Source organism: Dendropsophus ebraccatus, chromosome 8, assembly GCF_027789765.1.
Source record: "Dendropsophus ebraccatus isolate aDenEbr1 chromosome 8, aDenEbr1.pat, whole genome shotgun sequence".
NCBI classification, from domain to species: domain Eukaryota; kingdom Metazoa; phylum Chordata; class Amphibia; order Anura; family Hylidae; genus Dendropsophus; species Dendropsophus ebraccatus.
This window is the reverse complement of record NC_091461.1, coordinates 58,901,802-59,045,980: the sequence shown is the minus strand read 5'-3', so window position 1 is coordinate 59,045,980 and position 144,179 is coordinate 58,901,802. Positions and strand designations below refer to the sequence as shown.

The 144,179-nt window shown below is 42.6% G+C and overlaps 2 protein-coding genes across 2 annotated transcripts; both read left to right on the top strand.

Annotated features, from left to right (window-relative positions):
• The first annotated feature begins 28,738 nt into the window (after positions 1-28,738).
• On the top strand, positions 28,739-91,741 carry MCU (mitochondrial calcium uniporter). Its single transcript, XM_069980527.1, has 8 exons — positions 28,739-28,882; positions 82,415-82,484; positions 82,830-83,000; positions 83,457-83,561; positions 83,782-83,942; positions 84,908-85,111; positions 87,792-87,908; positions 89,353-91,741. The coding sequence occupies exons 1-8, from the start codon at positions 28,772-28,774 to the stop codon at positions 89,443-89,445; spliced, it is 1,032 nt and encodes a 343-aa protein (XP_069836628.1). The 5' UTR covers positions 28,739-28,771; the 3' UTR covers positions 89,446-91,741.
• A 17,594-nt stretch (positions 91,742-109,335) lies between these two features.
• On the top strand, positions 109,336-143,567 carry OIT3 (oncoprotein induced transcript 3). The gene is made up of 9 exons (XM_069980526.1): positions 109,336-109,467; positions 118,793-119,167; positions 120,989-121,099; positions 123,419-123,541; positions 125,443-125,565; positions 127,511-127,671; positions 129,192-129,607; positions 133,273-133,372; positions 143,344-143,567. Exons 1-9 carry the CDS (start codon positions 109,410-109,412, stop codon positions 143,512-143,514), a joined length of 1,638 nt encoding a protein of 545 aa, XP_069836627.1. The 5' UTR covers positions 109,336-109,409; the 3' UTR covers positions 143,515-143,567.
• Positions 143,568-144,179: the final 612 nt, after the last annotated feature.

Here is a 144,179-nt window from a genome sequence, read left to right as displayed (position 1 = left end):
TAGTTAGGTTGTTAGGTTTATCCATAGCACAAGTGTAAAAGTTGAATGCATAACCTATAGACTGCTTATCTGACCTTCTAAGTGTGATAACAGTACGACACCAGCCTACACCAGGGAGCACTCCCTCTTTTGTATCTATTTAACAAACAAAAAAAAAAGTGTCATGCTGTATCAGACGGTATATGTACCAAGACAATCTAAGAATTGCTGTTTTTCTTTGATACACCAACCACATTCACCATTGATCATTTATATTATAAGTGTAAGTAATTATAAGTGAGCACACAATTGCTACATCAGTAATAAAGTTTTATATATTGATGATGACAACTTATTTATGAAACCTGGATAACATCCAAAATAAATTCATTGTGTCATACCTACTGTAGATTTCCTGCACTGTGTGAATATAGAAGCAAGGCTTCACATGATTTTCTTCCACCGGGATTCATATATATCTTTAAGTACTCATCAGCTGCTGTATGTCCTGCAGGAAGTGGAATATTCTTTCCAGTCCGACATAGTGCTGGCTGTGTCCACCTTTGTCTGTGACAGGAACTGTACAGAGTAGTAGCAAATCCCCATAGAAAAACTCTTTTGCTTTGGATAGTTCCTGTCATGGACAAAAGTGACAGCAGAGAGTACTGTGTCAAACTGGAAAGAATATTCTACTTCCTGCAGGACATCCAGCAGCTGATAAGTACTGAAAGACTAGACTTTTTTTTAAACAACCACATTACAGCCGAGTGTCCTGACCAACTGTGGGATTACTGACTCACACAGCATCCTAGAGATCTATAAAGTGAGCTGAGTTCAGGAAAGCCACCATCAGGCTAGGATACTTGGCAGAGATTTGTTGCAGAAAGTCTATGCTTTAGTAAAAGTTGAATGACATAGTATGATAATAGGTAAGGTGCGGCCCTTTGTGTGTTTGCTGGTAATTACCCTGACACTTTCAAACAACTCACACAATCTTTCTTTGGACTCTACAATCAGGGCACACCTTTACTATCTGCAACTGTACGGAAAGGAGACCGCTTTAACCCTTTTGTTTCACTATGATCTTCAGTTTTGTATTTATCAATCCCTCTCTATATGTCTCAGTATTAGGATGTTATTACACGGGCCGATGGGGGCCTGATAATAACTGCTAGATCGGCACTCGTTTACTGGGCCTATTTCACGGCCCAATAATCGTTTAACAAGGGCTGCATGGACGTTGCTGCCGATGTCCTGGCAGCCCTTGCTAAACTGGCATACATTACATCCTGTCCATGCTTCAGGGCTCCTCTTGTGGTCCGCTTCTCCCTGGGTCCTGTGCGCTGCAGCTTCAAAGCGGCCTGTCTTAACTGATAGGCCACTCAGCCAATCACTGGCTGCGGCTGTCCCGGCCTGTTAGCTAAGACAGGCTGATCCGAAGCTTCAGCGTGCGGGACCTGGGGAGAACAGCAGCTCAGGAGGAGCCCTGGACCGTGGATAGGTAATGTATTTACTTTGCAAATCGTCAGCCGCCAGCTTTTACACGCAGTGGTGCACGGTCAGTGGCCGACAATTATAGGTCCAAACCTCTATCAACGATCAGCCGATAATCGTTGTAATCGGCTGATCGTTGTGTTTATTACACGGAACGATATCGGCTGGATAGGGCCGATTCGGCCAATTATCGTTCCGTGTAATAGTACCCCAAGGCCCTATTACACAAAACTACTATTGGCCGTATTTGGCTTATATTGGCCATTGCGGGCGATAATCGTCTTGTGTTATTTAAGGCAACGATCAGCCAACATGAATGATGGCGGCTGATCATTGCAGTGGTTTGTCTTTCAACATGTTGACAAACGACTAATATAGCAACGATCTGCCCCCGTGCCCCCCTGGACTCACCCGCTCACTGCCGCTGCGTGTAATAGCTGACAGCGCTTGTATCCTCCTCTCAGTCGCCCCGTGTAATAGGGGTTTTAGTAGAGGGAAACTGATATCTTTCATAATTAGTATATTTAATGCAAATCCCATATTTTCTGTTGTTTTTGATGGTTTACCTGCACAGCCATTATTATTAAAGAGGCACTCCAGCAGGGGGGCACTGGAGGTGGCCAAGGGAAAAGACATCCACTTACCTCCCCGGTTCCAGCGGGTCCCGCATTGCGTCTCTCCGGTGCCCGATTCCCGGCCGCTTCCGGGTGTCTGACGCGGGCCCGAGACATGACGTCTCAGGTCCGCTCAGCAACTTAGTGAAGGAGGCGGGATCTGAGCGGACTTGAAACGGATCCCAACTCCTTTACTGAGTGGCTGAGCGGACCTTAGACGTCACGTCTCGGGCCCGCATCAGACACCCGGAAGCAGCTGGGAACTGGGCACCGGAGAGCCACAATGCGGGACCCGCCACTGGAACCGGGGAGGTGAGTAGACATCTTTTCCCTCGGCCACCTCCTCCCCAGTCCCAGCAAAAAAGTGCTCCCCCCCGCTGGAGTACCCCTTTAACAGTATGTCACTGACATCTACATATGTGAAACAAGAGTAGGCTATTGTGCCTATGGCTGTACCCATGTTTTCCAGGACTCCCTAGGGCGGCATCCAACTTTTGCATCCATGGGGAATAAAATTCTGAGTGTTCAGGTTCTGAGAAAGTTGCCAAATGAGTTTGACAGGTCTGCTCAACACTATTACAAGAACAAATGAATATTCTATATTTTTATTATTATTATTATAATTATAATAATAATAACAACGGAGTTATGTTGATGTGTTGGCATATTATTTGCTTAGTATGTACAACTCCAGGGTCTATATGACAGTAATGGATTAAGAATTATTAGACCCTCAGTGTCTTCATAACACTGATGGTATTTTAAAACTGTCTATATAGCACTATGTACAATGGTCTAAGGGTTGTTGGTATACATATATTCAGCAACTGTCACATCTCATAGGTGACAGATATTCATAGTTTGTGTTTAAAGTGACACCCATCGTGAAATCTCTGTGAGGCAAATAGATGTATATATTTAGCTTGCAATACAGCTACACCTCTACCCTAAAGCCATCACTTGTTTTCTGTGTGATATGCTCCTTTGCATACTTACTGACTGTAATAACTTGCCTCCGAATTTTCTCCTGCAGCCCTTACTTATTTTTCATAGCTTTAGAGTATATTTAGTGTTGTTTTTGTACACTAAATATCAGATATTTACCACATTGTCTTTGTAATTATGTTAAAGGGGTACTCTGGTTGGGAGGGATTTTTTCACTATGACCGGGGAGGGGGTGGATAAAAACAACAATGTCCACTTACCTCCCTGGTTCCAGCACTGGGTTCCACATTGCACTGCTCTGGTCCCCAGCCACTTCCTATGTTGTGGACTAAGACGTGATGTTTCAAGCCCACGGGCTTGAAATGTCACGTTTCAAGCCGAGTCATAGACCAGGTATCGGCAGGGGATCGGACTAGCGCAATGCGGGACCCAGCACTGGAACCAGGGAGGTCAGTGGACGTTGTTGCTTTCATCCACCCCCTCCACGGTCATAGTAAAAAAAGGCCTCCCACCCAGAGTACCTCTTTAACCCCTAGACGACCCTGGACGTAGGGTTACGTCATGGAAGTCTGTCCCCAGACGACCCTGGACGTAACCCTACGTCCTGGGTGCTTCTCCGGCTATGAAGCGCGCTCCGGAGCGGAGCGCGCTTCATAGCAGGTGGGGGCCGGCTGCAGTGAGCAGCCGGGACCTCACCGGTAATGACACGCTGCAGCGATCGCGCAAGTCCCCAGGGGAGTCCCCTGTCACTTACCAATCGGGACCCCCGCAGTGTGACTGCGGGGGTCCCGATCGTTGAAACGGACTGCCGGAGGTCTCTCACCTGCCTCCGTGCGGTCCGATCGGCGATCTGCTACACTGAGCCTGCACAGGCAGGCTCAATGAGCAGATCGCCGATAACACTGATCAATGCTGTGCCTATGGCATAGCAATGGTCAGTGTAAAAATCCAAGTAGTGAATGTAGAAGTCCCCCAAAGGGACTTCAAATGTGTAAAAAAAAAAAAAGTTCAAAACACTATTACACTACCCCAAAACCCCTCCCCCGAAAAAAGTTGAAATCACCCCCCTTTCCCATAATATAAATAAAACATATAAAAATAAATAAATAGATAAACATATAATATACTGTAGCGTGCGTAATTGTCCGATCTATTAAAATATAACAAACGTAATTGCGAACGGAGTACACGAAAAGCGGGAAAAAAGTGCGCAGATTACCGATTTTATGTTACATTATATATTTTAAAAAATCAATAAAAAGTGATCAAAACGTCCGATCTTCACAAATATGGTATTAATAAAAACTAGAGATCATGGCGGAAAAAATGACACCCCATACAAAAATAAAATAAAACCGTTATAAGTGTCACAATAGGCCCATTTTATTAATATTTAATTGCCAAAAAAAAGGATTTCATAAAAAAAAATATATAACATTAGAGAATCTGTGTAACCTGCATATGGTTGTGTTTGGGCTGACCTATAGAATAATAGTATCATGTCGCTGTTACCATATAGTGCATTACGTAGACACAGGAACCCCCCAAACATTACCATATTGCATTCTTTTTTACGATTTCACCTATTTATATCTTCATAAATAATATATTTGGAATTCCATCATACATGTTATGGTAAAATGAAAGACGCCATTACACAGTACAACTATTCCTGTAAAAAACAAGCACTTACATGGCTTGTAGATGGAAAAGATAGAGTGCTAGAGCTCTTAGAAGGGGAGGAGGGAAAAACGAAAACACTAAGATCAAAATTTGCGCGGTCCACTGGGTCATTTTGGGCCTGGTCCTCAAAGGGTTAATAACAATGAGTTTGCCCATTGGAATAGATACCTTGAGTACCATAGGATGTAAGTGATCATTTTAATTCTGTAGACACAGGAATAATTTCTCAGATAATTGAATATCTATTCATGTTACTATCATGAGGGTTTTCGGTAGTTGTGACAATAAGAACAGCTCTGTAGACTAGACAAGCCATTGTATACAAAATTACAAAAACAACTCATAATCTCTTAATTTAGGTATAAAAAAGAGCCTATTACCAGCCATATTGACATAACCATGGGTGTGTGTATGGCCACCTAATACGGAGACTACCAGAAATCATATCTCTAGACATTTTATTACATCTTAAAATTGTCAAATATATATTTCTTTTATTTTTTTTTTACTTTTAGGAGATATCATTGAATCAAATTACCCATAGCTCATAGCGCAAAGCTGTGATGTTCTGGTCTGCCAATGACAACACTTACACTCTGGCAGCTTATTCTTGCCACAGGGACATTATATCACCATGCACAAATCTCTTCATTGTAAGTGATATTCATGGTGGTCAATGATGTGAATTATGATATGGATTTACAGAACTGCAAAAGTAAAGGACGCTTGATTGAACCCCATACAGGCATAAGGACTGCTTTTTTAACCAGTAAGCACTCTATTTTGGGAGCACTTGGTAGGACGATGGGTACAGTCATAGGGACAGGGTAGCACAGCAGATACAGTTGGCATAAAGGTGGGGTTGGGGCTAGCATCATGTACTTGGGTAGAAGCAGGATACCCCTGTTAAAAATGCTATTGTGGTATTGGCTGAATGAGCGTTCTGAAGAACACAGTGATCATCTGATAAAAGAGAAAACGCTTGTTTGCCGGCTGATCGCATCTTTTGTGTGGCCATTTAAATCATTATCATCTTTACAATGCCCTTTGTAAATATGTGTAGCTGACAATGATTAAACTTGAGGGCCGCACACATGATCCAGTGATCGGTTGTGCAGCCTGACCTTCAATTAATTGAACCATGTAAAGCCTCATTAAACGAGCCCCAATCATTGGGAGTGGTGCTTACCATTGTGCGTATTCCTTAATGGAGTAACATGTATGAAAACCCTCGTATTGTGTTCAGTCGGAATATGTGCTTTACACTCTGTGTGTGTACATTTTTCTGCTAGGTATTTGAGCCAAAACTCGTAAAACCCCAATATAGTCACTAGCTGACTAAATTTGGGCCATAAATCGAACGAGGCTCATGCTGATCTTAGCACAGATTTGTCTGCTGCCGATTTTTACATTCTGCAGATGTATCCATGCTTTACAGGTGATTTAAATGAGGTCTGACATGTCAGTCATTCTATGTGTATTCTGTACAGAAAACACAATGGGGTGGCAAGATGGAATTAGTCATGTAAACTTACCTAAAGAGGTAAAAGTGGCTGTTTACATCCTCAGACTAGGTTCCCACACAGTATTTTAGTCAGTATTTTGCAACCAAAACCAAGAGTGGATTGAAAACACAGAAAGGCTATGCTCACACACTGTTGAAATTGAGCGGATGGCTATAATTCAATGGCAAATAATTGCTTTTATTTTAAAATAACCGCCATTAAATGACGGCCATCCACTCAATTTCAACAGTGTGTGAACAGAGCCTTTCTGTGTTTTCAATCCACTCCTGGTTTTGGTTGCAAAATACTGAGCAAAATACTGAGCATGTGCTGCCCTATGGAGTTACATCTCAATCATGTGACGTGGAGATGCTAAGCTCAGATTTCAACCAATCAGAACTTTAGATATGTCTCTAATACATTCGGAAATGACAGTGCCAATTTAACGATCATTGCCATTTTTTAATTTATTTTAGCAGACATTTTTTTTTTTATCTAAGAATTTTATTCTATAAGCTCTCTTTCTATATGTTATACTCTATGTAGCTAACTTTTATTTTAAGGTTGAAAAATCCCTTAATGTCATAAGTAAACAATTTTCTTGTATTCCCGTGAGTCACAAGTCTTCTCTATAACACAAAGCCCTGTGGCTGTTACTGAGCCAGAATACTCTGGGGTATAAAGAGCCAATGACTTTGCTATTATTTCAGAAGTTGTGATTGTGGTAAAACCTGCATTGATGTAAGGGGGAGAGTTCAGGCTCCGAGTTGTATAATTGCTAGGCTGCCTGTCGCTGTCTGTGTAATAAGAATTCGCCTAGCAACCACTTGGCATTAGCGCAGGGCGTGTCACTAGAAATCTTTCTCATTTGTCTCTGAACAAACAGTAGTAAAGAACAGGACACAAAGCATACATCTATAGAGAGATAGATAAAACTGTGTGCTGGGGATGAATGGCAAATGTGTGAATAATAGTAGTGCACCTCACACAGGTCAGCCTTTAACACAGGAGGTCATTGATACATAGATTTAAGAATATATTGTTTAAAGGGAACCAGTCAAGTCTCCGTGGCCCCTCAAACGGGCTCCAGAACCCAACCCGTCTGGAGAGCAGAGTACCGGGCTGTTATACCAAGCACTCTGTGATCCCGCGGAGAGGAGAAAATCAACTTTATTTGTGTTATTTTTCCAGTAACAATGAGCGTTTACAGTCACAATGCTACACCCCTCCTCCCCCCCTCCTGCCACTCAGGCTGTCAATAACCACTGTCTGGGCAGTCCTGTTCGCACACCATGAACTAATGTTTGTTTGTTTTTTTTACTCACTATGTGGTGGTAATGATGGTGGTCAAGATATGTTTTTATATATATTTATCCCCTATTAGTGCTCTTCTGGGGTCACTTTCACACACTGAGCTTCCACAGAACAATATATTTTGATCTTCCACATAGTGTCCATGGTACATTACATCTAGGATCCTCCTACTATAACAGCTGCAAACACTACAACTCCCAGCATTTAATGACAGTGTGCAGCCCTCAGGATATGCTGGGAGTTGCAGTGGGCGGGGGTTAGTTGGGGTCTGATTAGTCGGTGGTGGCAGGGCTAGACGGGGCGTGGTTAGCAGGGGCCCACAATTTCTTCAAAGACTAGGGCACATGGTACCCATAATCCGCCCCTGTGTACAGCACAGCCTATGAGCATTATTCTATCACTCCTGTACAGTGCATACACTATAAGTAAATAATCCCAATTAATAACTGAACTGAATGAAGCTTTTTTATGTTTGCTTTTCCAATACACCCAAAAAACAGACAAGGTGTAAAACAAATATGCTTCAACAGCACGGCCTTAGAGCAAAGACAATTGTGCTCCTAATACAATTAGAAAACTAATATTTATTGTCTGCACTTTAAAGGACATGCCTTATAGTTGGATAACTCACTTCAGGCTGGACACAGGATGACATGACTGTAGTGTTCTTTTCTTTCAATTTTTGCAGCTTTAAGCTAGGGCTACACAATGATTTTGGCTGCGACACGGGTAGCATGGCTGGAAGTCATCATTGTCCACTGTACTGATCATACTGCATGGAAGGAGAATAGGGTTCACTTTGTGACCCATAAGTGGAATCCTGCTTATGTTAACAGAGCAAGCAGGCATACAAGTATGCCTTGTCACTCATAGCAAAACAGAAATTTCTGACATTTTTGACAGGAGGCCCCACTCTTGCATCACATTTTCATAGCACTTTACACCCTTTTAGGCAGACGTACCTGCTCCTGTGCATTCACTGAGTGGGTAATATATTGTGAGTATAGATGAGCGCAACTCAAGCATGCTTGAATACTGGTGGCCAAAAAAGATGGATGCAGCCCTAGGGAGACTGGGAAAACATAGATACAGCTTATGCCTGCACTATACAGTGATCAGTTGTGGCGACCTGTAACTGTCTAAGGGAACTATTACACAGAACGATAATCGGCCGAATCGGCCCTATCCAGCTGATTATCATTCTGTGTAATAAAGACAACGATCAGCTGATGATCGTTGTCATCGGCTGATTGTTGATATAGGTTCTGACCTATAATTGTCGGGTGCCGACCACACACCGCTACGTGTAATAGCGGTGCGCGGCCACCGCTGACGATTAGCAAAGGAAAATACTTTACCTATCCAGGCTGCAGGGCTCCTCTTGTTCTGTGCTTCTCCCTGGGTCCCACAAGCTCCAGCTTCAGAGTGGCCTGTCTCAGCTGACAGGCCGCTCAGCCCATGGGCCTCCAAACTGCGGCCCTCCAGCTGTTGCAATACTACATTTCCCATCATGCCTGGACAGCCAAATCTAAAGCTTTAGCTGTCCAGGCATAATGGGAGTTGTGGTTTTGCAGCAGCTGGAGGGCCGCAGTTTGGAGACCCATGGCTTAGCCAATCACTGGCTGGGACCGCCGCAGCCAGTGACTGGCTGAACGGCCTGTCAGCTGAGACAGGCTGCTCTGAAGCTTAATAATACTCCCCATAGTATCATAACTCTGATCACTGTGTAGTGCGGGCACCAAACAGTTGATCATCATGGCTGCTCAGGGTTGGCAGCCTGACAATCAGTGACTATACATATCATGCAATTTAAAAATTAAAACCCTTTTACCCTTAGGCCAGGATTGTCCAGTGAAAATCTTTTTCTTTCAAATGAACTGGTGTCAGAAAGTTATATAGATTTGTAATTTACTTCTATTAAAAATCTCCCATAGTTATTAGCTACTGTATGGGCCTTATTACAGATTATCTGAAATTATTTTTTGAGCCAAAGCCAGGAATTGACTATAAACAGAGAACAGGTAACAAAGGAAAGACTGAGATTTCTCCTCTTTTCAAATCCATTCCTGGCTTTGGCTTTAAAAAATCTGTCAAATAATCTGTTGGTGTAATAGGGCCCTAAGTCATGCAGGAAATGTTTTATTTTCAGTCTGGCACAGTGCTCTATGCTGCCACCTCTGGCCGAGACAGGAAATGTTCAGAGTAGGAGAGGCTTTCTATGGGAATCCCTATAGAAAAGCTTTCCTGCTCTGGACAGTTCCTGTCTCAGCCAGAGATGTCAGCAAAGAGCAGTGTGTCAGACTGAAAATAAAATATTTTCTGCAGGACATACAGTAGCTAATAAGTATGGGAAGACTTGAGATTTTAATAGAAGTAAATTACAAATGTATATAACTTTCTGACACCACTGGATTTGAAAAAAAAAAGTGTAACTAAAATTTTTAAAAACTTCTGACATGTCATAGCGAGATGTCCGGACCCTGACCAATCAGCACTTCTGACATGTCGCTATGATTTGCTTAAAAAGAGAAATAATAAATAAGTTTTATAACCTGTAGATCTCATGAACATCAGCTGAAGATGAAGAACAGGTAAACCAAGGATACACTAATGAGGCAACAAGGGAATTATGTGTTTTATGTGATGTGCTTAACAATACTATTGTATAGCATTAACTGCAGTCTCAAACCACTGGAAAACCTTTCTAAGAATGATCATCTAATAATGAAACATGTTCTGCAACCAATGAATAAAGAACAGCACATAAACTACTACAAATATATAGTAATGCTGCAAGAAATTACACCATGTGTGATATTAAGTTTACACCTCTATTTCAGGAAATCCCCATAGATTGCAACCACAGATGCAGCATTGCTTAAAGGTGATAAATAATATCATGTTTTATTTAAAACTGTATTCATTTTACCATTTGAATCCTTCCATAATTCCATATACTGCATGATCTATAGTGGTATTCATATAGCCAAATCTGGAGATCAAATCAACATTTACAGAAGTCAATCTATATCATAAATGTAGTACGGGGATTTGACTTTGCACAACAATTTAGATTGATTTGCTATGGGTGACAACCCTTTTGGATACTGTTATTTCCCTTACTATTAGTAGGTTTAGAAAGTCAGAAACAACCTTAAGGTGAAAATGTTTATTAAAGTATTGTATTGTCCTCCAAAAGTTATACAAATCACCAATATACACTTATTACGGGAAATATAAAGTGCTTTTTCCCTGCACTTCCTGATGGCAAAGGGACACTGAGGGACACAGGGCATTAGAGGGACACTGAGCATCCCCCTGCCATCATCCTCTCCAGCAGCCACAGCCCGCACAGCTCTGGGAGTCGGGTCGTGACATCACCATGTTATCCAGGAAGTGAAGCCTTGATGCAGTAGTAAGTTCAGGGAAAAAGCATTTTATAAGCATTTCCTGTAATAAGTGTATATTGGGGATTTGTATAACTTTTGGGGGGCAATAAAATACTTTAATAATAATTTTCACCAGACTTCTTCTTTAACACAGATGGACAAGTAGCTTGTATTTCTAGTGAGAATGTACTGCAATTTTTAATGTTAGTAAAAAAAAAAAAAAAAAGATTTTGTACAAATGTGTCAGGAGGTTTTATAAAATATATCAGTTTGTGACTAGTTGATTGGCTAGTTGGTAGATATGAATAAGACAAGAGGAAAAAAGAATCCGGGAGGATGGCGCCTCGTGTAATCAAGTTACATGAAAATATGTGAATTAAAAGTATAAATGACTGATTTATTGGAAAAAAAACAGTAAAAATTTACATAAAAAAAGCAAATACGCATTTCAGGAGTTGCATCTCCCTTCATCAGATGCAATCTGATGAAGGGAGATGCCACTCCCAGAACGCGTAATTGCTTATTTTATGTACATTTTTACTGATTTTATCCAGTAAATCAGCCATTTTATGTTTTATACTCCACTCGTTGTGAAGGAATTTTTGGCAGCACCAGGATACCTAGACAGGTACAGGTAAGGTTTTTTCTTTCTTTTCTCCACTGCATTAGATATGAGCTGAATGTACTCATGCACATTATGCTTAGCATGTTTTGTAAAAGAACAGAAGGGGGGGGGGTAAGACATTACCAGACTCATCTGAGGGTGGCTTTTCTTGCAATTGACAAAGGCATGGGGCAGTTGAAATTACCATGCTTGATCCTTCTCTCCCCAACATTATTTGCCATGGGACATTTAGTGGGTCCCATACACATTAGACATTAGAAAGTGTACTGTGCCATGTTCCCATGCAATAATTCTAGAATTTTTAGAATGCACTCACATGCTTTAGAGAAGAGTAGAACAAAGGATGAGCTAAATATTTGCAGCAAACTTATTACTGACACAGACTACAGTTAAAGGTGCACATTAGCTCCAACGGAGGTAATTGGAGTCGCTAGCCTATCTATGGTAGAAATCTGAGTTTTAGCGGAGGATTTCTGTAGATTATCTTCAAAATCCACAACATATTTTCCAAGTGCAAATCTTCCCCATGTAAGCAAGGCCGAATGATGTCAGAGCACTACCTAATACCAGGATAAGGGCCTGGTGAATCCTGACCTGAGCCCTCTTATTTAGAACTTATTTCTTCCACTATTACGACTGAGTGGTTCACTTATGTTAGTCTTTTTTCCAAAATGAAGCATGTGAGAATCAGTTAAATGTTTAAAAATTGTCATCCTGAAACCATGTCTTGTAAATTGTCTTCATCGCGTTATATATATGGATAAGAAAAGCTGAAATGACTAAGCGTGTATACAGCTCAAACATAGGTCTCTCACACACAATCGCATTATAGCTTCCTCTGCTGACTCAAAGGGAACATGTCACCCAGCATTACGGCACAGAGCCCGCCTGACTAGCCCCCCCCCCCGGTGCAGCCCTGGATACTTACCCTTTCCTGCAAGTCCCGCTCCTGAACCCGGTCCGGGGACGGGGATCTCACTGCAGAGATGAGTCCAACGCCCATAGAGAATGACGGCTCCAGTCATTCTCTATGGGCATCGGACTCATCTCTGGTAATATGAATACAGCGCGTGCTCACCTTCCGGTGCCAATACCTCCGTCCGGGGACTGGGTCCAGGAGCGGGACTTGCAGGAAAGGGTAAGTATCCGGGGCTCCACCGAGGGGTCGGGCGGGCTTGGTGCCGTAATGCCGGGTGACAGGTTCCCTTTAACTCCTTACATGTTCTATTGGATACTGGATTAGAGAGGTGTTTCCATAAAACTGTGCTATAGGTGCCATACAGCGGCTCGTCCAGATCTATACCTCTGTGGTATGAAGCATCTATATAGAATCCATACAAACCTAAACTCTAATGTGAAGAGTTTCAGCTACCATTTAGATTGTAAGTAGCCTTAGGGCCCTATTACACGGAGCAATAATCGGCTGAATAGGCTCGTTTTGGCCGATTATCACTCTGTGTAAGAGAGACAATGATCAGCCAATGAAATGATCATCGGCTCATGTCTTTAGGCCCAGACCAAAAATGATCATCTGCTGACCATGCTTCACTACGTGAAATAATGATGCACGGTCAACAGCAATTCAACAAGCAGTTTACATTACCTCTCCACGCTCCCATTCTACTTCTGATCTCTGCTTCCCCCTCTGTCCCATTCGCTGCAGCTTCAGAGCGGCCTGTCTGAGCTGTCTGGCCACTTAGCCAATCACTGGCTGCAGTGGTCTCGGTCAGTGATTGGCAGAGCGGCCTGTCAGCTCAGACAGGCCGCTCTGAAGCAGCTGCGCATGGGACAGAGGGGGAAGCAGAGCGCAGGAGAACACCAGGAACGTGGAGAGGTAATGTAAACTGTTTTGGCAAAGGCTACACGGACATCGCTATCGATGTCCAAGCAGCCCTTGCTAAACAATTATTACGCCATTTAATAGGCCCAGTAAATGAGCGCCGATCTAGCAGATCAGCTCTCGTTTACAGTATTGATCTGGCCTTCATCGGCCAGTGTGATAGGACTCTTAAAGGGGTTATTCCGAGATCAAAAGTTATCCCCATCAATAGAGTGTGGATCAATTGTGTCCCAAATGAATGTGGTCTAGCCAGTGCTCCATTCATTCTTTATGAGGGGTCCCGAAGATTGCTGAACTCATTTTGACTAAAGAGTGTGTGTTTGGACGTGTGAACTGGGCAGTTGAAATCTATTGTCCTTATGTTCTGTCCACAGTTGCAGGTCCCCAACTACTGATATAAAATCAAAACCAGGAGAAGAAAAGCTTTATAGGAAAAAGGTAATGTAAGGCACAGCAGAGCACCTCATAGGGTAATAACATTTAGATAGATCTCAACCAACAGACAAGTACTCACCTGAATTGCCACAACAATTATAATATGCCTCTCGTAATAAAAGCTGGAAACATTCCACAGAACCTCTTTGAGATTCAGCGTCTTCTAGCATCACCTTAGACTTAGGAACCCGTTTCTTGGGTGTAAACAAATTAATGCAGCAAAAGGTAGGGTACCGCTAAAGTTGCAAATATATAGTAAAATTCATTAGTTTTGATTGATATAGAAGTTCAATTGAAACAGAAAATACATGTTAAAAAACTAACAAACGTGCACAATGTCTTAGGCACAGACAGTAAAATAATACCTAAAAATTGTCATATTTTCAATATATTAATATGCTCCATTTTAATAAAATAATATTCTCTATTGAAGTTAAAGGGGAACAAAAGGGTTCTGTTTTGTGTTTCTGTATTTCCTGGTTGAGCAGATGTACTCAGCACTACAGGTTCCAGAATGCAATGCTTTCCCTCAGCTGTTCCATCACAGTCCTCCACCCTGCCTATTCCCTGCCCAAAGCTGTTGCAGAACATCTAGGCTGTGTTCACACATTGCAGTTTTATTGTATTACTGAATTATTTGCAGTACTTTATCATTTCATTGTGGTCCCACCAGCATAGCACGCTGTATTCTCTACCTGTAATGCTGATACTGGAATAAAGCAAAGAACTTTTTAAATAATTTTTTTTTCTTTTCCTTTACACACACATATTATGATCATCTTTTATCTTTGAAGTTGATTCCCACAAAAAGGACTTTATTCGATATTATCTTACATGGGATATACTGTTTATGCCTTGTTTTTTGTGCAGGTGGAATTGGCAGTGTCGGCTCTTATCCTCTCTGCTGTTTAGCATTTAGCTTCTATTTGTGTTACTGCATCATTTTTGTGCAGATACTGCAGTACTGCAATGACACTCCAACATGTGTGAACACAGCCCTAATTTCTCTGTAGACTTTTGCACAATCAGCAAAGTTGAAACACCTGCTTCTGGCCGGTCAGAGATGGTGAATCACACCCTGCCCCCTCTCTGCATCATCAGCCTGTGTCTAGCAGACACACACAATGTGAGACAGAGGCATGGGATATTTGTCTCCTAAGGGGGGACAGCAGTTAGAGCAGGAGACAATGTGGATTGGCACAGAGGCCATTTTTTTTCACTTCCTGGATTTCTATCAGCTACCAGTGTGGCAGAACCGTACAGATACAGTAATACATTGTATAGACACGTCTATATAACTTTTAATGTACTTTTAATAGAAAACAAGTTTTCCTTATCCGGAGTTCCCCTTTAATAGAAAATTGACTGGCAATGGCCACAGTATGGAAATACAACTGTAATTGACTACAATTATCAAAACATCATTATTTACCTTTTTTTTTTTTTACCTGTTCACACATTGTTTTATTCTCAACCTTATGGCCTTATTTTAGTATTATTTTACTGTGTGTGTAAACCTAGCCTACTCGCTTTCATTTAGGGGGTAGAGGTCTCCTACATGCTATGCCGTTTCCTCTTTGGCCCAGCGTTTACAGCAATGTCTTATAGCCAATTCAAGCTACATAAAAGCAACCACTTTCAATTCCTTAGTAGCAACATCTCACATGCTTCAGCCATAAGTAACTGTCACTATCTTGTACTGACCTAAAAGAAAAAGAACAAATAAAAAACGCCAATAAAATTGTCCTTGAGTCGTTCTACTCTATCAAGTCTCTGAACATCTTTACAGCTATATGTTGGTGTAAAGACCAAGCCATACTAGCTGTCAGCCATATTTTTCAGAAACTAAGAAGTAGCTAAATTGTAATTTTAGCAGCTAGAGTGAAGGTGACACCTGAAAACCCTTTATTTCTTGATTTCCTTTTCCCTTAAGGGCAATATAATGTATGTCACATAATATTATAACAATTCGCAGACTAATTTAATTAACAGTGTTACAAAGTTTGCCATTGCAAAAGATATTTCACTGAAAGAGTTATAGTCAAGCCAGAGAACCCATGTTATTGTGTCAGCGTGTTTTTTTTCCATTGTCTCTTCTCATTTATTGGTCAAGGGACTATTTTTGCAATTTGGTTCCGTTGCAATCCCATGGCTTTCTATGCCTTGCAGGTCCATTTTTAGATTGTATCCAGTGAGACTTGTTTGTTGCAGGTGAAGCCCATTGTCCCTGGAGTATAAATTGACACCTTGCAAACATCTGCCTTTCCACATAGAGAGGTATCAGAGATGTGTGTGTTGTATGTACTACAAGATGCACAAATAAAAAAAGGAAGGATGTGACTGCTAAAAAAGAAGGAGGATTACTAAAAGTGAAGTAGTAACATATTGCACAGAAACAGATGTGGTGAAAACAGAAATAACGCCACACTCCTCAGACAGACTTAGGCAATGTAAATTTCGAGCTGATGGTAAATGACAGTTCTCATCATGTCTCGAGTGGCGGACGTTGCCTGCAGCGAGTGTTACTGGAACGGGACGTTCTAAATGTATCAGACACTTTTCTCAATGTAGACCAATAATGTGGTAGGGTAAAGGTGGTCAGACAAGTGTTTTCCCTCACCCTATAAGGTTGTATTGTAGATTTTAAATGCATCAGTTTAATGTTAGTAGGTAATAGAAGAATTACATTGTAGTATAGGAAACTGCAATGCAACTGATGTGGTTTTATAACTTTTCAGCCAGACCACTGCCATAGTGATAACAATAATCTAAACAAATTGGTGGATCTTGATCCAGTATTCTTGAATTCATATCCTTATTCATCCATACATAACCTGAGTTACCCCAATGGACCTAACCATAAGCATTCAAAACTTCTATTTCTCTAAAGGAGCGTCTACCCGGACAATCCTTAACTTGTTGAAAGACTATGATCAGCCATAATCATGTATGTGGGCTAACCGTGTTCTTTTAACATGACCTATTACGCTAAACGATTATTGGACGGAACGGCTGGTCATCAGCCAAGTACGGGCAATAATCGTTTTGTGTAATAGAGCCTTAACTCTTTACCTTATTACGATAAGAACTTTATCCCACCTTAACTTTCTATACATCTGAGTATTCATTCTCTGCTCCTCTTTTTGATAGTAATTCATATTCACCCCTATCCTCTCCTTCTCCTCTACCCTTTTCAACTAACTAGTTATATATCACACTCCTGGGCAAAGAAGTAAAAATGGAGATCATTTAGTTCCACTACTCACACTCACTTATCTTTCCATTTACTGCAGATTGTAGCACAGTCCCTGCAATAGTAATAGGGGTCCTGACAAACACAAGAGTCCCCACCATCCTTAGATGGCAGTTCCAGGGTTCCCTTTCCTTTTACATCACGGCCTTCTCTGTGTCCCATATATCATACAGGCACAAGCAAACCTCTTATGGATGACTGCTCTTTGGCTCGGGGACAATTTGAGATGATCCCCTATGCCACAGTTTAATTCTCCAGATTGAAGAATATTTTTTTATCCATCATATTTTAAACGCTACAGTCTACCACTCATTTCCTTTAATTTCAACTAGCTTCTGCAGTTCTTCAGTTATTCTTCCCACATCTTTATTCCTTCATTCTCTTCACTCCTCTCCCTTTCCTTTCCCTACCCAGAAGGCCCTTCTCATTTTCCTTACATGCCACCTCCTTCTGGAGCCAGAAAAAAGGGATATCCAACACTACCCTATGATAGTCCCTCAGTTTCTTCACCCCATCCATCTCGTCCTGATCGGAAACAACTTCCCAATCACAGTTTTACCACATTTAACTGTAAACTATTTCCCTTCTATCTCTGCTACTTTACTAGCTCCCATCCCCCTTCCCACTCAAACAACCGCAAGAAATGGGAACAACCCCCCCCCCCCCCTCCCCATCACTAGAGATGAGCGAACTTTTCAAAAGTTCATTCCGACCGGACTTCCGGATTTTTTTTGGATTTCCAAATTTCGGATTTCTTCGGATTTAATAGTTTAAAGCATCTATATGATACGGGGGTAGTGTATTTGGTTGAATTTAGGGCTCTACATGTCAGTAACATCATTATCTTTTCGATATCTCAAATTTTTTTTTTTTAGACTTCAATATTCACCATTACAGGGTCTATGCAGGAAAAAGGTCACAAATGCAGTGAAGGAGCAGCAGTAGTCATTGGAGGCCAGTGGAGGTCCAGCAATAGTCCACCGGAGCAGCAGTAGTCAACATGGAGGACAGGAATCAGCAACAGTAGTCAATATGGAGGCCAGGCAGGAACAGCAGTAGCCAACATGGAGGCCAGGCAGGAGCAACAGTAGTCAACATGGAGGTCAGGCAGGAGCAGTTGTAGCCAACATGGAGGCCAGGCAGGAGCAGCAATAGTCTACATGGAGGCCAGGCAGGAGCAGCAGTAGCAAAAATGGAGGCCAGTACAGGAGCAGCAGTAGTCAACATGGAGGCCAGGGCAGGCACACCAGTAGTCAATATGGATGCCAGTTAAGACCCAGCAGTATCCAACATGTAGCCAAGGGCAGGAGAAACAGTAGTCAACATGGAGGCCAGGCAGGAGCAACAGTAGCCAACATGGAGGCCAGGCAGGAGCAGCAGTAGCCAACATGGAGGCCAGGCAGGAGAAGCAGTAGCCAACACGGAGGCCAGTACAGGAGCAGCAGTAGTCAACATGGAGGCAAGGGCAGGCACACCAGTAGTCAACCTGGATGCCAGTTAAGGCCCAGCAGTAGCCAACATGGAGGCAAGGGCAGGCACACCAGTAGTCAACCTGGATGCCAGTTAGACTTTTATGCTATACACCTGCACCAGGTATTTTTGTCTCTCAGGACAAGACGGATGTGATATACACACTATCAGAAGGGTCCAAGTATAGAAATTGTCTAAATGTATAGCACTTTTTTAAAGATTTTTATGCTATACACCTGCACTAGGTATTTTTGTCTCTCAGGATAAAACGGATGTGATATACACATCAGAAGTATAGGACTTGTATATCTGTACAGCACGTTTTTGTTCCGTGCACCCTTTGCGGTCCTATACCTAATATATCTATCTTTCACCCCCTCTATATATTTCTCTCTCAATCACTAGATGTTTCTCCTGTCCGCTTTCCTAATCTTTCTTTTCTTTTCCAACAATATCTTCTCAGTAGTCTGTAGTACACAGTAGCAGCAGCAGCACCAGCAGCGTTTTGATAATCACAAGCTGTGTGCACTGCAGCCAGTAACAACCTCCTTCCTCTCTCTGTGCAGACTGCATGGTGCGGTCATGTGACCGCTCCTCATAGCAATACCGACGTCACACAGGGGGTGGGCTAGTGCAAGATCCCTGCTGATTGGATGTGTTCCGGGCATCATGGGAATGTGCTTTTCCATGATGCGGAACACTTCCTGCTTTCTAGAATGGCAGCTGCCATTTTAGAAAGCAAGTAAAAAAAATCGGAGCAGATTTCCAAAAATCCTAATCCGATCGGACTTGGATTTTTGGAAAAATCCGAACCGGATCCCATACCGGCCGAACCGGTTCGCTCATCTCTACCCATCACCACACATTTTCCCGCGCTTCATTCACTAGCCCACGTTTTCCCCTTCCTGGACCATATCTCTCTACACCGCTATAACATATTCCATCCTTTTTAGATTATTAATTTCTTTTCTCCACTCCTTTATTATTGGTTCTTTGATTGGTTTCAATCCATTTTTAGCTGCAAAACTCTACCCATAACCACTTTTTGTCAATGTGTATATTTCAGATACGATAAATCAATTTTCAAATATCCTTTCACTTTCTGCCCTACTGCCTTCCAATATCCTATCAATTCGGGACATCTCCACATCATGTGGTTCAAATCACACTGCTCCTCCTGATACCTCCTGCAATTATCTGTGCTTCCAACCTTCATTTGAACAATTTCCTAGGTGTATAGTGTAATCTATGGACTATAAATAGTTGTGATATTCTGTGATTGAACCTCTCACTACACCTTTTCAGCCCTTTGTATACACTCTTTCAGTCTGATTTCCTAAATCCTGTTCCCATTTACAGATAAATACCAGGTGAACCTCCTCCGGAAATATTTCTTTATGCTCTGTAGCGGTCCATATTCTCTACTAAGGGGCTCATATTGTTTCACAACCCCTGTACATTCAAATAAATGTCCCACTCTGGTAGGTTTTTTTTTTTACCAGAAAATGTAATGTGAGAAAAAATATTTGCAGGGTGAAAACAATGCAATAGACTTTAACGTCATTTTGCAGGTCAGTACAATTACAGTGATACTCAATTTAGTTTATGTTTTATTCCCACCACACACAACTGCCCAGGTGGCTGCAAACCTACTGGTACTAGCACCGGCTGCCTGGAACAGCTATTGGAGAAGGGGTTAATTCAGGGATCAGACTGTGACTTAGATGGGAACCAGAGTAGCCTTGGGTTAAAAATGAGAGGGCTTTCTACCCAGTACAGTATCAGGATAGGCAGGCAGACAGGCAGATGTCTGTCTATAAATCTTTTAGTAAAAATATTAAACTATATAGTAGAAAAAACAAACAAATATAAGGTACCACCCCTAGAATTGATCAAAATTATGGATACAAAATAAATACTACATCAAAGAAAAAAATACACAAAAAATGAGTAAGCCTGACTCCTTTCCCAATAAAATGTCATTGGAAAAGGCCTTTATCAAGCTATGTTACTTGGAAACTAACTACAAAGTTTTCATTCTTGGTATGCTGCAATGAAAAAATCTTATTGGCTCCACATTTTTATTCTGCGACTGGACAACACTCCAAACATACAACTAATGTCATTAAAAACAATTTTCATTGTAACAAAGAACAAGGAGTCCTTGGAGTGACAATATGGCCCCCACAGAGTCCTGATCTAGCATCATCCAGTCGGTCTGGGATTATAACAATAAAAAAAACAAACTATTAACACTTCTGTGATGCAAATATACTGAATGAAGCAGCCAGTGTGAGACATGCTGAATAGATATGACTTGAGGTTCCTCCTTCCCAGAGCAGTATTGTATCAGTTCCATGACTGTAAGACAAATATTAAGCACTTCCATATTTTATGCTACACATGGAAACATAACCTATAGAACCATCATTTATCACAGGGACATAAGTTTAATTCTTAGCATCTAATGATAGGATCCTGAATACTCATTCTGTATCTGATTGCTGCCCCTCCAGTTTACTGCAGTCTACGTTACTTATAAAAACGGTGACTTGTTGGTCTCGGTCATATAACTATTTATGTTATTCCTTTTATGTTGGTCACATGTATGTTATTTACCACATACTGGCCCAGATTCACTAGTGCAAATGCACTCAAAATGCAGACGCTAGTCCACAGAGAAGCTGGATGATCAGAGTGGTTGGCATTAGCCACCAAGTGAGCCCAGATGGATATTATAGTACTGTCTTTCTAAGAGGGGCCAATGGAGCCTTAAAGTGTCACTGTCGTTTTCTTTAGTTTTTTTTGCAGAAATCAATAGTCCAGGCGATTTTAAGAAACTTTGTAATTGGGTTTATTAGGCAAATTTGCCATTATCTGCATTCAAAAATACCTTTCCCAGGCTCCCCTTCCTCTCTCTCATTCACTGCTCATTATCAGGAAATCTTGACTCTTTTACATCAGTCGAGCCTTGTCTAACCTATAGAGAGGGGAGGGGGATGAGGGAGATTAGTTGGCAGCAGAGAGCAGATTACACAGTGGGAGCTGTATGAAAGCCGGTATTCAGAGGTCGGAGAGGTCAGTGCTGACTTCAGAGGAGATAGCCGGGTGATGTAGCTGTAAATTAACTCTTTGTTTTCCTGTTTTGGTGCCTCATCTCCCTCCACCCCTCCCCTCTCTATAGAAAACCATGAACACAGGGGGAGAGCTTCAAACTGCTTTTTCATAATAAAAATGCATTTTTTGGCTAGTAAACCGAATTACAAAGTTTCTTAAAATCGCCTGTACTATTGATTTCTGTAAAAAAATTTAAACAACAGTGACTCTTTAAAGGGGTAGTGCGGCGCTAAACAATTATTCACAAAATAACACACATTACAAAGTTATACAACTTTGTAATGTATGTTATGTATGTGAATGGCCCCCTTCCCCGTGTTTCCCCCCACCCACGCCAGACCCGGAAGTGTGATGCACTATACTCACCTGATTCATGTTGACCCCCATCCGCCATCTTGGGACAATGATGTCATCTTCGGGCGCGCGGCCGAACCGCTCCATCCGTCCCTCGTGTCGGCCCCCCTCTGCAGCGTTATAACTGTGCTCAGCCGCGATTGGCTGAGCACAGTTATGCTCAGCCATTCGCAGCTGAGCAGCTGATGATGTGGCAGAGGGCGGCCAGCATGAGGGACAGAGAGTGGTTCGGCCGGCTTCCCGAAGATGACATCATTGTCCCAAGATGGCGGACGGGGGTCAACACTAATCAGGTGAGTATAGTGCATCACACTTCCGGGTCTGGCGTGGGCGGGGGAAAACACGGGCAAGGGGGACATTCACATACCTAACATACATTACAAAGTTGTATAACTTTGTAATGTGTGTTATTTTGTGAATAATTGTTTAGCGCCGCACTACCCCTTTAATTACTGGACTTGGGTTCAGAAGAATATTGCTTGTAAAAACAGCATGCACAGACTAAAGGCCGTAGTAGACATCCAGAAGCACGGGGTAAGCGAGCGCCAATCTGCTAGATTGGTCGGTGCTCGCTTACCAAGCCTATGATATGGCGCAATAATTTTTCATGCAGCCCTTTGCTTTCATCAGTCCTCGGCCGTGCATCACCTATTACATGGAGTGATATGCAGCTGGTGGACGAAGATTTTCAAACATCTTGAAAAACAACAAGACCCTCCAGGAATCCACAATCTTTTGAATCTTGAGCTCCAATTCAACCTCTACTTGAACTAGAGAAGAAGACTTCCTGGTAGGGACATTTATATATATATTTTTTTAGGAGTGACCTATCAAAGACATTGGGTATCTGGAAAGACTCAGGGAGTTGCAAGTTGAAAGAGACAGGGTTAATGATGGCAGTTATCTTCTATGGACCAATATATTCAGGCTCCAGTTTACCAGAAGAAACCTCTAAACATAACTTTCTTGTAGCCGCCAACCATACCCTCCCCCGACAATATAAAAGCCTTATGGCTCATCTCTTTGTGATGCTTTGCTTGGGATTTTCTTAGGCTTGATTGATCCTGATTCCAGACTGCATGCAGTCTGTCAGTTTCTATGTCAACCTCAGACAAGGAAGCTAAGAAAATAAAACAAGGACGGAAACCAAAGGTAAAATAGAATGGTGATGTACCAAATGAACTATAGGGCTATGTTCACACAATGTATTGGCAGGCCGTTCCATGACCCGGCCGGGTCACAGAATGGCTGGTCTCTAAAAAGATCATCCCGGTCGTGCAGTACCGGCCGAATGATCTTTCACGCCACAAAGTTCTGATGCAGGCGTATCCGTGCGCGCCCGCATCAGAACTCCCCCTTGCACACTAAGAAGCTTGCGGAGCAGCCGCTCGTTTCATAGTGTGCACTGACATGGTTTTCTACAGCCACTATTTGCTGAATAGCGGCCGCAGAAAACTGACATGTCAGTTCTTGCGGCGCAGTGAGGGATCCCAGCCGGAGCGTATACTATGTTTATACGCTCCGGCCGGGATCCCATAGAAGATAAGGCAATGTATATTTCCATAAAAAAGTACGGCCGTTGTTGCAGATTTTAACAACACCCGTACTTTTACAAAAATATACGTTGTGTGTGAACATAGCCTAGTAGTTAAAATGTATGACCATTTCATACTAGATGAGTGCACCTCTAGCAAAAAATCGAGCATTGGACATGGGACCATATGTCAGTCTTGATAAATCCCCCCATGGTGTTATAAAGCAGACACACACTCGACCTGTTGAGACATAAGCAGTGACATAATGTCTTACAACAAGAAATATATCCAGATCCATTTGTATGTGAATTTGAATGTGATTACAAAGATTTCTAGAGATGATAGGATTATTTTTGAGTTCTTCTGTGTTTTCTTGCTTTGAAAGAGTCAGAGAGTTTGATTGACAGCTTTTCATGCATGACTTTGTATATAGGGAGAACTTTCAATTACTGTGTTGGTGGGGAGCTTTAACAAATCACCAGATGACTGGGGAGAATAGGCGACCTCAGAGGTCCACTCCATTACAGGGTTGGTTGTTGCTCTTTTCGGGAACAGTGAATTACCAGTTTATAAAAGAAGCTGTATTGTTTGGTAATGTTACCTTGTATCACCTTGTAAGTTAAAAACATATATTCTTATTTTATACGTTGTCCAGTTGTCTCAACCTTAAAGGGTCGAACTAAGAAAACGGTCAGTTGTGAGATGTCACACAATGGCGCATGATCATGACTGCCCTAATGCCTATTAGTTATGGAAATCTCTGAGTACTGCAGATTAGATTTTTCTGTTTTCAGATTTAGACATTGCTGCTTATATGACATGACAAAATATTTTTTACTGTCTTTTTCCTTTAAAAAGTCAGAATTGGTCACATTTTAAGAAACATCATTCTATGTCTATGGACAGTAGGAATAAAGGCTAGTCACCCGGTAGGGATGTCAGATGTCTTTTCTGAATGACTTGTTGTTCATGGCTGATCTATAAAAAATGGAAAAGGATCTCTGCCTTGATCTGTGCCCAGTCTGGCTATTTGTGATGGCTTTTAAAATGACTTTCCAACTACAGCAATGAAGAGGTCTTTATAAAAACTGTTGCATGGCTTCTCTTGTAAATCCTCTACAGTTTTCAGTGTGAGCCCTGTTTTCTTTCTATATCTACAAATAGCCCATGTGATTCTCCACTGCAAACTGCCTACTGTACACTCTGCTCCCTCTCTACAACCTGTGTGAGCTGCCCCCTAGGGATCCTCCCCCCCCCCCACACACAGTCTAAGGTGCTGTGTAACCTCCTCCCTGCTGCTATCACTAACAATAAGAAAGTAGATAAGCCCAGATGATGGATTTACCCTGATTGGCAGCTGAATTGTAGAAAATGTTTAATAAAGACTTGCTTAGTTTTGCAATTATGCAACAAATAAGCAATAAAAAGCCTTTAAGCTAGCAATTTGTCACAACCCGAACTCTCTGCATTTGATTACTGCTGGCTGAAGAAGTTGGATGAAACCCTAAGGCTGCCTGGAAAGCATGTGTCACATCAAGGAGGGTACAGTGAGCCCTAACTGGAACCCAGCCAACTGTCACTGCCAACTTGATGTGCTGCTCTAGGCAGCGGACCCCAACTGGGCGCCATCAGGGGCTGTAAGGGGAGAATAGTCGTCAGTCCGCATCACAACCAACAGGGAACGAATAAACCAATAATCAGAACTAAAACCAATGTCAGCCTGCTGCCCTATAACCCACTGCCTCGGGTGCTGGGAAAAGTTGGATCCAGTTCTGGGAAACTGGGATCCAGGATGATGAGTGAATTGCAGAGATAACAAAGCGCTTCACTTCGTATTTACTGTAAATTTGCTTATCTCTACTTCTCATCATCACAGCTAGGATTACAGTGAATGACGACACTAGTAGACAGATAACACAGGGTCCACCAACATTCAAACAGATCAGTGATCGGGAACCTGCGGCCCTCAGGCTGTTGCACAACTACAGTTCCCATCATGCCTGATCAACTAAAGCCAAAAACATGACAGGCGGAGCGTGGATGTGTATGCGGGGATCAGAAAACAAACATTTATCTGACAGCTTATACACATGGGATTAACAGCTTCTAAAGGTAGCCATGCACCTCAGTTAGCCTCCCGTACAGGCATTGCTGTGGGAGAGTGTGATCAGAAGGGGTGCAGGCTGGTTTACTGTCTTTACTGCTGCGTACCCCTCCTCTTCTGAAGGGTTGCCTTTTCGGACTATGTTGGTTGTTGCCAATTTGTTGTTTTTTACTTTCTGTTCTGTACTGTTTTGCGCAGGGTTTGGGCTACTGTACAGGCCTCCCTGTGGTTATGTGTCTTTCAAAAAAATGCAAAACCTTTAATAAAAACTATTTGATTAAAAAAAAAGAAGGGGTGCAGGCTGCTAATGGCTACTGACATCAACCATCAGGGTGAGCCGAGACCCTCCATAGATATTACATGGTTGGCCAACCCCATTGGCAATAAGCTAAGGTGTATGGGATCCACCCATGATCTGCAGATGTCATGTCAAAGACCAATCTTTTTTTCTACTTACACATCAGCTCCCCTACAGCTCTGGTACACCAGATCTCTTACAGCTCTGCTACATCAGATTCCCTACAGCTCTGCTCCATCAGCTCACCTACAGCTCTGCTACACCAGATCTCCTACAGCTCTGCTACATCAGATTCCCTACAGCTCTGCTACATCAGATCCCCTAAAGCTCTGCTACACTAGATTTCCAACAGCTCTGCTACATCACATCCCCTACAGCTCTGCTCCATCAGCTCCCCTACACCAGATCCCCTACAGCTCTGCTACATCAGCTCCCCTACAGCTCTGCTACACCAGATCCCCTGCAGCTCTGCTACACCAGATCTCCTACAGCTCTGCTACATCAGATCCCCTACAGCTCTGCTCCATCAGCTCCCCTACAGCTCTGCTACACAAGCTCCCCTACAGCTCTGCCACACTAGCTCCCCTACAGCTTTGCTATATCATATCCCCTACAGCTCTGCTACACCAGCTCCCCTACAGTTCTGCTACACCAGATCCCCTACAGCTCTGCTACACCAGATCTCCTACAGTTCTGCTACATCAGCTCCCCTACAGCTCTGCTACACCAGATCCCCTACAGCTTTGCTACACCAGATCTCCTACAGCTCTGCTACACCAGCTCCCCTACAGCTCTGCTACATCAGATGCCCTACAGCTCTGCTACACCAGATCCCCTACAGCTCTGCTACACCAGATCCCCTACAGCTCTGCTACACCAGCTCCCCTACAGCTCTGCTCCATCAGCTCCCCTACAGCTCTGCTACACCAGCTCCCCTACAGCTCTGCTCCATCAGCTCCCCTACAGCTCTGCTACAACAGCTTCTCTACATCTCTGCTACACCAGCTCCTATACAGCTCTGCTCCATCAGCTCCCCTACAGCTCTGCTACACCAGCTCCCCTACAGCTCTGCTACACCAGCTCCTATACAGCTCTGCTACACCAGCTCCCCTACAGCTCTGCTACACCAGATTCCCTACAGCTCTGCTACACCAGATCTCCTACAGCTCTGCTACACCAGCTCCCCTACAGCTCTGCTCCACCAGCTCCCCTACAGCTCTGCTACACCAGATCCCCTACAGCTCTGCTACACCAGATCCCCTACAGCTCTGCTACACCAGATCCCCTACAGCTCTACATCACACCCCCTACAGCTCTGCTACACCAGCTCCCGTACAGCTCTGCTCCATCAGCTCCCCTACAGCTCTGCTACAACAGCTTCTCTACATCTCTGCTACACCAGCTCCTATACAGCTCTGCTCCATCAGCTCCCCTACAGCTCTGCTACACCAGCTCCCCTACAGCTCTGCTACACCAGCTCCTATACAGCTCTGCTACACCAGCTCCCCTACAGCTCTGCTACACCAGATTCCCTACAGCTCTGCTACATCAGATCCCCTACAGCTCTGCTACACCAGATTCCCTACAGCTCTGCTACATCAGATCCCCTACAGCTCTGCTACACCAGCTCCCCTCCAGCTCTTTTACATCAGATTCCTTACAGCTCTGCTACAACAGCTCCCCTACAGCTCTGCTACACCAGCTCCCCTACAGCTCTGCTACATCAGCTCCCCTACAGCTCTGCTACACCAGATTCCCTACAGCTCTGCTACCCCAGATCCCCCACAGCTCTGCTCCACCAGCTCCCCTACAGCTCTGCTACATCACATTCCCTACAGCTCTGCTCCACCAGCTCCCCTACAGCTCTGCTACACCAGATCCCCTACAGCTCTGCTACACCAGATCCCCTACAGCTCTGCTACACCAGATCCCCTACAGCTCTACATCACAGCCCCTACAGCTCTGCTACACCAGCTCCCGTACAGCTCTGCTCCATCAGCTCCCCTACAGCTCTGCTACAACAGCTTCTCTACATCTCTGCTACACCAGCTCCTATACAGCTCTGCTCCATCAGCTCCCCTACAGCTCTGGTGCTCCCCTACAGCTCTGCTACATCACATCCCCTACAGCTCTGCTCGACCAGCTCCCCTACAGCTCTGCTACACCAGATTCCCTACAGCTCTGCTACATCAGATCCCCTACAGCTCTGCTACATCAGATCCCCTACAGCTCTGCTACATCACATCCCCTACAGCTCTGCTACATCAGATCCCCTAAAGCTCTGCTACACTAGATTTCCAACAGCTCTGCTACATCACATTCCCTACAGCTCTGCTCCACCAGCTCCCCTACAGCTCTGCTCCACCAGCTCCCCTCCAGCTCTGCTCCACCAGAGACGTGTTGCCAGGTGAGGAGCATGAGAAAGCATTTCCTGCGGGTTCTGGGAGCCCTGGGCCTGGCTGTATGTATATACACTCTGTGAGTCCGGACATAACTTTATCCATTATACATGGGGCAGAGTGAGGCCGGAGTCTCTGCTGAGCTCTGCACAAACTCATCCTCCTAATACTTCATAAGCCCAGGCTCCTCGGCAGCTCCTAGCACCGCCCTGTGGGAGGGGCCTCTGAAGACTGACAGCCACAGATCGTCCCCCTCTCCGCTACAATCACCGAAGCCGGGCGGAGTAAGTGTCTCCAGGCCACCGCCCACTCCTAAGCACTTTCTTCTCATTGGCTCTGTCACTTTTGAGCGGCGTGTTTTAGCCACGCCCCTACAGCGCCGCTGCGCGCCGAGGTCCGGAGCGCTTCCAGTTGAGAGATGGCGGCTACAGCAGGTAGATCTCGGCTGCTGGTGCTCTCCAGGAGCGTGGCGGGGCTGACAGGAGGCTTTCCCGGACTCGGAGTCAGCAGACAGCGGCCTCACAGGACGGTGAGTGACCGGGGACGGCGCGGCAGGCTGCTGGGATAGGGAGGAAAGTGTGTGCGCTGTGTCAGGGAAGGAGGGAGTCGCCCGGGGCGGGGTGTCCGGGGAACTCCCGTCTAGTGCGGCTGCAGCGCCGGTTGCTTTAGTAACTAGTGTTGGTGTTCCCCGGCTGTGCCGCCGCTCTCTCCTCCTCCCCAGTGAGTGGGCGCAGGCTGTGGAGGGGGGAGCCTCCCTTGCTGCAGGGCAGCCGCTGGCAGCCCCTTCCCCTCCGGTGACAGCTCCTTATCCGCAGTGCACGGGCAGCAGCCGCACAGGCAGGGAGTGCAGGGAGCAGAGGGACAACTTTGTGTCATACTGCAGAGCCCAGGACACCCCCTGCTGCAGCCCCTGTAACCCTGGCTGTGGGCACCTGGTGCCACCCTAGGGATCCCGACCATGTACATCTGTCCTGGGGCATGGATGGGAAATCCGCTCAGACACTCACCCAGAACAATGCCTATCTGCTGTATATGTGTGATGGAGGAGGGGTGCACCCATGTCAGTGTGCCCTGCAGTATGTCCGGCTCCTTACAGTGTCCCCTCCGCCGCTATAACCTGGGTGCTCCCATATCCTGCACATTCTATGTGTGCCAGCTCCATCCCTGGCATCTGCCAGTCTCTGTACGGTGTGTATTACGGTGCACGCACATGACCCTTGCAGTGTACAGAGCGGCGGATGTGCTTTTGCAGATAGATGTGTCTGGATGAGGTCAGCCTGCGCTCCCTCCCCACAGATGACAGGTAGTGCTATAGTGCTGCCTCCCCTGGTTGGATTCCCCTGTAGTCAGGCGGCTATGGTGCACAGTGTCAGAGGTCACGGCCGGTGCGTCCTGGCTGCGTATTGATGGGCGCAGGGTTTGACCCGGTGACTGTCATTTATATGTACATTAGTATAGATTTTCCTGTAGTCCAGCAGTTCTCCACACAGAAAAATCTAGAATATCAGAAGCAGAAGATCGGGGTTAAGAGAGAATTTCTGGGATTTTAAGAAAATAGTTTTGGCCTGTAGACAATCATAAAATAGAAAAATCAGTGACTACTGGACGGACGTCTGTACATCATGTACATTATACAAGTGATGCTACAGTCCCAGGCCTCAGCACTGTATCATGTAAGTGAACCTGTCAGCAGATCCGAGCAATCAGAGCTAGTGACAGGCCTATACAGAGCCCAGGGATGGGGCCATAGGGAATTGATTTCCGGCATGACAGAGATAAACTCTGCTGAAGGTGCTGCCAAGTACCCAGGAGGTGGGCACCTAGAGCTCTGCATGGGAGCTGAGCTGTAGTAGCCAATGTTTGCCACTACATAGTAGGCGGAGCTGTTTGCTTCCTGCTCTCTCTCACTGTGTGTACCAGCTACAAAGCTTATGACAGCAAACAGCTGATGACTTTTTTTTTTGAGGATATGCTACCAGTAGGTACCTGTCATGATGTCCACTGACCCAATCGCCATGCAGTTATTTCTGCTGCCAGTGTTCGAGTATCTATGGATATGACCACAGCGGGTCAGTACTGTGCACAAGCCTGTTCTAAACCAATAGGGCACCATTACCCAAGAGGCAAGCCTCATATTTATCTGCTTTATTATGTATGACTCAAACCAGTGCTGCAGTCCTCCTAGTCCCTGCTGCGGCCATGTTGAGTGACTTTTTGTTGCCATAGGGCACTGGTGGAGGTAAGATGTTGTGCCAAGATTGGTTTCAATAAGGCTCCGTACAAAAAGAGTAAAACTGGTGGAATTCCGCCAGCGTCTGTGCCATACTGGCAGTCCATGGGATGCTCGCGTGCCTCCTCTCTCCATGCTGAAGAATAGACATGTCCATTCTTCAGTGCGGAGAGAGGAGGCACACAAGCCTCCCATAGACTGCCAGTATGTCGCTGAGGCTGGTGGGATTCTGCATCTCAGAAGTCCGCCACAGAACTACGCCAGTTTTACTCTTTGTGAACAGAGTCTTATAATGTAGCCACATTTCTCTGCTCTCAAGAAAAGTACTGGTATCATGAGGATGAAGAGGATCTTGGCAGCTTATTGGGTGGAGTGTATAGTAAAGGCATAAATAGTCTGGACGTGTCGTCATGTGGTCTGGGCTCCTAGATGTCTATGGGCTGGTGACACTCTGTGGGCCTTCTGCTCATGTTAGGTTAGAGGGCTATATGGTGTACATGCAGTACCTTCCACCAGTAGGCATGACACAGTGGTCACACTATAACACCATCCTGAGGGGACGTTATCTTATAAGGATATATTTATGTACTATCCGCCTGTCTTCTCATTGTGTCACATTTTTTGAGTTCAAGGACGATCAGATGTTAGACTTGCGTCACCTTCCAGTGATGGTGTCCAGAAAGGCACGCTTTCTTTGTTGTTGTTGTGAAGAATGCACTATGTGTAGCGTGGGCAGTATGTTTGTATTCTCCTTGTCATTGTGGCTTTGTGTCGCTTTGCTGAGCAGGTGGTGCGGGCCGATCGTCCTCCATATACTGAGCAGCCTTCTCCAGGTGCTGGAACCTTGTACTCTCTCTGTTTCCTCTTGGCGTTTTCCTATCTCTATTCTGGCAGACTTGCATCTTGGAGCTATTTTTGGTAGGAAGCTTCTCATTAATAAAATATGTCACTGTTAATATGGAATATCTTTTTTGGAAACTTGTGTTAGTGAATGAGCAGAATGCGGCTGATGGAGCTGCTGGCTCCTGTGGACAGGAAGTGGTCTGAGCACAGGACGGAGTACACGGCTCTGCAGGTCCTCTCGTCGGTGCATAGGGCTGAGCAAAGTATTAAGCACATACTTTTCTTTTTGTGCAAGTACATTAGTTTATTGCTGAAAATACAAGTACATTATTATGGGTATATGGGTAGATTGCGTCAACTTGGGATCTCCAAGACCTTTTTTGTTTTTCAACAAGGCAGGGGCAGTTTTAAAGTGACTGTACCACCAGGCCCAGGCTGAAGCACTGGAGGCGGACCGACCCACCCTTAGTGGGAAGAAACCCCAGCCCCTCTATGACGTGACTCCATTAGAATCAATGGAACCCTATCATGGAGGGGCTGGGGTTTCTTCCCACTAAGGGTGGGTTGGCCCGCCTCCAGTGCTTCAGCCTGGGCCTGGTGGTACAGTCACTTTAATTCCCAAAAACAGTGGCCCGGATTTGCTCACAGTAACCATCTTTGCCTTATATCCTAATGTGCTATGGTAAAGTGAAAGCTGAGTTGTGGTTTGATGCCATTGGCAAAACCAGACTGTTTTGCTTTCAGTACGTTGTTCAGGGCCTGTGTGCAAATGGCCTTATTCCACATCTTCTAAATACTTTTTCTTCAAGCTATAAAAAACTGGATGCCCGCAGTATCCCTTCATGTCCCAGGCCGGTGTGGATAATGCAGGTGTTCAGGATAAGGCCTCACCAAACAACACATTTAGTAGTGAAGGATACCTTGTTGTGCATGTATGTGAGGAGCTGCACCATTTCTGGCCGTTATTTAACCTGTCTATGGCTCCATATTTGTCCTCTGCAGTCTCAATTACAAATACAGTAATGCCTTGCATTACGAGCATAATTCGTTCCGGGGCCGTGCTTGTAATCCAAATCACTTTTAAACCAAAGAAAATTTTCCCATAAGAAATCAATGAAATGCAGACAATTAGTTCCACACCCCAAAAATGATTTTTTTATTCTGAATAACATGTAAAATGAATGAAACAAACATTTCGAAACAGCTGAATATGCGATATTATACCTTACTAAACAGACATTCATTAGAAGCTGCAGGAGCCTCTCTTTTATTATGCTCTCTCTCTCTCTACAGCCCCTTATATAGACTTTTGTGGGTGGCTTTAGCCCGATACCTGTAGTGTATCAGAAAAGTAGCCTGATACATGGAGAAAGAAACATTTTTCTGCAAGATACAGTCAATTTTAAAGTTTCCTAAATTCACTTATATTATTAATTTAGGGAAAATATGTGGAAGGTGTATGGCCCATTTAAGGATTTCCTAGCAGAATTCACATGCACACACAGGCTTCCTATATACTGCTGCCTGTTTCTACTTTTTCCTATGTACCCCTTTTTTATGTTTTTTTCTCTTTTTTCCTTTTATAGGAGATGTCCGGCGAAAATCTTTATTAAGGTATTGTATTGCCCCCCCCCCCCCCCCAATAGTTATACAAATCCCCAATATATACTTATAACAGGAAATGCTTATACAGTGTTTTTTTTCCCCTGCACTTACTACTGCATCAAGGCTTCACTTCCTGGATAACATGGTGATGTCACTTCCTGGATAACATGGTGAGGTCACTACCCGACTCCCAGAGCTGTGCGGCTGTGGCTGCTGGAGAGGATGATGGCAGGGGGATGCTCAGTGTCCCTCCAGTGCCCTGTGTCCCTCAGTGTCCCTCTGCCATCATCCCCTCCAGCAGCCCCAGCTCGCACAGCTCTGGGAGTTGGGTCGTGACATCACCATTCTATCCAGGAAGTGAAGCCTTGATGCAGTAGTAAGTGCAGGGAAAAAAGCACTTTATAAGCATTTCCCGTAATAAGTGTATATTGGGGATTTGTATAATTTTTGGGGGACAATACAATACTTTAATAAAAATTTTCACCGGACTTCTCCTTTAACAGCCTAGCCAAATAGAAGAAATAGAAGGGTGGAGCACAGATCAACATGTATCTGCTTATCTTTCACACTTTATAGATGCTCCATAATGGCTTCAGTCAGTATTTGAGCGAGAACCTTTTACACAATATTTGATGTCCATAGCATAAAAGTGGTTGTACAGATAGAGCTCTTTGTCAAACAAATGTCTCCCTATTCTCAGCATGTACATGTATTTTTTGAGTAGAGATTAGCTGCTGCCAGCCTGTGACCGCTTATCTCCCAGAGAACATAATGATCTGTTCTGTGTAGGTCCCTTTATAGTAAATGGCCCCTGTGTATTGTCCCCCTTTAGTAGATGGCTCCCAGTATAGTTGGAGGTGAGTTTTGTTTTAGTGCGCTTACTCTGCACCCTGCAGCTGTACATCATTTTGGGGCCTACTGGAGGATCGTGGGGGCTAGTTTTCATTCATATAAGATTTTTAATGACAGCTGCAATCTTACGGTGTTACGGGTGACGGCTCTGTCTGTCTCCTGCACCAGCACTGTACAGGTATTAGTCATGACACCAACATACCTGGCAAGGAAGTGCCTGCGTGTCACACCTAAGTGACATCTTATTACCTGGAGAAAGCTCTCAGGAATGCTGACAATGCTGTAATAACAGCTCCGAGTGCTAGAAGAAGACAAGTAAGTGTATAGGTTTCCCTGGGCCCTGGTATACCCATTCCCTAACCTTCCCTCCCCCACACATGGATGAGCCGCAGCCATGACCTAGGATCACTGGATTGTAACCTCTCAGGGCTGAGATCATATGTAGCTGTTGCTCACGCTGTAACTTGTGTAATGTGAGGCGGCTGTAGTGTGCAGGAAGCTGTCTGTGCAGGGCGTGTGCCTATATTATTAGATATCAGACTATGGATCTAATCACATGTCCAGGATCTCGCATAGAACAGTAAAGTATAAAATGACTTGTCAGTGTAATATCAGTCAGATTGCAGCTGCAGCGTGTGAACCCGGCCTAAAATGTAATCTGCAGGTTTATGTAATAAAGGAGTCCTCCAAGGATAGGGAAGTGTGCAGAGACTCCGATGTCATTTCTAGTATGGAGAGAACACTTAAACAGTAAAGGCTTAATGCACATCCTCCCCCAGGGACTGTATGAATGAGGCCAGTATAAATTGTTGAATGATTTCTCATGCACTTGCCAAGGATTAGATTATGTCTGATGTACATACCACCCGTTTCCTGAACTTGATGCATTTTATCTTTGTACCAAAAAAAAAAAATTGTCTCTGTGACACCACTGTAGAGAAGCTGTTAAATATTTTACTAACTAAAGGCCATAGACTTTTAGCAGTTAGAGTTGAGCAAACTTGACAAACTTTTGTGTTTGTCCAAACCTTAATGCTCAGCATTTGACTCCCAGGGGCTAGAGAAGTAGGATGCAACCTTAGGGCTGCCAGGAAAACAGGGATACAGCCTATGGCTATATACATATTTTCCAGAGTTCCCTCGGCCTGATCCAAGTTCTCCAGCCACCGGGAATCAAATGCAGAGCTTTTGGGTTCGGCAATTCACTGTTATCTCCAGTCGTCTAATTTCAGTTTGGTCTAATAAACATTTCCGTGACGTATCCGCAGATATGTTCAGTATGGGTTTTGTAAATCTTTGTATTTTTTCTCTGTTTTACAAGTTGATGCCTGTACAGACTTGCATCTTGGTTACAGTCTGGTCTTGTACTTACTCTGGCTTCACCCTAGTCTACTAGACATTGGTAAGGCAGATCAGTGTTGGGGTATGTTCACAATGAGTAAATCAGGCGCTGCCGTCTCTCTCTCCGCTCAATGAGTTGACATGAGCAGTGGCAGCGGAGATTCGCAAGCTCTCCCGTAGACAGGCTATTGCACACTGAGGCAGGTGGGGTTCCGCAGCTGAGAGTTCTGCCACGGAATTCTGCCTGATCTACTTGGTGTGAAAATACCCTTATTCACCCAGTCTGAAATAACGCATGTAGTCTTCATTGCAGCCAGAAAGAAGCATTGATCAAGGACCTGTCAGTAGCTGACTGGAAGAAAACCAGAAGGACTGCTTTCACTTGACCATATATTTCTATGTAACCGAGCTCAGAACATGCAGATGTGTAGAGACAGCAGCTCTTGGGGGGCTAAAAGTGTAAGACTGGTTACATGGCGACACGTGTCATGCAACAGCACATTGCATCTTAGACCTCTCACAAGTCACAAGGTGACCACAGTGATGATCATCTGTGGATCCAGTGTTACAACACAACATTGTGCCATCAAAGTCTGTATGTAGCCGTAAGCAACTTAAACCTTTCAGAGTGTACAGCTTCTTGGAAAGGGGCACATATCTTTTGAAGAAAAGAAACAATTTGCATCCCAAGGCAGAGTGGCAGCTGACATGGGCCATTCTACTGTGCATGCAATGTAAGTATAGATTTACCTTTTGAGGATAAGGAGGCTGTAACAAGGGTGTAAATGTTAGGTCATATAGCAGTAGCCGTTTAATGTAGTCCTTAAACTCTGCTAGAAGTCCCTTTATGGTGGGAGACCTCACTAGCTACCCTTGTATTTGCCCCTATATCATTTTCATATGGTGAACTTTTCATGTTGTCATTGAAATGGGCCTACCTAGAGGCCTAGGCCCGGTCCCTTCTAGGCCGGACCATTCAATGACTGCAAAGGGGACGGGGCCTAGATACCAATGACATCATGGCCTACGGCTCTAATGTGGGTGGAGATATGGGGCACCATGGCCCCTACAGCACTGTCCACCAACAATAACATGCATTTTTGAGGGGAGAGACCACCAAGAAATCCTTTATACGGTAAGAAATGTCCAGAATATACGTTTAAGAATGGTGCTGAGACCTCCTTATATGGAAAGGGGGTGACAGTATCACTTTAAGGGGCCGCTTTCTTCCAGAAACAGCTCCACTCCTGTCCTTAGTTTGGGTATGGGCTTTGTAGCTCAGTTCCATTAAAGTGAATTGCAATACCACACAAAACCTGACAGAGGTGGTGCTGTATTTTTTTTTTAAGACAAAAGCCTTGTTTTTTTTTCCCATCCTGGATAACCCTTTCAAACTAAAGAGTTGCTGCCAATATGCTTCTGCCCCTGTATACCTACAATATACCCAGTTATAACAGAGTTAACCTAATTTGAACTGGAGAGTGAAATCCTTTATAGACATTGCTATCCAGAGTACACGGGATGAGATGCCATTGTGTGAGTTACACCCGGGGAGAGGTGGAGGCAAGTTACTTATACCAGCTGGGGAAATTTCCAGGGCATGTAAGGAAAGTGTGCTGTTGTAGAGGCGGAAGAAGAGAGTTGCTAGGAGGCAGAAGCTGGCATCCTTCTAGAGAATTACTGCCTAATGTTCAATCCTAACTAGGTTAGCCGTGCACATTCATGTCTGTATCCTGAGCACAGAGAAATTCCTGCTAGTATTCCCCTGACGTCATAGGCGCTGGCAGAAGATTTAGTGTCTCTGTGCTGTAGAAGGATACATTATAAACACATGTTTCCTATTGAGAAATCCGCCTTGTATCGATGCTTTAAGCACAGCAAAAAAATTCATGAGATTTTCTGTTACATTTCTGTTCCTTTTAAGTTACTTGTTCGCTTCTCAGTTAGCACAATGGGCTGTATCTATATCCGCTACTCCTATAGAGGACCAGATAAGTAATCTGCTTCTTGTGAAGATTACCAGTTTGGCGGAGCAGTGGCGGCCTTTACATTTCTGAGTCATCTGAAGGAAAGGAAATCATGTGTTTCTTGTAGTTGCTTGTTCTCCTGGGTTGCAGTGCTCCTCCGGATGTTAGGTCTAGAGATGAGCGAATCGGGTTAGAGTCCATCCGAACCCGAACTTTCGACATTTGATTAGCTGGGGCTGCTGAACTTGGATAAAGCTCTAAGGTTGTCTGGAAAACATGGATACAGCCAATGACTATATCCATGTTTTCTACATAGCCTTAGGGCTTTATCCAACTTCAGCATCCACCGCTAATCAAATGCTGAAAGTTTGGGTTCGGATGGACTCGAGCATGCTCAAGGTTCGCTCATCTCTAGTTAGGTCCCATATGCCGAATGAGGCCACATTCACACGTTCCGTGCACTGTCCATAAATATGGACGCTATGCTATGGTACATGCTGTGTCAGTACAGTAGCATGAATATTTAAACAGTTGCGGATGATAATGCCTGAAGTTCCGAAGTCCGTTGCATAGCACATCATCCGTATGCAGGGAGTCTTCTTGTTTGGTAAGCTTGTTGGATCTGTTTGCCTGGTTACAGATGGGGTTAGGGTTTGAAGATGTTAGTGTAAAATCCTATTTTTGAATGAAAAATGGAATCCCGCAGTACGGTTTGTTCATGATTTGTCCATTAAAGAGTTTTTGATAGCTTCTTATGCCCTATTCTGCAGATAAGGGCTAAGCGTATGATCTTGGGGAATCTGACTGCAGGGACCCCACCACGATCTTGAGAACTGTCTTTCTTCTGAATGGAGTAGTAGTGAGCATCCTAGCATCCTCCACTGCAGCTCTTTTTTTGTCTACAGGAGTGCCGAAAATAGCAGAGTGCTCTACTTGGCTATCTTTGGTACCTCCTATAGAAAGTGAATGTAATGGTGGCTAGGAGATAAGTGTCTATGGTGGAAATAACCCTATAAATAGAACTATATACATGATGGATGCAAATGTTAGGCATCTGTTTTAGTACATATGTTGTGAAACGCTCATGAAGTATCCCACTGTAATGCAGTAGAGTAGGAACAATGCAAACACAATTCCTCCTCTCCAAGAACAGACAACAGGTATACAGGTGCAGGTTAAAAGTAGGAGTAAACCATAAGCCATAACATAACTGATCTGGTATTTTAATGCATAGTATTTTAGTATGTATTTTTATGAATGAGTCCATTTTAGTGTTATAGGATGCTCCTACTTTTAACCTGCACCCTTATACCGGCTGTCTGTTCTTGAAGAGGATGAATGGTCCTACAGTAGTGGCTGTGGTTATTGCCTCTCGTATTACACTACTGGAGAGAATCCACAATAATACCACCAGGTGAGGGTCACCTTTTTATATGTGCTATCACTTATTACATTTTTAAAGTTTTTCTGCATCATGGAGCACTGTCCTCTTGTTTTTCTAGTATAGTGGGACCAGTCTCCCATATTAAACACACATTTAAACTACTTTACTAAGCTAAAGCTTAGGCCATGTTCACACAATGTATGTTTTGCATAAATCACGGCCATTGTTGCAATTTGAATGAATGGAATCCTGGCTGGAGCGTATAATCATAGTATACGCTCTGGCCAGGTTTCCAACTGGCCGCATGAAAAACTGACATATCTGTCTTGTGCGTCCACTATTCATTGCGCCCGCATCCGAATTCAACAGAAATGAAGATCATCCGTCTGGTACTGCAGTACTGTCCAGAATGATTTTCACTAACACTGGCTGTTCTGTGATATGGTGGGGCACAGAACGGATGGTGTTTCACGCTGTGTGAACCTGGCCTTAACTTGTTTTACATACTTTAATTGCCACTTGGAAATATGTTATTGCAGGTAGACAGCCCCTTTAGATGAAGTGGTGTCTTGATGTAGGGCAGTAATTTTCTTTACATAATAATAATGCAGCAGCATACAGCAATGACTTTCATTCTATAAAGCATTTATATGTGCCCCTAGATGACAATCGCCTTCTTACCCGCCCAGGCCTTGCCCAGCATTTATCCCATACAGGGAGCCTATCTATTCAGCGTCTCTCTGCTTCAATCCCCTCTGATGTGCACTCTGATGTGTGGGTGCCTTATGAAATGCTGTAATAATCCTTTTGGGATTAAGCGTGAATGGAAAATCAGAGCATAGCAATTATACACGGGAGTATTGGCTTCTCTGCTGGTGTAAATGGTGTTGACATAATGAGCATATTGGAAAATGCACATTTCCTATCAGCGCAGCTTATCGCGGATCTGATTCCTGTCATCTCTGGGGCCCGCGCTCCACTGCCATCACACAAGACACCGCTGCTCATTAACTTGGGAGGTTTTCAGAGAAATCTAGGAACTTGGCAGAGCTGTATTCAACATGTAACCCAAAGCACTATGCTGAAAACCGCCAAGAGGGTTAAATTAAAGGGGTATTCCTAGAGTATATGATGACGGAAAATCGCTAGGAAAGACTGCTACTTGGATGGAAACTTTCACCACTTTCATAGTACGATTGAAAAAAGATTCGTGTCTTAGCTGTGCCATTTATTAAAAGTTCATGTAAATGCCAGTAAAGCTTTAAAGGGAACCTGTCATCTCTTTCTTTCTACCTGAGCCACAAGTCATTGGGGTGGTCTCTGGCAGCTTTTCCCTACCCGATCAGCATTGATTTATAGAGCGTATTGGCCTCCAGTCTATAGCCTGTATACATATGAATATTTATTCCTGTACTCATTGATGTGTTTTTGCAGCAATCACGTTGACATCTTTATTGGCGGTGTCTCCTACCTCTGTAATATCAAGTATATCTGTGCAGTGGCAGATGTCTGCATGCGGGATGCTTGCCAACTTGTTCTGGTTGCATAGCATAATTTTTTTATCTTAGTGGAAAGGAATAAAAAAATGTTGCTAGTAATATTCATAGTTATAGACTGGGTCTAAAAAACATAATTGCTTTCCTTTGAAAACAGCACCACACTTGTCCTCAGGTTGAATCTGGTATTAACTCTTCTCTAGGTTTCATTCTCCTGTGAGATTCCTTTTATATAGGAAAACTACACAGCGATGTACGTGTGTGATGTGGTTTGGCCCTTATCTGGGAAGAACAGGCTATGAAACATTGCTCAGTGTATTCTGACAACTGGGTGTTCCTTACGTTGCCAGAAGAATATGGCTTTGATCCTTCCTTACCTGCTGAAATATTTCACACTTTATTTATTTCTCCATCTTGTTGGGCCGCTGCCAGCTGCTCGCTTGTTGCTGACAAGACAACAGAGCGAATGCATTATACACAGTAGTGAGAGTATGGAAATTTGGGTCACTGGCTGCCTTACCACATTCACTTTCTTCAGTCTTCTCACATTATTAGGATAAAAAGTGGAAAAAAAATGCCCTGCTCATACTATAAATATAAATGGAGGTTATGTAAGAGCTTCCTGGCCTGTCTTGATCTAGGGCTGAGCCGCTTTAATACTGAGAACGGCGAGAATTATGTCTGTGATACAGGTCCTTAACCTCATCCCTCTCTTCCCAGCAAGCGCCTGCATTATGGCTTCTTATTCCTGCAGATCAGCTTATAGACAGGACATTAACACACACATATATATAGTTGTGAAGTTTGTGTAGACTTCTGGTTTTCGGACCATCTCTGGTGGTCTACAATAGCACCACCTTCCTTGGTGGCTTTAAGGAGAAGTCCAGCAAATTTTTTTTATTAATGTATTGTATTGCCCCCCAAAAGTTATACAAATCACCAATATACACTTACTGTATTGTAGAAAATGCTTATAAAGTGCTTTTTTCCCTGCCCTTACTACTGCATCAAAGCTTCACTTCCTGGATAAAATGGTGATGTCACGAACCGCCTCCCAGAGCTGTGCGGCCTGTTCATCGTAAGCTGAAGATGATATTCCCATCGCAATCAGCTTTACCCAACCTGATCATTCACTTCTGGATCCCTCCAACTATGGGCAGTAAGATGTAGAGAACTTCTAGCAAGTTTCACTCCTACTAAAAAGTGCACCTTATGGTCTGAAAAATACAGTAAATTCTATCCAGCTCTTAAACGGATTTCTCTTAAGTTATTCATACAGGGCCAGTGTATTCACTCTGTAAAGATAGCAGTCCCTGTCCTCAGCAGGAATCGCTACCTAATCCTGTCTGTCTCAACCACTGGCAAATATGGGTCAACTTCAAAGGGAACCTATTGCCCTACCAGTATGTAGAGTGTGGGTGGACATCAGAGATCCAGCGGGAAACCTAGAAAATATCTGCGTATGATACTTCGCTTTTCCATCTAGATTTTAAAAGAAAAATGTAGAATTTATACAAATATATCAGTTTCACAATGAACTGTTCCTATATCTGTAATAGCGTATTGGGGAAACTAGAAACAGACGACCTTGGACCATCTTGTCTTACATTATTTCCTTAATTTTTAGCTTAGGATGTATTTATTCTTCACATGATTACATTGACTGTTCATTTACCTGCCACATCTACTGGATCTACTACTCTTTCAAAAAAATATTGTCTTGCTTCCCAGCTTTCTCTCAACTAAGTTCACATTGTGTCTCCTTGTTTTCTTATTAGAAACCCCTCTGAACCTTTATGTAAAAGTGGGGTCACAATCTCCCTCTTCCTACTGGTTATACTTCCAGCTATACAGCCCAGCTTACGATTAGTTTTCTCTACTGCCTTGGCTGCACTGGTGGCAGCCAGGCTCATGCTGAGGCTGTCAGAAATCACTCTTCCTAAAATTGGTATGGTTATATTCAGTGGAGGGAGAATTCTAATTCTAACCCAAAATTCTTTACTTTTACAAAACATGTCAGTCATCAGGGTGGTCTTTGGAGGCTTCTTATGGCCTCATTACACTAAACGATTATCGGCCTTACTTGGCCGATTATTAACGGCTCAGGCTGATAATCATTTAGTGTTATAGGTCATGTTAAATGGCCACGATCAGCTGACATGCACAATGCCTGAATATATCAACACCAGTCTTCTGCACGTCACTCTGTGTAATAGGAGTGGTGGCAGCAGAGCGCAGCTGACTTCAGTGCCCCGCCAGAACGATCTAAGGATCATATGGGACACCCCTCATATGATGTGTAGGCCCGAGACCTGTGCTATATAAATCCCTCAAGCGGTGATGCATTCTGGGAACTCTATGAGCCTTGGTTATGCTGCATTACAGAACATGGTGCCTCTTTCCACTGTAGACTAGACTGCAGTATGATGAGATACTTACTATGTAGTTGAGTAGTGGTGAAGCATGTTGGAAAGCCACCAAGGCTGTGACGTTGAGGGTATAGTGGCACATGTGTGCACAGGTTGGTGTGCATTATAATTCAAAGTTTTAATGTTATAAAGTGTCAAGAACATATGCTGAAAGGAGGCAGATGTCTGCTGATAGGAGCAGGGCAGATGTCTGATGCCAGGGAACAAACGTCTTGCACAAAAGCATGTAAGATGTTGGCTTCAGGCCACTTTTACAGTCAATCTATTCTATTTAAATCTGCCATGTAAATGAGTCTCTTAACCTTGTTAGCTGTCTCTTTTATATTTAATCCTAGCACTTCACTTGATTTTACTTGAGGGGCTTAAGTTTATTTTTTATTTTAAAAAGATTTAGCAAACACAAAATTGGTGACCATAAAGAGATGAAAGGAAAGATGCTGTCCAAGCTTATATCAGCCATGTCCATTATTTGTAATAATGTAGTGTCCAGGAGAGGACTATGGCATAGAAGATCCTAGTGTAGAGTAGGGGTTGGTGTTGAGCCATGCTTACTCTGGCACACATGGCCTAGTGCCGGCCAGGAGAGTGGTGCTCCTCACTAATATTCACTGTGAGGTGTAACATTCCCACATTGCTGTGCTATCCAGGCTATTATTACCATCCTTACCAACCTTAAATAGGTGAACACATTACAGTAGATATTCACATCCAGTATGACTATTCCAATACCAAGTTTAGTTTGCATTCAGACTAGAAAACTTCCGTAGAAATCAGAGATCAGTCCACAATGTTAGATACTGCTTTCAGCTTTCTAGCTGCTATGCCTATTGTGTCAATGCTTTGTCTATTGTACAGCCCAGTTCTAGGCCTGGTTCACACTTAGTAACACACAACGGCCGATCAGTGACCTGGCCGTGTCACAGAACGGCCGGTGTCAGTGAAGATCATCCCGGCCGATGCTGCAGTACCAGTGGAATGAACTTCATTTCTGTTGAATTGGGGTGCGGGCGCATATATGGATATATTTTGGATACATGTCTTTGCAGACGGATTTTACCCCTGATACATATACAATGTTCAATAAGGGACGGGTCCAGATGGCTGACAGTGCTGACAGCAATTACACTTCACAATAACAGTGCTGTTTGGGGAACTTTATTCCCAGTTTCTTGTATCTGCAGAGGACTTGTTACACATGCACACTTTGTTATAGCTTCTATTATTATTTAATTGTTGTCAGACTTCCATTTTTACCCATCTTTTTTACTTTGTTCGTGTCCTGCAATTTCTGTGCTTTACATAGAAGCAAATTATTTCCCACAATCATTACCAACTATAGTCGTTAGTGACGATCCTTATTATGATAGTTCATATACTCTAGTAACAAGCGACCGATGTGACCAACACCAAAAGATTGGCAAACGATCGAGAATCTATACAAGTATCACCAGTATTATTAATGCCGTATTCCCATCATAAACTTCCAACATGGAAGTTGTTAGTTTATTTTTTCGCTCAATGTGTTTGGTGCCTTTCCCTTTCATGATGCATCATCCTCCCTGGAGAAAGGGATTTCCTTTTATTATTAGAGGGGACTGTCGACTCTTGTTCCAGACCATACAGCTCACCACATGCTGTCTTGTAGAGATCAGAGGTTGTCTTCTATAAATCCTAATTGTCGCTGATCTGTGATAAGCCGCTCTCTTTTCTTACTATGTAATGGAGAAGAGCTATGGCCTTTATGGAGCTAATTGTTCTGATTTTCTATATATTGTCTTAAGGAAATGAAGATCTGGAATAATATTCCCAGTCTAGCAATATAGGGATATAGTTGGGAATTACATATTTTTAAATGGCAGAACTTTAATAGATGTTAAAAGGGTTTCTCCATCTTATAATGTGCTGCCATTATATTGACAGCTGGATCTGACCTTTTGGAACCCCATTGATTCTGAGAAAGAAAAGGAGGTAGCGTTAACCTGGTTGGGCATTGCCATTAACGTCCTCTCTGTACAACAGAACTCCCTGCCACTCAGCTGTGCAGGGGACTACAGCTAGCCCCATGCAGGTCAGTGGGTGATTCTGAAGATCCCTGATCAGCAGGTAGCTAAGTGCTACTGTGTAGTGGAGAAACAGTGCAGGGGATAGATAAAGTACTATGTCAGCACTGCTCCCCCTTCATTCTAATGGTCCTTTTACACAGAACGATTTATTCGTTTTTGCACGATAACTATCGAATTCGAACGATAATCGTACGTGTAAACGCAGCAATCAAACGACGAGTGACAAGTCGTTCATTTTGATCTTTCAACATGTTCTCAAATTATCGTTGGTCGTTTGCAAAAAATTTGCAGATCGTTCCGTGTAAACATTCTTTCAACAATTTCACCTATGTGTGAGATAGGCTTAAGCGATTGCAAAACAATCCTATCACTATTTTTCTAAATAGTCTAAACGCTGATCGTTATAAAAAAACATCGTTCATTCTAAATCGTTAATCGTGCGATCGGGCGAATTATCGTTCCGTGTAAAAGGACCATTAGAGTCAGTGATGGTCCCAGGGGTCTGAACCCCACCAATCTTAAATCAATGGCATATCTTAGTGATAAGAAATACGATAGGGAAATATGCTTTAAACGTACATTTGTGGACATCTAACATAAAACCCAGGTGGTCTTGCTATATCCCCCTCCCCACACACTCTCTTCAGCTAGGTTGCCAGCTGAGATGGCAATACAGAGCAATGCCGCAGTCTATGTCAGGGGAAAAGACTAACATCTAGAATTATAGCAGCCATACTAGTATAATAATTTATTTCAAACAAAATATGCATAAATCCATTTAGTTCTAAAGCATTGTCAAAGGGAAAATAGGAAACCTTAGTTTCCAGCAGTGCGCCTTTCTGTTGTGCAGCATTGCTATAAATACGCAATGTTCTGCATTAACAGAGTGGAACTACTGCTCTTGATGTTCATAGTAATCTTCTGTTTAGTTTCTGCCGCATGCAGGGACCACAATGTGGAATTGTGGCCTAAGTGTCTAACATTGCTATCCTACATCACTCACGTCACTAACCATTATAGCCCCCACTAGACGGCACAGAAAGAGCCTAATGCTGGGTTTACACGGAGTGATTATCTGGCGAATTTTTGCGATAACGATCGAATTCGAACGATAATCGTACGTGTAAACGCGGCGAACGATCGAAAAATCGTTACTTTTGATCTTTTAACAAATTCTTAAATCGTCGTTCGTAAAAAATTCGCCGATCGTTCCGTGTAAACAGTCGTTCACTGATTTTTCCCTTTGTTTGAGATAGGCTTAAGCGATCGCAAAACGAATTTTCTTTACGATATATCGTACAGTCTAAACGCTGATCGTTATAAAAAAAAAATCGTTACTTCAAAATCGTTAATCGGACGATCGGGCGAATTACCGCTCTGTGTAAACCCAGCATTAGGGTGCGTTCACACGTACAGAATCTGCAGCAGATTGGATTTGCCTTGAATCTGCAACTTCAAATCTGGACCATGAAATCTGCTGAGATTCAAATCTGCGCCATCAAATCTGCTGCAGATCCTGTACCTGTGAACGCACCCTAAATTGTTATTGGATCTACACAAATCTACTGACAAATGTTCTGGGAAAAGTCTACCATGGTCCCTCCAGGGCGCTTGTAAAGGCGTATGGGGTGTGCTATCCTGCAGCTTCTGGGAGCAACTATGGGAAGATTCCCCTCCATCTTTTAATGTTTGACAGAGTTTTGATCTCTAGGGGATTTTAACCTATACCTAAAGTGCTCATCCATACTGCACGCACCTACTCTAGTAAAAGGGAGTCCTGAACGTTCTGCTGCACCAAGAGAATCTGATCATGGCGGGGTATTTCTGTCCAGGTCTCAACTGGTTGTAAAATGCAGCTGTCTGTAAATCTGATGCCTGCACATCCTTATACTAGTCCATCATGTTTACCATGTGCACAGAAGTTATCCTGTCTCACGACTGTCTCTCAGTATATGGCTTTTGCATGCAGAATCCATTGACTTTAGTGTTTTCTAGAATATATATACTGGAGTGGTTTCCAATCCGTGTGACAAATGACATGCAAATAGTCAAAGAGAATAAACCTATTGCCACGTCCATAAGCAGTAGATAATGCTTTGCTGTGATTTTTTAAGTTGTTTTTTCCCTCTGGATCTGGATGTCTACAACATGCTGATTTCCATGCAGTATTCCACTAGTTCTTATGGATTCAACCTCTTCTATTGTAATGTCCAATGCTGTGGAGTTCACTGAAAATCTGCTTCCTCTAGTCCTGGCCCAAAGACTGAGAATCCTCTTGAGCGCTCGCAGTCCAGACCGCTGTATTACAGTTCTGTGCGGTTGTATATTTGCATCCAAAAATGGTATCTGATCCTGTCAGCGGAATGCAGGAAAAACTTTGGGCTAAATATAAGTCTACTACATGGCATGCTGTCCCCCTGGACTGCTGTTCTTGTGATCAGAACAATGAAACCCGGACGGACCTTTATTATAAGTCACCAGATATCACTGGGATCTGTCTTGCTTACAGCCACATTGCAACATGACGTCTTTGAATGGAAGCCACAATGCAGCTGTGGTCGTAGCCTCAGGGTGTGTTCCCATGGTCAAAATTCTTAAGAATTAAGGAAGAGGTAAAGGTAAATCCAATTCACGTGCTCTGTTAATTTAAAAATATATAAAAATCTTACTCGGATGCCACCTATTAGATATGGCATACCTGCAAGTCAATGATCGGCCCCTTTAAGCCTTGAAACACTTATTTTTATTTTTATTTTAAAGTGCTGTTAATTCCAGGGAGTTGTTTACATAAAACATGTCTGGGGATTCTAAACCAAGCCCAAGTCTTCTATGCAAAGAAATGTCGCCCACCTGTAGACAGCTGTTTGGGGGTTCTTGCCTCCCCCAGTACAGAGCAGGGAGCTGGTTGGCTAACAGAGGACAGAAGAAGTAGCCTTGCTTCCACTGGGGAAAAAATGGCCAAGGATACCAGAGCTTGCTTTTTTAAGGTGCCAGATGTTTGTCGTGGCACCTTGTGGTCCTGTTTCTGTGTTTTTTAGTACATATTGTTGGCGCAGCCATTTTGCCTGAGCTGCATTTAGAGATTTGCTTTACAGCAACACCCAAAGACATAAACTGGAGCTGACTTTATTTGTATATGAGTGTTTTTTAGGCATGCTCTGTGACCTGTGCATAGGTCATTGTGCCAGGAGGAGGAAGGCTGATTTTTAGCTTCGGCTATTGCAAATGGACTGATCCTGTCTTATGAAGTCTCATTATTAGTTCTAGTGGCAAGAATTAAAACTGCAGTACTTTAGTGTTTTTGTTTTTTTTTATATTATAAGTAGTAAAATTCTTAAATAGTTACTAATTTAGTATTTTCGCTGGCATTATTCCTCAGGTTTTATAAAAGTTTAACATAAAAACATGATTTAAACAATAGGTCGTTTTTTGAAGACTTTAGATTTTCCACTTTTAGAATTCTGTATGGAGCTTTGAGCTAATATGAGTAAAATGTTATTGTGTAAGGAAGAATAAAATAACGATCATGTGTTTTGCCCTGTACATATGCTCAGTAGCTATATATCTCAAAGTTCCCAAAGACTTCCGCCCCTTCTCTATGAATGAGACGGAGATTATCCCTGCAAGGGGCAGCTGGCTTCACAGCATGGAAATGAAAGCCGAGCATTTGGAGCAAGTAACCTGACAGGGATGATGGCCATGTGCATGGTCTTAGCACTGCTTGGATACGGATATCGATAGCGTACGTCCGGTTTACTGGGGCAAATGTTTAAACAAAATCTCCTTGAGCTGGCTGCTGATGTATTGACATGCTGTAATATACTATGCTTTTTTCTTGTTAAAGTCTTATATCCCCTGAGGAAGCTGTGCAAACTTGTAGGTGACCCCAACATGCGCCGGGTCGCCTTTCATCATGTACGCTGCTCCCATCAGCATCAGTCAGGCTCTCATTAGTGTGAATGCAGTCTGCTGTGAAAGGCAAGCCATAGAGCACAAATAGGATTCTGCCTGCCTGTCTTACCTTTTGAAGCTTTAGTCATTGTGGATGTGAGCTGGGGAAAGAAAAATCAGGTTATTTTTATATTTTTCCAACACTTGTCTGGTATATGTCATAAGTCCAAGGTTTAGTCTAGTACTTCTCAGTCCTGGAGTTCTTTTTTTGCTCCTCTTAGGTCCCTATTACACAGGACGATTATTGTGCAAAAAATCGTTATGTTCGTATTTAAACGATAATCGTCCTGTGTAATAGGAGTCAACAATCGAAAAAAAATCTTTCGTGCATCGTTCATTTTAGATCTGACCCTGAAAACATTGTTAATCTTGTTTGCAGTTGTTTTTCGTTAGCCGTTAATCTTTAAAAATCACTTACGCCTCACTTATGTTTTACTGTGCTAAAGTTTGTCTTAAAGAGGATGTACCATCAGGTACATCCTCTTTAACATGACCCATGGATAGAACAGCGCCATCATGGGGAAGCTGGTGCCTTGGTCCGTTTTTTGTACCGCGGCCCGTTCCCGTGCATGGAGTCCTTTCTATCCATGGGTATCGGGCCGGGGCTGAAGAACTGGAGGCGGGCCGGCCTGCCCCCAGTGGGAGGGAATTCCCTCCCCTCTATGAAGCGGCTCCTTTAGAATCAATGTAGCCGTGTCATAGAGGGGAGGGGGTTTCCTCCAACTGGGTGCAGGCCGGCCTGCCTGCCTACAGTGCTTCAGCCCCAGCCCGGTACCAGTGGATAGAACCTGGCCGCGGTCCAAAAAACGGACCGCAGCACCAGCTTCCCCATGATGGCACCGTTCTATCCATGGGTCATATTAAAGAGGATGTACCTGATGTCAGAGGATGTACCTATTCGTGCTGTCAGTTTCCAGATTACAAGCAGCAGGGCTGGTAAGTATAGACTAGCATCTGGTTATCTGATCCTCCCTTGGCTGCTGTAACTATTGGCTGTTGCTTTCTCCAGAATGATTGACAGCTGGTGGAGGCAGGGCCTAAAGATACATCCGGCACGAGGACCAGAGAGCCAGATACTAGATCACAAGCCGCGTTGGTATTAAGATTGATATTGGAAATCTGTCTATTCATAACTGGTGTAGTAAATTGTCTTGATACTGTTTTTTTTTTTTTTTTTTTTTTTTTTTGGAAAACTGCCACTTCAGTTTTTGAGCCAAAGCAAGGAGTGATACAGCAGCTAGGAGACCTATAAGTGCTCCCTTTATTTTACCCATTACTTTGACTCCACTCCTGGCTTTGGTTTAAACTACAGTGTCAGTTTCCCCAAAAAAATCTGCCACGTGTGACACCAGCGTGACTAAAGTCATAATTTAAAGGGGTAGTGCGGCGGTAAAAAATTATTCACAGAATAACACACATTACAAAGTTATACAACTTTGTAATGTATGTTATGTCTGTGAATGGCCCCCTTCCCCGTGTCCCACCACCCCCACCCGTGTACCCGGAAGTGTAGTGCATTATACATACCTGATCCGTGCCGACACGCGTCCGCCATCTTGTGCCAAACGTCATCTTCGGCCGGCTGGCCCGAACACCTCCGATCTTCCCGAGTGCCGGCCGCGTCATCAGCTGCTCAGCCGCGATTGGCTGAGCATAACTGTGCTCGGCCAATCGCGGCTCAGATCAGGTATGTATAAAGCACTACACTTCGGGTACACGGGTGGGGGGGGTGGGACACGGGGAAGGGGGCCATTCACAGACATAACATACATTACAAAGTTGTATAACTTTGTAATGTGTGTTATTCTGTGAATAATTTTTTACTGCCGCACTACCCCTTTAAGACTGGCTTTATATTCAAAGCAGTTTTTTTTTTTTTTTTTAACCATGTGAACATACCCTAAGAGTGGTGTTTCATACGCTGCTCTTGTGTGAGGTCCTGCCCTTGTCCACTGCACACGTGAGGCTCTGAGTTGGCGTAGATGAGCGAGTAGCACACGACTGTTAATACCCCTTCTTTTCACCCATAAATTATCCTTACCTCTATATCCTATTGTGACTCAATGAAAAGAGGAAACCGTCTATAGATCGCAGTGCATCGATTTTAATTATAAGTTGATGTATTTTTCAATACGATGATAAACTAAGGGATGGTCGACAAACAAATCTACAACTTATTGATCTGGGATAATGGAAGAATAATCTTTTAGTCTCCTATTAAATCCGGCTTTTGAAAATATTGTAAATTTCAGCAAAACCAATCTTAAATCGACTCTGTACCCTAAATCTTATTCCCCCCTTCCCCCCCCCCCCCCCCAAAAAAAAAAATGCTTGTACCCTCAGCTGCTTTTAATCCGAGATCTGTCCTGGGGTCCGTTTGGCAGGTGATGCAGTTATCGTCTTAAAAAAACAACTTTTAAACTTGCAGCCCTGTGTCAAATTGGCGTGGCCTAAAGTGTCTGTACCCTAGGCTTGCAACGCCTCTTCGTCCCTCTTCCCCGCTCTCCTTACCATTAGGAACGCCCCTGGGCAGGATTTTTCCTATTCATCACCTGTCTGAACACTGCACATGGGCTGGATCGTTAAGGCACCTGTGCAATGTTCACACAGGTCATGGATAGGAGAAATTGTTCTAGGGGCATCCCTAATAATGATGAGGGCGGGGAGGAGGGACAGAGGGGTGTCGCAAGCCTAGGGCATGGGTACTCTAGGCTACGCCAATTTGACACAGGGCTGCAAGTTTAAAAATAGTTTTTAAGGACAATAACTGCATCACCTGCCGAACGGACCCCAGGACAGATCTTTGATTAAAAGCAGCTATCTTAAGATACAAGCGGTTTGGGGGATACAGAGTGTTCTTGTCATTTATAAAACCGAGATGTCATGCAAACACCTGTGTGATACTGGATGCTTAGTTGTGAGTCCATTTGAGGGGGTAACTTTGTACTCTGGGGGTTAAGCAAAAAGTTACATTTGGGAAATTATTCCCCACAATTGCACTAAAAACTGAGCCAAATAAAGTTGGTGCAGAATTAAACCAAGTATTTTTCCTCTACAGTATTGTTCTTTAATCCCAAGTGTATTCCTGCTTGTTGATGGACCTGTCAGCTACCACTGCCTGTGTGCTGAGCAGCCTATTACCAGCTACAGCTCTGTACCTGTAGTAGCTAAATCTGTGCAATATACATTTACTTCCATGTGGGCTAGTAGAAAGGCAGACCTGTGGCTGTGAGAAGTTTTTGTCTTCTGCTTTTCCCTGACGTTATCGGCAGAACATGTGAGGCTGTGGGAGTCTAATACAAGGTGATCCTGGCAGCGTTTTTCTCTCATCGATTTCCTTAGCTGACTTTGAGCTGAACTCTGGCTGTGAAGCCTTGGGCTCATTACGTGGCCATCCCTTTGATTGGTTATGTGCACTTTCTGCTATTAACCTAGCTTGCTCTACTTTGAAATGATTTGGGCTTTAAGAAGCAGATAGAGTTTATTTATGCCCATTAGACACAGGAACACGGCGGAGGGTTTTATGCATAGAACAGCAAGATCCAATTCTCAGAAATGAATTAAAGTGTGTCACTTCTATGAAATGTAAAGGAATTGAGCCCATGGCTACCAACCTTACTCTGCAGATCACTATTCCTATCACCTCCTTTTCTCACTTAGTCTGACAGTGTAAAACATTCTGAAAAGAGTCATTTATTGGAATCAATGGAGCGGATGTTTTGCTGGAAAAACAGACATCCAGATCTGTTATCCTGTCTTGTCCACTAGGCCATATGACTGAGGGAATTCAAAGGAGTTTTCCCACTGACAAAAAAAGCATGGCTTCCTGGCACCCTCCAGCATGTTTGCAGCCACAGGAAATGGTCTGGAAGCTGAATGAGCTGTTTACTGCCAAGAGCTGATCGCCCCGGCAGTACATCTGGGTGGATACCTTCTTACTTGTATGGTTTGTATTGATGTAGGTGATAGTACTGTAAAGCCGCTATTACACCGAGCGTTTCAGAGGAGTACACGAACGCCGACCTGTCAGTGCTCGCTTGCTCGTCATTCCCCCGCTGTAGGGGGGGGGGGGGTCGGACGTGTCACCCGGGTGTCCGTGCAGCACATAGAAGATAGCGGTGGTCTGCTGCCGCCACTCCTATTACACGGACTAACTGAGATCTGCTATCCTCATCGTTGACTTTTCAACGTGTTGAAAGACCACGATTAGCCGACATCTTGCATGTTGCCTAATCGTTGTCTTTTATCCCCCTTAAGCGCTTATCGGCCGTAACGACTGATTATCACTTTGTGTAAATGGGGCCTTTGAGTAAGTTTCCGAACGTTTCCTAACGTATAATTGATATAAACTTCCTTCATAGCCCCCAAAAAAGCAACTTTAGAAAAAAAAATGGTGTGCTGTATGTAAATTACCCTTATGTAGTCATGTGGGCGGTCCACAGCAAAAAATCCTTTCTAATCGTACCTCTCTGGGAGTGAAGGGGCCTGCAGCGTCACAGAGGGGCCGTCCTGTAATGTCCCCAGAGTACTGATGTCATTGCTGGGCTGGACATTCTCCGTACATTAAACACCAAACAGGGATTGGATGCCGCTCTACTGTTTTTCTAGTGATCGGTTCCCTTAAGAGGTTTTGTTGAGTTTACTCTTACGCTCTGATCTGTCATTTCACAGTGGAATCTTTTTGTAGTATACTTTATTTGAAGAACAGCCAGGGCATGTGTACACATAGCAGGATGACTCCCATTGATTGCATACTGCAGCATGCCTGGTCTCAAAGTGGTCTTCCATTTATCTTCAGGGAAGATCAATGAATTTTTCTGGTCTTGAAGTGGCAGCAATATTAACAAGCCAGACTGAAAGCTGCCTGCTAGACAGTTTCTAAACATTGATGTATGAGCAATATCTGAATATTAAGGCACTGCTATGTTTGAGGACAGTGTTCAATGTAAGATGAAACCTAAAGGTTTACACGTTTTTTCCATATAGGTACGTTGCTTAGACTGAAGAAACTATTATGGTGTGTGTTCTGTCATTGTAACTCCAGTGCATTGTTACAAGTGGTCCCCTTAGTACTGCCACAGTTACTGATGGATGTAACCAAATAGGAATTCCCTTTGGATTTTTAGTGGGCCACAGTAAGGCCCTGTGCGTGAACAGATACTATCTGATACTATCCTGCAATACACGTGTCTGTGTTTTGACCCTTTCTCCTAATAGTGTTCACTATATTGTTGCTTCAGTAGTGTCCTGTATAAGGGAACCACATGAATGCCAGTAGTTTAGGGGAAAAAAGCTGCGCCCCTTGGGACATTTTTAAATGGCCCCTTGTTGTTGTTGGTTGTTTGTTTGTTTTTGTTTGTTTTTTTGTTTGTTTTTTTGTGTTTTTTTTTTTCCACTTTTTAAAAAGTATTTAAAAGTTCAAGACCAGAAGCATCTGGGCTCAGTAAAAGAGTTACATGAATTTGAGGCTATAATATATATATATATAATATAGATATATATAGATATAGATATAGTAAAAAGACTTTCTCTGTGCAAGTATAGAGGGTGACTGAGGCTGCTTTCCAAGCCCACATGCTGAATAATTGCATTGTCTGTACAACATATATATATGTATGTGGTGCGCTGTCAGTGTGTGGGTGGATATGCCATTTTGCATTTTGCACAATGCTGTATGCAGCGTCTCTGGTGATCTCACGTCCAGACAAATGCATGTCAATTAAAAAGGACATTCATTACCTCAAAAGAACATGTTGAAATACATGTCGGAGTGATTGCTTAGCTGGCATTACTCTGGCATTGTTTTTCTCTACAATCTTGACAGAGTGGCCTCGTACAGTAGTTGTTACTAGAGGTATAACTCTACAATGATGACAGATGAGGTATATAGTATATTTGTAAGGCCACTTGCTCTACACTGTCTGACTTTAAGCAGATCATAGCACCCGATAGCTGTCAGCTGAGGAAGCATCTGCCCCATGTCATGACAGAGCTTATGTTTACTTAATAGGAGGGCAGGAGATGCGGTGCTGCCAGACACTTATGACAGCGGCAGAAGAAAGAATCGGCCATAATTAAGTGATAGTCTCTCCTAGATCACTCCTTACTTTGCTCATGTCTGTCATCAGACTTTAGGATGCCCCGATAACTGAGATCATTGGTAGATTCTGCTGCTATTTACTATCTATCTATCTCTATCCAGATCTGTGGTAGTGTGGAGATCTGGAGCATTATGGCTTAGCCGATCAGCGATGAGGAACATATTCTGCTCATAGAGTTAGTAAATACTAATAGAGTTAGTAAAATAGTGTATGAAAACTCCAGAAGACAAATCCATCTCTGCCATGAGAAATCACCTATGTGTCTTGTTGGCACCCAGAGTACAGGTAGTTCCCTGTGTACTGTATGGTAAATCAGATGACAGGTCTTCTCTACGCTGATTCTCTTTATACCTTATGCTGTTTGAATAGAAGGAATCCACCCTAGCCAAGTATGCTGCCAGACCGGTGTGTAGGATAGTCGTCCTTCTCTCTGCAGGGCTTAGCACGCACCTCTCTGGTAGAACATGTACATTCCTCCTTAGCTTTACAGGTAACTCCTGAAACTCACTACTATATTGCTAGAACAAATGTAACCACTACGTGTATAGGAAGGTTTGCATATGTTGTCCTTGTTCATACTGGTTATTGTATAGAGAATATCCCACTATGCAGACAGTCCTGTTTTCTGTACCTGAACGTCTGAAATAGGGATGTTATTTTTGAACAATGTGTATTTTTGATGTTTTCTGGGTCCTGACACCTGGGTTATCTGTTATCTGTAATATGGATTTATTTCCTTGTGTTAATAAACAGAACTCCTAGTACCAGCCATGAGCTTGTCCCTGGCAGGATCCCAGCCCATTGACTGTATTATATGTGGTTTGCACATGGAATGTTTCGCTGAGACGGCATGAAACCTTAGATTTATGTGCAGCAAACGTGTGACGTCAGCCAGAAATATCTGACTGGGAATGTACCCAGATCGGGTGTCATGTGGTCAAGAGGCGCTCAGAAGGGACTTCCACACTGAAGCTTACCTTCCCCCCCCCCCCCCCCCCCCCCCCCCCCTAACTTCAAACAAATTTTAGACAAATGTCTGTATGGAGTCTAGGACGGGACGTGTCTGTCCTTCACAACCTAGTGACCATGACCGAGCCCTTCTGTCTACACTCAGCTGCTGGAGCCCAATCCTTGCTCATTGTGACTGTACACGCTACAACAGGTGTAGAAAGTCCATCACAGACTACACACTAGATTACATATTTTTCTTCTTTAGGAAACATTAGTTAAGTTTAAGAAAGCTTGAAAGCATCTGGACTCGGGCCAGTAAATGGTGAAAGGTTGTCTTTATAAAAAATTAGCAGCGACTCGTGTTATAAACTATAAGGAGTATTACGGTTTTCAGACTTCTAAGTCTAGATTAAGCTTTGCAGACAGAACAAAAGACTTGTGAATGTGGCCTTAAGGTAGCCATACACTTTTGATAACACAAGGCTGAATAGTTCTCTTGCATCCCGCCCTGTCCTCTTTCTGTGGAGAAGGATTGATTTAAGCTGTGGCTTATCTCTTCCAGAAAAAAAGGGGGTTGTGCTTTTTTTCATCATGCCCCCTATAGACCCTATTACATGACCCAGTGCCTAGCCTGATCTGCTGGATGAGCGAACACCAATCTGCTAGATCGGCGCTCGCTTACAAAGCCTATTACATGGCTCAACTATCGTGCAGCAAGGGCTGCATGGACATTGCTAGCGATGTCCGTGCAGTCCTTACCTTCAAGTGTAAAATAAGTTTTATACACACCTGACCACTCTTCCAGTGACTACCTAGCTTCTGCTTGGTCCCGCAGCCACTGCTGGGAGTTAATAGCCAGTCTCTGAAGTGACAGGCCGCCCAGCCAATCACTGACCGCGATGCTATTCTGTCGTGGCTATTTAGAGACCGGTTCTGAAGTTCTAGCGACAGCTGTGGGCAGAAGCTTGGAGAACACAGGGGAGTGTGGACAGGTATGTATAAAGTTTATAATTTTTCTTACACAGTCATCAGCTGTCAGCTGCACATCGCTACACATCGTAATGGGTGGTCGGCATCTGATAATTTTTCTGCATGTTGAAAGACTGATGATCAGTCAATGATCATTGTCTTTATTACACAGAACAATAATCTGCTGAATCAGCCTAATTGGGCAGATTATTGCTCAGTCTAATGGTGCATTTACACAGACAGATTTATCTGACAGATCTTTGAAGCCAAAACCAGGAGCAGACTATAAACAAGGATCAGGTCATAAAGGAAAGACTGGGATCTATTCTCTTTTTAAATCTATTCCTGGCTTTGGCTTCCAAAATCTGTCAGATAAATCTTTCTATGTAAACGCACCATAATAGGGATTTATCACCACTCACGACACCTGTATGTCAGGAGAGCCCCATACATGAGCAGTGGGTACAACCAACAAAAGGATAAGGTGCATGGAGACATTTAGTCTGCTTTCCATTGAAACAAACAGGCATAGTTGGCTGTATGTAGGGGACTTTATAGAAGTTATTGGCAAAGTGTCTAGAAGGATATTGCTGACTCCTGGCTACCTAGGGTAATTTCTGTGAGACTATAAGGTTCTTGAAGCTAGACCAGGACTAGGAAGTTCCTGCAAAATGTTGCATGTTTTGGTGTACTTGGCTCTTAATGTCTACCATTGTTGCCAAACTGTGTGACTAGCAAGCCTAGAATCACTACAAAAAGCATCAGTGGCAAATGTCCATACTTCACGAACCACCAGCCCACAAAGTCTTCTTACCATTCCTTCAGGTCCTGCTGCTTCTGTTGTAAAACTTTGTTGAAGTGTACTTCCCATCTTTTTATAGCCATTCCATTCCTCATGTGATCAGTCCCCCACTTTTCCTGGCGAGCCCCCTTTACCCCATCACCCCATCTGTCATGTTATAGGCCAAAGCACTTTCCTAGCGCTCTTCTCTGGCGGGCTTTATTCACATGGCCCTTCCCGTAGTTTGCTTGAATAGCATTTATTTTAAAGCAGGGAAATTTCCCGAAGGAAAAGGGTCTGGGAAAGGTTCCCATCCCGTCCCTAATGATTTCTAATCCTGTTTTTGGCATAGAATATACAGCTCTGTTAAGTTACAGTTTTGTAGTCTGTTGACTTTCTTATAGAGTTAACATTGAGCGTTGACTGCTTTTATGGTTGTATCTGTAAAATGTAGATTTTGCTATAATTAAGCTTTTTTTCACGCATGCCTGCAAGATACTAATGTTCTGATTCTACATGACCTTCATCACATACCTGGCTTCTGATAAATCCCTAACCTCTCGTTGTATAATAGATGTTCTCTTCCAAGTCTTGAGTGGATGTGCCAAGGAAGCGATGGGAGAATGCTGTGCAGTTGGCAATAGATGCGTGTTTAGATGCCTTGTATATTTTTTTTTTCTCTTCATAGTTTAGTTGATGTAAAATCAAAAAGAGCAATAATTAAAGTTTTCTCTTATGACTTAATGGAATTCATATTAAGCTAGTGGCAGGCAAGTTTGGCTCCTACACCTGTAAATGAAACCGTCTTTCCCTACAAATGAAAGGGAGAGAGAAGCATCAGGCCAGTTGTAGTTGTCCAGTCCTTCTGTTCTATGCTGTAATTTCTGACAGGACCCCATAAAGGGTTATCCACTATTATCCTAAGGAAAGACTTAATAATGTCACACTTTTCATAGTAGCAATGGTACTTATACCATATTTCATTTTATACCAGCATTAGTAGCAATGCCCACTGAAAGGTAATAGTATTCCTTCCTCCAAGTCACAGACTTCGGGCCCTATATCACAGAGCAATTATCTGCCGAATCAGGCCGCCGATTCAGGCACATATCGGTTTGTGTGATAGAGAAAACGGTCATCTGAGGATCTGATCTTCGGCTGATCTTTGTCTTTCAACAAGTTTATAAATCATCGGCCGCCCATCGCTATGTATAAAAGTGATTGACAGCTGATGACAGAGTATGGGTCATATTAAACGGGTCATTTAACACAGTAAGGGTCCTATTAGACAAAGTAGTTTTTAACGATCGCAAACTAGATTGTTTACTGTTAACCTGAAATCGTTCACCATATTACACAGAAAGATAGTCATTAGTTATGATCATTTACTCTGACTTATACCAGCAAGTGAAGGAAGGATGTGGAATAACACTGAACGATTAGTGAGCACATGCCGAATTACAACAAACAAATGTGGAATTACAGCAAACAATGAACAAACATTTTTTTGTGTCTGTACCAAACAAATGATGAATGATTTCTCGTTTGGTTGTCGTTGCCTGCATTTACCCAAAACCATTATCTTTTAAATACAAACAATCTAACAATAATTTGCACAACAATCGTCCCGTGTAATAGGACGCTAAGTGAGTGCCAATCTGCTAGATTACGTGGCTCCAAGATCATCAGCAATGTCTTGCTTTATATAGAAAGTAAAAAAAGTTTTTACTTACTGCTCCAGTGTCCTCCCCCACTCACCGCAGCAGCGTTGTAGCTTCTGAACCCATGTGCACAGTGACAGGCTGCTCAGTCAATCACTGGGATGGGAGAGCGCCGTGGCCATTGATTGGTTGAGTGGCCAGTCACTTCGGAGACTGCTTCCGAAGTGCCAGCGGAGGCTGTAGGGAGCAAGGAACACAGGGAAGAGGCAACAAGACACCGGGGGAGCCTGCACAGTTAAAGAAGCAGTTCACAAAAAAAATATTGGTGCCCCCCCCCCACCCCCCCGGTAGGCGCTGGAACGTATACTCACCGCAGCTGATCAGTGTCCCATGGCGCGGCTTCGTACCAGTTCCGCTGCATTGTTCAAATCCGGCGCGTGCCCACATCCGCCTCTGCTGTGACTCCTCTTCTCTGCCTTATAATTGAACGTCAGATGTCACGCGCTTCCATAGAGAATGCAATGAATGAATGAGATCTGGTGGATAATCACAGGACAGAGAAGAGGAGTCACAGCGGGGTTGGATCTGAGTGCGCGCTGGATTTGAACAGTGCCGCGGGACACCGATCAGCGCCTAACGGGGGGGGGGGGGGCAGCAAGAATATTTATTTGTGGCCTGCTTCTTTAAGTATAAACTTTTTATTATTTTCTTGACGAATAAAGAAGGTTGGTAGGCCCTCTAAAAACACTTAAAGGGGTAGTGCGGCGTTTCAAAATGATTCACTAAATAACACACATTACAAAGCTATACATGCTAGACCCGGAAGTGTGATGCACTATACTTACCTGATTCGTGTTGACCCCCGTCCACCATCTTGGGACAATGATGTCATCTTCGAACCGCTCCATCCGTCCCTCATACCGGCCCCCCCTCTGCCGCATCATCAGCGCGAAACGCGTAGGTACTGCTATGCTAGCCACCAGATTTTAATATGCACGAATAAAAGTTAAATTTTAAACTTCTATGTCCAGAAGTGCCGACTTCAACACCTTCCTCCTTCAGCTAAAAATTGTCCCAAGATGGCGGACGGGGGTCTACCCGAATCAGGTGAGTATAGTGCGTCACACTTAAAGGGTCTAGCGTGGGCAGGGGGGGGAACACGGGAAAGGGGGCAATTCACTAACATAACATACATTACAAAGTTGTATAACTTTGTAATGTGTGTTATTTAGTGAATAATTTTGAAACTCCGCACTACCCCTTTAACAAATGTGTTAAAATTCTCAATTTATATATTTTTTTTAATCCATTTCAAATTCATTTTTCTATTTTTTAATACTGTCATTTTGTATGATTTTTTTATGTGAATGTACATCTATAAATTGGTTTTATTATATTTTATGAATTATATCAATTGAGAATTTTAACACATATATTACGTGTTTTTAGAGAGCCTACCAACCTTCTTTATTCATCTATTAATTGCAACATAGGTTTTGTAGTTGTAGGGTGCAGAACCAGGTAGTGCACTCAAGACACGACACAACCAACTTATATCCTCTGACCTTTAGCTCACCACATTTTTTTCCCGTTACTATTTTCTTTACCTTGTTATCAACCATTACACATCAATACGATGCACGGTCGGTGGCTGGTTTATATATTGAAAGATTGATCAACCGATTATTGGTTCCTCAGCTGATTTTCTTTATTACATAAAGCGATATCTACCTCAATCCGCTTATAATCGATCCTTGTAATAGGGCCCTAAAGAAAATAATAAAGCTTATTCTTACCTGTCAACGCTCCCGAGCTTCCTGCTGCTATCCATGCGGTCCCTGCTCCAGCAGATCAGCGCTCGCTTACTGCGTTATTTGGGTCCGGTAATACGGCTCTTATGCTTTTCAGTGCACAGGGCCCTGCCAAATGATGTGATTCTGGGACCCAGTGCAAAATGTGTAATAAAACCCCTGTCCCCACCCACCATATAGAATAGTACTGGGCTCCATACTCACAGATGGGAAACCATTATATACGGGCAGAAAGAAATCCAGAATTTTCAGTTTTCTATAAAATCCTATTCAGCAATGATACTCCAGTACTGTTTAAGTGCTGATATTTTGCTCCTGTATTTGATCTGCTGTTATGGTCTTTTCTTTTGCTTTTCTATGTGTTTTTATATTTTATTTGCTGCCATTTTCTGCGCTATATTTCTAGCAGTATAAAGGTTTTATATATATATATATTTTTATTCCATCTTGAACATGTTATGGGCAAAATATATATTTGTTTTCCGACGACAAATCCTGTGACCTTGAGCAGTGCTGTTGGAATACGACATGTATAGAAAAGCCAAGATGTGTGTGGGAGCTCCTCTACATACAGAAGACTCGGTAGCTGGAACATGTCTTGATAAAAGGATTTTATTGAGCAGTATGACGAACAGCAACAATCAAGATCTCTGCTTGGTGGAAAAATGTTGGTTTGTATGTAGATCATTATAGAGAAGAATGCTCATAGTAACTCGCTAATAAAAGCTGCCATGATGCAGTAGTTACAGCAAGGTACCAGTGAGACGTGCCTATTCATTCTGACCTCCCATTGAATTGATGGATATGTTACTGGTAACATAGTTGGCCCACGTAAATAATCCAGAATAAGACGATAAGCCATCAATTTGTTATTAGTTGGAACCATGAATGTGCTGGACCTAACCAAACGTACCGAGCTCATGTAGGCCGAAGGATATATGCATAGAGGAGAAATGCATTTTTTCTGCTTTTTATTGATTAGAGTTAAATGCGTTTTATTTTATTACAGTCGAGCTGTCTTCTAGTCACACGCCATATGGTGTAGTGGAAATTCCCTAAAATGCTGGAGGTAATGTTGTGGATGGTTGTAAATTATTGAGAGCCTGCATGCTGTAAAGTGAGTGCTGCAGAACCCGCAGATCTTAAAGGGCCAGGCAGACAGGTTTATAGAGTGAACATCTCGTCGAAGAGATTTAGATGACCTATCAATCAACGAGAGAATATTTATTGATTATATCCCTCAATCTAAAATTGCTCTAAAATCTGCACATCTGGTCTTTGCAGTAAATAACTGCATGTGATGGTGTACTGTTCTGTACGGCTGCAGAGTTTGACGGCTGTTCAGGTTTACCATATATATTAAAGCTAAATTCTAGAGCTACAGTACATGTTAAAGCTTTAGGGTTGGGTTCACACTGATCATTTTCTGCATTAAAAAATGGCTATCTTTATGTGCAGATGGATCAGATTTATTACAGGAATTTCTAAAACTGCCCTTTATGTAGAAATGAAGTTTAGTTGAAATCAGTTCATGTGTTGCAGAAGTGCAAAGACTGGATTCCCAGTTGTAGAAATATCTGCATGTTTGAGGCATATAAAAAAGTTGCACCTTTTGCCCAAACACCTGTTCTGCTCATAAACTACACATTTTTTCCATCTTCACCATTCATGCCAGAGAGACCGGGAGAGGGTGGGACAGTGGATGCGGTCACATGCAGAGGGGGTGCGGCCTCTTCATGCACCATATTTATCACAATTGTCTGCACACAAGAGTAAATTATTCATAAACTCTACCAGTTCTAAGCTGGAGTAGATTTCACTGTCTGTGCATAGGAAACTGATATACCTGGATTTATATAGAGGCATGTGTCCCTTTTTTTAGGAATGCTGTGGGAGATATCAATCTTGATAAATTCCCCCCGCCCAAAGTTAAAGGGAACCAATCACGCCGAAATTGCTCCCATTGATAAGGAAACGTGATGGTACATCACGCTTCCCAAACATCCCCCTGTACCCTCCGTACCCTCCTTTATTATCCCACAATCTTACATTTGTGAAGTCCCGCGCCGTATGCTAAGCAGCCCCAAGTAGTCATGATGGGCTGAACTAGTCATGGTCCTAGACGTAGTTATCCGGGTCCTGGGCAGCTTCCAGCGCCGTAATCACGACCAGAGGGGCGTGATTCAAAGACCCGCGCTCCGCCGACGTCATCTTTGGCTTGCGTTCCATGTCAGCGGCGCGACAAAGTCTTCCGCACGCCGTGCACGTGCAGTATGTCAGTCTTCTCCCGACGTACTGCGCATGCGTGGCGTGCGAAACATGCGCCGGTATGTGCGGGTGTGAAACTGGTCTTAGGTTCATTATGTCTCTATTTCTCTTCTCTTGTTGACTTGTTGTCTAGGTTACTGACTCCGACTCTGCTTTAAAAGCAGTGGTCTGACTGATATGTTTATCTGCTGTAACTATTTAGATATCAACCTAAACACTGCTTTTAAGGCATTTTAGATCAAAGTTGGTAACCTAGACAACAAGCTATAAACATGGGGAGCATACATGGCAAGTTTGCCATATATATTGTAACTAGCCCCACAAGGTTATCTACATTAGAAGAGAAGGGAATACTCCTTTTAAGAACTTCAAGCCCTGAGCCTCAAAGTCATATGGGGCTCCAAACTGGATGTCTAATCTGGCATCATCTGCCTTACAAAATTTAAGGCCTTATTCACACGTCTCGCAAAGTTATCCATGATTGCGGAATCCGCCATTACGGGTCAACTTATTGCCCATTGAGTTCTATTGGGCTAATCGCACAGTCCATTCTGCTGCGGATCCGCACTGCAAAAAAGCAGGACATGTCCTAGTGCGGATTGTGATTGCGGTGCAGATTACCAATAGTAGTCTATGGGAGCCGTGTCTTACAGAGGTCACGGATGTCGCATCCAAAAACACGGATCGAATCCAAGCAAACTAATTTTTTTTTCAGCAGTACAAGATTTTTGCTGATGCGGATGCAATTAGGGACCATATTTTACAGATCACGGAGTAACAATAGCGGACCTTTATGCAGACCTGAAAAGTCACTGAAAATGTGAATAAAGCCTTAGGGTATGTAATTGGGGTAGATGCTGTGGGGGTTTGATGAGGGTTATTTCTTCCCCCTGCTGCCACACCATGCAAATATGTTGGTGCAAGTTGATGGACCTAATTGGTTAATATGACTTGGTGAACGTTAAAAAGAAAGCCTTGCTCTGTATTTGCTTTGTGATGACATAATTTCCATGTATGGTAGTGTGGAAAGTATACGCTAGCAGAGTCCAGGGCCTGTGCCGGGGGTATACAGCTGCATCCGCTTATCATACATTTCTGTTGCTATTGTTTCCATAGAGAATCCTATTTAAGGAGGTGTGCTGGTTACAGGTTACAACACATTAGCTGATTCCTAGCATTGTTGTGGTTCTATCGGATAGTACAGGGATTCTTCAGGGTTAACCCATGACAGGTTCTACATCACGCTGCCAATGTACATAGACTCTACTGCGCATCACTTGGACAAGAAACAAAGCAAATAAGAGGTTATCTGTTAATAGGTATGGGCATCCAAAATCCTCATACCTCCTTTTTCTGGCAGTGAATTCCATATAAACCTTTTTTTTCCTTCAGCCAGATAACCTCCTACTGAGGTATAAAGCGAAAATCTTTCTAGAGGTCATCAGGCCTGAAAGTATTTGTGTGGCTCTCATCTTTTTTGTGGTGGCCGGCGGGCATGACTGCTGGGTATATTATCTCCTGGTAACACTGATGCTGTCTTCTGAGAATCTCAGACGGTTGCGGACATCCTCCAGGAAACTCCACAACCTTTCTCCCACGTCAGAGCCATGCTCTCTTTTAAAGACTGTATTGCCTCTCAGCTAGTGTGAATGATGCCTATTAAAGACAAAGATGGTGTCATGCCAGTCTACTGCTGGGAAAGCAGCGACTACTTGGTTGTTTCCACTGAATATATTATGACTAATCATCACCAACTTGACCTGGTTTCTAGAAGGAAAAGTAACCCTTAGTTTTCCTAATGCAGATGCCAAGATGATCTGTTCTGATCAAGACCTACCACTGTGCGGTATTGGCAGACTATCGGCTCTTGCAGTCCTAGAGATCTCAGCGTTCATTCTGCCAGCTGTCTCTATTGCTCTGATTGTTTTATTTTAACCCTTGGGAATGCCTAAATGATTGCTGACTGAAATGTGAACCCACCCATGCCCCCGCAGACCTGATTACAGATCAATGACTAGCCATTGGCTTTTTTTTTTTTTTTTCTTCCCTCTTCCCTTTTGTTAATAGGATCCCTGAGGACACTTTACCCTGCTGCCCCCTGCATGCAGGCAGAGCATAGTGCGATGTCTGCAGAGCCTCGTGGCTGCAGTCGTGTAATGATGATCTCCCTCCGTATACTGCTACAGCTCACCCTTCTTCCTACGCACTACCTGACACTAGGCAATGTGATAGAGAGGGGAAGGCATTCTTGTCTTTTCTTGTAACATATCAATTGGCTGCTGCTGCTTATAGCCCTGTGAGTCACGATTCAGATAAGTATGTGCCTCCTAAGCTACAAGGCAATACCTGTGTTATCTGTGTCCTGGACCGCCATGTTACGTTGGCGTTTGTGCTACACAGGGTAGAGAAGAATAGAATTTCTTGGCACATTTCTGCTGACACATGGTGCCAGAGCCTTGTTTCCCCTTGAGAACGCAGGTTCTTTTCGGTGAAGCATGTTGGGAGCCTTTTACTTTGAGTGTGGAGTGTAACTGCCTGTTCACATTGCTATCACTGTACATTGACCACTGCCGACAAGCACTGAATTTAGAAGACTAATATAGAAGCAACCCTAAAAATTCTATGTGCAGGCAACTTATCGATCATACCACCCATCAGCCATCATTCTTTAAACATGGCCTGTACGTATAAGGCGGGGTTGTGGTAGAATAATCTTCATTGTAGAGTTACTAAATTAGTAGTTTATAGAAATCAACTATTATCTAGAAAGCCTGGATATAATGGGAAACTATGCAACAGATAATTTTTGCTTCATAACATTTGTCTCTGGGCCGACTGCATACTGAAGCCCCTATAATATCACTATTAATATGGTGTCTCTTGGTGTGAGGGCCTCGGCATATGTGTACTTCTATCCATTACCGCATGTACTACATGGAAAGCGTTACAAATGAGTAACATTGTACGTAAATGACGATTACTATTAGTCGACGTCTCTCAGGATGGAGACAGTAGCTGATTCACCGCTTGGGGTTTCCTCGTTTAACTCCTGGTTTTTAATGAAACTTGTATTTATGGTGTTCCATGGGCTTCTCGGGACATTAAATCTTCTACTCAGCTGTGGAGGGATGTATAGGCAGACAGATGAAAAGTGCCTCTGTCAGGCGTGATAAATGGCGGGGATGTAGTAGGAATAAATTAAGTCTGTGGTGTGGTGGAGGGTTCCCAGGCTGCTTGTAAATGCCTATATCGCCATTGCTTTCTATAGAATTAGATGGACTTGCCAGATACACTGATAGTTTGTTAGTAGACAGTACATTTTTGAAGGGGATGTCTCATATAGTTTCATTGAGTAGATTTGTGTCTGTCGAAGCGGAAGGAAATGAAGGGGATTTGATGGAGACTTGCCATAATCTATTAGGCTGATTTCACACAAGCATTATATGCCTCCATATTATGGCTGCTAATCCCATCTGGTTGTGTGTCTAATGACTTGAACTAATGGCTTGAAGATCCCTACGATGCTGTTAGCTTAGTTTATTGGACCTGTGATTTGGCCAGGATTACCAGCTATGAAATTTTGTGTTATGTTGTGTGAAACCAGTCTTACAGTCTCTAGCGTTATGAAGTACAGCTCCCACCCCAAGCCACTGACAGGGGTGCTGAATGCAGGGCTTCAAATTCCCTTCTTCCTTTGTTGATTCCGTCCCAGTCTACACAGCAAAGCTGAATAGAAAGTGACAGGAAGTGTCAGCCCTTTGTGTATGCTCTAGTTGTCTTGGTTAAATAGTAGGAATATTTACTTTTGATACATTACTTTTATCCACAATCCTTGAACTGTCACTCTTGTAAATTGTAATATCTATTTTACATTTTACATTTTACAGCACTTTGTGTTCTGACAGTTAAAAAAAAAAAAGTCTAAGGGTGCGTTCACACGTACAGGAGATTTGATGCTGTATTCAGTTATTTAGTTACAGTGATATTTGCTGCAGATCCTGTATGTGTGAATGCACCCTAAACACAGAAACTCTGTGCGCTCTCAGAAAAGGACACATTGAACCGTGACACTGTACAGGTCAGACTCCATGTGGAGACTTATCCAACTGGTGTAAAGGAGAACTGGCTCAGTTGCCCCTAGCAACCAATTAGATTCCACTTTCCTTTCCTCAGACTCTTTGGAAAATGGAAAGTGGAATCTGGTTGTTAGGGGCAACTGAGCAAATTCTACTTCACACCAGTTTGATAAATCTCCCCCCATGTGTGTCGTCTTTTTGTTTGTTTTTTCTTCAACCAGCACAAGACTAAAAATCTGCCTTCAGGAGACTGGACCTGGATTTCGGGTAAGTATAGCTTTGTTTTACAGCTTAACAAAAGAAAAAAAGAATGTATATTGGAAACTTGCTTCATATGACATGTACTGTTGATCTATATTTTTAAAGGTATGATGACGGTGACACTTTAAATCTCACATGGTCAAAACATCGCTGTTTTTATTGGACGGCTGTCATTTGATGGCAAATAATGACCAAAAAACTGAAAGAAACAGTGGCCAAAGTACTTTGTGAGAACATGGCCTTCTAAAGATTGTCAGAACCACAATCTACCTTCCCACCACTGAATATATATATATAATTTCTGGGATGCCTGGTGTACTTCATTTTAGCTTCTATTTAGTTTCAATTTAGCTGGAGTCATCTCTTATTATGGATGTCATTGTTATAATCTGTTGAACAAGACAGAGAAGACCTTGCCAAGAGCCCAGGTGCCTCATGGCTTCTCTTTTAAATGCAATGGTTTATTATCTTGATTTTGGACAGTCTTGTCTATTGATCTGCCTATTTAATTTTTTCCTGCTCTGCAAGGTTGATGCCGATTGTACAATTGAATTAGATCATATTAGCAGCTTGTAAACAACCAAAACTTGCTTGGCTGCCCTTGTGTCCTGTAGTGGCACTGCTGTCTAATTAGAAATAAAAGCAAAGAATGTGTTTCTGCCAAATGTATAGCACGTCCAACATCATGCAGTTCTATCTAAAAACTTGTTTTGCTGTATTTAAGAGCGTAGAAGTTTATATATTTCATTAAATCAAAATGTGATGTTTCAACAAAAAAAACACGTGACTTATATGCCACATGGAACACTCTTTCTCTACAAGCTTTTCTTGATGTATGCGTGTGATGTATGGGCAAAACATGGTGTGATTGTAATGAAAAGTACAGAAACTTTCTAATGTGACTGAGCAAGGAAATTAGGATAAAACATTAAAGAGAATCATCTATCCTGCTGATGTGTCTCTATAGTGCATGGGGTTCTGAGGATGAAGGTAAGTTTCTTACCTTGATCCTCTTTGCTGTTTTCATGTAGTTTGTAGTTTTAATTCATATGCTAATGAGGTAGTTTGGTGCACTAGCCAGCCTAATATTGTGGTGGCGCCCTGCAGTGATGTCACTCCAGCACTCATCACTGCAGACCACTGGATGAATATACATTAGAAGGGTCAGGCCAGCCAGGGAGGATCAGTGCTCTCTTGCCCCCAGTGCACCAAACTGTGCCTCAACTACAAGTTACATGAAGACAGCACAGAGGATCAAGGTAAGAAATTTGCCTTCATCCTCAGAGCCCTGTGCGCTATAGGAACATACAATATTAGGTTAGATGCTTCTGACCTGCTAATAGTTTCCCTTTAATATGCCAGCATGGTAAATAAATCGTAAGGGGCCTTTTATACAGGCTACAGCATGCTGTGAGTGAGCACTGATCTTTTAGGTGCTCACTCAGTTGTTATACAGGGTGTCTGCCTGTTTTGGCCAATAATTGCCCCATGTAATAGGGGTCTAGGTCCAGAATCTGATGTATGACAACCCCCCTTTTCTTTGTCATTATGTTAGAGTGCTACTAGAGAGATCACATCGCTCTTTGTTAGTGCGTGCTTTGTAAGGGAACTATTACATGCGCCGACTGTGGCCCGATCATTTTAGCAAACGAGCGCCAATCTGCTGGATACTTGACCTATTAGACAGCCCGGCTACTCAGACGCTGCGGCTGCTGGGACCGGGAAGCTGCGGAGCGCAGGAGAGAACACCGGGAGTGGGGACCGGTAAGGTGTTTGGGGAATCGGCGGCCGTGCATCACTATTACACATAGCGATGCGTGCTCGGCGTCCAACGATTTTAGGTCCAAACCTAAATCAACGATCAGCCAGTGAGCTCATTATCACTCCGGGTAAAAAGGCCCTAATATAATCACCATGGTGCTTCTCTCAGTAATATGGTCCAGTAGATGATGGACCATGTTTGCTTTTTGTCCAGTTGGCTTTTACCATTATGTGCTGCGTTTGTACGCTCCTTTGATGTGATTTTTGGTAGAGACCGGTGGCTCTTTGCCCTATTTTTGTGGAAGTTTGACAGCTGCTCTCACAGTCATGACAACAGCCCTGTAATGAATGAGATGAGAGCTTGAAAGAGACTGGGTAAAGCGATCCGTTCAGACAGCCAGACATTCTCCTTATTTCTCTCTCAATCTATTTGGCATTAGCGAGGGAAATAAAATGTTTTCTAGCTGTAGAATCGGATAGCTGGGAACACATAGAACAGATTTAGTCTAGTAATGAAGTGTCCAATCACAGTTTTGTTGGCAATGGGTGGTTAAATATTTCTCTGAGCATTTGCAAGCGGTGACTGTGTTTGCTTTGTGCCCCGGTCCCCTGGGGACTAAGGCTGCAGGAGAATTGACTCACTGTTTGCCTTTTGGCTTGGCAGCAGTGTTGTAGTAGTAACCAGGTTCTCTGGTGCTTATATCTATGTGGCTGATATGTGACTCTGTACTTACAGGGAGTCCTCAGTGTCTTCTTACCTGGGTGCTGATCTGTAACACTTATTAGAGATTCTACACTGGTGGAAGCCTTGTTTCGTCATCTACCGGGAATCCTGAGATACACTAGCGTGGCTTTTATGTTTTTCTGATGTGCTCAGCATGCAGAAGGAGTCGTGTTCTGCAGTATTTGCTTTCCTTTCCCCAGCGATCACCACACACAGATGATGAGGATAGAATAAGAGTGGTGATAATACTGTAACCTTGCAGTCGTCCCCACCAAGGTTATCTGCTGTGCAAAAGACCGAGCGATGGATCCAGTTTCAAGGAAATAGTCTTGGCTAGTGAAAAGAAATTTCAAGAAGTCGTGTGGTAATGACAAGAATTGTTACCCTGATCAAAGCTTTTTAATTGTCTGGAATAAAGTTTATTTAGTAGTGGTGCACAGAAAGTGATGTCCTGCAAGCTATCACCTCATATACTCTTATTTTCAGCATCATTGGCTTGGTAAAACCTCCAGGAAAATGTCCGTGACTGGATACCGATAAGATGGGTATATACAGGCATTTGTGCTAGTTAATGAAGACAACGCTTCAAGGAACATGTTCACTTATCCTAATTAAAACTGGGTTGCATCTTTAATACTACAGTTCTAAACCATTGCTTACCTTATCAAAGTCAATGGGGGAAAACCATTGGAAAAACTCATCGGGACTACTACCAAGTAGAAACCAGGGCTGTGGAGTGCAGCTCCAACTCCAACTTCTGAAATTTATCAGGACTGACTCAGACTCCTGCTTCTTCATAAATTGCCAGTGAGATAGCAGGGGAGTTATCTATCACACTTGCTCAGCAGCTTCTCCCTAATGTTCTACATGATCCTGGGGCGACTTCTGAGGAAATAAAGAAAGATATAAAGCAGATTCTCCTGTGTTTGCAGTGGATGCAGCCAGTCTCCAGCCTCCATGTCCTGAACAACTCACAACTAGATTAGATGGAGCAGGTGGTCTTTTCCTGCTGACAATCTTCTATCTTTCTAATATTCACCATACACAAAGAAACACTGCTAACAATGATGTGATGAGTGATAAAGAGAGATCAGCCATAGGCCCAGATTTATCAGCTCTGTCAGTTTCCGCGCTCCTGAATCATTGCGGACCCACCGGAACTACCTGATCAGCCAGTCAGTGACTACAGTTGTGTCCCGCATCAATCACTGATTGGCTTAGTGGGCATTTCTGAGTGGGGCTGTGACATTACAGGATTGGGAGCGCATTGCACGTTGCACTGTGGGGGCGCAGGGACAGGTAAACAGGACTTTATTATGAACCAACCACCCCCTGTCCCCACTGGATTTTTCACTGTTGCCCAGACTACCCCTTTAATTTCTGCCTCTCTCTCTCACTCACACACACATACACCCTGCTGGAGCCATAGCACACATACACACACAGCCTGCTGCAAAACTATCAAAACTCAATTCTAAATTTTTTAAAGATTTTTCTTTTTAAACCTGGAGTCAGTACATAAATGCAAAATCTTCTTCCACGTTGTACTGTACTGTAGTGGCAACATATGCTACAAATGGCATCTTTTGTGATATGGGAAATTGCTGTTTATACTTGTCGGACAATACATAAGCCCTGAAACAGCGTTGGTTTTATGTATTGAAAAACCTTATTTGTGATCATTTCTTTAGCATTCTGTGTAATCTGGCTACTTAATGCATTAACGCTGCTGTTACCCGGCCATTTGCTAATAAAGCGAATTTTTAGCAAACGACAATTTTAGAACATGTTGAAAGATCAAAATGAATGATTTCTCGCTCGTGGCTTGATGGTTTGCTGTGTTTACACAGAACGATTATCGCTCAAATGGTTATTGCGAAAATTTGAACTAACATTCTTCCGTGTTAACGCAGCATAAAGGCCATGTGTATGATCCAGTGATAGTTCATACTCACAATGCCTTCCCTGCTCCAGTCTTGTAATAGATCAGCTCTGCTTACAGCAAGCTCCAAGCATGTAATAAGGCCCTGACACCCAACTTTTCATGAGCTGGACAGAGATGAGGTTCTGTTTCTAGCATTTATTTAGGATAACAATATATTTTACCCAGTGTCTTGTAAAACAAATACTTTTATAGCGTAATGCTGCATCTGTAGAATAAGACAGAACCATATTTGTCTGCCTGGAATAGCAGGTCGCAGGTCATGAGAAAATAAAACTTTTATTGGGCCTTGAAATATTTCGGACGGTCACTTGTGAAAACCATGGCTATGTGGCGTAACATCTTATATCTTATAACACCACAGCGAGGAGAGTGTTTAGGAGGGCATTAACCTATATCTGTCTGCATCTGCCAGATATAGCGCATTAATAATTTATCGTGTGGCTGTACAAGCAGGAGTGACCACTAAGCACTTTCTTCATAACAAATCCAATTTCACAGTTTCTCCCTGCAGGTGACATTGGTATGAACCTTGTAGTTCTAATAGATACCATAAAACCCACATACATAGAGAACAGTTTTGTGCCGCGCCGCGCCCCAAAAATGGTTTTATCAAAAAATTTAAATAAAGTTTTCCTATGAGTTTTTCAATTACCATCATTTAGCAGTTAGTGTCATCCTCACCCCGGAGCACCGTTAGGAGCACTGCCCCGCCTCCATGGCACAAACTGGCCCGTTGGCTCCATTGATTATCATTAGAAAGGGTGCAATGGTGGTGGGGCAGTGCTCCTAACGGTGCTCCTGGCGAAAGATTACACTGCTAACAGCACGGAAAGGGCGCAGAGGAATGTAAGACACCGCCCTCCTTGGTGCCCCATGTGTAATAGAGGGCTATCAGCAAGTTAGAATCGTCTAACCTGCTGATAGTTAACCTTTAACATTGTAATTTTTTTTTTACCTTTTCAAAGGGGTTATCCAGGATTGAAAAAAAGCACAGCTACTCTCCTGCAAAAGACAGCTCCACCCCTGTCTCAGGTTGCGCATGTTACAGTTCAGCGCCATTTACTTAAGTGTAACTGAGCTGCAAAACCCACACCTAAAGTGAGGACAGGGGTGGTGATGTTTTAAGAAGAAAGCTGCTATGTTTTTTGTTTTTTTTTCATTCCTGGATAACCCCTTTAATGTCAAATATTGGAATCCTATTCATCCTTCACTTGCAGCATGTCTGCATGCACATATATAAGAGAGCAGGTTCTCTTGATATGTCATTTATTATTCCCCACAGCCTAAGGCTGGCTTTCCACATATGCCTTCCAAATGCATTCTATAGGTAATAGTCGCACAATGTTGTAGACTATCCCAATAACTAATATTATAGGACTGTTTAGGCAAATAAGCTTGATGAACTTGAAGCTTTTTTTATTTTCAGTCAAACTGGATATAATTCCATGTGTTACCCTTATAATTTACTGCCGTCAATTGAGGTTATAAACTTGAGTTTATACTGTAATCTATATGGAAATTGTCTGGATAGAGGGCAGAAATCATTGTGTGAGCAGCCCCTGATAATAAATATCATGTATTTTGTAATCTATATTCATGGGTGATGTCAGATATAATTAACCCATGAAATGGTTCAGGGAAATGTGGATTTAGGGAATTTCTTAGGCTTATTTAATATATCTGATGTCACAAGGGAAATAGGCTATTGAACGTGCATTTCTCATATAGTGAACCTACATGAAATAATTAGGCTATACATGACACTCGCTTAAATCAATGGGAAATCCTTGTAATTCATAGGCTAGTCTTCAATAAGTAGAAAGTTTTTTTTATTCTGACTAATAGAAATGGGTCACTAGAGGTGACACTCCCTATTATATTCATATTCCCTACATTTGACATTTGAACAGGGGCCGTCTGAGGCTTCGTCCATATCTGCATCGGGGGCTTCATCGCAGAATCCATTCAATGAAAAAAGTGTCAAGCAGGTTCTTTTTGGTTAATATTCCATACATGTTCAGATCCCTTTAAGGTCAGTATGGTCCATTGGGAACTATGTAATGTGTGAACTTGACCTTAAATTCAGAATTAGTAGTTGTAACTTCGTTCTTTAAAGGGTATATGCTCAGGTCCCAGTTGTAAGCAGTAGTTTGTTGGATCCTTTGGGAATTCCTATTACAGAGGTGTGAAAGGTTTAATATGCATTTTTATTTTATTTATAGTTTTTTTTTGTGTTTAAAAATAAATATGGAAATGTGTCATTCATGTGTCTTTCATCAGCATTCATGGCTGAAGGGAAGGCTGCTCATAGTTTATAACAGGTCTGCACCATCTGTTTATATAAAATGTTCTCTCCTCATCTTCACTGACGCTGAGTATATGCACAACTTTAAACAAACGTGAGAGTCATAGTAGCAGTGGTGGGTGGGACAATCCAATTGCCCATCAGCCCATTGGCTCAGCACCAGCCAGTGCAGACCTTACCTGTCCCATACAGACTAATAGGGTCTTCTCCAAGCTATTGGATCTGTGTTCATGGGGCTAGCTTTAAAGGGGTTATCCAGCGCTACGAAAACATGGCCACTTTTCCCCCTACTGTTGTCTCCAGTTCAGGTGTGGTTTGCAATTAAGCTCCATTTACTTCAATGGAACTGAGTTTTAAAACCCCACCCAAACTGGAGAAAACAGTAGGGGGAAAGTGGCCATGTTTTTGTAGCGCTGGATAACCCCTTTAAGTGTGCGTTCACACCTACCGCATCCGCAGCTTATTTTTCCGCGGAAATCCACAGGTCTGGTGGTGCAGATTTCAACCTGCGAGAAATCCGCGTATGTGTGCGTTTTGCGGTTTTTCTGCAGCAAGTTTATCGCAACTGAAATGTCCGTTTAGAATGAGAGACATTTTAAACTGACATTTCAGTTGCGATAAACATGATGCAGAAAAATCGCAAAACGCACACATACGCAGATTTCTCGCAGGTTGAAATCTGCACTACCAGACCTGCGGATTTCCGCGGAAAAATAAGCTGCAGATGCGGTAGGTGTGAACGCACCCTAAAGCATAGTTCTGTCTGTTTTTAAAAGCAGCTTGGGCAAGATGGCTTCTAGACAGTAAAAAAAAAATAACTCCAAAACTCTAGACTCATTCACTTAATTTTCTGGGCAGTTGTAAACCAGATGAAGTATCCTCTTTAGAGAATATGGTGCAGGCGAAGTGCAGCCCTACCAATAGGAGCCCACTTCAGGGAAGTTTATTTTTTTCTTTTAGGTTTATCCCAGAGCTGCACAAATTTAGTCTCTCTCTCATGGCTCTCCTTTGCCACCTCATTACCTTAGTCAACCTAGGGTATTATGTTAATTTTTGACACTTTACTAATATTTTACTGATGTGTGAAATCACTTAAATGGCTTCATAGCGTGCCTGCCAGAAAGATCCTCTCGGAGATTAGTCTCGCTGGTATGGGAGACGCCAGTCACTCAGTGTTTTGTGCAGAGTTGAGTGCCAACATATGCCTACTTATACAGCCATTAACAAACTGGTAAACTTTGTCCTTTAGAAAAGAGAACATTTAACTGGCAGCAGTACTAAAGGTAATTCATTAGGTTCTGTCACTCGGGGTGTAACAATGGCAATGTCATTTTAAAGGGAATCTGTCATCACTTTCATGCTGCCTGGTCCATGAGTCATCTGGATGGTCCACAGTGACATCTTGCCCCTCTTCCTATACCCACACAGTGATCTGTCAATCAAGCCTGGTGGGATTGGGAGAAGCTGCCGGGGAGCACCTAGAGGACTCCTGATTCAAGCAGCATGAGAGTGATCATTGGTTTCCTTTATATATTTACTTCCGTATATTGTGCGTTTGGAAAGAACCTTTAAAAAGGGCTTTAGTTTTGTTTATAATAGACTGTAATAGGTTTTATCTGTAAATTGAATTTGGGATAACGTTTTTAACCTCTTAAGGACGCATGACGTATAGGTATGTCTTGCGCCCGTAAGAGGTGTTCAGAACGAGGCCTTGCGGCGACCCCGCTCTGAACCGCCGCGGTCCCGGGTGCCACTTGTAGCCCGGGACCGCTGGTATTAGCGGGCACGGTCCAATCGCCGTGACCGCTAATACAGTAATCGGATGCAGCTGTCAAACATGACAGCTGCATCCGATTACCGGATGCAGCACTTCCCTGGTGTCTAGTGGGGGAGATCGCCCAGGGGGGGCTTCTAGTATATGTGTAAAAAAAAAAAAAAAAAAAAAAAAAAAAAAGTGTTATTAGTAAAAAAAAAAAGCCCCCTCCCCTAATAAAAGTCTGAATCATCTCCCTTTTCCCAGGTTTTAAATAAAAGTAAATAAAAAACATGTTTGCTATCGCCGTGTGCGTAATCGCCAGAACTATTAATTAATCACATTCCTGATCTCGCACGGTAACCGGCGTCAGCGCAAAAAAATCCCAAAGTGCAAAATTGCGAATTTTTGGTCGCATCATATCCAGAAAAAATGTAATAAAAAGCGATCAAAAAGTCGTATATGCGCAATCAAGGTTTCGATAGAAAGTAAACATCATGGCGCAAAAAATTACACCTCAGACAGCTTCATAGACCAAAGGATAAAAGCGCTATAAGCCTGGGAATAGAGCAATTTTAAGGAAAGTATATTTGTTAACAATGGTTTGAATTTTTTTACCGGCCATCAGATAAAAGAAAAATTATACATGTTATATATCGTTTTAATCGTAACAGCTTGAGGAACATATATAACAAGTCAGTTTTACCCCAGGGCGAATGGCGTAAAAACACATTCCCCCCAAATAAAAGAAATGCGTTTTTTTTTTTCTATTTCACCACACTTTGAATTTTTTTCTGGTTTTGCAGTGTACTTTATGGCAAAATTTAGCCTGTCATTGCAAAGTACAGTTAGTGACGCAAAAAATAAGGGCTCATGTGGGTTTCTAGGTGGAAAAATGCAAGTGCTATGGCCTTTTAAGCACAAGGAGGAAAAAACGAAAACGCAAAAACGAAAATTGGCCCCGTCCTTAAAGGGTTAAAGGTGCTCTTGTCTAAAGTGTATAGTGGTCTCCCGAAGCTCCCCCGACAGATGGTGTCAGAGAGCTGTTCTGGTCCCATAACATGTTACATGCTTTTGATAAACAGGATTCATCAAACTCAAGTGTCCTGGTATGTTATATTTGTGTAAAAGCAGGGGTTCATTCTCTAAGATGCTTAGTTCACACTTGGGGTACGTGCACACTACGGAATTTCCTGCACAGACTTGCGCTTGAAGTTCCACCCATTTTATAGACTCGGTGATATTTGCCAGCAAATTCATCCGTCTGCCCAAAGAATTGACATGACAATTCTTTGGGTGGATGGCGGAATTCGCTGGCTAATATCAGAGTCTATGGAATTGGCGGAACTTCAAGCAGATTCCACCAGCAGCCTCTGCTTGAAGTCTCCACTGAAATTCCATAGAGTGCACGTACCCTTAAAGTGTACCTGTCATGGCAACCTGCTGGCGGATCAGTGGTTATTTTCTCTCTTAATCCGGAAGTTCTGCTCTCCATGGATACAAACATACAATGAGACCGCAATTCAAATGACCCACAGTAGATCAGAATTGGGGTCATGCGCAGTACTCTCATTGCCTTCAGTCATTACCCATTCTTTATTGCCTCTGTCACTTCCCTGTATCTGAGCCCATAGAAGAGGATGTTTCTATACTTAATAAGGGACCAGACACTGGGCCTTTGAAATCAGGGGTTTTGGTAAATTGTATTAGGTGATGGGGCAAGTGGCTGCCAAAAACCTGAGTGAAGTTAAAGGGGTTATCTAGCGCAACAGAAACATGGCCACTTACTTCCAGAGACTGAGTGGCAAAACCCCACCCAAATTGGAGACAAGCCTGGTATTGTCTCTGGAAGAAATTGGCCATGTTTTGTTAGTGCTGGATAACCCCTGGGTCTTGCTGAGGGGGGGGGGGGGGGGTGTTTGCACTGCCCAATAATAACCCTGCTGCTGATATCTTATTACTGAGTGAATGATTCCATCAGTCTCAGAATACTATGTATATACAGTATATAATATTTTCTCTCTCCAGTTTTTTCATCTCACTGGTGTCATTAGCCTTTGCTTCCACATGTTTGTCAGAGATAAGGCTATTGGCCCTGATAATGGTATTATGGTCAGGAAGTTCAGCGTGCACGCTTACGTGTGTGTGCCTGGCTGATGGGTGGGACGCTGCAGTTACTGATACTGAAACATGGCTCATGGGTCCTGTGGAAGGACCACTACCTTCTTACTCAGTTGTCAGATTGTGCCCACTCCTAAGGATATATTAGAGGATTGTTATACATGCCATTTGCTATTGAAGAGAAGGTCTATCATGGACCATCTGTGATTTGTGCAGTGGTCCGTGCCAGTGAGCATTGTCAGATGTGTGGTGACTGGTGGGTGACCCAGTGGCTATGTGGGCAAGTGTGTTTTATAATGAAAGTGGAGAGATTAATTTCCCGTAACAAAGAGACTGAAATGGATTGATCGCCATCAAGCAAAAAGACAGCTGGGGGGTTTGTGTTCTGTCACCTAACGTGATCTGAGGAGTTCCCCTGCAAATCCGAGCAGCTGTGATAGAGCACGTGTGGCGATTTAAGACACCTATGAGCGAGGAGCTGGAATTACATTTCAGTAAATGTCACTTGCTCGGAGCTGTGTGTTTGTACCATTGATTGCCTTTACAGCTACATGGTGTTACTCTATGTATGGATGTTACCGGTCTCATTGTAGGGGGCTCTCTACTGTAGTAATCCCCGAAACTATTAACAGTATAAACCAGTAAAGCTTAGTCATTGTTTTTCTATTATGGTGACTTAAAAGCTTAGTCATTGTTACATGGAAAGTTCAGCTTTCACCTCCCCATATTCGGGCATCTTGCATGCGTTACTGAATGGGAATATTCAGAGCTTACTTAGTGAGGCTGCGCCCCTGGCCTGTGGCATAACATAAAGGAATGATGGGGTCTGTTCACACTTCCTGATCGATCTACAGTTTTTTTGACAAATCTTTGCAAAACTTTGATATGACCACATCATGATGGATGTGTACACTTAGGATAAGACTCCACAGGTTAGGACATAACTCCTTAGCACGGCCCCCCCCCCCCATTGCATTTCTGTAATCCATACATTTTACTGCAACGTGTCGCCATCAATGTGGAGCCCTAATCTGTACCTGTACCATGCACATGAATTAACTCTTTTTATAACTGCTTCTAATCGTATCAGATTTTTACAGTTTGTTATATGTTTTGTTCACTCCTGGATTAAACAAAAGCGGTGGTGCGTTGTACAGAAAATGGAGTAGTCTAAATGGGGTCACCCTAGACCGGCAGGTATATCTGGACTGGGTCATTCAAGCCCTGTGGTAGCTTGGAGGGGGGGGCACTCTTAAGGCCCTATTCCACCAACAGATCTGATGACAGATTATCTGCCAAAGATTTGAAGCCAAACCCAGGAGCAGACTATAAACAGAGAACAGGTCATAATCAGAGAACAGGTCATAAAGGAAAGACTGGATTTCTCCTCTATTCAAATCCACTCCTGGGTTTGACTTCAAATCTTTGGCAGATAATCTGTCGTCAGATCTGTTGGTGTTATAGGGCCTTAAGTTTCGCTGTAGCCTGCAGAGGGGGACGCCCTGAGGGTAGTCTGGATGGGGTCACCCTAGCTCAGCAGGTAGTCTGGACTGGGCCATTCATAGCCTCGCTGTAGCCTGCAGAGGGGCGCCCTGGGGGTAGTCTGGATGGGGTCACCCTAGCTCAGCAGCTAGTCTGGACTGGTTCATTCAAGCCCTGTGGTAGCCTGGAGGGGGGGACACCCTTAGCCCTGCTGTAGTCTGGACGGTGTCCACCTAGCCTACAGAAACAGTTACTTTTTGTTTTCCTATAAAGGGGTTAACATATTTTTTTTTTTTTCTTCCAGCCCATTCCCATTAACGCTTATTTCCTTCATTGTTCTCCCAGGCAGCATTTTCCTCTTTTATTATGAACGCACTGAGCCGTACAGGGCATCATTTTCCCAGCATATAAATAGGTGGGAGTCCCAAGGAAAACACCCTCCTTGACAGCCGTCCATTTTAGTTAGCAGCCCTTCATGCTGGGGATTCCTGTAGAATCGCTCGGTTGCCTGTGAACACCTTGTGAATGTTAATAGAAGGAGGCTTTTAGTTCATCTCCCCGCAGCTGAAATCACTCACTTACAGCATCCTGGCCTCATGAAATGCTTGTTGCTTTAGTATAAATCGCTTATTTTAAGGGGGGGAGGGGGGCTGTGGCTCCAGTGAAGCTCAGCCGCCCTGGGACACAACCACTTTTGTTTTTCTTCCCCTTCTGCGCAAAATTAGATTTCTTGTTACAGCATGCTTTATCCCGGAGTATCACACCCTACCGCAGCATTTGATAATTCTCTTCATACATAATTCAGCGCTGCTCTGTCAAGATTACCCTGTTTATACTGCAGTAGTATCAGACACGCGAGTGTTTTTGTTTTTTAACTTTTGCTAGGTGTGTCCTTTTTCTATCATGGTGACCAAATCCAATAAATATAAATGAAAAACTGCACCTCTACCAGAATGGGCTGGTCAGGTGGAGGTGACAGTATCTTTGTGATTAGTCATATAGGTTTGTATCTCTCTGGAGATCATCACTTTCAGAAATTGATCCATCCCTGGGTTATGCTTCCACATTTTCCTACTTACTATTGCAAATACACCTCAATTTGCACAAAAAAGGTGTGATTGACAGAGAAAAACTATAATGGAAATATGTCAACCTTTTTTTGTTTTGATCCTGATTTTATCCTTCCCCCCGCCCCCCCCCCCCCAATTCCTAATGATGAGGAGGGTGGAGAGGAAGGACAGAGAGGTGGTGCCAGCCTAATGCATATACAAATGTAAACCCCGCCCGTTAGACACAGCGCTGCCGGATGAAAAGTTGTTTTTATGACCATAACTGCATCCCCTGCCGAACGGACCCCAGGTCAGATCTTGTGAAGGTACAAGTGGTTTGGGGGGGACAGACTGTAGGTACAGAGTAGCTTTAAAGGGATTATCCAGCGCTACAAAACATGGCCACTTTCTTCCAGAATCAGACCCACTCTTGTCTCCTGCTTGGGCGGGTTTGCTGCTCAGTTCTATTGAAGTGAATGGAGCTTAATTGCAAATTGCACCTGAACTGAAGACAAGAGTCGTGTTGTCTCTGAAAGAAAGTGGCCATGTTTTTGTAGCACTGGACAACCCCTTTAAGGCCAGTCATACACTGGCACAGTACATGCAGTTTTTTCTTAACTTTATTTAAAACAAAAAAGTAGCAACCTGGTAGCACCAGAGTGGAAATGCCATTTATTTTGGCTCCTCCGAGTGTAAAAAAATAACTAGCCTACTACCTCCCCAGACCTGGAGTGCCAGGGCCTCCACTCCTGTGCCTGTAAAATAAAATAAAACACACACTACCAGTGAAATTGTTACGTAAAAACACCCCCACACCCCTCTTTTTATTTTTATTAAAAAAACAAAACCCACCAGTCATAGCATACCGGTTTGTAAAAAAACAAAAAAGGAGAGAGAAAACAAATGTTAGTAAATGAAGGGCTCCTCCCTAGTGCGCTAGCAGCTGAGGATAGCAGTTTGCATCCTCATAGGCTAGCCATGCAGAAGCGTGCCGGAAAGTTTAGACTGGCTGCGTTCCCACATTGCGTTTATAACATAAAAAAAGCTTTAACGCATAAACACAGATGTTTTATCACCGTCTGTTACTTTTTCTTTTGGGTAATTTGTTGCACATTGCCATATAAAACATAGGAAGAGGGTCCCATGTCACTCAGACGGGTGTAGCCCCACAGTATCATCCAGCCCTGCCCTCCTCTTGTGTATCTATGGGAATAGAAGTGCCGCAGAGTAAGAGGAGGGAATGGGAATGGAGCCACAACATCTCAGAGGTCGGAGTAATTATTAGCTGCTATTCTCAGTCCAAAGGTGATCTGACATAATGTGTCTATTGTTCTGGTGGAATGGAGTGGGCAGATAAGTGTGAGTGGCTCAGGATGTGCTGCACCCTTACATCTCCTGATGCTGCCAGGGAGGTTTTCTCTATACATCGCTAATGGGTGATAGTCAGGACCAATGTAACTGGTTGAACTCATTGTATGACCTGAGCATCACCTATCCTATTACAGTACATTAGCATATCCCATTGCAGTACAATAATAGAAAAAGTTTTGCTTACCCCAGGAAGTGTCAGCAGTCATGCGATCACACTTTGACCACCCAGAGCCTGGATTATATAACACACAATATAAATGGCGCAGCCGGTAAAATTTAAACAAAGACTGGACATCCCTGATGTTCTATATGCATTCTTCTATATACTATAATAGGTGGCTTTATGTTTATATTAATGCTAGCACCTGATTATTTTGAAGGTGTTTGGAGGTTTGTAGATTAACAGTCTTAGCGATTGTCAACATTACAATGTACAATGGACCATAATAGAGTTAAAGCTGCACAATAACATCCCCAATGCTTAATAATATATGTGCTTGTGTTTTCTAGGTGCACCAGAGACTTCCTCCATGGCTGAGCCAAAAAGTAGCATTTTGCAGTGCAGCATCGCCCTCTGATGGTGAGTAGGTGCATTGCTCTTTGCGCTATTCAGTCTTTTAGATGTGATTCCAGGCTTGGGACTGAGGAGGGTAATGTGTCTCTTTAAGAAAGCCAATATATATATTATAATATCTCTCTCTCTCTCTCTCTCTCTCTCTCTCTCTCTCTCTCTCTCTATCTATCTATCTATATATATATATATATATATATTTTTATTATTATTATTATTATTATTATTATTATTATTATTATTTTTGTATTTTTTTTTTTTATCAACCGTAATTGATATAAAAATATGCATGAGGCACAGGTATAACTATTGTCCCTTTTAATAATAATATTATTATTTATTTTTTTTTGTTAGATGTGTCTGTGGTTTACCAAAATGGGTTGCCGGTGATAACAGTCAGCCTGCCATCCCGCCAGGAGAAATGCCGCTTTACTCTGAAGCCTATTTCAGATTCAGTCGGAGTATTTCTGCAGCAGCTCCAGAATGAAGACCGGGGAATCGACAGAGTGGCAATCTACTCCACAGGTTAGACAGCGTGTTACTGGAGCTGACCTCAGAATGCATTTTGCTTCAATCAGGGACAAGTCAATTCAGGGTTTTTAAGCTTTATGTTCTCATTTGTGGAAGGGGTTCTTTTTGGAGGTCACATTTTAATAAAGTAGATTCCCTTAGGATTAGCTAAACATAGGAACTCCTGCAACGGGGACCCTGTACACACAGCTGTCATCTCCAGGGTGGCAGATCCGTCACCCTGAAGTAAAATCAATAGCTTTCTTTGTGATGTACTTGGCCAAGCTGCCTGCTCTGGTTAATAGAAAAGGTTTCTCTGATAGGTGACCCAATCTCACCCATTAACCCCATATGCCCCATGAGCACCACATTTTTTTTAATTACATGTGACCCTGAAGAACTAATAGATAGGGCCTGCTCTCACTGATTTACTGCTAATCGTGGAGTCACAGAAGTCGCTTTCATTTACAGATGGAGCCCGTGTAGCCTCTTCCACAGGCATTGACGTTCTCCTACTAGATGACTTCAAACTGTCCATTAATGATAAAATCTACGAAGTGCGGACACCAAAAAGAGGTAATGTGCTGTGAAATGTCTTCACATTGGGACCAACAAAAGGCAGTTTTTTTTCAGCTTTAAATCTTTTGCTTTTTATAGCTTAGATTTCTGTTCTGTTTTGCCCAGTAGAACTAGCCTGACTCTTTTGATTTTAATATACTTAATTTTTGTAAGTATACATAATAGATTTCATTAGCCATAGGCATCATGTAACATTGCGTTTTTTCTTTATATTCAGAAATGTTAAGCCATGAACATGCAACGACTATGAATGACGTAAAGCATCTTGTGCAGCAGCTGCACAGTTCTATGCATATCAAGGATTTCCAGGTCAGCAGAGAGAAGGAGCTCTGCAGTCGACTAGAGCAGCTTCATGGGCAGCTTGAACCTCATGAAAAGGTACATTGGTTTCTGATTCAGATGGTACACTTGTATGGCTATGGAAACATAACAGCAGGTTAGAGTCTTCCCGCTTTGTTTTTTTTTTTACTCGAATGGATTGGCGCTGGCGTGGGGATGCCGGTGACACTGTGCTCCTTTTGAAGCACCTGGAATGGACCTGCGCCGTGTGCAGGAATCGGGCAGTGGTTAGAAAAAGGACCACACCACCAGCATCCATGAACCGGCACTGATCCATTCAGGTAAAGACCCAAAGCAATGTAACTGATGGTACATTCGCTTTAAGATTTTGAAGGGATTTTTATTGAATGCTGTTCCGAATTTCATAACCTCTGGAGGATCTGGGGTGTTGTGTTTTTTCCTTCTCTTATGTTTATTAAAGGGGTATTCCCCTCAGGTAAAATACATATTGAAACAACTCATACATGTCATTACCTTTTCAGTCTCCTTTCCCCAGTTCTGAGCCTGGTGCTTTCTGCTGAAGACATACAAAAACTATGTGTGAGCTCTTTACTTCGTCACTTCTTTTCCCCATGCCCTCTGAGACAGCTCATGTAAACAGGGTCCCTGATCTGCTTTTTTTGCTCTCTGTAATACCAGGAGGGTTAATCTCTGAGGTCAAATTACTGTTGACCTCACTGTGATGAGCCCTCCCTGCATTAGACTGCATAAACAGCAGGCCAGGGATGCTAATTATATGTGTACATGAGCCATCTCAGAAGGTGGTGGGAGGATGGGGATCAGAGCAGAGACTGAGCGTACAGCTCACACAGAGTTTTTTGTCTTCAGCAGAAAGCAGCAGTTCAGAGCTGGGGAAGGAGACTAAAAAGATAACAAGTATGGAACAAATTGTTAGTCTCTCGGGGGGGGGGGGGGGTATGGTGATTTAACATGTATTTTACCTAAAGGTTTACCTAAATGTTTAAAGGAATAACTATATTATCCATCTGCAATTGTTTGCACAGGCTCGGCTGAAGACTGCTCAGAAAGCAGCGAAGATGACCAGGATTGTCCAGTGGGGCGGCTTAGCTTATATGTCTGTACAGTTTGGAATCCTCGCGCGCCTGACGTGGTGGGAATACTCTTGGGATATCATGGAGCCTGTCACTTACTTCATCACTTATAGCGGTATCATTGGAATGTATTGTTATTTTCTACTTACAGGCAGGGTGAGTAAGGCTTCTGTCATGACAAAAATAATGTCATTATATTTTATGCTAATTCGCCCCTATCCTTAAAGGAAAAGTCCGGCGAAAATTTTTATTAAAGTATTGTATTGCCCCCCAAAAGGTATACAAATTACCAATATACACTTATTACGGGAAATGCACATAAAGTGCTTTTTCCCCTGCACTTACTACTGCATCCAGGCTTCACTTCCTGGATAAAATGGTGATGTCACGACCCGACTCCCAGAGCTGTGCAGGTTGTGGCTGCTAGAGAGGATGATGGCAGAGGGATGCTCAGTGTCCTGTGTCCCTCAGTGTCCCCCCGCCAGCAGCCACAGCCCGCACAGCTCTGGGAGTCAGGTCGTGACATCACCATGTTATCCAGGAAGTGAAGCCTTGATGCAGTAGTAAGTGCAGGGAAAAAAAGCACTTTATGTGCATTTCCCGTAATAAGCGTATATTGGTTATTGTATAACTTTTGGGGGGCAATACAATACTTCAATAAAAATTTTTGCTGGACTTCTCCTTTAAAGAAACATACCAGAAATTTTCATCTGTCAGGGTCTGAGTGTGCAAGAGAAGAGAGCCGGTTATGCGCTTCACTCCCCACTTTGCTGCCATCTCCATCCACCTGCACGACCCAAGCTGCATTCTTAGTCTATAGAGCCCATCACATGCAGCAAACCAAGGAGTGACCCGGATTGTTTTAGAGACCTATAGTGGTCTGAACACTGTAATGTGAAAAATCTAGCATAAAACCTCATTTACCCCCTCCCCTTTTTTGTCTATCTAACTGTATAGTATGTAGCAGTTTCATGAAGATAAGCTTGTCTGCATTAATATGGTTAACACCTCCCAAGTTCTATAGTTTATGATTTTTTAGGTGCTAAATGCCACAGAAGTGTATACAAGGTATTGAATAAAAAAAAGTTTCCTCAAAAGTTAAAGGACAAGTGCCATGAAAACGTTTTTCCCAGTAATTGAAGCACATTACAAAGTTATATTACTCTGTAATATGCTTCAATCACCTATCTGCCTCCCTTCCCTGTTTTTTCCCACTCCACCCCCCACCAGGAAGTGTCCTAACTCACACAGACCTAATGACTGTCGTCACTGTCACCAAGCTCTTCTCAGCTCCTGCTTGTGAGGATGAGTCATCAGCAGAAGGGCTGCTCTAGGTCCTGTTACACCAGCCTCCCCCTACTTGTCAGGTGACTCTGCTTGCTCAGCTCCAATTGTCTTCTCTAGTGACATGACTCCCTCACTCACTGAGTCCTCGGCAGCAGGAGAGAGGGTATGAGGTGGGGGGGGGGCTGCCTATGTGACGGAGTCAATTGGAGGGAAGATAATCAAGAGACATGTGACAAGTGATGGCTTGCAGTTGTTCAGCCAATGGGAGCTGAGCAAGCTGAGTCACCTGACAAGGCAGGGGAGGGGGAAGGCTAGTGTAACAGGAGAAGGAGCTGAGAGAAGAGCTTGGTAATGGTGACGACAGTAATTAGGTCTGTGTGAGTCAGGACTCTTCCTGGTGGGGGGTGGAGGGGGGAAAAGACAGGGAAGGGAGGCAGATAGGTGATTTAAGCACATTACATAGTTATACAACTTTGTAATGTGCTTCAATTACTGGGAAAAAGTTTTTCATGGCACTTGTTCCCCCCCCCCCCCCCCCCCCCCCAAACACACAGCAGGACTGGATCGCTCTGCAGCAGTCTTATTTCACTTCATTCTCCTGATCAGTATAGGTCTAAACACTTAGACCCAATGCGATCAAAACTTTTAACATGTCTGACACATCAAAAGTTTTCACAAACGACAGTGACACTTAAACAATTAAACACTTTTTTTTTTCTTCTGTAAAACGTAGTAAAAATCAGATGACTGTATATGGTCATATAAAGGTATACATTAGTTTAGTATATATATTGTTTTAACAGTTACCTAATGTATTTTAATGTGCATGTAAGGGCCATCTCATTAAGAGTTATGTGACGTTACTGAGCAGCACCTGCAGGACAGAATGCTTGTGCCCAGCTATAGAGGCTCCTGTGTGCAGATCAATGTAGATTGTATCGACTGTGTGTGTAGTGAGAAAACATGAGTAAGTGGTGGAACATGGAATAGCTACCATCACCAGCTCTATAGAATTCTCCATCTAAGTAATAGAGGTAGTATCTTGTAATAGAAGAATGTAGTATATAAGGTGGTCCTATATTTCTGTGTCTCAGAGGTTACGGTTTACTAAAGGAAACTTAACAATACTGTTAACTGTATAGAAAGATCCTGACTACAAAATCTAAATGTGAAAACTGTGCAATAATGTGTCATCAGTGCCTGAAGCTACATGTCTGATGCCTGTGGCCATGGGACAGGACAACCCTTTCTGTTCTGGTGATTCTATCCTATAAATAGTCATAAGTTCTGTAGGCTGATGTCCTAATGACAGTGCTGAGCCACAAGAAATCAGAACATAGGCATAGTAAAGCTAAGCTACAGGTATCTGGAGTGTAATTTCATAGAGTGCTCACATACTGGAGGTTCCTTACATAGTAATTCTGGCTATTGTGGTGATTTATCTTCATACTTCCTCATATTACCTAGTAATGAGTTTAACATGATGATTAAAACTTATAAGACAAATTTTGACACAACAAAATATATTGTGTTCCTTTTTCCCATACAGGAATATATTTATCCAGATGCCACAGACAGACAGTTCCTAAATTTTTTCCATAAAACGGCCAAAAAAACAGGTTTTAATTATTTAGAATATAATCGACTCAAGGATGATATTGCTCAGGTATGCTTTAATCTTATTATGTATGTATGTATGTGTGCATTCTCTGGGTATAATCTTTGCGATACAGCAAAAGGACTGGGCAAGATGGCATGTTTTACCAATCCCTTAACCTTAGTAAGGACGCAGCCATTTTTCATTTTTACCTTATCACCTTCTAAGACACATAACACTTTTATTTTTCCATCTACAGGGCTTGTATTTTGTTGGACTTTTGTAATAAGACGACTTCTTATCATAAAATGTAGTTTGAAATATTTGTGGGGGAAATGTTAATGTTTTCCAGGCAGCCCTAGGATTGCATCCATTAAAACCAGCCACTGGGATTCAAATACTATGCATCGGGGTTCTTACTTACTGTTCATCTTTAATCCTGGCCCTTAGTTTTTTTTTTTTTTTCTTTTTTTCTCAGTGCCATTTTCACGTAGATGCGAATTTCTTTGCTTTTTGTTTTTTTGTCCTTTTGTTTTGTGTCCTTACATTTTGGCCAACACTTGCCTTGTATGAGCCCTCACTTCCTAAGCCTGCTTCATACTCCCTGAGTGTTCATCCACCTTACACTTTAAAGTGACTCTGTACCCACAATCTTTCCCCCCCCCAAACCACTTGTACCTTCAGATAGCTGCTTTTAATCCAAGATCTGTCCTGGGGTCCATTCGGCAGCGCTGTGTCTAACGGCCGGGGCTTAAATTTGTATATGCATTAGGCTGGCACCACCTCTCTGTCCTTCCTCCCCACCCTCCACATCATTAGGAATTCTCCAGGCAGATTGCTTCCTATTCCCCACCTGTGTGCATAATGAACATGGGCTGGATCGTTAAGACACCTGTGCAAAGCTCAAACAGCAGTAAATGTTCCTGGAGCATTCCTAATGCTGAGGAGGGTGGGGAGCAACGACAGAGCGGTTGTGCCAGCCTAATGCATATACAAATGTAAGCCCCGGCCGTTACACATCGCTGTAGGATTAAAAGTTGTTTTTAGGACAATAATTGCATCACCTGCCGAACGGACCCCAGGATAGGTCTTGGATTAAAAGCAGCTATCTGAAGGTACAAGCGGTTTGGGGGGGTCAGATTGTGGGTACAGAGTCACTTTAAGGGATTTGAGATTGTCCTTTCCTTTCTAAAAGTCGGCCACAGCGCACCCCTCTTTACTTCTGCCCAATGTTGACCTTACCCAGACAGGCCAATTTCAGATTCATAATTCTGCTGAAAAAAAGTGTCCTAAAATCCCTGTTGGTGTATCTTCTGTACATTGGCATTGGGTTGACACTTCTCTCCTAAACTTTTTTTTTTTTGTAGGTGCCAGTTTTTTAATTGATACTGAAGTGGTACGGTAGTAGTTAAGGCACAATGTAGGCAATCTAGAATACGATTGTGTGAGTGTCTTGCGGCGCTGGTTTCTGGGTTAATTCTCAGAGTTGTTTTTTTTCCCTTCTCTCCTCAAGGTGGAGTTGGACCTTAAAAGACTGCGTGATCCCCTGCAGATGCATCTCCCGATCCAACAAATTGATGACAAAGATTCATTGCAAAACTCCTAAATCCCCAGCAAAACCTGTGGATATCTCTTGCCTTTGAAATTTAAAGCATTATTGGTGGTAGCTGGGATGTGGTATTGGGATGGGTGATCATGTCTCCCTCTTATGATGTGTTTCTTTCATACATTTTTTTTTTTAATTAACTTTTTTTTTTTTTTTAGCTGCTGTATAAGAACAGGCAGAAGTTAATTTAAGGAGAGCTCAGAGCCTTGACTTTGTTAAACCTTCAGAGGTTTGAAAAGTTTCTTAGTCCATATTAATTATTTTACTTGTCAGCAAATGCAGATGGATGATATGTAAAAGTTAAAGGGTTCTAAACTATGAATGACAATTTTTATTTTATTTGTTTTTTCTTGATTTTATGGCAAGTTAGAATGTGGCGAATTGGGTAATGGTCTGTTGGTTCAGTGGAGACACGAGTAACATGTAACGCACAACTAATGCCATGTGAAGAAACCTTGGACCAGTAGTAACCTCAACATATAAAGCTAGTCTCCAGTCTTGAAGCATTTTTGTTGTAATGACGTGGAGGCCTTCTGCTGCCTTGCTGTCATGATACACTCCAGGTTCATGCACATGCCTTTCTGTGTTTAGATGCAGCACTGTTCAATTTTAATCCAAGCCCCAAACACCGTGAATCTTTCTGCTATGCATTTTAAGAAACAGCACGTGATTTATTTTCTTCTTCTTCTTTTTCCTTGTAATCACTTTACTAAATGTCCATTTCCCCCATCCCTCTCCCTCCCACTGCCTTGGCTAAATATATATATATATACACTTCAGGGGCTCAATGCATGATAGGCTTTTATGTCTTTTTTTTTATTTGTTTTTGTCTATTTTTTTTGTTTGTTTTTGGGAGGGAGATGTTTCCCTGTTCTGCGCTCTTGATTGGAGGATCAGTGGGGTAGAAAATCAGGGTTGCATGAATATGAAGGGGTTACCACCTTACTCTAATGCAATGAACATCAAATATCTTCATAAAGATTGACATCATCTGGTTCATTCCCTGTTGATAGAAGTGCAACATCTTCCTGGATGATAACCGGCCTTGTCTATATTTTGTGTACAGTATCTACGTACCACTGAAGGATTGGAGAGTGGCAACGACTGACATATCACCTCTATCTTCTGCTCCAAAGTTTTCAGGGGTTCTCTTGCCTTTTTTCCTTTGGAATAAGCTGCTCTTCCACAGACTTTCAATATCAAAATGGTGCAGTCTCTTGTCGGGGTTGGCATGGGGGTAATGATGGGGTGGTATTGGGCTTCTATTTTGCAGAGACAATTTTTTAAGGACTCCCCACTGTGAAAGGCTCCTACTTCAGGGAAAGGATTACAGAACTAAAGAAGTGAAGCCAGCTGACTGGTGCCTTGCATATATTGAAACAGAGAGGAGAGAGTATATATGTTCTCTTCATACATTATTTGACTGGCAGTTACATTACCATGGACTCCTTGCCAGCCTAAATCTTGTGCCCATGTGGAACATGGCTGGCAGATGCTGCCAACTGTAGTCTTAAGTAACTGCCTCTAACCTAAGGCTCTCCTCTCAGGTGGATTGAATCCATTTTTCCATACTTTCTTGTTTGTTTCTATCTTTTTCTATTGTGTCCTGTATTTTTTCCAAGATTGTAGATCCATGCAGAACACAGTGTACAGAAGACATGTGTGATCATGGTTTTCTGGAGGTGTATTATGCCTTCATAAGATATCTCTATCATGCAAATGTGCCCTTTAAATTATGCCAATGTATGGGGCGTGAATGTCTGCTATGGAATAAGTCTGATCGACAATCATCGACATCTAGAGGCCCAAATAACAATACAGAGCATTGATTTTTCTGAAATCATGGTAATTTCTTTTGTTGTTTTTAAAGGCAACATAACTCAATACCGCAAGAAATCTGAACATGATGATGGCCAAAGCGTTAATCCTAAAGTTTCTGCCTGGGTTACTGTGATCTTGAACAGGAGATCTTTATTTTAACACTAAAATACCGAAAGCTTTTCTTTTGCCATTTGCACTTCTGATGCTGAAGGCGCTGGAGAAAATAGCAATTTAGGCCCCTTCAGCAGCAAATAACCTGATCCTGTTTGTATAAATGGTTTATAAGAACAGTAAAAACACAGGAATTGTCTCTAAAGGGTCTGGCATGTGTGAGTGTGCGGGGAGGTTTGGAGCATGGAGGAATGTCCTATAAATAAGCAAAATATAGATGTGTAAAATCCTGTATCATTTATGAAATATGTATAAAAAAAATGTAATTCTGCAACAATAAACACTTATTCAGTTTTTCAAGTAACGTTTGAAGTTGTTTTTTTTTCTTTACTTTTAAAAAATACTGTATATCATAGTTGCAAGTAGTGTACATCCGCTTTTTATTTCAGACTAACTGGTCCTATGACATCAGAGGATGGAGCAATATCTACAGTTTCCTTTTGGAACCCAGGATTGACAGATCATCTTAGCAAGTTGCAAATGCAGCCACTTAAAAGGGTACTCGAGAAAAATAGTTTTTTAATCAACTGGGATCATAAAGTTATACAGATTTGTAAATTACTTATTTTTAGAAAACGCAAACCTTTAAGTACTTATCAGCTGCTGTATGCCTTGCAGGAAGTGGTATATTCTTTCCTGTTTAAAAAAAATGCTCTCTTCTCCCACCTCTGTCCATGACCGGAACTGTCCAAAGTAGTGGAAAATCTCCATAGAAAAACTCTCCTGCTCTGGACAGTTCCTGACACGGACAGAGGTGGCAGCAGAGATCACTGTGTCACAATGTTAATAATCAATTACTTCTTGCAGAGCATACAGCAGCTGAACAACTGGAGTACTGGAAGAAACATAAAAGATTGTCTAGTCTGCATTTTTTAGCATTTCCTTTCTTATCTTAGGATAGATATGTTTATCCCAGGAGTGTTTATAGTCAGTTAAAGTAAAAGTCCGGCCATTTTTAAAATCTTAGCAGGGGCAGGGGGGAATTTGATCAGAAGTAGGAACTTGCCTCTCCCCAAGCCCCCTTTAAAGAAGCAGTTCACTTTTTTTTTTCCAGTTGGATATTCACTGTAAGGGAGTTATACATTTGTAGAAAGGCTTCTTAAAGGGGTAGTGCGGCGCTCAGCAATTATTCACAGAATAACACACATTACAAAGTTATACAACTTTGTAATGTATGTTATGTCTGTGAATGGCCCCCTTCCCCGTGTCCCACCATCCCCACCCGTGTACCCGGAAGTGTGGTGCATTATACATACCTGATCCGCGTCGCACCCGTCCGCCATCTAGTGCCAAGACGTCATCTTCTGGAGGCCGGCCAAACAGCTCCTGCCGTCCCTGATGCCGGCCTTCCTCTGCCGCGTCATGACTGTGCTCAGCCGCGATTGGTTGAGCACAGTTATGCTCAGCCAATCGCGGCTGAGCAGCTGATGACGCTGCAGAGGGCGTCCGGCACTTGGAACAGTCGGAGGTGTTCGGCTGGCCGCCCGAAGAGGACGTCATTGTCTGAAGATGGGATACGGGGGTCGACACGCGTCAGGTATGTATAATGCACCACACTTCCGGGTACATGGGCGGGGGTGGTGGGACACGGGAAGGGGCCATTCACAGACATAACATACATTACAAAGTTGTATAACTTTGTAATGTGTGTTATTCTGTGAATAATTGCTGAGCGCCGCACTACCCCTTTTAAGATGGAATGTCAAGCACACACAGCCCCAAACTTCTGTACAGAAGGATGTTTTGTGAAGGTCCTTAACACCCAATTGGTTAACACATTATGTAAATTCTTATGTTGGGCGTACAACAGAATTGACTTTAAAAGGGATCTATCTTCTGCGATTCATGTTTCTAACTGATGATGCTGTTAGATAAGCTTAGGAGCAAGGAGACACATGGTACCTTTTTCATATGTCTGCCTGTGCTTCCATAACCTAATAAAATGGTTAGAGACATTCCCAAGTACCTGAAATGCCTCCTTGCTCCCCCTCTTATCTTTATCCCTGCTTGAATAACAGTCATCTGGGAGCCAAGCCCTGTTTCCAAACCTCACAGCTCCTGACAATTTATATGCATCGCACAGGAACAAGATTTGAAAGCCGAACTTTGTCAGGCAATAAGGATAAAGATGAGAGGGAGAACGGGGCAGTTCAGTGTTATTCTACGTTCTAAAAGCACAGACAAATATATGAAAGATACCATATGTCTCCTTGCCTTAACCCCCTCCCCCGTACAAGATTTTTGGCAAATTTGTAACTCATCACATTCATAGCCATATGAGGGTTTATTTTTGCAGGACAAATAGACCTTTTTAATGACATCCATCATTTTATCATAAAACATACTGCAAAACAGAAAAAAAAAAAAAATTAGCCAAAATAGTAAAAAAAAAAAAACTGCGGTTCTTCACCCATTAAGGGAGTTTGCTCCTGCTTTGTTAAAGAAGCAGTTCACTTTTTATTTTTTTCGCCCCCCCGGGTAGCCGCTGTCAAGTATACTTACAGAAGATGATCGGTGTCCCGTTCCCGTCGGTCAGTTCCGTCCCGCGGTGCCGTTCACATCGGGCGCGCGCTCACTTCCGCCGGCTGCTGCGAGTCCTCTTCTCTGCCCAGTGATTATACGTCGGAAGTCACTCGCTTCCATGCATTCTCTATGGAAGCGCGTGACTTCCGGCGTTCAAATGACAAGGGAGAGAAGAGGAGTCACAGCGCCAGCGGAAGTGAGCGCGCGCCCGATGTGAACGGAACTGACCGACGGGAACGGGACACCGATCATCTTCTGTAAGTATACTTGACAGCGGCTAACCGGGGGGGCAAAAAAAATAAAAAGTGAACTGCTTCTTTAACTTTGCAATTAAACCAATGTTTTCCTTATTCTGTAGGTCATTTGGCAGTTTATGTACTTTATGCAATTATTTTATTTTGTTTTCTACTTACTAACTTAAATTTTTTTTTACTTTTTAGAAAGAAAAAACTTTTGAATCCCCATATTCTGACTACTTTAACATTGTCATTTTTTTGATCCATAGAGACATATATAAGGGCTAATATTTTGTGCTATGATTGTTGTTTTTTATCTGTACCAGACTTGGGTGGATAGAACTTTTTATTTGCTTTTTATTCAATTTTATCTAATAGATAATATCGCCAAAAATCTGCAATTTTGGCATTTGGTGTTATTTTTCGATTACGCCGATCACCTTGCATGATCAGTAATGGCAATTAGCAGAGAGGCTGGGACTGCCACAGAAGGTATTACCTCCGGCAGCCCTAGCAACCGATTTAATACCCACATTTTTTTTGCTGCAGAGGTGCCGATAGCCCCGACAGGTAAGCTAATATTATGGGGTGGCTTTTTGCCAGTCATAGCCCTGCCCACCACTTTTTCTAAAGTCGGAAGGGGGCAGGACCACTACGTCACAGCACATTTAATGTCTAGCGTTAATATAGGGGACATCATGATATGTCTGGTGCTGCTGCACCAGAATTTTTGAGAGGCCAATGCCTCTTGATTGGTCTGCGGTATGTATACTCCAGGGGTACATGGTGCAGGTTGAGGGGGTATGTGCGATGCTTTTGCTACCAGCATTCAGCAATGTCCCAGAGCGTCAAACAGTGCCAGATCTGAAGCCACCCACCTTCCTTCCAGCAGCCAACTAGCTGTCAAAAGAGCAGGTGGACAGCCTCAGGAGTGGCATTGATTATTCTGAGACATCCGTGAATGCTCTGAGCCCGCCCTCCTCCAGAAACTGACAGATTTTCTCAAACAGTGCCCTCCTCCAACAACTGACAGACTTCCTCACACAGTGCCCTCCAGCCGTGATGTGCACATCTGCCGCTGTTCTTGTCATCTCTTCCTGCCTTTTAATGGGGTGCAGGGTGCAGATATGGCTACAGGGGAGATACCTGGCTTTCAGGGGAGAATACAGGAGGCATACCTTGCTACAGGCGGCATATATGATCACAGAGGACATACCTGGCTACAAGGGCATATCTGGTTGCATCAGGGTGCATTGTATCTGGCTATGGAGGGGGCCATTATTAATGGCTGAAGAATTGTTTCGGGCTACAAAAGGTGCTATATCTGACTGACTTGGAGGGGGTCAGTCAAATTGTTTTGGGGGGATTTAATCTAGGAATAAACTCTGGACAAGAGACCTTATACAGAGTCTATGGCGGCAGGGTGGTCTAGGCCTTATTTAGTCAACATTTAATATCGATCACATCCTTGGGGGGTATGCGGCTGAAGCATCTCATCACATGGGCTACTTGGCTTAAAAAGGTCGAAAGAAACACAGATACGGATCATCCAGCAAAAACCCACCATTATTAGTCATACTTTTAAAGAAAATTGGGTCCATAAATATTTTTACAACCATATTACTGCATGTGTTCTGCTTTAATAAGGCTTTGTTCTATATGTCATTGAATATCAAAAAGATGCTGAATAAGACTCGTGTGTTTTGGACGTTGTTACAAATTCACGAGAAGATACGAACTGCTGAGAAGTGAAAGTGTACGGTGGTTTATTTCTTTCTCTGAATAAAAGATGATCGAAGCTTTCATGTTTGCAAGGGTGTAGTTCTTAATAAATATTTGATGTCACCTCTCTTGGTCTATTCCCTGCAGATTGCCTAAGTTAGAAAAGAGGCGAAGTTGATTTTATATTTTCTTCTTCTTATGCTTATCATAGACTGCGCACGGCATTGTGGGTATACTATTGTGCTATATAGCAGATATGTGTTCATTTCATTGAATATGTGGCATAACTTTAACTTGCAAGGCTTTCATTCTATACCCCAATATCATAACAAATGTCCCTTAAGGTGACCCCCTATTTTACAGCTACAGCTCAAGTATGGGAGGCGGGAGTTACAGCTTGTTGCACTTCAAGAGCTCAGGAAATCTTCTCTGACTCCTCTTACTATATAATAAAGGTGTTTTTCTATGTTCTCCAAGCACAGAAGGATATATGAAAGGTACCATTTGCATGATCTAACATCCATGTAACAGTGTCATCAGTTTGGAATGTAAATTGTAGCTGACAGATTCCCTTTAGGTTAAAGAGGCTCGGTCGCAACATTTTTATGTTTTAAATCAACATTATACATATAGCCACTAGGTGTCTTCCTTCTCTGCACATATGTACAGCTGCTGCACATTCAGTAGCAGAAAATCCTGGGTGTTCTTGCATTGTATGGTCAGCTCTCCTGTTACACAGCACCAATATCTCTGTAACCACACAGTGACATTATACTGACTGAATTGTTGCATAACAAAGAGCACTGTCTCCTGGTAAGCATGCATAGTTGATAATATAATTAGCCTACGTTAATTGACTTTAGTTGATATATAACTGGCATGATGAACAGGTGTCTTTCCTTGTGTGAGCATGCAAAGGACTAATGGTCTGTTTAGACGGAGCAATAAATCATCCAATCAATCGTTTAACAATTTTGCAGAAACTATTTGGTTTTCATGCCGATCAGCGTTTAGACGAAGCGATAATTCGTTTAAAAAAATTTTTTTGTATGATCGTTTTAGGACCGCTTAAGGCCATTTAGACTGTTTAGACGAATCAATCTGCTAATAATGAGCAAGTAGGGATGGTCCGAACGTGCCAAGGTTCGGGTTCGTATGAACCCGAACACTCTGCAGCAGATTCCCGCTGTCTGCCTGCTCCGTGGAGCGGGCGGATCTAGCGGGAGTAACGCCTGTAAAACTGGGATATAGCCTATGGCTATGGCTGTATCCCAGTTTTCCAGGTGGTCCTCCCGCTGGATCCGCCCGCTCCACGGAGCGGGCAGACAGCGGGAATCATTACTGAGGGTTTGGGTTCGTATGAACCCGAACCGAACTCTGTTTGGACCATCCCTATGAGCAAGCCACCAGTGATGATTTGAGAACATGTTGAAAGACCACGATAAATGATTTCTCACTGGCAGCTTGATCGTTCGCTGTGTTTACACAAGCCGATTATCGCTCAAATGTGATTGTTAAGAAAATGTAAACGATAATCGTTCTATGTCAACAGACCATTAGATTTCCTGTGTTTGCTCTCTTTTTCTAAACAGAGAAAAGACCGAGTATCAGCATGGACTGCAGTTTGGCCATATGTGTAACAAATATTGCTAAACTGCTGGCGATCACACACCCTGTTGATATCTTAAAAATGTTTGTGACAGGTACACTTTAAGTGATTTCTAAGCTGGGAATTATACAGTAATAAAACAAACAGCACATTTCAGTATGATATCACATTGTGCTGGAAACACTGTATTAATACAAATTACTAACTCTGAGCACTTTGAGGCTATGTTCACACACAGTATTTTTGCTCAGTATTTTGCAACCAAAACCAGGAGTGGATTGATTGTCCTTTATTGCCAAAAAACAGCTATAATTTGCCATTAAATGGTGGCCATTCACTAAATTTCAACAGTGTGTGAACATAGCCTTAAAGGGGTTATCCAGCGCTACAAAAACGTGGCCATTTTTGCCCCACTTTTGTCTCTAGTTCAAGTGTGGTTTGCAATTAGGCTCCATTTAGTTCAATGGAACGAAGTTTTAAATTCCACCTAATCTGGAGACAAGAGTGGGGCAAAAGTGGCCACCATGTTTTTGTAGCATTGGATAGCTTTTTCCCACCTCAAGTAAACAACTGGCTACTGATGGACCCCATGGTATTAGACCAGTGATTTACATGCTGCCTGTGTTGTTAGCAGGATTAGGCAGTCAAATTGATGGCCTATTACATTGAGCGATTATTTACCAAATCAGGCAAATGTCTCCTTGTGAAATAGGCACAGCTCTGGGACTAAAATGTTAAGGTCATTTAACCTCTTTAAGACAGAGCCCTTTGATGCACGCATGTCTGTGTCAAATTAATGCAATGTTCCTCCCCACCTTCTAAGAGCCATAGCGCTTTTATTTTTCCACCTACAGGGCTGGTTGGGGTATCATTTTTTTTGCGCCATGATCTCTAGTTTTTATTAATATATTTATGTAACAGAAAAATTTTGATTGCTTTTTTATTAATTTTTTTTTCCTGAGAGAATTAAAAAAAAATCAGTATTCTTGGTGTGTGTTTTTTTTCTTTCGTTTACGTGGTTCACCCTGCGGGAACAATAATGTTGTATTTTAAAAGAATGGACAATTCCACACACTACGATATATATGTTTATTTAAAAAAAAAAATATTTTTATAATCGGCAAGGGGGTATTCTAAACTTATTTTATAAGGCCTTTTTTTTTAATACTTTTAAAAACTTTTTTCATTACTTTTTTTACACTTTTTTTTTTTTTCACTTTAAACATGCAATCATTAGAGTGCATATACTGATCTATGCCATGCCATAGCATAGCATAGATCAGTGTTATCAGCGATTTATGCATAGAGCCTGTTTGAGAGCATACTGTATGCATGGATGGCCCATCCGACAGGACAGAGGTGAGTGAATTACCCCTGCCCGTCGGCACATGCGATCGGGACCCCCACAGCATGGCTGCAGGGGTCCCGATCACTCAGGGACAGGAGCTTGTCCTGTCTCTAAGTACCTTAAACACCGCGATCGCTATAGATCGCGGTGTTTAAAGAGAACCTATCACCTAAAAATCACTTTCCCTATTATAAAAGTACATCTCTCCCTAAGTCTATCTATGAAGATACAGGCTGCCTTTGCAGTCTGTATCTTATACTTTACCCAATTCCTGGCTTTCGGTGAAGCAAGGCCGGGCGCCGCCATCTTGATTACGTCACTTGCGTTCCACAGCGGTGGAACGCAAGTAATGTAATCAAGATGGCGGCGCCGGCCTTACTGCAGCGAACAACAGGATCAGGTAAAGTATAAGATACAGACTGCAAAAGCAGTCTGTACCTTCATTTTGTGTATCTATGAAGATACAGACTGCCTTTGCAGTCTGTATCTTAAACTTTACCTGATCTTCTTGTTCGCGGCAGTAAGGCCGACGCCGCCATCTTGATTACATTACTTGCGTTCCACCACTGGAACGCAAGTGACGTAATCAAGATGGCGGCGTCGGCCTTACTGCCGCGAACAAGAAGATCAGGTAAAGTTTAAGATACAGACTGCTAAGGCAGTCTGTATCTTCATGGTTACACTAACAGGGTTAGTCAGGACAGATATACACAGCGATCTCACACTGTATAGCGCGAGATCGCTGTGTATTCACAGAGTGTCGGGCAAAGGCTTATGGAGCCCTTCCCGCCGCTCGGCATGCCGGGAGTTTCCTGTCTCGAGCCGGCTCTTTTGAAAAGAGTACAGTACAAAAACAAAGCAATAAAAATAATTATATTTACAAATTAATAAAATCACAATTGACATCTAATTAGCAAAAAAATAAATAAATAAATTTCATTTTTGCTCATGATTGGTTCTCTTTAAGGGATTAATATCAAGCCGCTGCCTGTCATTACCCTTTGCTCCCGAGACACCGATGTGCGCGGGGCCGATTTCACAGCAGCAGTCCCGCACACAACAAACCCCTTTCAGTCAGGAACGTAAATATACATTCCTACTGCACGGGCTATGTGCAGTAGGAACGTTTATTAACGTTTGACATGAAGGGGTTAAATTAACGTTTGACATGTTGCACAAACATGTCATAAGTTAAAGTGTCACTGTCGTTTGTAAAAACTTTTGACACGTCAAAAGTTGATTGGTCCTGGTTTGAGTATTCAGACGCGTACCGATTGGGAAAATGAGCAGAGAGAGAACCACGCTGTTGCACATCCTCTCCCCGCTCTGTCACGTGATATCAGATTGACTTTCTTAGGCAATCGGGCAAAGCCCAACTGATCATGTAATACAGAGCTGGGTGACAGGTCACAAGTGACATTGACACTTTAAGTTTTGTTAGGGTCTCTGTGCTGAGACTCCCTCTAATTGTTAGGTATAGTCTGGTGAAATGCATTGTCCAACTGATTGAAAAAAAAGCCTATTTACTGCAATCATTGGCCCTGAACGCCAAGCAAAGGAGGGAACCGCACTTCACCAGACTAATGATCAGAGGGATTGTCTGCATTAAAGGGAACCTGTCACCGGGGATGCGGGCACAGAGCCTGCCTGCTTCCCGGTGCAGCCCTGGATACTTACCCTTTCCGGCGAGTCCCGCTCCTGGAGCCGGTCCCGGGGCGAAGATATCAGTGCCCGAAGCTGTGTGCGCGCTGTATGCAAATTACCTGAGATGAGTCCAATGCCCTCACAAACTGAATAGAGCCCTCATTCTCTATGGGCATCAGACTCATCTCTGCAGCGCGCGCACGGCTTCAGGCGCTGATATCTTCGTCCTGGGAGCGGCTCCAGGAGCATGAAAAGCCGGAAAGGGTAAGTATGTGGGGGCTGCAGCGGGAGGTCGGGCCGGCTCTGCCCGCATCCGCGGTGACAGGTTCCCTTTAAGACCCTGACCAATATGAATATCAAATGTTAAGGCCCTATTCTACAGAACGATTATTGTTCATAAACTCGCTCCAACAACCGCTCGTTAACGATCACTTAACAATTATTATTTTTTTTAGCGAACGATAACACAACTCATGTGGGAACATTTACGATATATGTAGTGTAACGATTATTTTGCGGTTGTTACATGGTCGATTAAAAGGTTCGCCGGGTGATCCTGACCATATGACACACCTACTTTTTTAAACCTTTTTACGAACCGATTAGCAAATTATTAGCATATTACCAACGATTTTTTTTTCCGACATGCTGAAAAACAATTTTGAACAATATAACGATTTTGCCTGTCGTTCGCTCGTTTACACCAATTCCACGAAGCAATTATCATTAACGAGCAGTCGTTGGAGCGAGTTTTTGAACGATAATCATTCCGTGGAATAGGGCCTTTAAGGGACGATATCGGCCGTTAGGGACAATAATCGTCCCGTGGAATAGAGTGCAACGATTAGCCGACATCGTTCATGTCGGCTGATCGTTGCAGTCGCTTGTTTTTCAACATGTTGCAAAACAAGCGACTGATATAGCAGCGATCTACTGTCGTTGCTCCGTTGAATAGGAGCGTCGGCAGCAGACGCTGCTATATCCTATGGGCTGCCCGGACGATTAGCGATCACCCGGGCCGCCCCCCGCAGCTCCCCGCCGCCCCTCCCGCACTCACCCGCTTGCTGCAGCCGCGTTGAATAGCGCTGAGAGCGCTCGCTTGCTCCTCTTAACAACCAGTGTAATAGGCCCTTTAGTCTAAAGCAGTGCTTCTCAAATCCAGTCCTCAGGCCTCACCAACAGGTTATGTTTTGAGGCTATCCCACGCAGAGAACAGCTGTACTAATACCTGATGCACTGAGTATAATTATATCACCAGTGAAATGCTAAGGAAATCCTCAAAACATGACCTGTTGGTGAGGACTGGAATTGAGAAGCACTGGTCTAAAGAGTGCCTCCAACTTTGGTCTCATCCATCCTATCTTCAAAGGTCAATGCAGGAACAAATGGCTCATACTGAGTGGTACAGATGCTGGGTCACTGTTGGACACTCAGCAAGTTTTGTGCACAAGTCCCATTAATCAGAAAAGGACTACTGCATGGAGGTTGCTGGGCACCAGACAGATACCCATCATAAGTGCATAAAAGTGGCATCTTTCCATCTCATGAAATTATCCCCTACTTGCATGATAGCAGATAATACACTTATTAAGGGATGTCCAATGGTTGAGATCCCCACCCATCCTGAGAATGGGGACACAACTGTCCCAGTAATGAATGGTGTGGCTAGCACTTCAAGTAGCCAGTCTGGAGAGATGACTGACATCAGAATGACCGTTCGGCTGTCGGTTATTGAAGGTGTATGGCTACCTTTAGTTTCAGTAAAGGTAAATCTTTTGCATACCAATATATTTTGGACAGTTGTCTGCTTCCAACTTTGTGGGAAAAGTTTGGGTTTGGTCCTTTTGTGTTCCAGAATGACTGTACACCGCAAGGTCCATCAGTACAAAAATGTCCAAAGGTTCCAGAATCTTGTACAAAGATTGAACAGTGGAATCTGTTATACTTGTAAAGGAGGGCCAACTCCATATTAAAGGGGTTATCTGTTCAAACATAACTTTTCATATATTGCTGCCAATGGTGAGACTACTAATTTATTCCATACTTGTTATTATCTATCCAGTCTCCTCCCAGTTCTGAGCTGCTGCTTTCTTCTGAAGACACACAAATAGTCTCCCCTCCTCCCCCATCCCTTTTGAGACAGCTGATGTAAGTTCCTGGCAGGCTTTATATGCAACTTTTGTAGCTTTTTTGTAATGCTGGGAGGGTAAATCTGAGGTGTTAATGAACTTACTGTGATTAAAGGGGAACTCTGGATAAGAAAAATTTTGTTTTCTATTAAAAGTACATTAAAAGTTATATAGATGTTGTCTATACAATGTATTACTGTATCTGAGCGGTTCTGCCACACTGGTAGCTGATAGAGATCCAGAAAGTGAAAATAAATGGCCTCTGTGCCAATCCACATTGTCTCCTGCTCCTTCTGCTATCCCCATTAGGAGGCAAATATTCCATGCCTCTGTCTCACAATGTGTTTGCTGAGGACAGGTTGATGATGCAGACAAGAGGCTTGGCTGGATCCCCCAATCCCCTGAGTGATCACCCATCTCTGAATGGCCAGAAGCAGGTGCAGCACTAATTTTACTGATTGTGATGGGTGGAGGACTAATGATCAGCTGAGGGAAAGCATTGCATTCTGGGAACTGATCAACCAGGAAGTACAGAAACACAAAACAGAACCAAAACCCCCCAAACAAATGGATTCTAGATAGGTAAGTAATGCTATATGCTTCTGCAGAAGCTTCATTTTTTTAACCTCTACCTGGAGTTTCCCTTTAATCCTCCCAGCCATTACATCAGCTGTCTGGGAAGGGAAGAGGGGGAGACAGAGAGGAAGGCTCATACATGGTATTTGTGTCTTCAGCAGAAAGCAGAAGCTCAAAAGTGGGTGAAGAAAACTTAATAGATAATAACAAGTATATAATGGATAGTTAGTCACAGCATGGGAAGCAATATATGAAAAGTTATATTTGAGTGAAATACTTCTTCAAAGCGACTCTGTACCTACAATCTGACCCCCCCCCCCCCCCCCCAACCACTTGTACCTTTGGATAGCTGCTTTTAATCCAAGATCTGTCCTGCGGTCCGTTCGGCAGGGGATGCAGTTATTGTCATAAAAGCTACTTTTAATCCGGCAGCGCTGTGTCTAACGGCCGGGGCTTACATTTGCATATGCATTAGGCTGGCACCACCTCTCCGTCCTTCCTCCCCACCCTCCTCGTCATTAGGAATGCTCCAGGCAGATTGCTTCCTATTCCCCACCTGTGTGTATAATGAACATGGGCTGGATGGTTAATACACTTGTGCAAAGCTCAAACAGCAGTAAATGTTCCTGGATCAGTCCTAATGATGAGGAGGGCGGGGAGGAGGGAAGGAGAGGTTGTGCCAGCCTAATGCATATACAAATGTAAGCCCCGGCCGTTAGACACAGAGCTGCTAGATTAAAAGTTGTTTTTATGACAATAACTGCATCCCCTGCTGAACGGACCCCAGGACAGATCTTGGATTAAAAGCAGCTATCCGAAGGTACAAGTGGTTTGGGGGGACAGATTTTGGGTACAGAGTCCTGTAAGATAGGATGTCCTAGAAGCTCCTAAAGTTTTAACATGTTAGATGTCCATAGTGTATCTTTTGTCACACACACACGGGCAATACTGGGTGTTGGATTACTTTGTTATACCACCTATCTGTACTTGTGTAAGTGGGTGTAAGGACAGTCCTGCCTTACAGACGTCAACTGATTACAACATCTTACAAATCACTGATATCGGAGACTGTTGAAGGGTGTCTGTCATTTTAACGACTTTTATAGGGTGTAGTACAACTTGTTACCTACAGGTGCCCCTCCTGCATTGCCGACTAAATTAGTTGTTAGGCCATCTGCTAGATCACATTATTGACATTAATGGAAAGGCTGATACTAAAGTTAAAAAAAAATGTATTTTTAAACCATTTGTTCATAAATGTCCACTGAGGTTAGGCAGCTTGTGCCTTCCTGGTATCTAGTGGGGGTTCCCGTAATAGCTGTGCTACATTGATAAATTACATTCATTTTGGCAAAACAGACAGGTTGTTTACAAGATGTGAGGTCTGAAGTGTCCTTGACTGGATAACCACTGGTAGGAAATGTAGCTTTATCTCTTCTTCACTACATCCTTCAGATGAGGCCCCCTATACATCATTAACAGGCGACTGTCTGGATTTATTTGCAGAGAGTTATAATAATCACTTACCAGGTTAGCATGACATAATCTTGCTTCACATAAACAAAGCATTCTAGTTGTTTATGTTTTGAGGGTTTTTAGTCTTCATCTGTGATTTAATGGGTTCTATTAAAGAGATTTTTTCTCCAAATGTCTTAGGGTCTATTTAGATTATCTGCCAAAGATTTGAAGCCAAAGCCAGAAACAGACTATAAACAGAGGTCAGGTCATAAAGGAAAGACTGAGATTTCTCTGGTTTTCAAATCTATTCCTGGCTTTGGCTTCAAATCTTTCTGTGTAAATGGACCCTGCCTCAGAGCATCCTATACCTGTTTAGAAAATGTTCCCCAGAGAAAAAACAATAACCACATGAAATAAACCAGGACACTGTTCTGAGTGTTTGTTCTGAACAATCACAAATGGACACTATTGTAAGGGCATCATTGTATTGTCAGAGGATGGCTTCCTGTTAACCCCTTAGCGTCCCATGACGTATCTGATATGTCATGGTGACGTGGGGGGAGTTCAGAGAGGGGTCCCGCCGGGACCCTGCTCTGAACGGCGCTGCTCCCGGATGTTATGTGCAGCCGGGCAGCTCCACTATTATCCGGCATGGGTTCCGTTGCCGCGCCGGCTAATTAAGCATCTAAATGCAGCTGTCAAACCTGACAGCTGCATTTAGATGCTGTGCTCCCGGTGTCCCTGGTGTTTAGCGGGACGGATCTACCCCCCGCGATGCGATCGCGGGGGAGAGATCTGTTCTTTGGGCCAGGACTCAGCATCACAATGACGTTGATCCCGGCTCAGCAATAGATTGCTGTGGCCTGCAGCAGGCCAAAGCAATCTATCACTGATCTAATGGATCTTTGCTGTGTATATACACAGATTTGATCTCTATGCTATATACAAGTCCCCCATATACACATAGACCAAAGGATAACAGCGCTATAAGCCTGGGAATTGAGCGATTTTAAGGAACATATATTTGTTAACAATACGGTTCAGGGAAGAAAAAGAGTGCTGCACCTCACACCTATGGATGATACTAGTACCTCTCAGCTGCATAAAAAACATCAGAATTCTGTATGTGAATTGATCAAGCCACACTGCCCCATGTACCGCGTGCAGGTATCTGATACACATGGGTCCCTACACTAAGTCCACACTGTGCCAGTCAGCGACCACCACCCCCGCAGGCGTGCACAGTCAGGGAAGGGAGGCCATGAAACGGCCCTGCAACCCCCATGCCACAGGACCAGACCTAAAAATGCCACACCAAAACCCAGCCAGCACCCCCGGCGGAGGAAGCTGCCCCCAAACAGCACAAGTCTGGATAAGGTATTGCACTTACCATAGCTATCAAAGATAGAATGGGACAGACAGGAGGGATTAAAACCATGAGCACTCAGGTGTCTCCTGCTAATTGAGGTCATGTGGGTCTCACCAGGAGGAGTGCAAAACACGGAGAAAAGAGAGAAACAAAATACGGTTCAGGGAAGAAAAAGAGTGTTTCACCTCACACCTATGGCTGATACTAGTACCTCTCGGCTGCATAAAAAACATCAGAATTCTGTATGTGAATTGATCAAGCCACACTGCCCCATGTACAGCCATAGGTGTGAGGTGCAGCACTCTTTTTCTTCCCTGAACCGTATTTGTTAACAATGGTTTGAATTTTTTAAAAGCCATCAAATAACATAAAAGTTATATATTGTTGTAATCATAACGACTTGAGGAACATATATAACAAGTCAGTTTTACCCCAGGGTGAACGGCGTAAACACGAAACTCCCTGAAATGAAAACAAATTTCTTTTTTTTTCAATTTGACAGCACAAATGATTTTTTTCTGGTTTTGCAGCATATTTTATGGGAAAATGAAGTCTGTCATTGCAAAGTACAATTGGTGTCGCAAAAAATAAGGGCTCATGTGGGTCTCTAGGCGAAAAAATGCAAGCGCTATGGCTTTTTAAACATAAAGTGGAAAACTATGGAAAGCTAGCATTTCTGCAAACACATTAAAATGTCCTGTGTGGAATAAACTAGAACTCCATTCAAGTAGATGGAGCTGTGTTGCATTTCCCTACACTGCAGATGGGCTGGAACCTTATACAGAAGAGCACACTATAATGAGAGTTGTCACTCATTCGGTATCTCTTCTATAATCCATAACATGGACATTGCTGGGAAAAGGGAAACTTGGCAACATCTTTCACTGGCAATACCAGCTTATCACCTCATCGCTGTGGAAGCTCTTATATAGGAAAGATTGCCCAAACCAGACATTCTTTAGGTTGAATTCACACTCTGTATTTTGGTCAGTATTTTAAACAAAACCTGGAGTGGGATAAAAACAGGGAAAAGGCACACATTTTTCTATTACAGTTTTTGTTTTGTTTGTTTTTTTTGTTTTTCAAGAGTTTCACTCCAGTTTTGGGATAAAAAAAAATACTGCCAAAGTACTGGCTAAAATACTATGTGTAAATCCATTACACGCCACTCCACTACAAAAGCATACCATTAACCATAAATTGTATAGTTTATTAATGAAACAATCATCATCTTGAAGCAACATTGAACCTAGATATTATAGATGACATGTGGCCCCTCTGGCCATCTCCATTTTTAGTAATAAAGATATTACCATTATTGGATATATATATATATATATAGTTACTATGTGCTGATAGCCGCTGCCATGCTAAACCCAGAGATTCTTTTCTTATTCTATGCTAATTTATGATATTCTTTTCTTTTGCTATGCTAGTATGCCCCTAGTGCACCGCGACATGCAACTTATAACATTGTTCATAGTATGACTTGAAAGCCAAGCTCATTTTATTCTAACCCCAAAGATTATGTTGTAGGGTTCATTGTCTGTTACTCTTACTTTTTATTCGTCACCTATAAGCATCATCCAGACTGGTATTTCGGATTGGCCACTTCAATTAGAGCATTTCTCAACTCCAATTCTCAAGACTAGAGATGAGCAAGTTGTCCTGCTAAACAAAGAAAAGTGCTCCCTGCTGTTCCCCCCAGGTGCAAGGAAAAGCTGGATCCAGTCCTGGGAAACCAGGAAAAGACTCCCAGGACTGGATCCAGCTTTTTCCGGCACCTGGGGTAGAGCGGCAGGAAGCGGAACAGCTGATGAGCTGCTTGCCGATCAAACAAAGCACTTTACTTTACTAATGGTGCGTTTACTCAGGCAGATTTATCTGACAGATCTTTGAAGACAAAACCAGGAACAGACGATAAACAGGGAACAGGTCATAAAGGAAAGACTGAGATTTCTCCTCTTTTCAAATCCAATCCTGGCTTTGGCTTCCAAAATCTGTCAGATAAATCTGCCTGTGTAAACGATTTGCTCATCTCTAGACTTTCTCTCAAGACTAGAGATAAGCGAACTGGCCGAGGTTTGGGTTATTATGAACCTGAACAATGATTCCCGCTGTCTGCCCGCTCAGTGGAGAGGGTGGATACAGCCTAAGGAATGCCTGGAAAACTGGGATATAGCCATAGCTATAGGCTGTATCCCAGTTTTCCAGGCAGTCCTCAGGTTGTATTTACCCTCTTCACGGAGCGGGCAGACAGCGGGAATCAGAAGCCGAGAGTTCAGGTTCATACGAACCCGAACCTCGGCTGGTTCGCTCATCTCTACTCAAGACCCACCAACAAGTCATGTTTTGAGGATATCCCATAGAAAGAACAGCTGTGGTCATACCTGATGCACTGACAAGTTATATCACCTGTGAAACACTAAGGAAATCCTCCCAACATGATTTGGTGGTGACCTTGAGGACTGGAGTTGGGAAGCATGGTAAAATCTCACAATATTCGAGCAGTAACATCTCTACAGGAATTCACTTGTCCGTCCTATCACTTCTTGTTGTGCCTTTAAGAATATATAGCCCAGACAAGAATATTTTGAAAGATCCATAGATCCATAGAAAAAGCCATAGAGCCAAGTCATTTTGACAAGGTAGCTGGATGACTGAACAAGCTATAAGGAGTTATCTTAATGCTTAACTAAATCATGCCGCTATATGTGACATTTATGATCATTGCACACTACTATTAGAGAAAAAAATGAGAATTTTAGTATTGGTTTCAGCTGCAGTTTACAACATAGACAGATCTATTTATCCTGCGAGATATTCACTGCGCACCCAAGGCCAGCTTTAATATTTATAGCATATTACAGGGATTATGATGATGATTTAAACTTCCAGAACTTTTACTTTTCAAAAATTCCTCTATGATGGCATTTATGGAGCTTAGTATGTAGGCAAAGAGAATGAAAGGCATGTGACTTAGGACAAACGGAAGACTTCAGCTAATGACCTGTCTCCTGAGTCTCCCTCCTTACAGTTCCCTTGCGGATAACAATGTATCATTTAGAGAATTCCAGTATTTGAAGACAATGAGAGGATGAGACATCAGGATCGATCAGTAAAAATATCCTTGTTTACAGGGCGGATCTGTGCTGTAGGGGTCAGAGGTTGGGTCCATTTCATCCTCTTCCTTCTGATAATGTGTCCACTGAAAATGGTAACATAGAGGTCATAGTGATAGATAAAGAAAAACAAGATCATCGGTTCCTCAGAGGCAGAGCGGACACAAACCATCTGACAAGGATCCTTACAAGGAGCGCCAGCTTCCAGTCTTCAGTTTGCACTTGGATTTTTAAACATGCTTTTTCTCCTGGGCTTCTTCTTCTACATCAGATTAAGTGAAGTGATCCCCTTGGGTGAGTGTCCAAGTATATGTGTTAGAGATCATTTGCCAGAGGCCCCTGAAAATGGCTACTATTCTCTTATGTTAACATTGGCTAATGTGCTTTTCCTATACATGAATTGTTGGAACGTTGATTAGATATTCCACCTATGTCATTTTTGTCCCACTAATGCAGGACATACAGCAGCTAATAGGTATGGGAAGGCTGGAGAATTTTTTAATAGAAGTAAATTACAAATCTATATAACTTTCTGATATCAGTTGATTTGGAAGAAAAAGATTTTCGCTGGACAACCCCTTTAACTGGTTTCAGAAAGTTTTATATAGATTTGTAGTTTACTTCTATTTAAAAATCTCAGGTCTCTTCCTACTCTTATTATCGTTTCTATTTAATATTTGATATCTGTTCCATGTTATGAGCTTGTTTTACATGCCCCTTTTTTTGTTTTCTTTTCTGTTATTGAAAACTTTAACCCCTTAAGGACAGAGCCTGAAATAGCCTTAAGGACAGAGACAAATTTTATGAATTTGACCAGTGTCACTTTATTCATTAATAACTTTGGGATGCTTTTACCTATCCGGCTGATTCTGAGATTGTTTTCTCGTGACATATTGTACTTTACATTTTGGTAAATTGGAGTCGACCCCACAGGTGCTTCACAGATTTTCCGAACAATATGGTGTGAAAAAAGAAAAATTTATTTTTTACACTAAAACGTTGTTCTAGCCTTCAATTTTTCATTTTCACAAAGGGATAAAAAGAGAAAAAAAACACAAAACGTGTAGCGCAGTTTCTCCCGAGTACGGAAATACCCCACATGTGGACATAAAGTGCCAAGCGGGCACATGACGAGCCTCCAAAGGGAAGGAGCGCCAATTGGCTTTTGGAAGCTGGATTTCACTGGAATGGATTTCAAGGGCCACGTCACATTTACAGAGCCCTTGTGCTGCCAAGACACTGGAAACACCCCACAAGTGACCCCATTCTGGAAACTACACCCCTCAAGGAATCTAACAAGGGGGGCAGTGAGCATATAGACCCCACTAGTGATGGGCACAAATGTGGAATAATGTGACGTGAAAGTGAAAATTTTCATTTTTTCACTTTCATGGTACAAATGTGCCCGTCATCAAGGGGTCCATATCCTCATTGCACCCCTTGTTAGATTCCTTGAGGGGTGCAGTTTCCATAATGGGGTCACTTGTGGGGGGTTTCCACTGTCTTGGCAGCACGAGGGCTCTGTAAATGCGACATGGCGTTCATCATCCATTCTAGCCAAATCCAACCTCCAAAATCCAAATGGTGCTCCTTCCCTTGAGAGGCTTGCCCTGCGCCCACATGGCACTTTATGTCCACATGTGGGGTATTTACGGACTCGGGGGAAATTGCTCTACACATTTTGTGTGTTTTTTTTCTCTTTTAACCTCTTGTGAAAATGAAAAATTTAAGGCTAAACCAACATTATAGTGTAAAAAATGTAATATTTCATTTTCACGCCACATTGTTCCACATTTGTGCCCGTCACCAGTGGGGTCCATATGCTCACTACACCCCTTGTTACATTCCCTGAGGGGTGTAGTTTCCATAATGGGGTCACTTGTGGGGGTTTCAACTTTCTTGGCAACACAGGGGCCTTTTAAATGCAACATGGCCCTCGAAATCCATTCCATCCAAATCCAGCCTCCAAAAGCCAAATGGCGCTCCTTCCCTTTAGCGGCTTACCCTGCACCCGCATGGCGCTTTATGTCCACATTTTAGCCCCTTGTGAAAATGAAAAAATTATGACAAGATCAATGATTTAGAGTAAAAATTTTTACAAAATTACACTAAATGTTGGTCTAGCCTTGATTTTTTCCATTTCCACAAGGGGTTAAAAAAGAAAATAAACGCAAGGCGTGTAGGGTAATTTCCCCTGAGTACGAAAATACCCCACATGTGGAGATAATGTGCCATATGGCAACAGGGCAAGCCACCAAAGGGACAGAGCGCCATTTAGAGGCTGGAATGGAGGATGGAGGCCATGTCGCAATTACAAAGCTCCTGTGCTGCCAGGACAGTAGAAACCCCCCACAAGTGACCCCATTCCGGAAACTACACCCCATAAGGAATACAACAAGGGGTACAGTGAGCATATGGACCCCACTGGTGACGGGCACATATGTAGAACATGTGCCGTGAAAATAAAAAATAAAAAAAAATTTCATTTTCACGGCACAAATGTGCCCGTCACCAGGGGGCCATATCCCGGCTTCCCCCTTGTTAGATTCCTTATGGGGTGTAGTTTCCAGAATGGGGTCACTTGTGGGGGGTTTCTACTGTCCTGGCCGCACAGAGGCTTTGTCATTGCATCATGGCATCCTCTAATGGGAATGGCGGCCATACCTATTTAGCTGGGGAAAAGGGACAATTCTAATTTATTTGGGGATATTAGGCCAATTATTAGTTTATAAGGTTGAAAATGACAGGTGTCCATCAAATTCAACCTGTGTTGATCCAGAGGAAGGCAAAAAACCCTTGTGAGGCAGACGACAGTAGCCTCATCACAGGCGAAATATTCCTTCCCGACTCCATAATGGCGATCAGAATAATCCCTGGATCAACGTGACCCCTGAAATAGGAATAAGGGGCAGAATTTAGATAATGTAGAACTCCAATGACGTGTGGTGCGCCGTGAAGCGATCCAGTATGCAGAGGCCGGGGGGATCAGGACAGGTGTCATACTGGAAAATGGTGTCCCCTGTTACCCCACACTCTGCACTTCTTCTGGGGTCTCCTGTTTTCCAGTGTGGGGGACATCACCTGGAAAATGTTGCCCTGGTGCGATACGGGGTCCTTCATATCCAGAAGCGCTGGGTCCGCTCCATGGCTGCTAAATATTAGGGCTTTATTACTGCTTCTGATATGTTCGGATCGTGCCGCAAGCTACAGTAGCTCGGGCAGCGAGGGACCAGAAGAGGGGGTGCTGGTATAAAAGTTATCCCCGGACAGGTGGTAACCTTTATCCAGCAGTGGGAAGATCAGTTCCCGGACGATCTCCCCACTAACTCCGAGGATGGGGGGGGCATCTGGGGGCTGGATTCGGGTGTCGCTTCCTACATACACTCTAAGGGTAAGTGCACACTGTGGAATCGCGACAGATAACCCTTCACGCATTCCGCAGTTGGCACCCACCGGCAGACTGATGCGGGCGCGTGTCTCCACATGTGTCATAGACTCCATTCTATGCACGGGCGGATTCCGCTCTCCGTCCAATGTGTTCATTCTTTGGATGGACGATGGAATCCGCCCGTGCATAGAATGGTCTATGACACGGGTGGAGACGCACGCCTGCATCAGTCCGCCGGTGGGTGCCAGCTGCGGAATGCGGAAAGGGTTATCCTTCGCCATTCCGCAGTGTGCAGGTACCCTAAGGCTAGGTTCACACTATGTATCTGTGTGGCTGTATTGCGGGCGGTAAATCATCGGCCGGATTTTTCCGGTTCATGCGTACGCTGGAAAGTATACGATATACGGCTGCACAGTGCACACTATGTATGAGCCTACGGCCCGATCGTAAACGGACCCGTAAAAAATGAACAAGACCATTGTTTGCGGCTGGACATGCGGCCGTGGATTGACAGGCGGTCCGTACGGAGTACTTCAAAAATAGCCGGCAATGATTCCGGATGCCGAATGCCGATGCCTCTAATAGTTAATATATTAAATTAATAAAACACATTTTCTTTGTAATAAAGTCCCTTTCGTTGTTCAATAACTTAATTCTAACGAATACATCATTGTGCAATTAAATATACTGTTAAAATAAATATATATATAAATAAATGTATATTTATATATATATTTATTTTTTGACAGTATATTTAATTGCACAATGATGGATTCGTTAGAATTAAATTATTGAACAACGAAAGGGACTTTATTACAAAGAAAATGTGTTTTATTAATTAAATATTAATTAGTACAGGAAGCTCCATTAAGCCGTTAATTCATATTGCCGGCAATAGAGCATTCTGTACTAATCATCACTTTACTTTAATGAAAACATCAAATGTTTCTTCTAATTATGTTATCACAATAGCATTATTAGAAGAAACATTTTAAATTATATGTGCGCTCAGCTGATTGGCTGAGCGCACATATAAAGAGCCGGTCCGCAGTACAGTCACTTCATTGTGCTGCGGACCAGCGAAGAGACAACATCGGGGTGAGTATAGAGCTCTCCCCACCCCCTCCCCAGCACTGCACCCCTCCCAGCAAGGAAGGGGGGTCACTTAACCCCTTCCTTGCTAAGATGGGTGCAGTCTGACATCAGTCTGGCCCCCAAGGAGTTAAGGGGGAAGCAATACATCCTCCCTTAATACCTTGGGGGCCAGACTGTAAGCAGCGATCTGTAAAGATGCTGCATACTGTAAGGAGCACAACACCGCTCACAATGATGGGTGTTGTGCTCCTGTTTGTGTGTTTTTTGTGTGTTTCTCCCTTTTTGTTTTTCAGATATCGGTATCCTGTGGACTACGTCGGATTCGGTGGACTACGTCGATGACCAGCAGTTGTTTGGTGGTTTTTTTTTATAAAATGGTCAATGAGGGGTGTGGGGGTGTTTTTATTTGAATAAAAAAAAAATCACTTGTGTGTTGTCTTTATTTCTTTACTTTATAGACTTAGTGGTGGAAGCCGTCTAATAGACGGAATCCATTACTAAGTCGGGGCCTAGTGTTAGCCGGTATAAAATGGCTAACACTAACCCCCCCATTATTACCCCAGTACCGAACGCCACCAGGGGTACTGGGAAGAGCCGGGTGCCAGTGGTCCCGGAGCGTCAAAATTGGCGCTCCTGGACTGGGCGGCAGCAGGCTGGTAAGATTTAGGCTGGGGAGGGCCTAAAACAATGGCTCTTCCCACCCTGGTGTTACCAGGCTGCTGTCGTTTGGTTTTTAACCCAGCTGGTTATAAAAATAGCGGGGACCCTATGCGTTTTTTTTAATTATTTATTTATTTTAGAAAAAACCGCATAGGGTCCCCCCTATTTTTATAACCAGACGGGTTAAAAACCAAGCGACAGCAGCCTGGTAACACCAGGGTGGGAAGAGCCATTGTTTTAGGCCCTCCCCAGCCTAAATCTTACCAGCCTGCTGCCGCCCGGTCCAGGAGCGCCAATATTGACGCTCCGGGACCACTGGCACCCGGCTCTTCCCAGTACCCCTGGTGGCATTGGGTACTGGGGTAATAATGGGGGGTTAGTGTTAGCCATTTTATACCGGCTAACACTAGGCCCCGACTTAGTAATGGATTCCGTCTATTAGACGGCTTCCACCACTAAGTCTATAAAGTAAAGAAATAAAGACAACACACAAGTGAAAAAAATTTTTTATTCAAATAAAAACACCCCCACACCACATCGACGTAGTCCACCGAATCCGACGTAATCCACAGGATACCGATATCTGAAAAACTAAAAGGGAGAAACACACAAAAAACACAAACAGGAGCACAACACCCATCATTGTGAGCGGTGTTGTGCTCCTTACAGTATGCAGCATCTTTACAGATCGCTGCTTACAGTCTGGCCAAAAAACACCCTACGCCAACACCCTACGCCAAAAAGGAGGAGTTGCTGATTAGCAGCGCACTTTCGTGCGATGCTGATCAACACTCAGCGCCGATACGGTGCGGAAAGTAGAAAAAAAAAATTGGGGGAAAAAAAAAACTTTTACTACATTCTGAACATCCCTATAGCTGCTGATAACTGTATTACACTTATCAGCCGCTAGAGGGCAGCAGAGCGCAAAATCCGAAAAAAAGACGACGCTGGAGCCGAAAAAAGCCGAACGGGACGTTACGGAAGAAGCCGAAGACCCGACGAGAAGACGAGGACGCCGCAAACCCGGAAGACACCGATCAGGACCCCGGGACAGGTGAGTAATGTACAAATACCTGCTCTGGACCCCTCAGCTACATAGCAGGTATTTATTACATTTGGGGACTTTGATCGCCGTGAACGGCCGGCCGGTACCGGCCGGCCGTTCACGGCGATTGGGGCAGTGGCACCATGACCACCATTACTTTTTACAGTAATGGCGGTCGGTACCATCCTCCGATGACCCGGAAAGGTGCCGATCGCCGCTATTGGCTGATCTGAATTGATCAGCCAATAGCAGCGATCGTCAGCACGGGGGGGTGTTAACACACAGCGATCGGGGAAACCGCGGGCGTACATTTACGCCCTGTTGCGTTAAAGCCCAGGCAACGTCGTAAAGGGGTTAATAAAAATTGAATATGAAAAAAAAATCTCAGGTCTTCCTGTGCTTCTCAGCTGCTGTATGTCCTGCGGGAAGTGGTGTATTCTTTCCAGTCTGACACAGTGATCTCTGCTGCCACTTCTGGCCTAGACAGGAACTGTCCACAGCAGTAGCAAATCCCCATAGAAAATCTATCCTGCTCTGGACAGTTCCTGACATGGACAGAGGTGGCAGCAGAGAGCACTGTGCCAGACTGGAAAGAATACACCACTTCCTGCAGGACATACAGCAGCTACTAAGTAAATAAAGTAAATTACAAATCTATATAACTTTATGCAACCATCTGGTTTGAAAGAAAAAGAGTTTCGCCAGAGTCCAGAATTAGAAAATCATGGCCATTTTTTTTTCCAGAGACAGCACCACTCTTGTCTCCAGTTTGGGTGTAGGTTTTTTAAGGATACAGAAAGTTTATCTGACAGATTATCTGACAAAGATTTAAGGCCAAAGCCAGGAACAGACTATAAACAGAAATCAGGTCATAAAGAAAAGCCTGAGATTTCTTCTCTTTTCAAATCCATTCGTGGCTTTGGCTTAAAAAATAAAAAAGATAAATCTCTGTGTGTAAACGCACTATAAGGGTCCTTTTACACAGAAAGATTATTTGACAGATTATTAAGATTTGAAGCCAAAGCAAGGAACGGATTTGAAAAGAGGAGAAATCTCAGGCTTTCCTTTATGACCTGATCTCTGTTTATAATCTGTGTCTTGCTTTGGCTTCAAATCTTTGGCAGATAATGCTTCTGTGTAAATGTACCCTAAAGGTGTGTTTACACAGACATATTTATCTGACAGATTTTGGAAGCCAAAGCCAGGAATGGCTTTTAGATGAGAAGAAATCTCAGTCTTTCCTTTATGACCTGTTCTCTGTTTATAGTCTGTTCCTGTTTTTGGCTTTAAAAATCTGTCAGATAAATCTCTGTGTAAACACACCATAACTCCGTTCTATTTAAGTGAATGAAGCTTAATTGCAAACCACACCTGAACTGAAGACAAGAGTGGTGCTGTCTCTGGAAGAAAGTGGCCATGTTTTTCTAACACTGGATAACCCCTTTAACATTATACTTTAGACCTAATATCAAGTTTATGCCCAGCGCATTGATCATGCACTTAACCTTTATAGTCTATACAGTTACAGTATAGAAGAGACACTGCATTTATTGTTTCTTATGACTTTTCACATTCACAGTAAATACATTTAATTGCGAAGGACACATTTTGCTCGATCGTTCATCATAGATCGAGCAATAATTTGATTGAAAAAAGTGAGAAAAAGTCTTAAATGTTCCCCTAAATCCTCCCCCCATTTTGTTTCTGAAGGTCATTATTAAAAAATGTTGGTTCCTATTTCTTCTGCAGCCTCCCTGCTTCCACATACAGGTGGAGATGAGTGAATTTACTGTAAGTTTGGGTTTGCTCAAACCAGAATGCTTGTCATTGGCATCCCGCTACCAAGAGAAAATGGATGCAGCCCTAGGGCTCATCTCTTATTGTAGGCTATTCTGTCTTCTTCAGAATTAAATCTGTCAGACTGGCGGGATGGCGACCTAGTATCCAACCTATAATCTTTCCTTTCATTGATCTTCTAAATTGATTGATGACTAAATCAAAGGTCAATATTTTCTGCAGTATTTTTCAGTATGCTCTAGTATTTTCTCATATAGTCCTTGTGGCCCATGGTAGCATGTTTTGTTTTTGTTTTTTTTACCTTTTATCTTAGGGCAGCTGTCTAATAAAGCATTGCTTTATACTAAGTACTAAATGTATTCCTTCTAGCCAACTGTCATGCCATTTTGGCTAATAAGTGAGAGGGCCTGCAGACATACTATCCTGCCCTTACATAAGTCAACTAAGGGCCCTATTCCACCGGATGATTATCGCTTAGATTATCGTTAAATCGTTTGAATCTAAACGATAATCGTTCGGTTAAAATGAGTTAACGATTGACAACCGAACGAGAAATCATTGATCGCTTTATAAGACCTGGACCTATTTTTATCGTTGCTTGTTCGCAAATCATTCACATTGAATAGGACGGTGTTCGGTCGTTCGCAGTAGATACGAACGCAATAGCAAAGAAATAGCGAAGAGAAAACTATCGCAAATACGATCATAAGTAACGATTATCGTTCCATGGAATGAGTGAACGTTTTCAGGTCTTTTGCAATAGCAGTCGTTTGAGATTGTTAATCGTTAACGATTATGCGAACGATAATCGTCCGGTGGAATAGGGCCCATAGTCAAATGACAGATCTACTTTAATCCTAAAGCAGATATGTCATGTAAATACAGCCCTATGTAAGGTCAACATACTACAACTAAAGGTCATTTTGGGCCATTTGGTTAATAAGAACTCATAGAGGATAGTGCTCCCTACCTCTCAGTGGTGACTGACAGGCTGCAGTGTATACATGCAATATATAGAGTCATGTCAGTCATTGCTCGAAGATGCAAATGGAGGAGAAAGGTGGGTGGAGTGGCCCCTTAAAGAATCTTAACTATGAGGCTGCTGTATTTTTTTTTTTACTTAATCTGATTAGGTTTTTGAACTGAGTTTACAGAGATAATAAAGAATAGACAACACAACAAACATGAAAAGTGTGACAATTCCTTTCATTGACTTGACTGGCATAGTCTTCTGTACTCTTTTAGTGTTATTTGTAGTTTTATTTTTTTGTGCCATTTGGCTAGTACAGACTTGTAACTCTTATATGCTGCCCTTGTATGAAGCTGACATCCACTTTAACTTGGAAAATGAACAATGTACCCATGGCCTATATGACAAATACAGCTCTGCTACATTTATATATTAACTGTCTGTAATATTTATATTTGTTACGTGTTACAGTACTGGTAACAAATATACAATGTATACAACTGCACAGGTTTTTGTTTTTCTTTAAATCATAAAATGTATTTTCAGTCTTATGTATGTTTTTCAAAAGTTTGTACAGTGCATCTTTTTTTTTTCTTTTTTTTCTTTTTTTTTACAATTTACCACATACAGTAGGCATTTCTGAACATCTCTCTCTTATTTCAAGCCTTGGATCCATGTTCGGCTTATATAAGTCTGAATGAGCCCTGGAGAAACACAGACCATTTATTTAATGAATCCCAAGACAAACCAATGTGCGACAACCACCTTGATGGAGAGTGGTATCGGTTCACTGGTATGGCTGGAGATGCTATGCCAACATTTTGTATCCCAGAAAACCACTGTGGCACACATGCCCCAATCTGGCTCAATGGTAGTCACCCAAGTGAATCAGAGGGCATTGTACAAAGACAAGCCTGTGCCAGCTTCAGCGATAACTGCTGCCAATGGAACACAACTGTGGACATCAAAGCCTGCACAGGAGGGTATTATGTGTATCGACTAACAAAGCCAAATGTTTGCTTCCATGTCTATTGTGGGCGTAAGTACTCCATTTTTTATGTGTTCGCATATTAAGTTTAAAGGGGACCTGCTACTGGGTTTTAGGTGGTTAAACTAAGTGCATGGTTATATAGGGCTTCCCAGTCTTTTACGCATTTCACGCATACTTTGCTTTTACAGGTTGACCTCTACAGTGCTGAGATAGCTATCTATTTATTATACAAAAATGAGCTCCCAAAGCCTAGGGGGTGGTCCTTCTTGATGCAAAAGGCCAGTTATGTAAATTGTACCCCTCCCATGCAATGTTCCTGTGCTCACTTGTATTCACCTTCAGCTGCTTGATTGACATTCACCGAGTTATACTTTCAACTTTATCTATTGAGAGCAGCGCTTCAGCTAGGTTGTCTGATGGCTTTTGACGGCTCAGACAAGTACACTTTAAGGCTGGGTTCACACACTGTATACTTCAGGCAGTATTTGGTCCTCAAGTCAGGTCCTCATAGCAACCAAAACCAGGAGTGGATTGAAAACACAGAAAGGCTCTGTTCACACAATGTTGAAATTGAGTGGATGGCCGTCATATAACGGTAAATAACTGCCATTATTTCAATATAACAGCCGTTGTTTTAAAATAACAGCAAAAATTTGCCATTAAATGACGGCCATCCACTCAATTACAACATTATGTGAACATAGCCTTTCTGTGTTTTCAATCCACTCCTGGTTTTGGTTGCTGTACAGCCTCACAAATACAGCCTCAAATATACATAGTGTGAACCCAGCCTAAAAGTAAAGCTTAGTGGACGTTAATCAAGCAGCTGAAGGTGGATATACGTGAGCACAGAGGCATTGCATGCAAGCACTGGGATTTACATAGGTGGGCTTTTGCATTCAGGAGGAACACCCCCTTGGCTTTGAAAGCTAGCTCATTTCTATATAGATATAAAGATGGCTATCTCAGTGATGGGGGGTTCAATCTGTAAAAGCAGGCTAAGCATGAATTCAGACTGAAAAGCCCTTTACAACCATGCACTTAGTTTAACCACCTTAAACCCTGTGACAGATCTGCTATAACTTGTAAAATGTATGTAAAATTTAGATAAATGACATGTCATAGGTAAAGGTATTTTTTTTGGATGGTAACCTCGGAAGGGTTGTCTCATGACATACAATAATGGCATATTGCTAGGAGGTTCCAAACATTTTTAGGAATCAACTACTGTGTCCCCTGTTGGAAAAACATTATGCCAATTCTTTTCCAGTTGGATCCTTCGGGGGTTTTTTTTGTTTGTTTGTTTTTGCATACAAGATGATATAGTTGAGTGATTTACAATAATCAGGCCTCCACTTATTAGGTATTTAGTCATGAAACAACACCTTTAAGTGTCATGCACTTATTAGTTGCTTAGAGCATTGACATATATTGTCAATGTGTTCACATTCAATATGGTAAGTATTAAGTTGTCCACCATCATGGCTGCACTAAATCTAAGAAAGCTGTAATGTTAGCTGTAATGTTTTTCAGTGAGACTAGTTGGCAGGTCTGGGGTCACCATCATGGTTCTGGTGCCAAGCCCCAGTGAGCCTATGGAGTACCAAGTAACATGCACCTAGCTTCTTGTATCGGTTTTCACAACTGTGGTGGCTCCAGATCAGTGGACAGTATGTGAACAAGTCTTAGACATCATTATGTATAACATTATGTAAAAAAAAATATGTCCCCCTGTATACCACAACAGAAATAAAGGTGCCTCTCAAACAAATCCTTATGCCAAAGCCTGGTATGGCTCATAGGCTGACAGTATGATCATATGTTAACTTATTACTAAAGTTTCCATTTAACACTGTATCTGTTATTTAGACTTTTATGATATCTGTGATCAGATGGAGTGTGGAGGAACATGTCTGGACAATGGAGATTGTGTATGCAGTTCTGGAACAATTCTAGGCCCAGATGGGCAAACTTGCCTGGGTAAGAAGGAAGTCTTTAGTCTGTTTCTCCCTGTGACACTGAAACAATACAATTACCTAAGAACATCTTACAAAGGATAGGACAAAAACCTATGTATCCACTGTAGTCCTTGATTGCTTACTGTAAGTGGATGGAAATGAGTTCCCTTTATATATTCAAGGCCTATAATCTGGAAAGGTCGAGATTGGTGGGCCTCCGACTTCTGGCACCCCTGCTGATCAGCTATTGGGAGACGCTGCAATTGGCCTTATCTTCTTCCGTCTATATTAGTGTTTGTACCTGCATTGCTGTACAATTTATGCTTGAATAAGATAATGCTGCAGTTCTCCTTCCCACCACTACAAATAGTATAATAATAGAAGGACGAGCACAAATAAATACATAGGTCACATAGTTTTGCACAAGAGCCTCAATCCCTTCAATTTTACAGTCTAGATAACCCCTTTAAATGGGTTAGCCTCTTTTTGGTGTCGTCATGCAAAGCGTATTAATACAAGAATAGACAGTTTACTCATAAATATTATTTGTGAGGTCCTGTCCCCACATTCTCGTGTCTGTCTTTGCTGTTCAAATGGGACTCCTGCTTATAGGATCGCTTGAGAGGAAAAGCATGTACCCAAAACTCTGCCTCCTTCATAGTAAAATACTGCGCACAGAAAAATAGCGTAGGCACAGTAGAGGGGATTGGGTGACATGTCAGAAGCCATCATTTAGAAGGGAACCGGTCAATGTAGGGGGAAGGCTTCAAATATGAGAATAACCAAGGCATAACTGCACTAAACCTAGATGAGTACAGTAAGTGGCATATTATAATTAATATCCACCAAGCCATATAAAGCTGGGGTTCACAAACTTTTCTTTTTCCTTGTTGTTTGATGGTCAGAGACAAAAAAAAAATGCATCACCATGATTTGTGATATGTTTATTCACAGGGTGATTTTCACAGGTGAAACATTTAAGAGAAATCACCCGTTAAAGCTGTGCTCCCAATAAAACCATCACAAAATAGCATATTAAATTAAAAACACTTTTTATTTTTTTTTTAATATGCTAGAAATGCAAAAAAAAAAAAAAACACAAAGTGACCTTAGGTGTGCTTATTTTTCATAGCACAAAATTTGCACTAAAATTGTATTTGCCGGTGTGGATTTTAATGAAGAGTGCAAGAAAAAAAAAGTCAATGCATTGGTAATACAGAGATTTAGTACCCCTACAAATCTGCTGGTAAAGTTTGCAGCATTTCTGCAATGTGTTAATTTGTCAGCTATGTATAAGGTTCTAAAGGGCTGACTCTACAGATGAGCAAACCCCGAGCATGCTCTAGTTTGTCTGAACACAAATGTGCGGCATGTGAATACTAGTGGCTGAAAAAGGTGAATGCAGCCTATGGCTATGTTCACACATTGTATGACACCGGCTGGGTCTAGGGACAGCTGGTGTCAAATAAAATCATCCAGGCCGGTACTGCAGTACCGGCCGGATGATCTTTAGTGCTGCTGAGTTCTGATGCGGGCGCATCAGTGTGCGCCTGCATCAGAACTCCTCACTGCACACAATGGAGCGAGCGGCTGGAGCCGCGTGCTTCATTGTGTGCACTGACTTGTTCTTTGCAGACACTATTCAATGAATAGCGGCCGCAGAAAACTGACATGTATTGACAGTCTGGAATCAAGTATGGCGTAGGGATGGTAGTGGCAGTAAGGGGGGCACGTTTAACCATGCAAACATTGGTCAGTAGTCGCTTAGAAAGTACTAAGTTGGTTATTAGCATTGTCTTTCTAGAGATAAGGAATGAGCAGGCTAGATCACCATACGGGAAGGGCCGGTTTTATTTTTAGTTTCCTCCTGCCAAAGGTGCCGTCTCTGAGTACGCTCTGATTTATAGCACCCTGGACTTGAAACATGATGGAAAAATCATCTGCCAGCACCCATTACTGATCCATTCATTTATTCTAGCAGAATTGTATTAGAAATGTGGTGTCTTCAAAAGAAATAGGCCAGTAGAGAGTTTTTAATATCACTTGTAAAGGACACACCGAATAAGAATACAGAAGCAGACAGAGGGCGAAAGGATCTAAATTCCGTAATATCAGCAATTCAACAAATTCAATGTCATCTCCATAAAGTCCCTAGAGACAGAATGCACAAGACACTTAGGAAATGTAAAACAAAGCACCTCATTTATGACAGTCAGTAAGGTTGGCTCGGAGTCTCTTGTTTTCCTATAAGAGGTAGAAGCCAAAAATACATCAATAAGAATAAAAAAAATGTTTATGACTTAAACCATTAGCCATATTGTTCTATTTATATGTATTACAGATAAAAATGAATGTGAGCAGGATAATGGTGGTTGTAGTGAGATCTGCGTCAACCTAAAGAACTCACATCGCTGTGATTGTGGAAAAGGACGAGTGCTGGGCAGGGACGGAAAGACGTGTGAAGGTGATTATGTTCTTGTGTTTCTTTCTGTTGGATACTTTCTCCTTTAAGAATGAGAAATTTTTCAGTTTAGGTTCAAAATTAAAAAAAAAACCAACGCAGTCTTATTTCTTTATTATATATGTCTTGATCTGTAACGTCTGTTTCCCCATTCATATGAAAAGCTCCTTTCAAAATTGTGTTGGCTGTCCTTAGAAAACAATAGCAGGTTATCTGTACTCTGCTGTCAGATGTGAAAGCTTTAGGCCCTATTACATAAAACTATTATTGGTTTGTGTACTAGGACGTTAAAAGGCCACGATCAGCCAGCATGCGGGATGTTGGCTGATTGTGGACGTTCTTGTTAAAATAGCATGATATGTGCAGCAATGGTCTGCTTTGCATCACTCTGTGAAATAGAAACTGCAGCAGCAGACCACCGCTGACTTCAATGGGCAGCCTGAACGATGTAAGGATCATTTGGGCAGCCCCTCCCGCTGCTCCACGCTTGCTCTGTGTGTGTGTGTTATAGCACAGGCAGCAAGCAAGGAACGAGAGGGAAGCTTCCCCTGGATTATCGTTTCGTGTAATACGGACTTTTGCTTCATAGGTGGCAATACACACAAACTAATTGTGAGTTAATAATTGGTTGTGTTCTTTTGTTTTGTAAACAAATGAATTAAATTTGTTGGATTTTTGCCCAATAGTCAGTCAGAATTTAGAGTTTAAGAAGCAAATGACCAGAGGGATGATTCGCTGTATTGTCATTGAATCAAATGGATTTATTTACTAGAATAGGTCTTAAAAATAGAATAGAATTTTAAAAAATACCTCACCATTCTCTGAGGCATAGCTATATAGCTTTAGCCTGATCAGGGCTCAGTTAGAAGTTAGTATAGGAAATAGTATAGCTGTCAACCGCAGTGACAATATGATAACTAAGCTGTCAGGGACCACCAAAGAGACATCACATACTTCAGCTGCCGCTACCGATGAGGCTTCTTTTGTGTGATTTCTGCGAGCTGAGGAGAAAGGCCACTGGGACACAATAGGATTGTATCATAGAGGTAAATACATAGCAGTAGAGGAAAAGGTATTTTATTACTATACTAGGAAAGAAAGGATATCCCGCGGATCTCTAACATTACCATTTCAGGGTAGCTATCCTTTCAAGTCACTCTAACTAGGGGTCTTAAAACCTGACCTGGAATGTATACCATGCCAAGATCTTTCCAGAAGGAAAGACAACCCGTTCTGTATGGACTTACCTTATAGAGACATTCAGCACCAGCACGAACGAGCAGCTGGGCCACACAAACGATCCCTGTATTGTTTGTGTGCTATTTAGGGTCCTTTTATACATACAGATAAATCTCTCATAAAGCACTCGTCATACACTGACAAGTGATGATTTTTTCACTTAAATGAAACTTGCTAAGAAAAGTTGTTAATACGATGGTATTTACGAACATAAATATGATTGAGAATGCATTTGTAATATTTACTGTGAACAAGGAGTGTTTGTACTTGCTGAAAAACAAATAAATGATAGATAGATTGAATAGATGATTTTGAGGTCAGCTCAAAAGACGCAATCAACTAAATGTGTGATTTTTTGTTTGCCGTTTCATCGTTGCAGTGTTTACACCAGAAAGTTATCACTTAAACTGGCTTAAAATAAATGTTCACATCAGCACTCACCATTCACACCATTTTATTTATGGGACTTCTCTAGACCAAATAAATTAGCACTGCAAATAAATGTACTGTATTATAAAAAAAAAATTAGTGTTCCTTATTATAAATCCTTGAACCTAGTTATACTTTAATAGTGCTTATGGTTTTTATTTCTTTTTTCTTTTGTGATTTCTCCAGCTTTGTGTTTGCTGATAATTTAGTTTCTTATTTCCTCTTTTCTTCATGAGATATTGAGGGCTGTCAGAACAATAATGGAGGCTGTAGTCATACCTGTGCAGCATTTGGAGATTCATACCAGTGTTTGTGCCCACGGGGGCTTGTCCTGTCTGAGGATAACCACACATGTCAAGGTACTGTACAAAAAACTTTGCTTATCCAGTCATGTTGATGATTTGTTTTTTTTAAAGGTTGTGTTAATTTCCTATCAGTATAGTTTTACTTATCCTATGCTAAGAGTTTTAAAGTCTCAGAAAAACTTTTGACGTGTCATAGAGATTTGGGGGGGCATTTTCAGACCCCACTGCTGTCTAAAACAAGCTTGCAGAAGCGTGTAGTTATGGGCCTCACTTACTGGATTACAGCCTTTTTTGTCTCATAGCACAAGACAAGCTCCATAGACTAAAGGACCCTTTTACATGGGCCGATTGGACAGGAGTGTTACTAGAAATGACCAATAATCAGCCCATGAAAAAGTGACAGCGATCAGCTGAGGACCAATAAAACACTTGATCCTTGGTTGATTGTATCTTTTGGAGTGCTTTAACATTTAATGCTATCTGTTGCACATCTTCCTGTGTAAACAGAAGATGTTCGGCCAATACCAAAGGGAAATTGACAGCACAGATATGCAAATATCCCTGCTGTCAGTTTCCAGATCAGACATGTAGTGCATACATACCTAGTGCGCTGCTGTGTGATCTGGCATCCCACCGTCCAGCTCTCCGTCCTGCACTCTGGCAGACAACAGTATTGTCAAGCTGCCTCCTCCAGAATGATTGACAGCTGGGGGAGGCGCGGCAATGGCCAGAGAGCAGGATAGAAGTGCTGACAGATTCCCTTTAAGTTGTACAGTGGTCCCTCAAGTTATAATGGCCTTAGAATACAATCTTTTAAACATACAGTAGCCTTTTCTAAGACCTTGTAGCGTGCAAACACATTCGACATACAATGCTATAGACAAAATTTAGGGCAATCAGCACACACATTTTACCAGTAAACACCTTTAAAAACCCTGTATTCCTTTTCACACCGACAACTATCGAGTACTTTGTGTACTTTATACCTATGGCAGGATGAGCTGCTCTTTTTGGTACCTATTGTAGCTCCATTTTACTTTACTGGTACATTGCACTGTGCAGGTCCTACAGTAGTGTTCCCCAACTCCAGTCCTTAACCAACCAGCCCACCAACAGGTCATATTTTAAGGCTTCCCATGCAAAGAACACCTGTGCCAATACCTGATGCACTGAGTATAATTATTTCATCTGTGCAATGCTAAGGAAATCCTCACAACATGACCTGTTGGTAGCCATGAGGACTGAAGTTCATGAACACTAGTCCACAGCTTCTAACTGTTATTTCAGTCCTTCAAGCCCACAGATCAGTGTCAGGCTGGGGTTCTTGGGCCATCAAATGAATAAATTGAAGCATATGACTAAAATCTGTCAAACCATGAGAAATCGAATCTAGTGGTCATCAGCTTCAAAACCATCTCCAGGTAGAGTAGATCTTTGGGGCCAATAATTGTGTCAGAGCGAGGGCCCACCAAGGCATCCTGCAGTCTGTCCTGGCACAGACACCACCAACTCCAGCAGCAATAGTTTTTGATTAATCAGAATTAATTTGAACCTTAATTTGATTCTGACATTGCAGCACAGACATTGCAGTTATAATATACATGTATAATAGTGTTTTCCTCCCAAGTGAAGACTATAATCTTCCTTCTGTCCATTTGGTGTGCTACTGCTTGAGCTGATACACACACTGTGTGCAGACTTTGTTAACAGCACTTGTCATTCTCAATGTGTATCGGTGTGAAAGTCACAGGAGATCATTGACCTGTTGCAGAGAGTTAATGTTCTGCTTTGTTACATAGATCTGTCTGGGATTGAACATTTAATTCCAGTGCTAATAACCACCAGGGATTCTCATACTAGAAGGTGATAGAAGTAATCGCAAATTGTATTTTCTCACTGTGTGACCTGATTTTTTCTGGTGCTCCTGCAGAATAAAAAGCTGAAGTTTACAGTGAAGGTTAAACACTTTTTTTTTATCCTTCACTACTTTGTCTTTCAGTTCCAGTGTTATGCAAGCCAAGTTCCATAGAGGTCTCTGTCCCAAAAGATCTAGTTGGTGGACTTGAACTGTCACTTAGCAATTCTTCCTGCAAAGGTGTTTCCAATGGCACCCATGTCAATATCAATTTCAACCTGAAGGCTTGTGGGACAGTTATCAATGTATGTATTTATGCTGTAATAGCATAAGTATTTTTTCTCTCTATTCCTATGCTCTATAGACTGCTATAGGCCCTGACTTCTTTTAGAGCTAATTCAACTTCTCTTTATTCTTTCCATATATTTTACCAACCTTCAATCCACAAATCAAAGAACATTATGGGATTGACTCAATTGGTCCAATTTTAAAGGGGAACTCCACATAAGGAAAACTGTTTTTCTATTAAAAGTAATGTGTCTATAAAATGTATTACCATATCTGTGCGGCTCTGCCACACTGGTAGCTGATAGACATCCAGGAACTAAAGAAAACTGGCCTCTGTGCCATCCACTTTGTCTCCTGCTCCCATTGCTCTCTCTCCCCTACTTAGGAGACAAATATTCCATGCCTCTGTCCCACTTTGTGTGTGTTTGCTGAGCACAGGCTGATGATGCAGACAGGTGGCTTGGCTGGATCCCCCAATCCCTGAGTGATTCACCATTTCTGATCGGCCTCTTTAGCCTCTAGTCTTAATCTGAGCAGACAAGTAGTGACAGAAACTGCAGCAACTTCACTGATTGTGCAAACGTCTGCAGTGAAATTAGGGCTACGTTCACACATGTTGGAGTCTCATTACAGTACTGCAGCATTTTCACAGAAATTATGTAGTAACACAATTACATTTTGCTAAACAGCCCAGAGGATCAGAGCTGGCACTGCCAATCCCACCTAGACAAACAACGAGGTATAAACAGTATATGCCATGAAAGATAGTATTGGATGAAGTCCTTATTGTGGGGCTCAACTTCAAAGATAAAAGTTGCTGGATCATAATATGTGCGTTGAGATGAAAAGAAAAAAATATTAAATTCAAAAAGTTCTTTACTTTATTTTAATATCGGCGTTACAGGTAGTAACAATGTGCTGTGTGGGTGAGACCACAATGAAATGATAAAGTACTGCAATTAATTCAGTAACACAATGAAACTGCAATGTGTGAACACAGCCTAGATGTTCTGCAATAGATTTGGGCGGGGAATAGGCAGGGTGGAGGACTGTGACGAACAGCTGAGAGAAAGCAATGCATTCTGGAACCTGTAGTACTGTGTACAACTGCTCAACCAGGAAGTACAGTCGCACAATACAGAACAAAAAACCCCAAACAAATTTTGGTAGTTTCAAAACTATAAGTATAGACAGGTAAGCAATGCTATTTGCATCTGCCGCAAGTTTATTTTTTTTTTTTACCTCTACCTGGAGTTCCCCTTTAATATTAACATGTCCTCAGGGGTGTGGCTATAGGGGTGCAGAGCTGGCATTTACACCTCAGTCATACTGCGCAAAGGCCTCTCCACCACATAGGACACTTGTGGACTATGTTAAAAATAGTTCTCATTGGAGCCTAGGAGCCTCATGTCATGCCTGATCTTTCATTGGTAAGGTTTATGTCAGTATGTCTTAATTATATTATTATTAGGGCTTATGATACTTAAACTTACCATTTGGCATCATAAAAAACTTCAATTATTTCCATCTTTTGCAGGTAGTAAGTGATAAGATCATTGCTACAAACCTAGTTACCGGTATGCCTAAACTGACCCCAGGAAGCAATGGGGATATTATTATTCGTACTAGCAAAATCCTTATCCCAATTACATGTGAATTCCCCAGGCTCTACACCATCACAGAAGGATATGTGGCTAATCTCAAGAACACACCGCTGGAAATTATAGGCCGCAACAGAGGGACCTTTCCCTTTACCCTGGAAATTTTCAAGGATAAGGATTTTGATGAGCCTTATCGGGAAACCCTGCCAATACTTAAGCTCAGAGATTCCCTTTACTTTGGCATTGAACCTCTGATGCGAGTCAGTGGACTGGCAACCCTAGTGGAGAATTGTTTTGCAACCCCATCTTCCAAAAATGATGAAATCCTGAAATACTATCTAATAAAGGACGGGCAAGTATTAAATAATGTATTATTCTATGTATTTATTATATATTATAGTACATTTACTATAGTTTGTTTACAAAACCGCAATCTTTTAACATATGTTTGAAAATAAGCCATCCATTTTGATGCCTACATGATCTTTTCAAAACTGTAAGTGTCACCGTCGTTTGTAAAAACTTTTGATATGTCATAGAGACAGGTCAAAAGTTTTGATTGGTTGTGATAAGGATAATGAGCGGGAGAGGACATGATGAAGCGCAGTCGCAGTTATTGTCCTATAAAACAACTTTTAATCTTGCAGCCCTGTGTCAAATTGGAGTGGCCTAGAGTGTGTGTGCAATAGGATTGCAACACCCCTCCATCCCTCCTCCCCGCCCTCCTCATCATTAGGAATGCCTTTATCCTCCATCCTATTCCTCACCTGTTTGAACACTGCACAGGTCCCTTAACCCTTTGAGGACCAGGCCCAAAATGACCCAGTGGACCGCGCAAATTTTGATCTTAGTGTTTTCGTTTTCCCCTCCTCCCCTTCTAAGAGCTCTAGCACTCTCAGTTTTCTATCTACAAGCCATGTAAGTGCTTGTTTTTTACAGGAATAGTTGTACTGTGTAATGGCGTCATTCATTTTACCATAACATGTATGATGGAATTCCAAATATATTATTTATGAAGATATAAATAGGTGAAATCGTAAAAAAGAATGCAATATGGTAACGTTTGGGGGGTTCCTGTGTCTACGTAATGCACTATATGGTAACAGCGACATGATACAATTATTCTATAGGTCAGCCCGAACACAACCATATGCAGGTTACACAGATTCTCTAATGTTATATATATATTTTTTTATGAAATCCTTTTTTTTGGCAATTAAATATTAATAAAATGGGCCTATTGTGACACTTATAACGGTTTTATTTTTTCACCTACGGGGCTGTATGGGGTGTCATTTTTTCCGCCATGATCTCTAGTTTTTATTAATTTTTGTAAAAATTTCCACGGCACTCCGGATATAACAAAAAGCAAACGTGATTTATTGCATAGTGAAACAGCACAAAAATGTCAGTAGCTGTTGTGCTGTTTCACTATGCAATAAATCACGTTTGCTTTTGTTATATCTGGAGTGCCGTGGAAATTTTTACAAATATACAAGTTGGAGTCGTGGTCGCGACTGCCCGCTGGCACCCACACTACTACGTCTGGTGGTGCTGCTCCAAGATATAGACTCTCTAGTTTTTATTAATACCATATTTGTGAAGATCGGCCGTTTTGATCACTTTTTCTTGATTTTTTTAATATATAATGTAACATAAAATCGGTAATCTGCGCACTTTTTCCGCTCTTTTCGTGTACGCCGTTCGCCGTTCGCCATGACGCTTGTTATATTTTAATAGATCGGACAATTACGCACGCTACGGTATATTATATGTTTATCTATTTATTTATTTTTATATGTTTTATTTATATTATGGGAAAGGGGGGTGATTTCAACTTTTATTGGGGGAGGGGCTTTGGGGTAGTGTAATAGTGTTTTGAACTTTTTTTTTTTTTTTTTTTTTACACATTTGAAGTCCCTTTGGGGGACTTTTACATACACTACTTGGATTTATACACTGACCATTGCTATGCCATAGGCATAGCATTGATCCGTGTTATCGGCGATCTGCTCATTGAGCCTGCCTGTGCAGGCTCAGTGTAGCAGATCGCCGATCGGACCGCACGGAGGCAGGTGAGAGACCTCCGGCGGCCCGTTTCAACGATCGGGACCCCCGCAGTCACACTGCGGGGGTCCCGATCGGTAAGTGACAGGCGACTCCCCCTGTCACTTGCACTTAAACGCCGCTGTCGTTTAAGGGGTTAATGACACGCAGCAGCGCGATCGCTGCAGCGTGTCATTACCGTTGAGGTCCCGGCTGCTCACTGCAGCCGGCCCCCACCTCCTATGAAGCGCGCTCCTCTCCGGAGCACGCTTCATAGCCGGAGAAACACCCAGGACGTAGGGTTACGTCATGGGTCGTCTGGGGACAGACTTCCATGACGTAACCCTACGTCCAGGGTCGTCTAGGGGTTAATGATCCAGTCCATGTGCAGTGTTCACACAGGTGAGGAATAGGAGAAAATGTTCCAGGGGCATACCTAATGGTGGGGAGGAGGGATGGAGGGGTTTTGCAATCCTATGACATAGGTACTCTAGGCCACGCCAATTTGACACAGGGCTGCAAGTTTTAAAGTTGTTTGTTAGAACAATAACTGCATCGCCTGCAGAATGGACCCCAGGACAGATATTGGATTAAAAGGAGCTATCTGAAGGTACAAGCGGTTTGGGGATCCGATTGTGGGTACCAAGTCGCTTTAAGTACAGACAAAAAAAAAAATGCAACAGCAACCTACAGCTGCAAGTGCTTACGGTACATACTCCTCACTGTGTACACAATAAAAACCATGTCACAACGTTAAGGTGTCCTCAGAAACATGGTCCTACTCTAGTTTTCTCACACTGGCAATGGCCACTCCAGGGCTAACAATAAGCTTACAACTGGGTAGATAGGATCCAAATCTCTATTTATAACATTCACAGGACATGGGTGGAGTGTAAGCAAGGGCATTGGGTGCTGCTAATTTTTTTTTCTGTTGTGTGTGTGGCTACCTCCTGTTGGTTTGCACTCCACCCATGTCCTGTCAGTGTTATAAATTGAGAAATTGCTCCTATCTGCCCAGTTGTAGGCTTATTATGAACCCAGGAGAGGCCATTGCTAGTGTGAGAATGCTAGAGTAGGACCATGTCTCTAACGACACCTTAACATGGTGACGTTGTATACTCTGATCAAATGGTTTGCTAAGATCCTCATTTTTTAATATCTACAGAGCACGTTTTTATTGTGTTTATGCCGGGGGGAGTATGTACAGTAAACACTTGCACCTGTAGGTTGCTGTTGCTTTTTTTTTTTTTGTATAGCTCTATGACATCTCAAAAGTTTTTACAAATGACAGGTATACTTTAAAATTATTGGAGGAGCTTCAGTTGGCTCCTAGGCGCAAAAGAAAAGATGGTAGAGTACAAGCAGATTCAAATCCTTTTCAGCTTAGTGCTACCCTGCCCACCAGACATGGAGAAAAGTTTAATTATTTTACATAAAAAACTGAACACAAGGATGTAGTTATTTGGGGGAAGAAAATATTACTTAACTGAAAGAAAAGTAGGTGCTTGAAATCAAACTTCCAGAAGATGCGGTAGGTAAATCTACAATGGCTAAACTAACATTTCTGGGATAAACATAACATCCTAACATAATACGGAAGGAAATACTAAAAGGGCAGACTAAATGGACCCAGTGTCCTGATCTAGAACAATTTAGCATACAGCCAACAGTAGAGCTGATATGTCATTACACTCTGGAGGCAAAAAAGATCAAATATTAAATGAGATTGTGCTGAATTATAGGCTGGAGAATGTGAAGCACATCTTATCGTAGAGAAGGTGGGAAGAAGATTTTCTCCTCTACAGATATCCAACGGGTTTAGTGATCATGCTGAGGTCAAAGGCATTTAGTGAAATTCGACTTTAATAGAGACAAACACAAGCCAGAAAAACAATATATAAAGGTGGTACATTTTGTGATAGTCAATCTAGACAACACCAATTTTTGTCTTCTATTACTTCTTATTTTCAGATGTGTCTCAGATGAGGCTGTCAAACAATATACATCAAAAGATCATCTTGCCAAACACTTCCAGGTCCCAGTGTTTAAATTTGTGGGAAAAGACAACAAGGTAAAACATTGGAGTTTTTATACACTACCATTCAAAAGTTTGGGGTCACCCAAACAATTTTGTGTTTTCCATGAAAAGTCGCACTTCTTCACCACCATATGTTGTGAAATGAATAGAAAATAGAGTCAAGACATTGACAAGGTTAGAAATAATGATTTGTATTTGAAATAACATTGTTTTTACATCAAACTTTGCTTTTGTCAAAGAATCCACCTTTTGCAGCAATTACAGCATTGCACACCTTTGGCATTCTAGCTATTAAAGGGGTAGTGCAGCGGTAAAAAATTATTCACACACTAACACACATTACAAAGTTATACAACTTGAGTTCACACTACGTATATTTCAGTCAGTATTGTGGTCCTCATATTGCAACCAAAACCAGGAGTGGATTAAAAACACAGAAAGGATCTGTTCACACAATGTTGAAATTGAGTGGATGGCCGCCATATAATGGCAAATATTTGCTGTTATTTTAAAACAACAGCTGTTATATTGAAATAATGGCAGTTATTTACTGTTATATGGCCGCCATCCACTCAATTTCAACATTGTGTGAACAGAGCCTTTCTGTGTTTTCAATCCACTCCTGGTTTTGGTTGCAATATGAGGACCACAATACTGACTGAAATATACGTAGTGTGAACCCAGCCCAATTGTAATGTATGTTATGTCTGTGAATGGCCCCCTTCCCCGTGTCCCACCACCCCCACCCGTGTACCCGGAAGTGTGGTGCGCTATACTCACCTGTCACGTGCCGACACCCGTCTCCGATCTTCAGCGAGTGACGTCTTCTTTGGGCGGACGGCGAACAGCTCCGACTGTCCCGAATGCCGGCCGCCCTCTGCAGCGTCATCCGATGCTCAGCCGCGATTGGCTGAGCATAACTGTGCTCAGCCAATCGCGGCTGAGCACAGTTGTGACGCGGCGGAGGGGGGACGGGCGGCAGCGACTCGGCCGTCCGTCTGAAGATGACGTTTGGCACAAGATGGCAGACGGCCCTCGACACGGATCAGGTAATGTATAATGCACCACACTTCTGGGTACACGGGTGGGGGTGGTGGGACACGGGGAAGGGGGCCATTCACAGACATAACATACATTACAAAGTTGTATAACTTTGTAATGTGTGTTATTCTGTGAATAATTTCTGAGCGCCGCACTACCCCTTTAATCTGTTGAGGTAAGCTGGAGAAATTGCCAGCACCAAAGCAACCCCAGACCATCACATTACCTCCACCATGCTTAACAGATAGCGTCAGGCATTCTTCCAGCATCTTTTCATTTGTTCTGCGTCTCACAAACGTTCTTCTTTGTGATCCAAACACCTCAAACTTGGATTCATCCGTCCACAACACTTTTTTCCAGTCTTCCTCTGTTCAATGTCTGTGTTCTTTTGCCCATCTTAATCTTTTTCTTTTATTGGCCAGTCTCAGATATGGCTTTTTCTTTGCCACTCTGCCCTGAAGCCCAAAATCCCGCAGCCGCCTCTTCACTGTAGATGTTGACACTGGTGTTTTGCGGGTACTATTTAATGAAGATGCCAGTGGGGGACCTGTGAGGCGTCTGTTTCTCAAACTAGAGACTGTAATGTGCTTATCTTCTTGCTTAGTTGTGCAACGCGGCCTCCCACTTCTTTTTCTACTCTGGTTAGAGCCTGTTTGTGCTGTCCTCTGAAGGGAGTAGTACACACCGTTGTAGGAAATCTTCAATTTCTTAGCAGTTTCTTGCATGGAATAGCCTTTATTTCTAAGAAAAGGAATAGACTGTCGAGTTTCAGATGAAAGTTCTCTTTTTCTGGCCATTTTGAGCGTTTAATTGACCCCACAAATGCAATCTGCTCAAAGGAAGGTCAGTTTTGTAGCTTCTGTAACGAGCTAGACTGTTTTCAGATGTGTGAACATGATTGCACAAGGGTTTTCTAATAATCAATTAGCCTTCTGAGCCAATGAGTAAACACATTGTACCATTAGAACACTGGAGTGATAGTTGCTGGAAATGGGCCTCTATACACCTATGTAGATATTGCACCAAAAACCAGACATTTGCAGCTAGGATAGTCCTTTACAACATTAACAATGTATACAGTGTATTTGTTTAAAGTTAGGACTAGTTTAAAGTTATCTTCATTGAAAAGTACAGTGCTTTTCCTTCAAAAATAAGGACATTTCAATGTGACCCCAAACTTTTGAACGGTAGTGTAGGTCTTACAATCTGAATTATGGATAATTTATATTGCAAATCTAAGCTATAGGAGCTGGGTTTCTTTGTTCATTACTAAATATAAAGCGCATTGCTAGTTATTCTGCTGATGTCATTTATTATAAGCATGTGGCGCAAACCAGAATGCATTTAGTATGAGATAGGAGGTTGAAACTATAATTTCAGATTTACATTACGTTCTATGCATATTTTTCATTATTAGCTGCTATTCCTTTCTAAGTGTGTAGAGAACCACTAACCCTGAACGATTATTAACTAATTATACTGAAAATCATGATAATTATAGTCATTCCAAAATTAAAAAATCTCTATCCTAATTCGAGTTCACAAAAATAACTTCAAAACAGAACATTTCAGGCTTTCAGGTCTGACATACATCGACCCCATTAATATAGGATACAGAACTGCCATTTACAGTGTCATTTGGTTGTTAAAGGAGAATATTCTAGACACAAGTTAACCTCTCAAGTTATAGTTCACATTTTAGGTCAGTGCTTTATAGAAGAAAAGCTTTTTAATGTAGCTGGCTTACAACTTTGGTACCGTAATTCCACATTTCTCCAAGCCAGGATTGAATACTTGCAGCAGAATGTTAAGAGAATCCATTAAAGGCAGCCTGGCAGCAGTGCTGAGCCCTCAAAACTGCCGACAGTACTGAACAGAGGAACGGAAGAGCAGTGAACACATACTGGTTGTTGTCATGCAGTTTACATGTCTGTGAATGTTTTTTTTAAATAACCCAGTTATCACTACTGTAAGTGCCCAGGAAGTGGACATGATGTCCCTGGTTCCACCTCTTGTGGGGCTAGAGCTGTCACTCATAGCTGAGAGGAGGGGCTAGGAAAATGCTCAGAGCAGGTAATTCTGGGCCCTTAAACGAAACCTGTCATCTCATTCATGCTGTCCGATCCAAAAGTCATCAGGGTGGTCCCCAGCAGCTTCTCCTCTGGATCACTTCCTGTTTGGGTATAGGAAGAGATTTATCAATAAAGGCTGGTGAGTGGGCAGAAGCTGCCGGGGATCACCCTGATGACTCTTGGATTGGGCAGCATGAAAGAGTTGACAGGTTACATTTAAGTGCCCAGAATTAACTGCTCTGAGTCCCTTCTTTTGGTGCTCATTGTGCAGTTATTGGGTATGAGATAAACGGGATATATGCCCACCGCCTTAATGTCTTGGAAGGTGTACTTTTAAGATGTGGATTCAAAGGACGTGAACATTGGAGGGCAGAAGGCTTCAGTCAATTTCTGCTCCCCGGATAGACCCTTTAAAGGGGTGCTCTGGCGCTGATAAAAAAAAAAAATCAATCAATCAAACATAGTTTTCCCACTTATCATCCCTCCTGAGTCTGTCTCTGTTTGAATTTCCCCGCTGTTTTCAGGTCTCTGAACCTCCAGTTTGTGTCTTCATTTTTTCTTTACTTCCTGGTTTGGGCTTTCCCACGATGCACTTCGTCTAATGTGATGTCTAACTAACTCTGTAAAACTGTTAGATGGCTTACAGCTTGTTGAGCAACCTGTGTCATCTGACAAAGGGAGTCTGGCCTAACAGGGCTTAGACCCGCCTCCCTCTTGATGATGATATTGTCACAAAATGGCTTCCTGGGGTCAACAGTCACTAGGTAAGAATGAGTTTACTTCACTTCCTGGTAGGAAGTTGACGGTCGAAAAGATAGGAAAGGGGGGCAGATAGATGATTGAAGCATATTACAATGTTATATAACTTTGTAATGTGTTTCAATTACCGGGAAAAAGCTTTTCACTAGAGTACCCCTTTAAGTCCAGTAACACTGAACTCTAATGACTGGGATCAGTTCAAACGGAGCCAGTCCACCTCATATATATGAAGGACACCTATGTTAACTACCCAGTCATAGCTGTCATCCAGTTATGTCTCTGTTACACCTACTATTGGTGGTTTTACATGGAATGATTTATCGTTCAAATTTGCACGATAACGGTCGAATTCGAGCGATAATCGTACGTGTTAACGCAACGAACGATCAAGCGACGAACAAGAAAGCTTTCATTTTGATCTTTCAACAACTTCTCAAATCGTCGTTGATCGTTTGCAAAAAATTCGCAGATCGTTCCATGTAAACAGTCTTTCAACGATTTCACCTATGTATGAGATAGGCTTAAGCGATCGCAAAACGATTTTTCCGTACGATGTATCGTTCCGTGTAAACGCTGATCGTTATGAAAAAAACATAGTTCATTCTAAATCGTTAATCGTACGATCGGGCGAATTATCGCTCCGTGTAAAAGTACCATATGTCATATATTTATTCAGACATTAATCCAGTTAATCAATTTTATTGGTCAGCAGCCAATTTAGAGATGTAAAAGTTTTTTTTCTATTACCTACGGTAATATAAGATCTAGTTCCTTATCTACATTATCTTCCCTATGTGCCCTCCCTCACAGTCCCTAGTTTATGCACTTCTCCAACTTTCTTGCCATCTTCCTCTCAGCACATCCGTACGCTTCTTATTTAGACCCAGCCCATCCCCGCCATAGAGCCTGTAGCCAACAGAGAAGTCAACCCATTTCTCCATACCTCCCAAACAGTTTAAGAGGGTCACAACAGGCTCTTACCCACAATTATAAAGATAGTAACAACAGGCTTTGGCCCACAATTTTTAACAGGGTAACAACAGATGCTTACCCACAATTATAAGGAGGGTTACAACATGCTCTCACCAACAATTTTAAACAGGGCCACAATGCCACTTACCCACAATAATTAGAAGGCTTTTGGGGGAGTAGGAAGGCTTTTTTTCTTTCCCTTTTTGTTTTCTCGATGAGTAAATGTACAGGAAAGAGTGTTTCCTAATTTTTTTCTCCATTTGAAATGGGACTTTATCTTGCAGTGGCTGCGCAATATTGTCAGTCTGGAAAAGTGGCATAATTCAGGGACCTGGGAGTCTTTAATGCATCCATGCATGCTACCCCTGCTTTGCCAGTTCCATTTCCATAATCTCTCGAATTGAGCACTTAAGCATTGGAAAATACTTGACTTGAGTAACGAACATTCAAGCATTTTAGTACTTGGTCATCTCTAGACTCCAGTTGATGTGAGTGGACATTTTTTAATTTCATAGGACTTAAGAAATCCTACAGACCTAAGGGTTCTTTTACATGGCCTAATATGGGGTAGTGCAAGGACGCAAGTGAGCAATGATCAGTAGGATCAGTGCTTGTTTGCAGTGCCTTTAGAAGTATTAATGTTTACGGGTCTGGGCCACACAAATGATCACTCTATCATTCGTGCCGCGATTTAAATATATTGCTACCTGCTGCACATCCTCTGTTTAAGCAGGGAGATATGCACCCAATATTGATTAATTATAAAGCCACACAAAAGATGCGATCAGCTGACGAGCAGGCGTTTTTCCACTCCTCAGCAGATCAGTCACTTTTACGTCAGTTAAAGGAGTGTTTAGCAATAGAGATGACCGAAACCTTGAGCATGCTCGAGTCGATCCGAACCCGAACTTTCGGCATTTCATTAGCGGTGGCTGCTGAAGTTGGATAAACCCCTAAGGCTATGTGGAAAACATGGATATAGTCATTGGCTGTATCCATGTTTTCCAGACAACCTTAGAGCTTTATCCAAGTTCAGCAGCCCCCGCTAATCAAATGCCGAACGTTCGGGTTCGGATCGACTCGAACCCGAACCCGGTTCGCTCATCTCTATTTAGCAACGCGCCTTGACGATAATGTAAAAAGGGCTTCGTTTTTCTGGTTCATTGCAGCTCAACTTTTCTAATACTTCAGCCATAGTAGATCATATTTTGAGGGAATCTCAGATACCCTCTTTGAGAAATTTTGTTCCATTATTTAGATTTAATCAACATTTATTCTGTTTGGTTAAAATGATTTGAGCTTTTTTATATTTTTATAACACAATTGTTTTGCAGATGAGTGAGGCTTCCATTAAGTTAGTATATTCTAGATAATCGTTGTTAGCTGTGGGTATAAAGGTCAGTCTCTGTTTATAGGATTTGATAGTTAGGCACACAATCATCAATATTTGCGTTGTAACTACCTATCTATTCTGGGCATAAAAGGGAATTGGATTAAAGCTGTGCATGAGCCTAAATTCCAGAGTAAATTTATCAAGTGCAAACAATGATAACTGTTCTGAAAGTCAGGGCCCCATAGCAAACTTCTGAATGCCCCCAGCATTAAAATATACAAGCTTCATATCGAAATTAAGACAAGGACACATCTCTCTGTTGAATCACATTAAAAAAAGAAATACATTTTGTCCACCACATGTGCCCTTATACTTATAGAGTTAGGAATAGCCAAAAGGTCTTATGGTGGACAGATTTATTTTACAGATTATTGAAGCCAAAGCCAGGAATAGATTTAAAAAGAGGAGAAATCTAAATTATTCCTTTATGACCTGTTCTCTGTTTATAGTGTGTTCCTGGCTTTGGCTTCAAAAATCTGCCAGATAAATCTCACTGTGTAAACACAACCTTAAAACACAGAACAATTATCTGCCAAATAGGGTAGATATTGCCAGTGATCGGCCAACAAACCAGCGAATGTCCGGCTGATCGTCCACTTGTTACAAAAGAGGAGATTAAGCCTGTGTCCCTACACACTTGGTTTCCCTCAGTTTCAGACAGGTGTTGGAGATGCAGCGGTGCACCTGAAACCATGGTACACATCTGGTGGGGCTGCACCCTCCTCCAGCCATTCTGGAGGACAGTAGTGGCCCTCATTTCTGAGATAATGGGCATCCTCATCCCCAACACCCCTGAATCTGTCCTGCTATTTATGTTCCCCATGGCGCAGCAGAAGTACAAAAAATCCCTCGCCCGACATTTGTTGCAAGCAGCGAAGACCGTAATCCCCAGGCATTGGAGATCCTCGGATGCTCCTTCCCTGGAGGAATGGTTCATGGAAGTTTCCCACATTCAGCGAATGGAGGAACTTCTGGCGGTGACCCCGAAAGAGACCTCCTCATACACTTCCACATGGTTTGCTTGGCTGGATTTCCTCGCATCCCCCCGCTACAGGACTGTCAGCCTCTCTTAGCTGAGTATTCGAGTTCTCCTCCCCCCTCCCTCCCTCTCTTTTCCTCCTCTCCCTGGTGCATAGCCTGCGAACGGTTGGTGCGGGTCCAGGGCGTCCGGACCTTGTTGGGCTCTGATTGCTACGGCTCATACAGGTATGGCTCCTATGTATAACTCGTGTCATTCTTCTCAGTTTTGTCTGTTTCCTACTCCTGTCCACCCCTGTCCCCCTCCCCTTCCTCCCCGCCCCCTCCTCTTGTCTCCTCTTTTTGTCTCTTTAGGCCGATAAACTGGACATTTTTCAAACGGATTGTTGCACTATGACAGGATGTTGCCAATTGCCTTAGTTATTATGCGATTAGTTGTTACATCACCTTAGACAGCATTTAGCGTACGCCCTTACGGGTATTGGTAGCTTAATCTCTCCCAAGGTCTTTCCACATAATGGCCGGAAGTGCAGCGTGCTGTACCCGGCTCTTTACGTTCTATAGTCTACCCCTGCTCTGTGTATATTTGGTACGCTTTATACTCTGTTCTCGGTTTTTCTGTACTTTGAAAACTCTTTAATAAAATTCTTTTTGAGTTTGAAAAAAAAAAAAAAGAGGAGATTAAAGCAAAGGGCTGTACAAACAATTCAGCAATGTTTGTGCAGCCGTGGCTACAAAAACGTTGAGCCATGTAAGAGGCTCTGTGAGTGAGCTCTTTCTATTTCTTACAGCAGTCTATTTGGAACTTTCAAACATTGAAACCTTCATTTTTCAGACATACTTAAACATAAAAATTTAACCAAGTGGCACTCTAGTTTTTACAACATTATTCACAATTAAATTTACTACATGTATTTTTGTTTTGACTTCATCCACCCCTATTTTTGTTCAAGAGGCAGTGAGTAGGTCCCATCCTCATGCAAAAGATCCACTCTCTAACAATCTAAATATATTATCTGATTGGCCCCCTATTTGTGAATATATGTATGTTCCAAGCTGAGAACCCCGCATTGCTCTAAGTTTTGCCAGTTGGGTAGCCAAACAATAAGCTCTAAAGTTTGGTAAGGCAACTCCTCCCCTGTCCAGTGGCAGACAGAACTAATGTGTTTTCAATTACTCTTTTCCTGCCCCATATAGGTTGATTGATAAAGCTCTCCATCCCCTTCAAATGTTTATCCTCAACCCAAATAGGAGAAACTCTGAGGTAGTAAAGCAACTGTGGAAGAACTACCATTTTGCCTATGGTCAGAGGGAGTCTTGACCATACTCCTACCTTTTTTAGTATACTCCTTGACATTCCCTGATATTTTTATTCCAAGATATTCTATATTTTTCTTACTGTACACAGCTTTTAATTTCTCCTCGAGGAAAACTTGCCCCTGCTCCAGCAGCACTAACATTGACTATAGTCAATTGATTGTAAGTCCTGATTACTTACCAAAATGTTCAGTATTTTGAATGATTCTTGGAACCGCTGACTGAGGATCTCTGACAAATATGAGGATGTCATCTGCGTATAGTAGCAGCCTATCCTTCTCTCCTCCTATGACAAAGCCCTTAAAGTGACTCTGTACCCACCATCTGTCCCCCCCAAACCGCTTGTACCTTCGGATAGCTGCTTTTAATCCAAGATCTGTCCTGGGCAGGTTTGGCAGGTGATGAAATTATTGTCCTAAAAAACTACTTTTAAACTTGAAACCTGTGCCAAACGGCCGTGGCTTGGAGTATCTGTGACCTAACTTTGCACCACCCCTCCGTCCCTCCCCCCCCCCCCCCGCCCTCTTTCCTATTCCACTGCAGTGAAAACTACACAGGTGCCTTAACGATCCAGCCCATGTGCATTGTTCACACAGCTGATGAATAGGAGAAAATCTGCCTGGAGCATTCCTAAAGACGAGGAGGGTGGGGAGGAGGGACGGAGGGGTGGTGCAAAGTTAGGGCACAGATACTCCAAGCCACGGCCATTGGGCACAGGGCTTCAAGTTTAAAAGTCATTTTTTAGGACAATAACTGCATCACCTGCCGAAAGGACCCCAGGACAGATCTTGGATTAAAAGCAGCTATCTGAAGGTACAAGTGGTTTGGGGGGTCAGATTGTGGGTCACTTTAAAATCGCCGTTCCTGCTGACAGCCAGAGCCAATGTCTAAATAAAAAGAACAAACTGCAGTTGTGAAGGGGATATCCCTGCCTCGTTCCTGTAATCCGGGAGAAGGGTTCAGTAAGTACACCCTTGAGATTGATTCTTGCCGAGGGACGACTGTATAGAATCTTAATCCTATGGGGTGCTGCATTAGCCAGTAGTAATAATAATAATAATAATAAAAGCCAGTGATTTGTATGTCTATGGCAGCTGGGCCTCGGCATACGGGGCTTATCTCAGTGGCTTCCAGACCTGAGATATAAGATAATGATATTGGTAGTAGCTAAAGTCACATATTTATGGCTCGCATCAGAGATGGGCAGATGTACATAATACCACTAATAATAATATTATTATTATTATTATGCCTCACACCTCCCGCAAAGTAAAAGTGTCAATTAATTTGATATATGTGTTATTTTGCGTATAACAATCTATAAAAATTACTGGGAAAATTTATTTATAAATCGTTTAATGTCAAGCCATTGAATTTTTAGTAAAGATAAAACTGCAAGAACACATGCCAATAACAGCAAGGAATGTCCCTTAGTAAAGATTTTACAACTCTTCTTGTTTCCTCTCACCCAGGAGGTCTTCTTACATTGCCAAGTCTTGGTCTGTGGAGCCACAGATGAGCGATCACGTTGTGCCCAAGGCTGTCGCCGCCGAATGCGTAGATCAGCAGATATGGAAGAAACAAGCCACCTGTCAAGCCATGTGCTGACTGGAGGACCCATAGTAATAGACATGGAGGAGTAGTCTTTTCTTTCATTCACAACCACAGTGCTGTATATAAAATGCTTCAACATTTATTCTATTGCTCCATTTTTTTTTAATCTACTGTATTAAGGTAAATACTTTTTACTTTTATCGAGGCCGTCAGTTTAATGGCTGGGATCCATTCCCCAGCTCACTATACACTTTGTCTTTTTAGGACCAGTTCACACAAAGCAAAATTGGCAGAATTCCGCGACGGAATCCCACCTGCCTCAGTGTCAAATGGAGACTCTATGGGAGGGTTCGTGCCCCTCTGATCAAAGAATTGACATGTCAATTCTCTGAGCAGAGGCGCACGAGCCCTCCCATAGAGATGTCGATTGACACTGAGGCAGAGAGGTCCGTAGCGGAATTCCGCTGAATTTACTCAATGTGAACTGGTCCTTTAGTGGTAAAGATCACCAATAGACAATGTATTGGCTTGCTTTTGTCTGCTTCAGCTTCCCCTTGAGAGCCAGGAAATGCAAACCACAACCAAAGAGGCATTAGCAAGGATCTGGCACACAATAACGCAATAGAATTTTGTGAATGGGAACCCATGAAAAACTTAATACTTACATAGGCTATTGTAATCAAAAGAAAAGAACATTATGCCCCATTTCAAGATCAAAATGAAAAGAAAATGGTGGTTGTTTACTACTAAGCGA

Excerpts from the sequence above, each read along its gene's own strand:
- MCU (XM_069980527.1), top strand. The coding sequence starts at position 28,772 with ATGGCGGCTACAGCAGGTAGATCTCGGCTGCTGGTGCTCTCCAGGAGC. Across the intron at positions 28,883-82,414 it reads GACAGCGGCCTCACAGGACG|GTGCACCAGAGACTTCCTCC; the intron begins GTGAGTGACCGG and ends TGTGTTTTCTAG. Across the intron at positions 83,562-83,781 it reads AGTGCGGACACCAAAAAGAG|AAATGTTAAGCCATGAACAT; the intron begins GTAATGTGCTGT and ends CTTTATATTCAG.
- OIT3 (XM_069980526.1), top strand. The coding sequence starts at position 109,410 with ATGCTTTTTCTCCTGGGCTTCTTCTTCTACATCAGATTAAGTGAAGTG. Across the intron at positions 119,168-120,988 it reads CTTCCATGTCTATTGTGGGC|ACTTTTATGATATCTGTGAT; the intron begins GTAAGTACTCCA and ends TCTGTTATTTAG. Across the intron at positions 133,373-143,343 it reads TTGTGGGAAAAGACAACAAG|GAGGTCTTCTTACATTGCCA; the intron begins GTAAAACATTGG and ends CCTCTCACCCAG.